Genomic DNA, 140,868 nt, shown 5'->3' on the forward strand with positions numbered 1-140,868 from the left:
AAGAGTGGTGGGTCATCCCCAGAATTATGGAAGAGAGTGGAAGAACAGGGGCTTTTGTCCCCCAAGGAAGTCCTCATGAATGGAAAAGGAAGGAAGGAGGTGGCATTCTCCAGGATTTTGGCTCAGATCCACCCCAGCTCTGGCTGGCACCAACCAGACATTTGTCGTCTCTAATTTTTCCATCAGCCAGAGTATTTCTTCTCTGTCCATACTGTAAAACCTGAGTTGGTTTTGCTTGCTCTAAGCCTCAGCTACTACATCCATAAAAGAGAGTTAAAGCCCCCAGGTGGGAGAGATCTGAGTTCAAACCCCAGTTCTGCTACATTTCATGTACATTACCATTGCATTTCCATGAGCACCTGACTTCGCTTCTATAAGCTTCCATTTCCTTAGGCACAAGGAAGTGGCTTCTGCTTCCTGGCATTTGGGGGAAACTTCTAGAATCAATGCACAGTTTCTGGTGACTGTCATGAGGGTTCAGTGCCTGTGGGCCACCATTCATCACCGTCCCCACCTCTTCAACATCACCATGATTCCTGCCCCTCACCCAGGGTTTCTATGAGGTTTCTATGAGTAGGATAAAGAACTTCATAAGCATAAAGCACCTCTGAATGTCTAGGACACCAAGTGTCCCAGCCCCTACCCACAAGGCCTGTGCCCTTCTTTCCATAGGACGCCAGTGCACACTGTCCCCTCACCAGTCCTCTGGTGACTCTTGATGTTATGACAAATGCACCTTTTGTCTCTCTCTGTTCTCAGGACTTTCAACTAACCAACTAAAGAACTGTACCCAGAGCATTGTTCCCGAGGAAGAAAAGAGCTAAACACCCACCCACAACTGCTTTGTGCCAAGAATCTACAGTTGGGTTGCAAGTCAGCACATGTTGTCCTTTTGGAAAAATGAGAGTGAGACCAAGTAAAGAGGCAGCAGAGGGGTCTCAAGACATCCCAAGGCAAGTGGCCAAACCGTGGGGGTCTCCCTCCTCCCTGGGCTAGACTCCCCTGCCCCGGGGCCTTTTGTAGTACTAGCTTCCTGTCCTTCTCTGTAAATAAATACTCGAGTCTCATGATCTCAAAGTGTAGCTGCTAGGGTTTAAACCCACTTGTTTTACTTATTTTATTGATGAGGCCCAGGGAGGGACAAACACTTTCCCAAGCTTACACAGTGATTTGTAACTAGACCAGAACATTCTGCGGCTAGGTCTTTTGATTCGAAGTATTGGGGCTAATGCTATCTACAGTGTGATTTTTTTTTTTTTTTAAAGCAAACGCTGTGTTCATCACAGCTTGATACACTGTAAAAGGCATCCCTTTCCTGAGTACTCACTTGCTCTTCTCAACTAACCTCTGCATCTGAATGGATGCTGGGCGCCGTGGCGGGAGAGCGTGTCGTACAGGTGGGGTGCGTGGAAGCTGGATCCTGCCCAATGACAAAGCTTGGCTCTGCTCCTCTCCTGCTGTCTGAGGCCAGGAAGTCCCTTCCTCTTATTGAGCCTCAGTTTCTTCATCTGTAAAATAGGATAATGTGACTTAGGAGGGGTTCTTGCCCTTTAATGCCTTGAATCATTTGTAGCAGTGCCTGATAGATACCAAACACTCAAAAACGCTAGTTAGAATGACCTGTGAGTGAGTTGCTGAAGAGAAAGATGGAAAGTCCATCGATGAGGGGGGTTCAGGGTGTCTGAGAACAAGGGTAAGTGATAAAAAGAAAACAAAGCTGGAAACGAGCAAGAAATCTGGCCATCAAGAGACACAAATGAGTTACGGACTTTTCTGTTACTAAAATGCTGGCATATCCAGATCCCTAAATTTAGGTAAATGATTCAAGAAATGAAGCATCTACTTTGAAAACGTGTTATGATGCTGCCTGTGCCGGCTGTTGTGGGAAAGGCAACACTCGGTTTACACAGATGCTTTAGAATCTGAGGAGGGAGTTCTGGAGAGATAAGTGCAAGTCCCAGGGAGGAGAGTGAAGGGCTCCAAGGGTAATGGAGGGATAGGGGAATGTCAACCTCCAGCACGAAGCAGGCTGTGTATGCAGAATGGAACTGTGGAGTAGGAAGCCACGGAAGCAGGCTGTGGAAGCAGGATGGAACTGTGGAATAGGAAGCCACGGAAGCAGATGATAACATCATCTCTGTCTTTCGACAGACCCCTGGGAACTCAAGAAATTAATGCAGATAGGGAAGGTGTAGCATTTATTCTTGGCAAGGTTGCTTTGGTGATGCAGCAGTGTGTGAACCAGCTTTGGGAAGTTACCCGGGTATCAGAATGGAAGGCAAGAGTGCATGTGGGATCTGCTGATACGCCGCTTTGAGTGCTGGTGGGCAGCGTAGTTCCCACGGGCTCTCCTTGCCCAGGGCCTGGGGCTGGGGAGCACACAGTCCCTTGCACCCCAGCATTCAGGAGGCTGAGGTGTGAGGATGGGTGGGTGATGTGGCCCAGACTCTGGAGGAGAGGCTGGAGTGGGGAGAAAGAGGGCTTTGGAATCTGTGAGATCTGCACCCTGCTCATCTCCTCTGGGTCCTGCTGGGTGATTTAGAGAAACCCAAAGCCCTTTTCTGCATGTCAACATTTTCAGCCCTACAGAGGGTCTTGCTACCCGCTTGTAATGAGTGACAGGATCACATGAGAGGATGTGTAAGAAGCATGAGGCGGTTAGTGCTCCCTGAATGTAACTCGTTCTCCTTGCAGCATTATTAATGGTTATTAATGGTTATTGGGCAACAAGGTTTCTTCCAGCTTCCATTCAGGCCATGCTGACGGTTCCCTTGAGGGAGTCACAGAGCTGTATGTGACCCTCACCACAGCCTCACCACAGCCAAGAGGCTGACAGGAGAGCAGTTGCCATCTGGTGGCACACAGAGGCTTGGCAAAGTTTAGCGCTGTCCCTGAGACCACTGGGCAGCAGGTGGTGGACCCCGGGCCAGAGCCGGCTCCTGGCTCCAGTTCAGGGCAGCTCCGCTGGAGCCTACTCCTGAGAGGTGGAGACCAGCTCCGTGGGGCTCAGTTACCGGCTACTACATACAAAGCACTCCATAAAAAAACTCGAGTGACCTCCAAGATCAAGCTCAAGATGCCGTTTCAGCTGTTTGGGCTGTGCTCAGCTGGGTGTTCCAAACAAAGAAGCCCTCCGCTTATGTGTGTCCTGCTCGAGCCTCACTGAACCATTCTGATTACCCCAAATGAGGAATGGCTTATGATCTAACTCACTTCTACTTGGGGATAAAAGAGGACTCCAGTGACCTCCATTTTGACCTCAGTCTGTACTTGCTAATCGATTAAGTTCTTCCTAGCTTATCTCTTAACTCAGGCAAAAGACTGAGTGGGCAGAGCATCCTGTGATGGGAGCCAAAACTACCCCTTCAAGCAATAGGGGCTGCTCTGAGCCAGCAAGACCTGGCGGGACTGGCCCTAAGATGGTGATTGACCTAACCTTCACTGCCCACCTGCTTGTACCCACTGACCTTGGTCCCACGTTTTCCTTATATAAACCTGCATGTATTCAGCCTGTTGGGGACTGTCTTTGAGACATTAGTCTACTGTCTTCTGGGTGACGGTCTCGCTGAAATAAATTCCTTTCTTTTTTCGCCAGCACCTGGTCTCTGCCTTGGGATTTTGTCTGTGGCAAGTGGCCAAACCTGGTCTGTTTGGAACCCCGCGGAGCAGGTGCTTTCAGACACTGCACCCCAGTTATAGAGATAGTGTCAGATCCCACAGGTTAGTGTCAGTCCCACAGGCCTTCTCCCTCCCCCCCTTTCTGATGCCAATCCCAAGTCCAAGTTGTCACCTGTGCTTCTGACCCATTGGCTGTAGAGTCTCAGTCCCCCCTCCCCCAGTTCGCTTAATTTGCTAGAGCAACTCAGAGTTCAGGAAAGCAGTTTACTTGCTGGATTACTCCATAATCATAAAAGAATGTAACTGAGGAACAGCCAAATGGAAAAAGCACATAAAGAAAGGGATGTGGGAAAGGGTGCACAGCCGGGTGGTCACCCGCCCCTGCCTCCTCGTATTCCCCAACCTGGAAACTCTCTGAACCTTGTCCTTTTACATTTTTATGGAGGTTCCAGTACTTAGGCTTGAGTGATTAAATCACTGCCCATCGGTGACTGATGTATCCTCCAGCCCCTGCCCCTGCCTTAAAGAAAGTTGCCATCCTTTAAATTACAAGGTTGGTTTCCCAGGCAACCAGCCCCACGCTCATTAGCACAAACTCAGGGTCATTGAAAGGGGCTTGTTTTGAGTAACTAGACATGCCTACCATCTTTATCACCAGAGCTATTTCAGGAACTAGAGCTATTTGAAGACAAAAGACCAACTACTTAAAGATAAGATTCTCTCATTGCTCTAAAACTTAGGAAATTACAAAGATTTTAGGAGCAGTGTGCCACGAATGGGGACAAAGACCAAATCTATATTTCTTATTATAAATCAACAATATCACAGTGGTTTGGCAGAGCTGAGCAGGGGGTGGCTGGTTTGGGTTGGGCTTACTCCCGCATCTTAGTCTCCTGGCTGGCTGGGGGATAGCTGAGCTAAGATACTCCACTGGGGCTAGGATGGTTGTTTCTACCTCGTGTGGCCTCTTGTCATCCAGTTGGCTCACTGGGGCTTCTTTCCATGACAGCAGTAGCAGGGTTCCCAAGAGCGACAAGAGAGGGTAAGCTTGTACGTAAGTACTCAAGAGAGTAATCTGTCAAATCTTTTCTTGTGATGCATTGTCCAGTTGGCCAAAGCAAGTCACTGGCCAAGGTCAGGTCTTTGTGGTTGAGAACTACCCAGGGGCCCGGATAGAGAGAGGCAGGCCAATGGCTGCAACAAGCTACCTTATGTACAGTGAGCAGGGGAAGAAGGTAAGCACTGAGGCTCTAATCTTCATCCAACCTAGGATTCTGTGCCATGGCCAAAGGCTGGTTTCTTACCCTGAAAAGTCTTGGATTCCCAAATATATGTAATTCAGAATAAACTACCCCACTCTTCCCCCGCATCACATGCACTGTCATTATGCTCTTCTAAGCTCTGCAAGGCAGGGACCATGTCTATCTTTTCCGTCTTCTCGTCTGGCACTGAGATTGGCATGCCATTGGTGCTCAATAAATACTTGTGTGGAATGGACATTTGTATAATTTTGCCTTTCAGAATCACAGAGAGGTTTTTTCTCCTGTTTCATAATGGGCCTGTATCTGGCAGTCTGATAGCCCACCTGGGCTTCTTGGAGTTAGAATAATTTCTTGCCTACTATGAGTAAGTGAATGTTGATAAAACAAAATACCAAAAATAATAATAATCATTTATTTAGCACATTTAGCCATTGATTCAATACTTACCGTATGCCAGGCTCTCTGCACAACTTAATCCGTAACCCCATCAGGAGTGTTCTAGACCTTCAGATCTAAACGTTCAGATTTCATAGACAGCCACCCACCAGACTTGGCTCTGGGCTGCCTGTAGGGCTCTAAGACAGCCACCAGAGCAGGACAATGCCTACCGTCTCTTTTCTGAGGGCGTCTGTGCAGCAGTCCATGGGGGGAGAAGCTCTCACTGGGTAGATGCAGGATTCCTCCTGGCTGGAAAAGCCTCCTGCCCAGCAGGAGCCAAATTCTCCTCTAACAACTCCATAGGGACAATTTCCAGGGTCTCTGTAGGGGACAAAACAAGAGTCATCTCACTCAGAGAAACTTAGAGCTGTGGCATCCCATCTCGTATTCATAATGTTTCCAACCCAGGAGCAATCTAACAACAAGGGGTCAGCTTTATCATCAGAAATGTTACCTAGTAACAGGGGCACCCAGGTGGCTCAGTTGGTGGAGCAACTGACTCTTGATTTCGACTCAGGTCATGATCTCAGGGTCATGGGATCAAGCCCCACATGGGGCTGCACGCCCGGTGTGGAGTCTGATTGAGGATTCTCTCTTCCTCTCCTCTGTCCCCACCAACAGCCCAAATAAATAAATAAATAAATAAATAAACACATCATAAGAGAAAAAGAAATTTCACTCCTCACATATTTGGCCCAGCCATGCAGGTGTGAGTCCAAACTGGCCTGAGCTCTGTCAGGGTGTTTATTACTGTGTGAGAGGTGGTTTCAGTTTCTCCCGGGGATGATCTGCCTGCAGGGTCTTTTGCCTGAATTAAAAGATAAGCTGGAGAGAGGAGCTTTAAGGAAAAATGTGGGACAAATTTGGTGAGTATAAGCCCATGAGCAGTGAAGGTCAGGTCTTGGGGTTACCAGGTAGGGGCGCCTGGGTGACTCAGTGGGTTAAGCCTCTGCCTTCCGCTCAGGTCATGGTCTCAGGGTCTTGGGATCCAGCCCCACATCTGGCTCTCTGCTCTGCAGGGAGCCTGCTTCCCCCTCTCTCTCTGCCTGCCTCTCTGCCTACATGTGATCTCTGTCTCTGTCAAATAAATAAATAAAATCTTAAAAAACAAAAGCAAAACAAAACACATTACCGGGTAGCTGGGGGAATGGAACCAGAGGGTTAACCTAACACCCAGTTCTAATGCAAAAGGGGAAAAGGTTATTACTTCTCACCTCTTACCTCCCTCATTTTACAACAAGGAAAATTAGGCTCAGAGAAGTTTTAGTAAGTGGCAGAGCGAGGATTAGAACCCAGGTCCCAGGCTGTGTTCCTGTTTTGACTGTTAGCCTGACATAAGCATAATCAGGAGAAGATCTTTTTATAAAAACAAAGTTAAATGATAAATTACAAAGAAAAATGCATATTGTCTTTAGATCACTTTCTGCTTTGGCCTGTGTTAGCTGTTGGGTTTTAATTAGCACAGGTCGATGGACCTGCTCCTGTCAGTGTGTCAGGGTCTGTACAGGAAACTCAGAGGAGCCGGAGACAAAACCCAGAAGGTTCCACACTCTCAGCCAGGGCTCTCCAAACCTGTTGGTCATGTTACTCTATCAGTAAAATATTTCTGCAGATGCATTCCCCAATACATGTATCTTAATTTTTTTTCGGATTTATACATTTATAATCCTGCATAGTGAAATGTCCAAAATAGGCAAATCCATAGAGAAAGAAAGTAGATAAGCTATTGCTGGGGCCTGGGGGAAGGAGAGACTGGGAAGTGACTGCTGAGGAGGACACGGGTTCCTTTTTGGGGTAATAGAAATGTTCTGGGATTAGATAGTGGTGATAATTGCACAACCTTATGAATATACGACGAAACGTGTTATATGTATTCTAAAAGGCGAATATTTTGGTATAGGAATTATATCTCAATTTAAGAAAATTATGTACATTTAATAATGTACTAAAATAATGTGTATGTTACAAAGAATAGCCTAAAAAAGTTAGAGGGTGAAATTTTAAAAGTCATAAATAAAAGTTCTGATATCATCTTGTATCACCCCAACAAATTGTCTTTTGCTCTCCCTATGGACTGAATTCTTTAAACCAATCCCCTGGATAGTCTATGTCTCAATTATAAGCCATTTATGACCCTCTTTGCTTTCACCACTGTTGTGAATTTCAGTAACGTTGCCAATCAATCAACAATAATTATAGTTAATAGATACATATCGAGTATTTGCGAGATACAAAGCAGGATTCTAAGTGCTCTATTTACATACACAGACCTCTTGTTCCCATGTGGCTCTATTATTACTGTTAGTGTTCCCATTTTATAGTTGAGCAAACTGAGGTTCAGGTAGATTAAGTAATGTTTGTAGAGTCAAAGCTACTACATGCCTGCGTAAAGCTTCAAACCAAGCAGCTTGACCTCAACACTGTGTTTCACTCTTGCCATGTGCCAAGCCCTGGGGCACACTCAAAGTCCCTGCATCCTGGAAGTTTATCCTCTTATGGGGGCAGGGGGTGAATATTAGACAAGTACTGATATTTTCAAGTTCCCTGAAGAATATGTCACAGCGTAGTTCTGTGTATTTTCTCCCCCAGAAGTGCTTGGGATGAAGGAATGAAATATGAGCTTTAAATCACATTTTGTTAATGTAAACAAATAACAAGGACACCCCCCAAATTCTGTTTATGCCCCTGAGCTGGGCCAGGGAGGGATCGGGATGTCAAGGGAGCTAGGAATCCCAAAAAGACCAGCTCTGGCAGAATTCCCCAGCCCTGAGCCACTGGGGTTTGGGGGCTGGAGGCCCAGTATTACATCACTGTTTAGAAGCCTGGGCTCTTGGCTGACTCTCTCCAAACTGAAAAGGCCTTAAATAGTAGGGAAGGTTTTGGATTCGCTGCAGCACACTAATTGGCAGGCAAATCACATAATACTTCTAAACCACTCAGGATATGGTAGAGACTTAATAAAATTGCTATGGATTTCAGGGGTGCCTGGGTGGCTCAGTTGTTGAGCATCTGCCTTCGGCTCAGGTCATGATCCTAGGGTCTTAGGATCGAGCCCCACATCATTGGAGTCCCTGCCCAGCAGGAAGCCTGTTTCTTCCTCTCCTACTCCCCCTGCTTTTGTTCCCTCTCTCACTTTCTCTCTCTGTCAAATAAATAAATAAAATCTTTTTTTAAAAGATTGCTATGAATTTTGACTTAGGATATCTGATGCTTATTGAATTATTATTATATCATTCTTGAGTTAGCCTTTCTGAATATGAACTGTAAGATCTCTACCCAGTGTAACAAATTAAAAAAAAAATGACAAGATCTTTATTAACAGACACACAAAAAAGTAGATTTTAAAAAAGTAGAAGATCATGGTTCCATTTTTGTGTTGTTACGGGTGTGTGGTTATCTGGAGAAAAAGAGAAGAGAGGTTACAGACCAAAATATTAAGAGAACTTATTTCTGTAAGGAGTGAGGGTGATTTTGATTTTTTAATTTTTAATTTTAATTTTTACACTACTTGCCTGTATGTTCTGACTTTTTTGTGTGTGTGATGAGTGTGCTTTGCTTTTGTGATTAGAGAAGTGATTTTTACCCAGGGTTGTGCCCGACCCTGTTTAAATTAAGAGGAAAGCGTGACACTTTGGTGAAGATCAGACTTAAAATTTGGGCTTTGTCCATTTCTATTGGATTTCTTCCCTAAAGTAAGCCCCTTTTTTTGGACTTCTTTGTAAGCAGAGGAGGCTGTTGGTGATGGGGACCAGGTTCCAGGGACTGTCTTCTAGAAGAAGACCCTGCCAGAACCCTTATGACACTTTACTTAGGATTACGGGTCCTTCTGGACACAGGGGCCACTTCTCTGCTCCTCGTCCTCAGTATTGGGGTGTTTCGCTTACCAGCTGTTGAGGAGTGGAGTGAGGTTGATGAGCCCCTCACTCTTCCTCCTTTGGGCTTTGCTTTTCTCCAGGCCTCCCCGCCCCAACTGCTGAGAGTGACTGCTGAGAGCAGAAGAGAAGCGAGAACCAGCAGAGAAGAAGGAAGTCGGGCACAGCAGGGGTCCTCCCCACCATGGGGCAGACCTGCCAGAGAGGATGTGTGAGTTGTCCCCTTGCTTTCCTCTAAGGTCATGGGGTCACACACACCAGGCCTGCCCAGTGCACTCTCCCACTGGGTGTTCCTCTCGGTCCATTTTCTAGGAGGGAAACCCAGACCCAGAGCACAGCAGAGTTGTGTCATGGGGTAGGGTAGGAGACACTCACATCCGGCCTCTAGCTCTCTCTGTGCAGTTTAATCTTTCTTTATTTCTTTCTTTTTTTTTTTTTTTAAGATTTTATTATTTATTTGACAGAGAGAGAGAAAGAGACCACAAGCACGCAGAGGGAGAGAGAGAAGAGAGAAGCAGGCTCCTTGCTGAGCAAGAAGCCTGATGTGGGACTTGATCCCAGGACCCTGGGATCATGACCTGAGCAGAAGGCAGCCACTTAACCGACTGAGCCACCCAGGCATCCCTCTCTGTGCAGTTTAATTTTTACTGGGTCATATCTGACCTATTGGTCCTGAGCGAGGGGCACCCAAAGGGTCATAAACGTCACCTTTGGTTAATCACTTCTTAGGTTGTTATACTGCAAAGTCATGAATGGGTGTTGAAAACAGGAGTGTGACCTTTTCTAAGAGAAGCCTTCCTCGGCCAGATTGTATATGGCCATGTAAAAGCAGAAACCCACTCCAGCCCCCAACAGAGAGCTTTACTCCCCACCGCCACAACCCCGGGTATGGAAAGAAGTCGGGGAAAGTGTTTATGGGACAAATGACGTTCTTCTGAGTAGCTGGTTCATTTTCAGTCAGTCTGTGCAGTGGACGGTCCCTCTGGGGCAAGGGCTACGAGGCCCCCCTCTTCCAGTTTGGGAAATGGAGGCACAATGGGGTGTTAGCCCAGTGACACACACAGGGCTGGGACTGAAGCAGTGCCCTGGGGACAGGGTTCTCTCAGAGCAAGCCTGTCGGTCACTGCTGTGGCCTGGCCTGCCTGCTTTGTGAAGACTTCCCTGGTCAGTCTGTGGGCGGGAAATTTGTTCCCAGACCGCTTGTGGGAGTGGGGAGGAGGGAACACAAGCTCTGGGAGTGGCTTTCGCCTCTGTGTGAGGAGGGCTGGCACCTTTCCCCAGTCCTGGCTTGAAAACACCCCCTTTGTCATCTCTGAGGAGACTGCCTTCTAGGCCAGATACACCCCTGAGAGAACTGAGTTCGACCCCACTCTCACACCTACGTGGAGGCTCGGGTTCCCGTCTCAGTCTCTTCTCGGGACTCCGAGGCACCTGCCTGGGCTACAGTGAGCCGGAGCCCACTTGACGCATACATCTGAAAGCCCCTTGGGTCACAGGCCCCCAGGGCCTCTTCCTTCTCCTTTACTCCACGCTCAGGGCGAAAATAGTTTTGCCTCTTCTAGGAAAGGGGGAACACCTCCAAACCAGGAGGTCTGCTTGGGATGTCTTTGCCACCTCTCACGGTCCCCACCACCCCTTCTGTGCCCCTACCCAGCCTCGTGAGCCTCAGGCAGAATGCCACTGAGAGCTTCCAGCAGGCCAGGCCAGCTTTGGAGAGGTGGCACAAAGCAGCCAGTGTCCCCGGCGCCACGTGGCAGTCAGCAGGCTCTGGCGCTGGCCCTTGGACTTAGTTCCCCATCGGCCTCTGGGTCTCTGGCTGGTCCTCTGGGGTCCTGGGGGGGTCTGGACACAGGAAGCCAGGCTCCAGGATCTCAGACACAAGCAGAAAACCCAGGAGTTGGAAATGGGTTTGTCTTCTCACGGGGCCCCAGGGTGAGTTCTGATTATTGCCCTTGGATCTCCGCGAGCTGGTGATCTTCACTGTAGCTGCTGTCATTCAAGGAGCAACTGCCCTGCGCCCGGCCCTTCACGGTCTTCTTGTATTTTCACAAAGTTCCAACAAAGTAGGTATCATTCTCCTCTTACAGATGGGAAAACTGAGGCGTAGAGAGCTTAAGGTACTTGTCTAATTTTACATGGTTCATCAGTGACAAATCTAGGACATAAACTTAGGTCCCTATGACCCCGAGCCTGTGTGCTCTTTCTACCTCCAGGACAAACCCAGGGCTGGGGATGAGGATTGGGACGCCACCAGTAACTGCCTGGGGACATTGGTACTTTGAGTGGTTCCGAGCTTAGAATGGTTGTGCTCTGGATATTGACTTCCCTCTGTTGATCTAAGGAAGGGCCCCAAATTATATGGTCCGTTCCGTTTCTTTGTCCTTGGCACCTTGGCTGTTCCAAGCTCAGGCAGTATTTTGCATCGTTTCCTTACTCTTAATTCTCTGAAAGGCTTATAGACTCCTGTCAGACTTCATGAGAGTGCCTTTTAGCAGCAAGTTTGCTCTCATGGGGGATCGGTGTAAAATCCGTGAGGTGTGGAAAGTCCTAAGAGGGATACAGAGGGCAGGACGCTCATTCATCAAGGATACTGACTCACCCAGCTGGTTGCTGCTTGATGGCCGTGTTCCCTCCATGTTCCTGTGGGAAGTATCGCGTCCTACAATCATGGGGACATGGTGTGGCCAGGGGCTTAGCAGGGACAGACCCCTGTGTTCCCCCAGCCCTGCTTTCATTATGGATGGGCACGTCTGTCTGCTCTTGTGGAACGTGGGCTCCCTGTGGGCAGAGCCACTCTTGTCTGTCATAGTTGAACCCTGCTTCCCAGCACCGTACCTGTGCAATTGTAAGCACCTAATCCATGCTGATGTGATTAAACTCACGAATAGGACATTTCTGAGCTCTGCTGTATTCCATCCAGAGGATGGTTAATCCAGTCAGGATGTTGTTAGCGATTTCGAGCTTATTTGTAGTTACCGTTGCTTCTGAGCCTGATTGATTAGGTATGAGTGGCAACATGTTGTGAATACAAGTTGCTAAGATGCCTTTGTCACGCCTCATTTTGTCCTGTTTTTCTTTAAGAGTGACGCATCTGAAAGGCCCATCAAACCCCCGCTTTCTGAAGCTAAGGTAAGACACCTAAATGTTCTCTCCATATCCTTCTGTAACATTTTCTAGACAAGAGGGATAGTGTGTGGCAATTCCCTCTGGGGATTCTTTGCTTTCAGGGAGCCAGGCAGCCCTACGGTGGATTCCCAGGGGAGGAAGAAGAACATTTACTTCTCAACTGCTCCTCCCTGGGCCCAGCCCACCACACAGGGCAGATCTTTTATTGGGGGGGGGGGGCGGGGGGAGCGGCTTTGTTACGAGGCTTGAGGCTCATCTCTTAATTCTTTCTTGGGAGCAAAATGCCAAGAGTCTGAGCTAAATGCAGGACCTTCCTGCCTTGGAGCTGTATGGCTTCCTGACTGTGGGAGAGGCTCTGGGAGAGGGAATGGAAGGTCTCTTCCCTCCTGTCTTTTCCAGTGTGTGGAATCCAGCATGCCAGGAACTTGGTACCCACCCCCTCTGTGCTGGAACATGGGCCAAAAAAGTTTCAGATCTTCCCTATTGGCATAGCCCATGTGGTTCTAAATCAGAATTTTCTGTTCTATCTGTGATGGCCCTCACCTTCCCTCTCATTCCCCAAGTGGGTGCTTTCCTGTGCTTATCACATTGCAGTCGAGTGAATCTGAGATGGGTTACTTCATGGGAAGGGGGTGAGGTGGAGGCTTTAGAGAACCAGCTTGCTGGGAGAAAAGTACAGTAACTTTTGATTTCTGCTACATCTGCCTCCCTTATCTAGTCCCAGGTGAGCTCCAAGTATGGGTCCTGATTCGTAGCCACCTCTGTTCTGCTTCTTATTCCACTGGTCAAACAGCCCTATTCTTGTTCTTTCTAAAATGAACTAGAGACTCCAGCATTTGAGGATTTATGGCTGAGAAGTAAAGCTCAATCTGCAAAAAGGGAAAAAGTTACAACATAGAGTAACATGTGCTTTAAGTGCCAGGCGAGGGGGAGGGATCCATCCTGTCTTGGGAAGAGAAGGGAGGTTGGACAGAGGAGGTGAGATTGGCAGAAGGTCTTGAGGCAGATGAAGGAATCTGCAGGCCAGGAAGGACATTCAGGGCAGAGACAGCAGTTAGGGCAAACACGGAGTCTGTGAAGGATCTGAAGAAGTCGGGAGGCTACCTAGTGTGTTGACGGTGGGGAAGTGGGACGGGAGGCTGATGAATTTGGGTTGGGCTGGCACTGGATTTTAAGTCCAGTTAAGGAACTCTATGGAGGGGTCCCAAAAGATCTTTAGGTTGAAGAGTCATGTGATTAACTTGTGTTCTGTCTGACAGCAGCAAGGAGCGTGAGCCTTGAGCCTCCAGGGAACCAGCCAGGAGGTAGTGGGGATGAGTGTAGAAAGCTCCCCAGAGGCCGTGTGTATGCAAGATGATACTCCTTGGAATGGGAAGAAAGTTTTACAAGTTCCATTGCTAACAGTTTTTTAAAGCTCGGTTGACAGTGGTAACCTTGCTTGGTGAGCCTTGCAGTTGGGGTTACTTGTTTTATTTTGTGCTCAGGGTCTCTCTTCATGAGAAGGGGCACATCATGGTCCCTTCCTTTGTTTCCAGGGCCATTTTTAGCATATCATGAGGCATTACCGTCTTCTGACTTCCTGGTTGAAGTAGTTTTACACATCATATTCTCTGTCTTTAACTCAGTTGACCCTCACAAAATAAGCAAGTGGCTTAGGAAGATTTCTGCATAGAAACTATGGATTAAAGCTAATGAACAATGGAGCAACTTGTTGGTTCTGTTGGAAGAGAGAGTGACTTTTGATCTTGAGGTCTTGGGTTGGACTCCCATGTTGGGTGTAGAGATTACTAAAAAATAAGAAGCTAAAAAAAAAAAAACAAAAAAAACACAAAACCACTAATGAACAAAGAGAAAATGAGAGCACTGACTTGTTTCCTATCCCTGGTACCAGCTACTCATCAGCCACATCTTGGAGTTAAACGAAATAAAAGATCTGATCACATATAATAAGTTGAGAAAAAAACAGGAAAGCCTTTTTGAATTCTGGCTTTATTCATATATCACTAATGATAAGGTAATCCTTTTGTATATAGAGGGCCTTGAGATCATTAGTGAATGATCCCATTAGGCCACCACATTTAAAAACAGTTTATCTCATCTATATGCCTTTTTTTAATTGAAGTATAATTTACTAACAGTCAAAAGCATACATCCTAAGGGTCAGGTCAAGAAATTTGAACACATGTCTATACCTATAGAACCCAGTTCAAGTTATAAAATATTTCCGGGCACCAGGGTGGCTCAGTGAGTTAAGCCTCTCCTTCAGTTCAGGTCATAATCTCAGGGTCCTGGGATCGAGCCCCGCATCAGGTTCCCTGCTCACTGGGGAGCCTTCTTCCCTTCCTCTCTCTCTGCCTGCCTCTCTGACTACTTGTGATCTCTGTCAAATAAACAAATAAAATCTCTTTTAAAAAAAGATATAAAATATTTCCATCACCCCCCAGTGACTGTCCCTATCCAGTCACTACTTCCCCATCCCCTGTCCTGAAGGAATCATTGTTCTGACTTCTATCACCATAGGTTAATTTTCCTGTTCTTGAACCTCATGTAAATGGAATCATACATGTGTACTCTTTTGTACGTGGCTTTACTATTTTCATATTGCTGCATGTACCGAGTTCATTCATATGTGATCTTGTATATAAACAATCCTAAGATACACACACACACACACACTATTAGAATAAACACATTCAGTGAGGTTTCAGGATACAAAGTTGATATGTGAAAAATCAGTTGTACTTCTATACATTTGCAATGAACAACCCAAAAAGAAATTAAGAAAACAATTTCATTTATAATAGCACCAGAAAGAACAAAACACTTAGGAATAAACTTAAAAGAAGTCCAACCCTTATACTCTCAAAACTATAAAACATTGTTGAAAGAAATTGAAGAAGAGCTAAAAAAAAAAAAAAACAAAAACAAAAACATGGAAAGACATTCCATGTTCATGGATTGGAAAGCTTAAGATGGCAATACTCCCCAAGCTGACCTACAGATTCAACACAAGCCCTATCAAAATTCCAGCTGGCATCTTGGCAGAAATGGACAAATTAATTCTAAAATTCATATGGAGATGAAAGGTACTCAGAATATCTTGAATAATAAGAAGAAACATCTCAAATAATAAGAAGAAAGTCAAGGAACTTGCATTTCCTGTTTTTACAATGTATAAATCTACAATACTCAAGACAGCATGGTACTGGCATAAGGATAGACCTATAGATTAATGGAATAGAATTGAGAGTCCAGAGGTAAACTCTTACATTTCTAATCATTCAGTTTTCACAGGGTTATGAAAACAATTCAGTGGGATGAGAATAATCTCTTCAACAAACAATGTTGTGACAATTGGATATCCACATGCAAAAGAATGAAGTTGAATCCCTACCTCAAACCATATACAAAAATTAATTCGAAATACATAGTAGCTAAAATTATAAAACTCTTAGAAGAAAACATAGGTATGAATGTTTTTGATCTTGGATTTGGCAATTGTTTCTTACTATGATACCTGTTACGGGCTGAATTGTGTCCCTCTACTACCAAATTCACGTGTTGAAGTTTGAATCCCCAGCACCTCAGAATATCATCACATTTAGAGATGGGGGGTCTTTAAAGAGTTAATTAATTATTTAAATTGAGGTCTTTAGAGTGCACCCTGTTCCAGTCTGACTGACATCTTTTCAAGAAGAGGAAATGTGGACCCACAAAGAGACATCAGGGATGCCTGCACACAGGGAGAGGGCCATGTGAAGAAGGGGGCCATCTGCAAGCTAAGGAAAGAGTCCTTAGAAGAAGCTAAACCTGCCAACACCTTGATCTTGGACATCTAGCCTCCAGAATTGTGAGAAAACACATTTCTGTTGTTTAACTCACCCAGTCTGTAATATTTTATCTATCAACTGATGAATGGATAAAGAAAGTGTGATATATCCACACAATGGGAACTTATTCAGAAATAAAAAAGGACCGAAGTTCAGACATGTACTACAACGTGAACAAATGTAAATGAAGTACATTTACATGCTAAATGCAAGAAGCCATTCACCAAAGATCACAATCTGTATGATTCCATTTGTATGAAATGTCCAGATCAGGCACACCTGTAGAGATGGAAAGTAGATTTGTGGTTGCCTATGTCTGGGGAGCATGGGAGTTTGGGAGGTGACAGCTAAGATACAATGTTTCTTTTCGGGATAATGAAAATACTCAAAATGATTATGGTGATGATGTCATAACTCGACAATCATTAAAAATCACGGAAATGTACACTTTAAATAGGTGAATTATATGGTATGTGAATTATATCTCAGTAAAACTGTTACCAAAGGTGGGGGGAAAGCATTCCATTTTTTATAGTTGAAACATATGAAGTATGTATGGATATAGTACAATTTTTTAATCTGCTCCTGTGCTCATGGACATTTGAATTGTTTCTAGTTTGGGCTATGACTGATAAAGTGCTGTGAACACCTGTGTACAAATCCTTATATGGACATGTGCTTTCATTTCTCTTGGGTAAATACCCAGGAATGGAATCATTGGGTCATGGGCTAGGTATATATTAATTTTTTTAAAGATATATTTATTTATTTGAGAGAGAGAGAGAGAGAGGAGGGAGCATGTGAGCAGGGAGAGGGGCAGAGGGAAAGGGAGAGAGAGAATCCCAAGCAGACTCCATCCTGAGCGTGGAGCCCAAGTGGGCCTCATGACCTGAGCCAAAACCAAGAGTTGGATGCCCGGCCAACTGAACCACCCAGGCGCCCCTATGATAAACTCCATTAGGAATAATTGAACGATTCCAAAATAGCGTCAATTTACACTCTCATCTGTCTCATCTGTTTTCATGTCTATGTTTTAGGTATGTTTTATAACATAAATAATAGTGCAGCAGTAGGCATCGATAGTTATAAGTAAATATATAGATTGTTGAGGTATGAGGTCAAAATGTTTTTGCTACAGGGGATTCTGAACTGACCAGTTCTGCAGCCTGGGACTAGGAGAGAGTCCATCTTGCTAAGGGCTTTGTATTGGTTTTGTAGGGCTGCAATAGCAAATTGGCACAAAGTTGGTGGTTTAAAATAACAGAAATTTATTATCACATAGTTCTGCAGGCCAGAAGTCCGGAATCAAGGTGTCAGCAGGGTGGGGCTCCCTCCCCAGGCTCTCGGGGAGGCTCCTTCCTGGCTGTTTTCACTTTCAGTGTCTCCAGGCACCCCCTGGCTTGTGGCTGCAGAACCCTCTCTCATCTCTGAGCCACCTTCAAGGGCCATTCTCCTTCCCCCCTACTGTCTTCTCTTCCGCCTCCCAATCAGGAAGGTCACTGGGTTTAGGGTCCACCTAAACCCATCTGGGAAGATCCTATCTCCAGATCCCTAGAGACAATACACAAAGACCCTTTTTTTTCAAATAAGGTCACATGCACAGGTTTTGAGTTAAAGTATATCTTTTAGGGGGCACTGTGCACCCCACTATAGGCCTGTTCTAGCAGAGGGAATGGGGAGAAGAGGATGGATTCGGGAGAGCTCTAGGCGAGATGGGTTTTATTTTGTTCCTGATGCACATAGACAGGTTGACTCCATAGAGTTTGGTGGCAGATTAGATGCAGGACATTTGGGAGGGGAACTCTCAAGGATAATGCTCAGGTTTCCAGCTTGGCTGCTGGGAAGATGGTTCTACTTGGGACACTTTTTCCAGAGGGAGGAGGAAGCACAGGCATGGTGTTCTCCATTTTATTCTGAATTCTGCTCAAATGTCGGATCCTTAGAGAGGCCTCCCCTATTCATGCTATCCAAAAGGATATTCCCACTCTCTGTTGTTCAACCTAGCTATCAGTGAGGATCAGATTTAGCTGATATTAACAGGAAACTCCAAAATAGCGGTTGAATTAACACACTGAAATTTTATTTTCCTCTGAAGTTCTAGAAATCTAGAGGCAGTCAGTGGGGGGCTGTTATGGGGCACCTTGGTGACAGGGACATAAACTCCTTCTATTTTATTTTGTTGCTTTGTTTGTGTGGCTGCCATTTCCAAGTTTATCTCAATATCCAAGATGTTCCTGGTTCTCTAGCCCGTTCTCTAGCGTCTGTATTTCCGCCAGCAGGAAGGAAGAATGCAAAGAATTGAAAAGCTGTATAATCTCTGTGTCTTACGGAAGGCTCCTGGAAGCCAACCCGAGATGCTCTCCCTTTAATCTCCTTGGCCAGAACTTGCTCCCATGGCCACATGTAGCCGTAGGGAAGGCTAAAATATAGTCTTTAATGGGGTGGGGGTGCTGGATTCAGCTAAAAATTGGAGATTCGTTAGCCAGAACAAAGGGGAAATGGATCTTGTAGCAGGTAGCTGTGTCGCCTACCTCCTGCTTTACTTTTCCTCCTAGCGCCTGACCTCATGTGTATTTAATTTGTGACTTATTTGCTGGCTGTCTCACCCCACCAGAATGCGGCCAGGGACTCCGTCCTGCTCACCAGTCCATTTCTAGTGACCAGGAAGTAGAGACAGATTAGGGGGCTCCCAAATGTCTGTTGAGTGAATAAATGACAAGTGGGGAATTGAGAAGAAATGACTACAATGGGAGCCCTCCTGAGTTTCAGGTGTCCGTGGGGTCTAGAGGTTGATGTTCACAAGCAGTTGGGACCCGGGTCTGGAGTTCAGGTGAGAAGTGGGGGCTGGAGCTCTTGATTCCTTGGGTAGGGCACGTTGGGATGGAGCCACAGAAGACAGCGAGGCAGGAGGGCACACTCAGCCAGCTCAGCTGAATCCACCAAACCGGATGCCCCCCACCCCCACCCTGGGAAAGGCAGCTGCTTCTGCATCTCCCTTACAAGACCCCTGTGGGTCACGCAAATCTGCCTCACTGTGTGGTTTGAGAATTTCCTTCATAAGAGGGTTCTGCACAGCCAGGCTCCTCACTTTACAAACTAACCAGGCATGACTCAGTACCCAACGGGAGAAGCTCCCCAAGACAGGTTTTTGGACTGATCTGCAACTGAGACATCGCTGGGCCTGCTTAGAATGAAAGAAATAAGGACAGTATGGTAAAATGAGCATTTCACCTTGTTAGAGCCGAGGGGGTGGGGGTGAGGGTGGGTCTCCAGTAAGACTCTCTGGGCACACATTCTAGCTCTTTGCAGTAGCTGTATGACCTTGGAGAAGTTCCCTGACCTCCCTGTGACTCTGTATTCTCATCTATAAAATGGGGATATAACTGGTATTTCCCGCATTGGGTTGTTCTGAGGGTCCAAGAAGTTAATATAAGAATTTAGACCCATACTTGGTCCCCAGTGAGTTCTCCCTGAGAACTAGCTATTATATATTATAAAGTCAGAGGTATTTAGTTTAAAAGCAGCCCTTGTTTTTCTCTCTCTCTGGCTTAGAACATCTCTTTCCTTTAGGCAATGATGGTGATAGGAGATGGAAATTGTGACTACAGTTTATTTTTTCTTAGCAAAATGAAAAAGTCAGCACCTATTTTTATTTGTATGCGTGTTTAACTTGCTGACCTAGGAGACCCCGCAGTCTAGGAATCCTGCCTGGGTGTTGACATGGGCTCTCCTGCATGAACATTTCCTTGTATATTTTGGAGCTAATTCTAAAGGGAATCATTGGCCCCAGGGAGGTGGCTGAATGTGGCATTGGAGAGAACTATCCCAGGAAACTCAGAGGAATCAATAGGGTGATTTTTGAGATTGCTCTGTGCGCACAAGATACCGGCTTCCTTTGGGGAGGGAGCAGGCTTGAGATAAGGAGCCGGGCTGACCTCAGCCATCTGGTTAACCCTTCTTCCAGGAGGTCATTCTTTCTGCCTAAGAAGCTTATCAGGTTTAGAGGCAGTGGAATAGAGGATGGGCTTTAGGATACCTGAAAGGGGTGGGACTTGGGGAAGCGAGAGAGGGGCGCACAGTGCAGGATTTGAACGCAAGCCTGAAATCTTGCACACCTAGGCACTGCCTCTCTTGCTTCATCCTAATCCCGGTCCTCATACCTGAGGCCCTCTGCCTGTTAATTCCAAATATTGGGATCTTAAAGGCCTACAGGGACCAGACCTGAGTGTGCCTCAGTGCGGGGGTTGGGGATGTGGGTGGGGGAGCACCGGGGGGGGGGGGGGGGGGGGTGCCTGGGGCAAGCTGCAGCACCCCGCAGTGTCTGAAGGGGGCAGAGGCTGCTCAGAGCTAGCTGAGCGTGGCCCGGGGATGCTAGGCGCCCAGCGTAACTAGACCTGAGATGCTGGGAACCTGGATTTTCAAGTGAAATCTCATTTTTCAGTGTTTCATCATACTTGTAACATATTCCGCGGGCTGAATAAGAGATGCGCCTGGCGGTTGCCAATTTGTAACTCTGTGACAATGTTGTCAGTGGATGGAACTGTTGTGGGCAATAAAAAAGGATGGGAGGCAGGCCAAGAACGTGATTTTTAAAAAATTTAAATTCAATTAATTAACATATAATGTAATTCTGGTTTCAGAGGTAGAGGTCAGTGATACATCAGTCTTATGTAAACCCCCAGGGCTCATTCCATCACGTGCCCTCCTTAATGTCCATCCCCCAGTTTCCCTCCTCCCACCAGGAGATTTTAGAGCCCCAGACCCCTCCAGGGAGCAAAACCAGCTGCCAAGTTGATGAGAAACCCACCATGCACTTTCATCCCAGGGTCTTGGCATCTGCAGAGCCTCGAGGGCCCTGGAGGACCGGCCTTCAGGTTTGTCCAAGAGGGGCCTGTCGCCCGTGGAGAGTTAGCATCTAAAGCAGCGATTCGCCTTCCAAGCTGCGCCTTGGACATACCTGGGAACCTCGATAGGTACTGTTTGCCCTGCACTCCAGGCCAGTTCTGCTGCCCTCTGGGGCTGAGGCCTGGGCATCAGCATTTGTAAAATCTCTCCCGGGGATTCTTCAGTATAGCCAGGTTGAAACGCACAGATCTCAGTAATAGAAATGTGGGTTCAGGCTCCCTTCCAGGTGCTTCCTCTCGGACCATGTTTTGCCTGCACCCCCTCGCCTCAGGGTTCTAACACGCGGCAGTGGCTCGCCCACGCTGGGCTTGCTTTTTCTTTCTTCCCTTTCTCTGCCTCTGAGACCTTCCACACGCCCCAAACCTCCATAGCCCTCCCTGACTGATTAAGTGGGGATAATGATATTTGCCCTGGTAACCTCACCAGCCTGTTATCAGGAGACACGAGGCAATATTCGAGAAAATAAATGCTCTGTAAACTGTCAGTATTATGCAAACACTGCTGGTAGAAGAGTGCACGGGCAGGTGCTGGGGTACAGCTCTGATCCGTGGGAGAGGATTTCTGGAGTGCCATTCCCAGTGCCCTGGGTCCAATGGCAGTTGTCCCATTCTGACGTGGCTGTGGCTTGCCTTCTCTTACTGGCAAGTGGGTTTTGTGGCTGGCAGCCTGGCATGGCCTGACCCCCACCCCCCACCCCAACGCCGGTACAAGAGGGAGCACAGTCAATGAACAGGGAAATCCGGGGGACCTTGGTGAGAGGGCTGGGCACCTGGAGGGTGAGGGGAGACCTCTGGAACTAGACTTCCAATGGTCAAGGTCATTGCTGTTCTTTCTTGGGGTCCACAGAGTAATCAGCAAGGGGCTTGATGTAGTTCTGGAATACTGGTAAGGTCCGGAGCCGACGGCCAAGAAAGAATTCTTGAGACCTCTTTGGTGCAAAAAGGTGGTTTTATTCAAGCACTGGGACAGGACCTGAGGGCAGAAAACTGATGCACTGGGGTTGTGAGAAACGCTGATTATATATTTGGGAGTTAGGGGAAGTAAGGGAAAAGGGAGATGTCCAAAAGGGCTTTCATATGCTAAAGAAGACTTTCAGGATACTGGAGGCCTGGCTATTGTCAAGTGAAAGCTGTTTTTCCCTTTAGCAAAGCATCAACACAGACAGTGGGAAGTTTTCCTAAAGGAATGTCATACAGAGCCCACCTGGGAGTGTGTGCAGAAGGGAGATTATGGAGTGTCCCCTGTGCTTCGTCCTCAGCTGCCCTTCTGATCCCTCATCAGGCTCAGCTGGGATCTAAGAGCTACCTGACAGCAAAAAGAGGCGGGATGAGAAAGAAGTGCTTGAGGTGATCAGGGGACACAGGCCCAGCTCTGAGCCCGGGAGGGGACGCTGCAGCAGTGCAGAACGGGCTCTGGTCTCAGGAGCCCGTGTGTGATTGGGGCAGAGAAGGCCAGCCCCCCCAGAAGACAGTCAACAGTATCAGGCTGACTGTTAGGGCTCAGCCGCACTTATCTGAGGCCCAGGCTGCAGTGAGGTGGGGGTGGGGGAGGATGGACAGAGCACTGGCTGGGCATCAGAACCGGGTTCGTGTCCCAGCCCCGAGCGCCACCACAGCCTGACACTGGACAAGATGGCCTACTTGCTGCGTCGCGGGTTCCTCGTCTGTAAAGAAGAGTCTTGGTCCAGATCTAGATGGACTCTGAGCACAGTCCGAGTTGGCCGTGTGGAAGTGCTGAGGCCTGGGAGACCGGGGTGAGTAGCATGCTCAGGAAAGGCTTTCTGTGGCAGGTGGGAGAGATGCCTCGGTGAGAGGGTGACCCGGACACTTGGTTGGGGGGTGGTGAGTGGAGAAGTCGGGGCGAGCAAGGACATACAGAGCCCTGCTGGAAGGGACCTGGTGGGTTGGGGAGAGTGGGGGGAGGAAGAGGTAATTGGGGAATAGTGGAGTCAGATAGCAGAAGGCTTCAGACATCGGGCTGAAGTGTTTCAGTTGGCTCTGTCAGGAAGGAGGGGGTCATTAAGGGGTTTGGGGAAGAGCTATGATGTGATTAGGCTGCCTTTAAAAAAAAAAAAAAAAAAGCAGGAATAATGTGGCCTGGACTTCAGAAAGACTGGGATGGTAGAAAGCCAGAAACCAGGGAGGGCAGCTAGGAGACTCTTATAATATCTCTGGCATGGGACCATGAGCCCTCAGGGTTGAAGGGAAGCAGTGGGGCAGGCCTAGAGATATTTCTCAGGAAATACTGATGGACCTTGGGGACTGTGTGCATTCAAGGGGTGAGGAGGAAGGAGTCATCTTGAGAAGCAGTTTCTCTCTCCATGGCCAGGGAAGAGAAAGTATTGGCAGCTTCCTTGCCTGAAAAAAGAACATGTCAGGGTAGCCTGAAAAACTGGAAGATTCAGGGGCTCCCTGGTTCCAGCTCAGTGATTCAAGAGATCATGGATGGAACAGGGGTGCAGTGATGGCGGGGGCCCGGGTTGAGGGGTATGTGTACTCGGAATGCTCCTGACCACTGCATGGGGCTCCTTCCACCACCGAGGGCTGGATGTGGGAGCCAGGGTAATTTGCAAGGCACAGTTCTTGATCCTCTAGCAACTTCCAGCATCACCACTGCAGGGCTCAAATGGCAGTGGAGAACCACCAAACTGTTCTCTTTCTCCCAATTTTGCTTTATGGCCATGTAGGCAGTGTAAGTGTTCGATGGATGCCAGAGAACTTCTGTTCCTAGTTTATGACGATACTATCCTCAAGGCAGATCCAGACTTTGTGGGGTTGGAGGCTTAAATAATTTCAGGGAGCCTCTTTGGTTAAACAATTCAAAATTACAAATATAAAATTGCTATGCAATCTCCTCAGGGCCTAGAACGGGGAGGAACACAAGTGAGAAGCCCTTGCTGCTACCCAATCTTAAAATACCCATCATTTATCGTGTATAATAAGCAGGTATTTTATTTGTATCAGGTGGGTGGGCTTTAGGATCTCCATGTTACAGATGAGGAGGCAAGCTCAGAAGGGTGACTCAGAAAGCCAGCCCTGGGTGCTGAGCTCTGGACTGAAGGCTCTGGCCTCAAGGGTCACATCTGAGGTCCTCTTTGCTTGGTGACCACAGTGGTCAGACCCCTGATGCTCCTGAGAAGGAATGTCCTGGACCGGGACCACTATACCTTTACGGAGGCCTGGTCAGGGCTCCCCCGGATCCAGGTCTAGGGTAGAGGTGGTGGTCGTGTTGGGGGGAGTTGGACTGTGACCATCTCTCAGGGCCCCACGTGGTGCAGCCTTGGTCCCGAGAGCCCAGCCTGTTGAGGCAGAGAGGCTGCATACAAAGGAAGGACAGCCAACTGCAGGGGTGAGCACTGGCTTTGAGAACGCACGGACCTAATCCTGGATCTACAGCTTCCTGGTTGTATGAAGTTCGGCCAGAGACGCGGCCTCTGGGAGCCTCAGCTGGATGACCTGTTGAATCAGGATAGTAACCTCTTCGCTGTACTTTGAGTTCCTTACACGTCCCGTGGTGAGGCAGTAAAGCTCCCGCACACAGACGCGACGATCTAAGAACAGTCCCAGCAGCAGCCCAACCGCCCGATTCCGCACCTCCCCTCCCCCTCGTCAGGGCTGAACGTTTCTCCGAGGATTCCTCCCAGCCCGGCTCACTTCCGTTGGGGAAGTGAAAAAGGTGGCACCTCGGAGGGGCCGGATGGCCGCGAGCCTCGGGGCGCGAGGGGAAGAGGAAGCCGGGGGTGGGGTGGTGGTGCTGCAACCAGGCCGGGGCGTGAGCCCTCCGCAGAGCCGCGGGCTCCAGGGACTCCGGGGCGGGCGCTGTGGGGCGTCGCTCTCGATTTAGCAACACAAATCCGTCTGCCGGAGATTAGGCCGGACGAGCCGCGCTCGGGGTGATGCACCGCCGGGAGGACGCAGCTGGGGCTCCGCGCTCTGCCCCGCGGAACCGCAGGCGCCGGCCGGAGCGGGGGTCGGCGGCGAGGACCGCGCGGCCTCGGGCGCTCGCTTCCGCCGGCCCAGGCCCAGCTCGCTCCGCACACCCACTTCTGCGCGCGCCTCCCGCGTCTCCCCATCCGCGGAGCCTCCGGGGGCGAGCCCTCGTTTCCCCGGGAAGGGGTCCGCCCCGGCCGGCCGCGGGCACCCCTCGGGGGCAGCTCGTCCCGTCCGAGTCGGACGGCGCCTGCTCCCGCGCCCCGCGCACGCCCGTCCGGCCGGGCGCCGCCACGCGCGACCCTGCGCGCCCGAGCCAGCCTCCTGCCCTCCCGCCGGCTCCCTACGTGGGGGACGTGCCGGCAGATGCCGGACCGCGGGGGATTCCGCGGCCCCGCCGCCGCCGCCGCCCCCTTTCCGGCGCGGGAGGGAGCGGCCGCCGCGCCCCCCCGCCCGGGCCCGGACGCCGCCGCCCCGCGCTGCAGAGACGGGCGGCAGCCAATGGGCGCCGAGGAGGTGGGCCGGCTGGCGGCTGTCACCCGGCCGGGGACGGGAGCGCGGAGCCGGGGCGCGCGCGAGCCACCGCCTCCCGGGCCTTGGGGGTGGAGCCGCGGCTGGAGGAGGAGGAGGAGGAGCCGCCGAGCAGCCGCCCGAGGACCACGGCTCGCCCGGGCTGCGGAGCTCCGACGCCGGCCCCACGCCCGCCGCCTCGCGTCCGAGACCGTCAGCATGATCGCCGCGCAGCTCTTGGCCTATTACTTCACCGAGCTGAAGGATGACCAAGTCAAAAAGGTGCGCCCCCGCCCGCGCGGCCGCCCGGCGCTCTGCCTGCAGCGTTGCATTCCGGCATCCGCTCGCCGCCGCCTCCATCCTCCCGCGCCCAGCCTCCTCCAGGCCGGCACCGCTCGGACGGCAGGGCGGAGGGGAGGAGGGAAGCCTTCGCTTTTCGATTCTGCCCGGGATTGTGTGTGTGTTGGGGGGACGACCCCCGAGACGGGGCTGCTTGCTGCAGTGTCCTTGAGCTGGGCTGTGGATGTCAGATGGGCCCCCGGGCCACGCGGGGAGGCGCCTGAGCTGGGAGGGGGGGGGGGGGGGGGTCGGTCCTCAAGGCCTCTTCGGAAGGTTCTGAGCGCCGTGGGCGGAGGAGTGATTACAGGGATGGTGGGGAGCTGAGCGCGCAGCAGGCGGGGGTGCCGGCTGGAGGCCGGGCATCCCATAGTCGGGGGTCCTCGCGGAGGGCCCCAGGTGCCCGGAGAGGCTCTTAGCCCTGTTCTGCCAGCTGTTGCGGCTGCTCCTCAGTCTGGGGACTGGGTGACCCGCCCGGCTTCCCGGAACGGGGAGGGGTGCGGAGGCCACCGGAAACTTTGCTCATAGGCCTCAGGTCGGGAGCGGCATGTCTAAATGGAATTTTTTATTCCTCTACGTGACTGCTCTCTTAAACTGTAATTTCCAGCCAGGCCAGGGAGCTTAAATAAGAGACTGGTCTTTTTGAGTCAGATAGAGGCCTTGACATGTATGCCTGCGACATGTGTGTACTCGCACTGGGACGCGTCTCCCTACCCTGAAGGGTTGCTGCCTTTGACATCCGTCTCGCAGAAAATACTGTCCACTGGCAGGTCTTAAAGGTGTATCTCTCCCCTAATGCCAGCCTTGCCACCGTGCTTTTAAGGAACAGCCTAGGCTGTGGGGAAAAGAAACCGTTTTATCAGTCGGAGGCCTGGCAGAGGCTCCTGACCCCCCCCCCCCCACACCCAGCATGGGTGACAGGACGGCTGGAGTAAGCTGGGATGCACAAACAAAGTGAGCCTGACTCTGACGATCAGACAAGGGAAGTACCTACAGGTGAGAGGCGGGAGCCTGAAGCTTTGGAGTCACTCAGTTCTCTTCCCATCTATGTAGGACAGCCCCCTCTGGCCCAATAGGAAGTAGGCCTGCTGAGGGCGGTGACCTCATCAAGGTCACCTGGTGAGTTAAGAGGCAGTGCCAGGGCGGGTCTCTCCCTCCCTCCACGGGGAACTTGGACCTCCTGGAAGTTAGCTGAGGGGGAGGTGCTGAGACCAAGGCCCTGGGGATGCTGCTTGGATCCTGGGTCCTGTGCTACGTGGGGACCAAAGCAGGGCAGTTAGGAGACAAGGCCTGGAAATCTGCCACCATCCCTCAGAGCTAGAAGCAACAGTGACTCTAGAGTTGACTGGCTGTGGGACTCCTGCTCCCTGCTGGGCAGTGCGGTGGAGCTTGCCCTGGCCACGGAGCTCAGGGAGCTGTGTCTGCCCGCATGTATTGTTCAGGCTCTCTCCAGGGGTGTTGTGTGCCACTGACGTTCTTCCCATTTCCAGTGGGGAAATGTACCGTGCAGATGAGTTCACGGTCCTTCCCCTGCACGTGGCATACACTGTAGTTCCAGACAGCAGACCAGTGGAGTGGGGGACCCAGAAGACTCTTCTAAGTTTCCACCATCCATACCCATATCACCTGTGTGGCCTTCGGGGCCTACGCTGGGTTGAGGTTTGAACTGTACTCAGTAAGCATTGTTTGTCAGGCACTCGGTGTTGACTGTGGCCTCCCTCGAATTCCATCGACCAGGCTCCTGGAGGCATCTGGGTGTGTGACTTCTGAATGGATTGGTCCTCCTCAAATCCCTTCTGCTCTGAGATTGGGAACCTGGCCTTCCCTCCCCACCCCTTCCTGGCCTCAGAACAGTGCTGGAGGAGGGTCTTGAGGCCAAAGCTTACATCATGTGGTATTATTGGCCAAGGAGAGTTTTAGGAACGAGATGGCTTTCTTGCACCCCACTGGGGACCATCTTAAACTGCTTTCTATAGGGGGTGTGTGTGCGCGCCCATGCGCCTGCCAGAGGATCACCTTGGTCTGCATGATGGGCTGTGTGGCATTGCCCTCCATGGGTGTGGTCCCCAGGAAGCTTCCAGGGCCTCCTGAGAGCCTAGTGGACACTCTTAACAATGGCCTAGTCAGCTTTCCCCACCTCCACCTGTACAGAGCCTTGGGGACTGCATCTTCTCTCCTGGGCCTCCAGACTTGGTAGAGGGCAGCCCTTCCTACCCACCACTTACTGTGAAAAGGCTGGGTGGGGCTGTAGGACTCCAAACCCTGCTCTTCTTGCCTAAATCAGGCTCTCCCTGCGACCCAGTGGGGACCCAGTAGGGACCCAGCGAGGCTAGCCCCCGCCTGCCTACCCTGCCAGCGTGGGTAGCCATGATGATTCAGCCCTTCAGCCCTAGGCAGCCTCTTGGGCTCTAAAGACAGCCCCGGCCTCTCCCACTAGCATTCATTCATTTTCTTGCCTTCTGGCCTGGGGGTAGGAGGAGGGAAGACGGGGATGGTGTCAGGGAAGGTTTTTCCGGGATTGCTCAGGATAGAGACACGATCATGAAAAGAGTTCTCATTTCTCTCTCCATTGCCGGTGAGACATGTCACTAATTCAATCTTGTAAATATATCTGGGGTTGAAACAGGCCAAGGGCCTGGCTGCCCTGCGTGGAGCCCCATTTACCAGAGTGCATTTGTGTGCTGTTGGTTAATGGGGTGCTGGGAAAAGCGTGTCTTGGTGTTAGACTGAAATAAGTACAAGACATAGTTTCCTTTTACTCGCCTGGTGCTTTTACCAGGAAAAGGAAGGCACGTGTGTGCTTGTGAGAGATTCCATTCATCAGAATCCCAGACATCTGCTAGTTCTGTAGCTAGAGGCGGGGTCCTTTGACCTCCAAGTAACTTTTAACAGGCCAGTCTTCTTGCCGGCCTCTTCCACTTGGCTTCGCCATGAAGAGCCTGGAGGAGGGAGATAGTGCGCATAGTGCTTTGTTTGGGAGAGGAGGAGGAGTCCAACACGGTGAGAACGTGGCCTCTTAAGGACTAGCTTCCCGGGGGCGGCCAACTGGCCCAGTCGGTAAACCATGCTTCACTCCATCTCAGGGTTGTGAGTTCGAGCCCCATGTTGTGTGTGAAGATTACTTAGAAATGAAATCTTGGGGCGCCTGGGTGGCTCAGTCATTAAGTGTCTGCTCTTGGTTCCAGTCATGATCCCAGGGTCCTGGGATCGAGCCCCACATAGGCTCCCTGCTTGGCAGGAAACCTGCTTCTCTCTCTCCCACTCCCCCTGCTTGTGTTCCCTCTCTTGCTGTGTCTCTCTCTGTGTCAAATAAATAAATAAATAAATAAAATCTTAGGGGAAAAAAAAAAAGAATAAAAATTAAAAACTAAAATCTTAAAAAAAAAAAAGTAAGTACTAGCTTCCTTTCCTTCAAGTTTGTAAGAATGGCAACCAGTGGGTTCTCACTGAGTGGGATCCCTGTGACCCTGAGTAATCCCCATCAGCAGGTGAACAAACAGGTGTGATTTGTCCAACAGCTGAACAGGAGTGCTTGCCCCAGAAGGTGGGCGAGACTATGCTTGGCAGTTAAAGAGCTACCCATGGTTTATTTTCTCCCAGCCCATGTATTCCAGCTGCAACACCAAGCATTAATAAAATGCCCTTTTCTTATTGCCCAGAGGTGAGGGAGAGGAGAGATGGAAAGTTATGAAAAATACCTCAGATACCTTTTGATCTGCTGTTACACAGATGTCCGGTTAGAGCCTCACTCCTTGGGTGATTCTTTATTTCATTATCCTTGTCCCTGCTACTGGGGATGTTCTCGGAGCTCCCCCTCCCCCCACCCCGAGAAGCCCCAACGCTTCATTTGGTTTGATAATTTGGGACTGTTGTGAGGGAATAAACTGGGAAACCGGGTGGGTACAAGGGACTTTCACATCTGGCCGTGCCGCGCGGTCCTCCCACACTCCTGCTGTTTTCTGGAAATGGCATGGGCAGCCTTCTCCAGAAGAGACAGATTTGGTACTGTCTCTCCGCGCGTGCCTGCAGTCAGGGACTCCTGCGGGATGGAATTAGCCCCCAGAGTCAGCTCTGAGCGTGCCTAAGGGCAGCCAGTCAGCTCTGAGGCCGGGAGGCAGCCGTGGCCAGGCTTCGGGCACCTGTTTGTTGATTTGTGGACCTTTAGAACTCAGAAACTCAGTAGTTTCTTTGGAAACGGTTGAGTCCTTTATCATGTGCAGAGGGCTGTGCTAGGCTGGGGTGACGGGTATAAACTCGGTGTGAAATGCTCCCTACTCCCCCAGAGCATCACTAATGATTTTCTGTCTTGGAAGAAGTGCAGAGCACAGAAGGCTGTGAGAGCATATAGGGCTAGTGTTCAGATCATGGGTGGGAAAGTGCTAACTTAGGAGGGGCTTAAAGCCAGGCCCTAGGTGGGCAAATGGGTCTTAGACTTAAAACTTGGTGAGGGAGAGTCAGATGGATAGATCTCAAAATGTAGTTTTGCTTTCTCCTGAATGGCTTGTTATCTCTGAGCATCCCGGAACAGTTATGGCTGTCTTAGCAGGTATCGTGTGTGTGTGTGTGTGTGTGTGTCCGTCCCCACCTGTCGAATCATACACACACGTATATTAACAAGCTTGTGAAGCTTGTGTGTATGTGTACTTTCAAAAACCTCCGGTGAGGTTGTGAGGACAGGAAGCAGTAGTATTCCTGAGTGTCCCAGAGCAGTGCTCCCCCTTGCAATGCCTCCTGGGGCATCTCCCCCGCCATCACCCCTGTCTGCCCTTTATGCTGCAGATGAAAAGCAGGAATTTTATTCCTCATTTAGAAACAGGCACTGGAGGTCCCATGGAGAGAGACATGACTTTCTCAAGGTCTTAAGACAATCTGGAATGGGCTCCAGTAGGCTCTTCTTACTCCCTCTGCTTCTTCCTTCTAGGAGAAAAATCCATCCTTCTTGATTTTACTGATTTAACATGGAATCTGAATTTTAATTCTCTCCCCCAGAAGTCAATATGTAGGAGACACATTTTATTATGAAATATTCAAGGTGCATAAAAATGAGATTTGAGATCAGCATAACAAACACCTGTGTACCTACCACTCAGCCTGAGAAGTTACAGACATGGTTACAATTACATTAGAGACAGACTGAAAGCTCGGCTTTCCTGTCTTCTCTCCCATTCTGTGTCTCTCTCCAGAGAGCGCAGCAGTCCTGATTTCCGTGCATGTTTTTATGCCTTTATTAATTACAGAGCATGTGTCTATAAACAGTGTATAGTTTATAGTTACTTTATGTAGTTATAAGCTTTTGTAAATGATGTATCCTTTTGCAACTAGCCTTTTCTGCCTCAGCAGTCTGTCCTCAGGATTGCTCCACATGGATGCACACACCTGTGTTTCATCAATTTGGACTGCTGCATGCTCTCACATTGTGCAAAACACCACAATTTAGGATTTATCTATTCTTCTGATGGGAATTTGGGTTTCTGATGTTTGACTTTAGAAACAGTGCCACTGTGATTCTCCTCACGCAAGTCTCTAGAACACACGCGCGTTGCTCTGGGCTCGGGGCTGTCGATCTGGGCTGCTGAAACTGCTGGGTCAAAGAGTGTGTACATCTTCCCATTTTCCAGGTTTTGTCAAATTGCCATCCCCGGGGGTCCTGCCACTTCATACCCCCACCAGAAGTCTGTACAGGTTCCTGTCATCCCACACTAATCCTCGGGACAGTCAAACCTGTAACGTGTTTTAGTAGATAATTTTTAAAAAAGATATTATGTATTTATTTGACAAAGAGAGAGAAAGAGAGCATAAGCACAGGGAGCAGCAGGCAGAAGGAAAGGGAGAAGCAGGCTCCTCGCTGAGCAGGGAGCCTGATGGGGGACTTGATCCTAGGACCCTGGGATCATGACCTGAGCTGAGGGCAGCCGCTCAGTGGACTGAGCTGTCCAGGAGTCCCAAGTAGATAATTTTTAAAGAGTCTCTTTCTTCCCAGTTGTTTCCATTCACATTACACACTTGACCTTAGTTTAAAATTAGCCATTTCCTCGTTTACTGTATGGAGCAGAGCCCTGGTGAGGTTGACAGCTCTGTGAGTGGCGGCAGCCCCATTGACTGCTGCTGGGACCCATATACACTCCGAGAAGGGGGAGTAGGTTCAGGCAAAGGCGGGGAGCACTCTCTGAGCCCCCCTCTGCCCCCCGTGCTCCAGTGTGGGAATCCGTTGCACTTTTCCGGGAATTAAAGCATGCACGTGGGCCTTTGACCACACAACCTCTCCCTTCCTGGGTGGAGCCGAGCCAGGCCTGGCTGTCTTATCAGCCGCCTAAATGTGGCTGGCCCTGTTAGAGGATGCTTAGGCGTGCAGCCTCTCTGACTATCGTTCCTAAAAGGAGAGGGTGGCCGTGCCCCACAGCAGGATGACTGAACCGCGAAGTGGGCAGCCCAGCCGTCTACAAACCGCGGTCCCTGCTTCTGGGCTGAAAGTGTTGGATCATGTTTATCTGATTCCAGGCTTGGTTACAGGCCACAGAGGCTGACACTGGGAGGGGACCTTGGAGGGACACTGAATGCCGACTAGGGGCCTGTCTTTCCTCACACAGGTCTTATTTCATCATCAGGATTTCATCATGGAATGCCCGTCGTGTTCACTGCCGGGTACTGTGCAGAAAACATCACATCCCCACATCGCCCCTGTGCAGGGGTGCTGTTGGGATCTCCACTTTTGGATAAAGACCCTGAGGCTCAGCTAGGAAACAGCAGAAGAGCCAGCATTCAGACCCATCGAATGTGATGGCAGAGCCCCCGTTATTTTTTTAGTTGAGGTATTAATACTCAGTGTAAAACTCACGATTTTAAAGTGTACCGAGTGACTTCAAGTACAGTCACGAGATTGTGCAGCCCTGACCACTATCTGATTCCAGAACATTTTCATCACTCCCAAAAGAAACCCCGTACCCATTAAGCAGACGGTCCCCACCCCACCCTCCTCCCAGTCCCTGGTGTCTATTAATCTATTTTCTATAAAAACAGATTTACCTCTTCCAGACAGTTCACATAAATGGAATCCTGCAGTATGTAGCCTTTGTGTCTGGTCTGTCACCGAGGATTGTGTTTTCAGGGTTTGTGCGCGCCGTAGCATCGATCGGTCCTTTGCAGCTGAATAAAATGTAGTTGTATCCAGATTCCACAGTGTGTTTATATATTTGTCAGTTGATGGACATTGGGTTATTGCCACTTCAGAATAATGTTGCTGTGAACGTTTGTGTGCGTGTTTTTCCTGTGTGGACTTTTATTCCTCTTGGGCGTATGTGTAGGACTGGCGTTGCTGGGGGAACCCTTGTCTTTATCCACCTGGAGAAAGACACTGCCTCCGTTTAGAAGAGAGGAAACAGAGACCCCCCCACCCCCCAGGGGGTGAAGTGACTTGCCAAAGACCACACAGTTCATTAGTAATAGGGACAGGAACACTCCCTGGTCTCCGAACTCAGAAACCCAAGTTTCTTCCCACCATACTGCACCCAACCCTCCCTTTTCCTTGTTTAGGGAAACAGCCAGGGAGCTTGAAAGTTGAGGCAGAGCTGGGCACGGGACCTCCCCCCAGCCCGCAGGTTCCCCAGGACTCTTTCTCTCCTTCCCCATCCTCCCCAACACGGGCACCTTGGCTTTGCTTGCCCACCCCCGCCCCCCCTGCCCCGTGCCCCTCTTCTCTTGCTCAGTGTTGACTGAACTCCCTCCCCCTGAGAAGGAAATTGGCCCAATAAAGTCATTTACAGTGAAATGTTAGAAATGTCCCATTTTTCAAATTTCCCCCTGTACCCTGTCTTCCTCCCCCATCCTTGTTTGCATTTAAAAGAGGACCCCCACCAAGGGCCATGCCTAACCTTCCAGAAGAACCCGTAATGCTTTTATAATGCACAGTCCTGAAGGTTGTTGGCACCTGCAGCTTCTGCCCAGCCGCACTTTGAGCAGCTTGTTTCCTTGATTGGGGTTTGCCTTCAGCCCTGTTATTCGATCTGACCTCGTTTCTCTAGTGACTCCCGGTACCTTCTCTGATGTCTCTCTGGGTGGGTGGGACGAGTGGAGTAGGAGACCCAGGCCACTGTCGTAAAGGCACCACCTCACCTTTGCAGGGATCTGTTCTGTTTGCGACATACTCTTAACGGGCTTGGTTTCGTCGAGTCCTTCCAGGCAACTTGGATGTAGGCATTTCTTCCTGCCTTTTACGCATGTGGCGGATGAACCTCAGGAAGTGAAATTGACCTGATCAATGTGGCCGCAAAGCAGTAGGATGAGCTCGGGGATTGCAGGCCTGTCTGTCTGACACTGGTGGGCAGATCTGGCTGCACCTGTGGAACCCGGACCGTGGTCCAAGGCTGCATACGTGGCCACAGCCCGCATTAGAAACCATCACCCAGGCCTCCCAAAATGGGGGTGCTGAGCTGTGCTGTCCAGAACAGTAGCCGCTGGTCACACGTGACTACTGGGCACTTGAAATGTGGCGAGTCTGATTGGAGTCTGCTGGTAGGTGTCAGGTATGCACAGGATTTCAAAGACTTTGTATGACAAGAAGATACATAAAGTATCTCATTAGCAATTTAAAAAGCATAATAATATTTTGGCTATATTGGGTTAAGTACAATGTTATTAAAATTAATTTCACCTTTTTAAAAAAAAACACGTGGCCACTAGAAAGTTTAAAATTACATATGTGGCTTTCATTATATTTCTGTTGGACAGAGCTCTGCTAGACAGTGCATTTTATGGCTGAAGTTTGGGCTGAGGCACTCTGGCATTTAAAGTGGTGGGTTTATAGGGGTCCTTGGGCCACAGTGTCTGCATCCGGAAGGCTGTGAGGCTAGAATCCATTCTATCTAAAAGATTCTTCTAGCTTGAGCAGTATGGTGGTGGCCGGCAAGCTGTCCGGGCCTCAGTTTCCTTATTTGTCAGATGGGATGAATGATTCCTGCCTTGCCCTCTGCCCGTTTATCCAGCTAGAGAAGGGATGTGGAACCGCTTTGGGGTCTGGTTGTCTCAGAGTGAAAGCAGAACTGCCCTTTGGAGCCTCTCTTCTCTCTTGTCTGGAGGTGCCTGGGACTTTGGGAAGGGTGATTCTGGAGGCTGGCCCCAGCCCAAGCCATGGACTCAGGCAGGCTGGGAATTAAGCCTGTTGTTCTTGCCCTGCCACATTCCAGGGCGGCTCTGTTCCTCTTGAGGCCTGTGGGTTCCTCCTTTATTTTTAGCTAGTTCATTGTGACAGCTTTGTTCTCATCCTGGGCCGTAGCTTGGTCTCTCTCGCCAAGGAGAAAGTGTCTACTGTTGGGTATTAGTGGGTACTAAGGTCGTCAGGAGGCCCTTGGGCATGACCTCAAGGCCTTACATGGTTCTCCTAGCAAGAGGATTCTGGTCAGTCAGGGGAGGAGCATCGAGTTTGGAGGCTCGAGCTGGAATCACACCAGTTGCTGGGTACATGGGGCTCCTCCCTTGATTTCGAGGCCCCAGCTTTTTCCTGTGTAAGATAGGGTCCCTACGCACGCCCCCCCCCCCCACCATGTGCTGTTTGATGCACCCAGCATGGGCCCTGTCCCTGCTTAACATCTCCCTTCCCCAGACCTCAGTTTCTTATTGGGAACAGGGATCCCATTTTCCTCCTGGTTTGTTGTGAGTACACAGAAGTGTGTATGACTAATCTGTGGTGCCCAGCCCATGCTTGTTGAAAGGGAACTAGCAGTTCAGGAGCATAAATAAGATGGTTGGTAAGGGTGTAGAGCCCTGTCCTGTCCCTGGGCGGCCTGAGGGGATGAGCCTCCATGATGAGCCTGGGGGGAGGGAACCTCACCTCGCTGGGTTTTAACATGCCCAGAGGTCCTGTTTGCTCTGGCGGGGTTCGTGCTCCAGTCTTGCACTCGGGAGCCTCTAAAGTGGAATTTATTTTCCCAAACACATTTGCTAATACTGGAGGCTCTCAGGTATTAGCAGTCGCCGGCAGGCCTGGAGAGCGGAGTGAGAATCTGTTTCCCACAGGGCTCTGTGTCCTTCTGGGCCTCAGCCTTGAGACACAGATTGTTGGGGGGGGGAGCGCTTAGAGAACCAGAGAATGCCCAGAAGACTCTGTCCCCCTGGGAGAGGCTGTTGGCCTCACGCAGGTCCCCAGGAGGCTGAAGTGAGGGGCTGTTCTGGGAGAAGGGCTGGGCCATTCAGGGAAGAGGAGTCTCCGTCCTTATCTGAGCCAGCAAACCCTTCTGAGACCTCCCTGGCTAGGCGTCACCAGAGGCCTTCCCGCCCTGCGCCCAGTGGAGCAGGTGCCCAGCCCAGTGGCAAAGACACCCGGAGGGCTTTGTAGAGGACACAGAGGACCTGGAAGGCATGGCCCCTGTCCCCTGGGCCCCCACAGACTAGCGGGAGGCCCAGATATGTGTTTGTTGCTGCAGTCCTGGGAAAGGCTCTCATGCTGCCATGTGTCCCCCGGAGCAAATTCATACCTACAGAGTGACCACTGAGGGCGGAGGGGATGTGGAGGAGAGGAGCAGCCGGTGTTGGGCGGGGCCGGTCATGGCATGCCGCTCCGAGGAGGTGAGTGTGGAGGTGGACTTTGGGAGAAAGGAGGAGTGAGGCATGGAGAGGCCCTTTGCAGACTGAACCAGCAGAGCGGATGGTGGTCTGTGAGGAAGGGCCTCTGGGGGTGAAGAACCACTGTAGGACCCCAGGCTGCCTGAGGGAAGGCAGGCTGCTGCTGGGGTGATAGGTCCTCTGGGGGACTCCGCAGGGCAAGAACGTCTCTTCTTGTGGCCACGAGGAGCTGAGCAGGAGCTGCCTGCCCAGTTGCCAAGACCAGGACAGAAACACAGGTTCCCTAGGCTGCCATCCATAGCTTGAGGTGGGGTTGGGCACTGAAGAGCCTGGGCATGTGGGAGGAGGGGCTAGGATCTTGCTGAGGGGCAGAAGGTGGGGGTGGGGTGGGTGGGGGGCGCTGTTAGGCTCACACACACCCTACCTGGCCTGCGTCCTCCTTGGCCTGAGCAAGAAAGCTTACAGAGGAAGCAGCACAGGAGCAGGACAGGGAACTTGGTGCCTACCCCAGTTCTCTTGCTGGCCAGTGGTCACCTTGGCCGTTTGAGGAACCTCCTGGGCCTCTGATTTTTCCTTAGGGCATTGAAAGCGATGGCACCTGCCCTGGGTTTTTCGACAGGGTAGTTTGAGGACCACTATGAAAGTGGCGGGCACAGTAGAAAGGCCTTTATAAAACTGAAGCCATGTGAACACACCCACCCACATTACAGATGACAAAACTGAGGTGCCTACAGGATAGCAAAGCCAGAGGCAGACACGGGTGTCCACGTTACACTGTCCATGCCTCATCATTGAGCCAGGCAGGGTCCTGAGGAAATCCAAGGATGGCTCTTAGTGTGTGTCTTAAAGGCAGGTTCTGGAGGAATAGGAAGGTGGGCTTAAGCTTTGAAGGAACAAGTGTTTATAATTCCATCACCCATCCCCCCGTGCCCAAGTATGACTCCTTTTTGGAAAATGAAAAAGGAAAAATGAAATAAAAAAGGCAAAGTCTGTATGTATGAGTGTTTAGGTAGAAAAACCGTCTTAGTCCATAAAACTCTTAGCTCTTCTCTGGGAAGACTAGGGGAAGAACTTCTACTTTTTACTTTAATGCATTTTTGTGTTGTGTGAATTTTTTTAAGTAATAAGTGTATAATGCTTGTTGTGACTATAACTTAACTGATAGTTAAAAAAAAAAAAAAAACTAATAAAACAGTAAGTACAGTGTTTCAGAGGAATTTTACCAGTCTTTAATTTGCGTGGTTTTGGGCATATGGCCACGCTACCTTCAGTGGTCTTTTCTATAGAATGGGGCAGTGATATTTGGTAATCAGTGCATTTCTCCTAGGTATCTAGATGACAGGAATCAAGGACCGATGACTGTTGGTAAGCCAGGGCATGGAGGGAGATGACCTCCCTTTTGGTCCTTTAGATGAGAGGATGGGGAAATGTTGTTTACCTTGTTCTTGGCGCATTCTTAAAATTCTCCCAGTAGCTTCCCGAGGTGAAGGCATTATTATCCCCTTTCATGGTGAGGAAGGCAAGACTCAGCCAGGTTAAGTAACTTGTCCAAAGTCACACAACTACTGAATGGCAGATCCGAGGTTCAAACCCCGTTCTCTTCCACCCCGTTCCGTGTTCTTTTCAAGGTGTATGGCGAAGCCCAACAGAAGGGCCTAGAAGACTTGGACTCTAGACCCTGCTGTTGCTTCCAGACCACGAGAGCTAGTGTGAGTCAGGGGTCTGTGTTTCCTCGACTCTGAAATGGGGATGAGGCTGTCCTTCCTGCCTCTGTCCCCAGGTCATGGTGGTGGAAGCTAATGTTACTCGTGCCTACCTCATGCCCGGCCGTGGCGTCCATGAGCTCCTGTCATCTCTTTCTGCAACATCCACGCGGGACAACGTGTGTGACAGTCCTGTGTAAAAAGGGCAGAGCCCTGAGCAGATTCAAACTATTATCCAAGTGATACTCATCACCCGGCCCGTTCTCTCCTGAGTCAACCTCACTAAGAAAGAGAAGTGAATCTGATGTTGAAATCTCTGTCCTGACCTGAGGCAAGAGTTTTCTTAACCCTGCACTGCCCGCCCTGCACTGTGGAGCGTCTCCCATGGAAAGTTCACTCGGGAGGCGGGTACCAGACACCTGCAGTTGTCCCAGCTGCTTTGCCTTGTTCTTGGTCCTCCGGGGAGAGCAGAGGACAGAAGGAGTGAAAAATGTCCCCAGCCATGTCCCCGTCCACAGAGGGGGTCAAAATGCCCAGGTCACCAGGGGTGACTGTGCCTCCTGGCCACAAGGGCGTGTTCCCTCGGGCTTGTCCTGTCTTGAATTGGTATTTTGTGCATGTTCTGTTGGGAGCAGGAGGTGGGGCCAAGATCAGATGCAGAGATGTGTGAGTGCAGCCTGGTGTGGGGCCCCTGGGTTCTCTCGTTAGCCGGACAGCTCTGAGCAGAGAAGCTTGGTAGGGGGCCATGCTCTCTCTTCCCACATCTCCTCCTGTCTCTGCCATGGTCCAGCTTCTCAAGCAGCTCAGAGCTTCCAGGCCTCCTTGGTCCACAAGAGGGACCATCCAGGACAAGGATTTGCACAGTATTAGGGCCCCTTCCCTTCAGTGGATGGTGAAAGGTGCCTGGAGCCATGACTAGGGTCTTTCACAGTCTCGGGCAAGAGTCTGTGGGACCTGGGCAAGAGCCGTGTGGTGTCCAGGAGCCTGGCATCTCCCCATTTCCTTCATAGTCCGACCAGAGTCCTGCATGCATGTGTCAGACACCACGGGCGAGAGGGAGCACGCTGGGACCCCCAGGGTTCCTGTCACAGCTTCCTGGGAGCCTCTGGCCTGTGACAGACCATCCAAATGCTGAGGCTGGTGGCTTGCAGCCTCTGGAGGTGCTGTGCCATGGCCTCCTGTCGCCAAAACATAGAGGGGAGAGGGATGGAGGCATAGGAGGGGTTTTTTGGGCATCAGCGTGTGGCCAGAGCCACCGAGCAGCAGCGGTGTGTGCACATGGCCGGCGGGGGAGGGACGCGGGGAGGAGGGGCCCGATCTGGAGATGCCGTGGAGCTGGAATAGAGAACAGAGAAGTTGGAAAGACCACAGACTCTGGCCAAGCTCCTGAAGACCGGAAGTTGGCCTTTCTCAGGTCTGCCTCCCTCTGTCCTCTGCTCCTGGGCTCCTGGCCCCACCCAAGGAATGGCCGCTCTCTTGCTGCATTTCTTGTGGGGCCCAGCCCCAGCGAGATCCGGAGCATGTGGACAGGCGGGATTGGCCCGACACCTGTCCTCCTTCCTGCCACCCGTGACCCAGTCGTCCTTCCCAGGTGGATGGGGCAGTGTAGCCTGCTGCCACGCAGGGCCGGTCTGAACAAAGGGAGTGAGGCCTCTGGTTCAGTGAGGCGCTGGGCACTCTGGGCCCCTGGGGACTGTCCCACAAGTGCCCCCTGTTGTGGGCTTTGCTCCAGTGTCTCCTGCGCTGCTTAAAAGGGCCTGGTCTATGTGCCGTGGACCCGCTGAGGCCTGCACTGGGCACTGCTTGGCTGTCCAGCCCACCCCCGGCCCAGCATCTATGCTGGTTCAGAGGCCCCTCCTGAGCTCCCGAGGACCAGTGGAAAGGGCTCCCCTTGCTTACTCTCATTCACATGACGTCCGGGAGGCCTCAGGCCCAGTTCCCACTCTGCCCCAACTTAAACCTTCTTTTTTTTTTTTTTTTTTTTTGTTTTTTTGTTTTGTTTTGTTTTTTTTTAAAGATTTTATTTATTTATTTGACAGAGAGAAATCACAAGTAGATGGAGAGGCAGGCAGAGAGAGAGGGAAGCAGGCTCTCCGCTGAGCAGAGAGCCCGATGCGGGACTCGATCCCAGGACTCTGAGATCACGACCTGAGCCGAAGGCAGCGGCTTAACCCGCTGAGCCACCCAGGCGCCCCTTAAACCTTCTTTTTGGATCCTGTTTCCACATCTCTCCAGAGAGGGGTTGTCCCACATAACGATTCATGTGCTTGAACCAGAGGAGGAAAGCCTCCTTTCCATAGATGCTTGGGGGCTGGTTTGTTTTCTGTGTCCCCGGCCTGCTTCCTCCTTTGAGCTTCTAGGCTCTTTTTGGGTCTCGGATCTGTGTCCCTGTACTAACCTGCACCTTGAGTCAGGGGGCAGGATGGCTGTGGAGCTGCAGGGAGCCTTGGCTTTTCTAGATGCTTCTTCCTGTCCAGCTAGAAAACCTCAGCAGCTTTACTTGGGCTTGGCCTCCACAGAATAAGGGAACTGGTCTTCCCTGAGGGATGGGAACGATTGTAGGGAGCAAAGTCAGACTTGCAGGTATGAGACTTCACTCTCCTGATGTGTCTTTGAACTAATCACTTTGCTTTGTGGAGCCTCAGTTTCTGCATCTGTAAAATGGGGCAAGAATGTGTCCCTGGTGGGGCTGTTTTGAAGGTTAAAGGACTTACTGGATATGAAAGCGCTCGATCTGCTGTGAGCCATAGGATAAATATAGAGTAGTAATTTAGCACTTAGTATCAATTAAATTCCTCTTTTGTAGCAGGCATCCGGGTGAGTTCCTTTCCCTAGGGAACTCACATGTTTTATCAGAGGAGATAGACCGTTCCATAAATGCAGCACGGAGGGTGGGGAATGTGATCGCGGAAGCATCCCCCAAATGCAGGAGTAACAACGTGACGATTATTCATTAGTACCGGGTCTTGCCTCTGCTTACCCATTCTCTCCCCAGCAGCCGGCTCGATCTTGCGGAAACACAGATCTCATTGTTGAATACTCCTGAAAGTCATCCCAAGGCCCGCTGTGCTTGGGATCAAGTCTAAATTTGTTAACGTGCATTACAGGATCCTACACAATTTAGCTCCTCTCGGTCTTTTTAATTGCCTCACTTTTTACACTGTGCTCAATTCATATTGAATTTCTTTCTGTTCCTTGCACAAACTGCCCCCCCCCCCACCATCGGCCTTCACACATGCTCTTGACTGTGCCTGGATGCACGCTCTGACATCACGCCCCCGGGAAGCCTTCTCAGTAGACTCCCTCTCCTGGCACTGCTCACACACCCTTGTTTCATGACTGCCTCCCCCCTGCCAGACTGTGGGCACCATGGCAGCAAGTTCTGCTCGTCTGGTGCCAGCCTTGGGGGTAGAATAGAGCGGAGCATGTCTTCTCCTGGGGCCGTGATTCTGGCAATTTCTACTTGAGCTCTTGGTGGTTTCTGATTGCTCTTCTCTGCAGGGCTTTATTACAGGGGGTAATAGGAAAGGTGGTTGTGGAAGGAGAGCTTGGGGGTGGGGCAGGCTTGTCTCTGGCCACAGAGGACACTGGGGGGCTCCTGCCAATGGACTGATGGTTTGTGAGACAGGAGACAGGCAGGACTTGGGGGAGCACGAGGCATGGAGGCCAGAGTGAGAAGAAAGATGCCCCAGCTCAAAATATGCAGAAAAGACCTAGGGCTGGGGACTCTCTGTCCTTGAGTCAGGACATTTCCAGCCACCCTGCAAAGTGAGCCCGAGATGCCATTCTCAGAAGCAAATAAGCATCAAGGTCTTTGCAACCTCCTCGGGTCATAAATCTCTCTCTCCATCCACCGGGAGCCTTCCGTGTGCAAGACTGCGTGTAGGGCACTGGGTGGGGGAGGGGGGTCAAGGTGAATGGAGCAAACGCTGGAATAGGGCACTGGGGCAGAAAGCTGTGATCCAGGCTCTCCCGTGCAGAGAGATCAGTGCTGAATGAAGGGTCCTCTCCAGCCTGAGGAGCTCCGACACCCGCAGAAGGAGAGGTTTGATCTGAACCTGGAAGGGGAGGGGAGATCTGGAGAGCTGGGAGGAGAAGGAAGAGCTTTACGGTGCAAAAGCCTGGGAACCCACCAGGAATAGTCGAGGTGTTTGGGCCAGAGTTCAGAGAGCTCGAAGCCACACCTGGAGAGGGTTGGCGCCTTGGAAATGGAAGACATGCAAGGCTTTGAGCAAGGGAAAGAATGAGCGGGGTTGACTTTACCAAGGAGACCATGGCAGTGGGGTACCAGATGGGATGGAAGGGGGTGAGGTTGAAGAAGATGGAAAACCATTCCAGTGAGTGACTGAGGAGCCTCAGGAAAGAGGAATGAGAAGTCCAGGCACGTGGCTGTCGGGGCTTCCTGAGCCGAAGAGAAGCAAAAAGAATGAGTGGAGAGAAACAAGAGGACTTAGAGCCCGGGTACACAAGAGGTGCCCAATAAATACTTTCGGAGAGAGTAAATGGGAACATACTATGAATGAAGATTAGCCAGCGACAGTCCGAGGGGTCTGGCAGTTAGAAGCCTTGGAACCCCGAGGAGAATGGGGAGCCCAGGGAGAGCAGCAGATTGGGTCAGTACTTGGGATGATGGGAGTGTGGGCATGTCAGCCCCGGCCCCTGTGTGGGGGATCCTGGGGGCTGTCCCCATACCTTCTGGGGATGGTGGGGTTCAGGTCTCCCTGCTCTTGGGCCTGCCACTCCATGTTCTGAAGGATTCCAGCCCTTTGGCCACTATTTCTGCCTACCAAGAAATCGTGCCCAAGGAATCCCCCCAGCACCACTGTCTCACGTTAACACCGATGGCTCAAGTTTCTTTCTTTCTTTCTTTTTTTTTTTTTTAAAGATTTTATTTATTTATCAGAGAGAGAGAGGGAGAGAGAGCGAGCACAGGCAGACAGAATGGCAGGCAGAGGCAGAGGGAGAAGCAGGCTCCCCGCTGAGCAAGGAGCCCGATGTGGGACTCAATCCCAGGACGCTGGGAGCATGACCTGAGCCGAAGGCAGCTGCTCAACCAACTGAGCCACCCAGGCGTCCCTGGCTCAAGTTTCTTAAGCACTTCCTGTGTTCTAACTGCTTCTCGGTCTCAACTGATCTTAAAACTCCCAACTGTGAGTTAGGTCCTGTTTATCCAGTCCGTTTCTCAGTTAAGGAAGCTGAAATTCACATAGCTGTGAAGTGATGGTGCGGGGAGTGGAAGCCCACGTGGCCGGCTCTGGCACCCTCGTTCTTAGCCTCTGTGACACTGCCGTCCATCTGCGGGTGAGCCGGCCACTTCTCACAGCGGAAGGGAGCCGTGGGTAGGCTTAGGGCACCTGTGGTGTGTGCTTGGGGATCAAAGGGCAACTTCCGTGGAGCATTCAAGGATTGGAAAGGATTGGAGCTACCTGGTTGATTTTGCAGGATGAAATGGGGCTTGGACCATTTGCAAGACTGCTCTGAGGGACATGGCTGATGGCATTTGTGTGACTGCCCATCCCGTCGTGTGGTGTGTCCCAACTTGTGGGAGCTGGATGGCCCTCCACAGGCGGGCGCCTCGCCCTTGCCCTGTCCCTCCCCAGCCAGGCTCAAGCTGAAATGACCTCCTTCAGGCTTCACCTCACTTTCCTGCCTTCTTATCCTTCCCCCAGATTGACAAATATCTCTATGCCATGCGGCTCTCCGATGAAACTCTGATAGATATCATGACTCGTTTCAAGAAGGAGATGAAGAATGGCCTCTCCCGGGATTTTAATCCAACAGCCACAGTCAAGATGTTGCCGACCTTTGTAAGGTCCATTCCCGATGGTTCAGGTGAGTCTCTCACCCAGAGATTGGGCTCCGAGAGCTGAATTCTCTGTGAAAGCATCCTGTCTACTGTCTTCACATTTGTTCATTTATTCCCTCACTCCTCCACCCATTCATTCATCTGTCTGTCCTCCCATCCATCCATCTGTCCATCCGTCCATCCATCAATCCATCCATCCATCCAACATATGCCTGCTCAGTATCTACCATGTGCCAGGCATCGGAGCTACCACGGTTGGATAAGGCTGATCTGCCCTCACTCGACCGACTGTCTAATGGCTAATGATAGGGAAGGATCGTGCGTCCCGATCTTATAGACGCCGTGTGCATTGCTCTTATGTCTGTAGAATATGAAAAGCTCCAGAACAAATGAGTTCATTTTAGGAAAATCTCTTCATCAGGGCACCAAGACCTCCCTTCAGATAAGTAGCAATCCCAGGGGCTAGCTGGGTATTGGACTCAGAGGGGAGAGTCAAGTTCCCATCTAACAAAATGTTACAGATGGGACATGAAGGTAGCCTCTAGAGCAAATAGCGAAGGGAGGTAGAACTGGAGAAAAAAATTCTCCTGTCGGTGTGCATCTTTGTAAGTTCAGTGCCCCACAAAAGGGAGTTGGGGGCTCCCCGTGGATCATCAGTACCCCTTCCCCAGCGGAGCAGGCTTATTAGCTCCTGCTCTCGGCAGAGCGGAGGCTGAGAGGGCACAGCTCAGCGGGCTCGGTGGAGCCATTTTGTCTGACGGACCTGCAGCTAGTAGTTTGTGGCAGAGGGGGGTGCGGGGGGTGGGGGGGGGGAGTCCTCTGGTGGCCTCAGTGAGGCACCCTCCCAGGAACCCCACTCGGAGGGGTGTTTTGTGCTCTGGACTGGGGTTCATCTGTTGCACATGAGAGGGAGGGAGATGATAGGGAGGTCCTGTTTCTCTCTGGTTGGGAGTCCACACCCTGAGAGCCTGGTCCTCACACCCCCCTGCGGTTTCTTCCCTGTTCTGGAGGCTTCGTTTCAAGCCTTCATTTGGAGCCTCTGGTACACAGTCTGCAGAACGGGTGTCAGGAAAACCGCCATTGTAGGCGTCCACCAAGGATGGGCAAGCACACACTTGCTGGAGCGGACCGGCCGCGGTGGGAAGGTCCTGCCCTGTGTGCGGGCTCTCTAGAGGCCCCGGATGAGATCTGGACGCTGACGGAGGCCGTGTGCTCTGTTGGCTCTGTGGCGCAGGTGGGGTTTGGCGTTGTCTCTCCTTGCTTCTTGACTGTTGGAAATCTGTTCCACTTCCCTCCTCCTGTGTTCCTTGAGGTCGTGGTTACCAGCAGTTTTAACGTCGTAATAATCACCCAAGAAATTCTGGTCCCTGGAGTGATGGGGCTGCGGTGTGCCCGGGATTTTGGCCTGATGTCTCTGGCTTTGTGGTTCACTCCTGTCTTTTCCCAGCTCTGGGTGGTCCCGCATCTAGGAGCAGTGAGCATTTCCAGGGTGAGCAGAGTTCTGTTGGAGACGCATGGCTTTGCCTGCTTCTGGCTAAGAGAAGGGGGAGGGGAGAAGTAATGGTGTGAGCAGCCCCTGGAGGGCCCCTACTCTGGCTTGGCTAGGGGGAGTGCAGAGGGATACCTGATGCCCGCGGGGCCCCTGATCCTGTGGGACTGGCCCAGGGCTAACGTGTCCAAGGACCGTATGTCTGTGCCAGGACCGTATGTCAGCGGGGGTGCTTTCCTTCCCCTTCCAGGAACCCTCTGCAGAGCCGAGGGTCTCTAAGCCTGATCCAGCTGTACGAGTCACCTAGCCATTTACCCCCATGGACTATTTTTCAAAATAAGGCCCAGCATTCAGACTCCCTGGGGGAAAACCCTCTGCAGCCCTCCCTCCGACTTTCATAACACATGCCAAGACACGGTAGGCCTTGAGCTGTCCCGCAGAAAAGAAATCTGTTGAACCTGGCGTACCTGCCTTTTCCCGTAATCTTTGCTCTTTTCTTACACATTCCGTCTACTTTGAGGCACTTGATAGTTTGAATGGCTCTGGAATCTGTAGTGCACTGTGCTGTCATTGCACTGTAAAATGCTAACGGCTGGTGTTCGCTCTTTCTTCGTGTTGTGTAAAAGAACGTGTCTGACCGTCAGCCATGTTCTCAGTGTGATGACACGTGTGGTAACGGAAGCCCACAGCCTGGGCCCCAGGCCTCCTTTGAGCCTCTCTCTTCCCCAGTATGAATGGGACAAATACTTAGGGCCTCTGAGGATAGAAGAGTGGTATTGACAGGTGACGAAACCAAAGCTCTGCAGTAATAGGATCCCCCTCCTGTGCAGCCTGGGTCTGCCTGATGGCTCTCTGCCCCCTTCTCTGCCTCACCCCGCCCAGCCCTACCCCTGCCTCCCAGTGCCTTCTGGCTTCTGGTGGTGGGAGGCAGTCCTTGGTGGCACTTGGCCTGCCAGCGGCATGTCTTCAGTCTCTGCCCTTGTCATTACAGGGCATTTCCCTCTTACGGGGGATACTAATCAGATTAGGCCCCACACTCAGGGCTCATCTTAACCTGATTACATCTTAACCTTGTTTCCAAACAAGGTCACGTTTCCGAGTCCCAAGGGTTAGGACTTCAGTGTATCTTTTTCGGGGTGGGGGGGGGTGTCACAGTGCAACCCTAACACACCCTATGGCCTTGCTCCCCATAGCTGTTCCTAATATTCACGGTTGGGCTCAGTTCCTATGCCCTGGGGCCCACAATCCATTTGGAACCGACCCTACAGCCCCACACAGGCATTGACACTGACTGAAAGGCCAAGGCCTCGCATACCTGCCCCCAGTCCCCTCCCTGTCCCTTTGTGGCCTGTACCCCCTTATCAACCAACAACCAGAAGTCCCTTGGAGTAGTCAGAATGCAGACCTCCTTGATAGTAAACCAAGGTGTTCCCTTTTTAAATGTTAATCACTGCTTTAACTGTATAATTAGTCAGCGACAGAATTAGTGGTAATCCCAAACCACTGAGGGATAAATTGGACTCAGCTCGGGGAGAGATGCCCCCACCTGCTAAGGGCGGGGTGACTTCCCAGTCAAAGGGAGAAACAAACCTTTCCTTTCCTTTCCTGCTGACCTTGACCTCAGGGAACTGGCCTCAGAGTTTTAAAACACTGATTTTTTTTGAAATGTATCAGCACATTTTTATTATTTCTCCCCCTTTTGCCCATCTTTTATGGGCAGTGGTTTTTCTTTAAATTGCTCTTCAGTAATCTATATGTTAATTTTTTTTTTTTAAACCCTAAAGTGGCTTTTAGCTGTTGCATATCCTTTTTGGAGTAGGAAAGGTATGAATAATAAATAAAAGAAGGAAGATATTGAAGCCATTTCACTTTGGTGACTTGGCTAAACAGAAGGTCCCTTTTCAGAGCTGCGAGTCTCTGGGGACAGCTGGCCCTCCACGTCTCGCTTCCCTCAGAAGTGCTCGTTCTGGGTCTCATTCATGAAACCTCCCTTTTTTCTCTTCTCATTTCTCAGTAAGGATATTGGAAATACCAGTTAGGTGCAAGGTTTTTGAGGGTAAATTGAGTTGAATATTTCACTGTTTCTGCGTTATGGTTCTAAGCACATGTTTTACCCAAAGGATACATTGGAAAATATTCGATTTGCAGTGTGTTCAGTTAATTTTTGGGGGCCCCAGATTGGCCCCAGATTGGAAAGAAAATACCCATGGCAGTTGGGCTGGTCACTTCCCTTTCCCTGTCTCTGTTTCCGGATCTGGCAAGATGATTGGATTGTCTCTCTACCCGTGAAGCCTGTGTGTCTCGGATTCTGGATGGGTTTCTGATGGAGGCGTACAACTGTTATTTGAGTAGCTGGGTTGCGGACATGCAGGGAGAGCCTTTGCATCTCACATACAGAATCAATTCATCCAACAGGGCAAAGGTAGGCATTTCCTGAAGGCGGGCTTTCTGTTTGCCCTGTATTTTGTCCGGTGCAGACCTGGACTTGAGAGAGACATCTGTCCCTGTGTTTGTTTTCCATTATTTGCTGGGAATAATGGCGGTCATCATAAAATGGAAAGTCGCCAGAAGCCCTTCAGATGCTTTGTTTAATGAAGCATCTGAAGAGTGGTTCTCCTGGCTTCAGTAGAAATGGGCAATGTGGGAAGAAGTTGTAAGTAGGAGGCAGCAGGGGCAGGAAGGAAGGTTGAGGCCAAAGTTTTGAAGAGGTAGTTGGAGGGAAGCCCAGTGCTCTAAAAAGAGGCCGAACTTGAATTAAAAGGGGGGGGGCAAACCAACCCAGAACACTGGATTAATCTCCAGCTCTACTCCTTATTATCTGCCTGACCTTGGAGGTGTCCCTTAACTTCCCTGTGCCTCCATTTCCTCATCTGTAAAATGGGTTATCGGACCCTGCCCTCCCTGCCTCAGAAGACTGCAAAAGGATCAAACGAAAAGTGCTTTGGAAGCTGCCAGCCACCGTGAGAGTTCTAGTGGGTCCTTGTCCTCCTCAACGCTAGTGTCATCTAACAACCAACTTTGTAAGAATTTTCTGGGAGGGCCCTTCCCCGCCGATGCTGCCAGTCACAGGAGCCCCACCATCAGGCCTAAATGTGTAGGTCTAGCCCTGGACAAAAAAGATTCAGAATTTTTCAGAATTCACTGGCCTCTCCATGATGCTGTCAGGGGAGAAGGCAGAAAAAAGGGGACAGCAGAGGCAGGCTGTCTCACTCCTGTCCCCCCACAGCAGAGGCACCAGAGCTGTGATCTGGGGGCTCCTCTCCTCCTCTGCTGGGGGGGGATGGGACACCAAAGCTCTAATGGGGAACCAACCTGAGATCCAATAGATGCCCTTTGTTATGCAGGGCAAGTAGGCGTTTGGGGGATTCCTTCCCTAAGAAAGAGTATCGGGCTCAGGAGCCTTGTAGCTGAAAGAAATCGAACTCAAATTTGTATGAGCGAAAAGAGCAACATTTTAGGTTCATATAACTGGGAAATCTAGTTGTAAGTTGGCTTCTGTATTCCAAGACTCGCCTGTCCCTTCTTGCAGTCTGGGTGCTGGCTGCCTTTGAGGGCTGCCTCTTCCTTAGGGTGGCAGACAAGGATGGCTCTGGCAGCTCTAGCCCACGCTGCCTCAGAGCTCCTGGTCCCAGCCATGGTCTTGGAGAGGGTGATGATTGGCTGGCTGACTCAGGTCATGTGCCCCTCCTGAGCCAATCATGATGGCCAGGGTGGGAGACTTGATGCTGCTGGATGACCAGTGGTCCCCCTGGAGTGGGAGCAGGGGCTCAGCTTACCCCCAACCTCAGATGAAAAATGGGGAGGATAGTTATCTAAAGAGAGGCTAGACAGCCACCAAAGTTCACTGGAAATCTTGTTCCCCTTACCAGACGTCATTCCTTGGTATCTTTTGCCTTGGCAGACATTATGACCAGACAGGCGTACATTTGACCCAGACAGTTCTTTCAAACTAGCAGCCAACCCTGATTCCCTGCCTTGCATGAGCCCTGGGGAGTTGGGGTGGAGGGGGAGGAAGTAAGCGTGTCACCTTGCCCTCACCTTCGAGTTGCTTATCAACCAGCTGAGGAAGATAAGCCACTTACCCCTAGAAGATAATGAGCATCACAATATTTGCAAATACTTGGGTGACTAAGAAAAGGGAGGGGCTGTGGCGCCACTATAGGTGTGACCAGGAGCAGGTTGTTCAGCTGGATTGGTTGAGCTTCCTTCTCTGGAAACCAGGAAGATGAGTTGATATTTGTCCCCTAGCTCCCAAGCTGCAAATGTGATTTACAGAAGGAGGTGCCATTTCTTTGGGCAGTCACAAACATGGCCTGGAACCAGGGCCACCACTCAGGGAGGGACCAGGAACCGTGCTGGGCTTGACCATGACCCCATGTAAACTGCCTTCTGGGAAAGGCCCTCCTCAAATGGTCAACTCCCACTTCCAGGTGTGGGGAGTGTCCAGTGTTTAGTGTTTTCCTGACATCTCAAGGTCACCTTTTCTGGTTGCCATGTCTGACTCGAACTTCTTGGGACCCTGTTGATCTGTGCTTGTTGAGGAGAGCAGGGGAGAGCTGGAGTGGACAGACCACAGCGGGAGGCTGGCATGGATCACTGGTCTTCACAGGGTTGTGGAAGTGGGGCCCAGCCCCGTGTACCCGAAGGCCAGTCTTTTGGTTATTGGCAGCTGAGGTCATTTGCACTTTTCCTGCTTGAAAAACTTCAGGTCTGGGTCCCGTGGAGGTGCTGACTGAAACCTGACTCCTTCCCGCAGCAGGATCTGAAAGCTCTCACCTGATCTGACTTGGCACTGACCCCACTAACCACGAGCTCCTCCCCACAGACACCTGGCCCCTGAGCATAAGAAGCTGCTTTCACTTAAGACCATTGATTCAACTGGAAATGAGACTTTGGACCAGGCTAGCAACCGAAAAATGGGTCATGCTATTTTTTTTTTTTAAGTTACGATGTAAAGTCAGTTTATAACAGGAAATAAATAAATGTTTATTTAAACATTAAAGCAATAAAAAATGTTGAAACAAAGCAAAAAGCACCCATAAGTTCATGCTAGCACAGTGTTTGCCTTTGTGCTCGTTCATCTGCTCAAGTGGGTTGGAATTGTTTACCTCACTGAGTGTGCATTGTCTTCACTGGAGAATGAGGCAGAACGAACCCAAAATCCGAGAGGAGTCGCTGATGTTGAGGAGCCCCAGAAAGGCGGCCATTCTGGTGGTGCTGGAGTCTCAGTCCACAGCGACCCCTGGGGGCCTGTGTCCATGATGTCTGTCCAGCAGGCAGTTGGAATTCTGGTAATGACTCTAAGCTTTGGGTTCACATTCTGGCTCTGCCACTTAGGTTGTGAGCTTGGGCTAGACGTCTGACCCCTCCCAGCCTTTACTTGCTCACCTGTAAAATGGGGATCACATAGGGTTGAGGGAGTTAAAAATAAAATGATGCATCTGAAGGACTTAGCTAGAATGCACGGAGGCTCCGTGAATGTTGGTTGATGGTAAAATAAAATAAAAGCTTTTGATATTCTAGTAATTCGTCTTCCCGAGAGGAGGAGCAGCCTTGTACCAAATTCAGTTTTTTAACTGAGCACCATGGAGATTAGGGTTCTGATGGGAACCCTAAGAAAACTCTAAACCGTGGTGCCTGGTGGGCCCAGTCAGTAGAGCATGCGACTCTTGATTTCAGGGTTGTGAGTTGGAGCCCTACACTGGGTGTAGAGATTACTTAAAAATAAAATCTTTAAAAAAAAACCCCAAATAAACAAAAAAGCCCTCTAAATAGATTTGAACACCCCACAAAATCAGGGTCAGAATTTCCTACCGATCTGTGATACCTGCTTCTTGGCATTCTCCCTTGGTCTGTTTCCTTTGGGCCATAGAAACAATTTAAAACCAGTGGCATCATATCATAATATTCATACAATGGGATATAATTCGGTCCCAGAAATGGATGCGGTACTGACACATGCCACCACATGTACAAAGCTTGAAAACATCAGCTATAGAAGGTGAAAGAAGCCATCTACAATAGACTAGCTCTTGTATGCGTCCATTGACACAAAATGTCCCGAGTAGGAGGATCTAGAGAGACACATAGTAGATTTGTGATTGTTGGTGGATGAGAGGGGTTGCCAGGAAGTGGGGAGTGATGGCTCATGGGTACAGAGTGCCTATCTGGGATGCCGAAAATGTCCTAAAATTAGGTAGTGGTGATGGTTGTGCAACTCTGTATATACACTAGAAAACCACTGGGTTCTACACTAAAATGGATGAATTGTAACAAATGAATTAAAATAAGAACCTTAAAAAAAATAAGATGAGTTGTATGCTATATGAATAATTTCTCAACAAAGCTGTAAGCTAAGAAGCCAACTGGCCAGCAGTGTCACTGCTCTGTGCTTAAAGACCAATGAGCAGGGCTACCTTGAGTGAGGGAATGATTGGGTCACCATCCCCTATAACCAAGCATCTGCTGAGTATTTGTTGATCTTTCCTGGGTGCCATGGGTAAGATGCAAACAAGCCCAAGTTGTGGTTTTTTTCCATCAAGGAACTTGAGAGCGAGGTTAAGAATGGGGAAAATTCACTTGGAGAATTCTTTGGTTATTGATTCCTTACCACCCTCCTGAGTTGAAGTATTTGTTGAGCTCTTACTGTATATCAAACACCATTCTGAGTTCCAGAAATAGAGTGGTGTGTCAGAGCTGACAAATTGATGGAATCAAATACAAGATTTACAAAAAAGAGGCTTTTTAATTCTTCCTAACCATTACCTTAAAAATTGAGAAGAAGAAAGCTCAAGAGACACAGAAACACCAAAACAATCTTGAAAAAGAAGAACAAAGTTAGAACACTTTCACTTCCTCGTTTCAAATTTTATTACAAAGTAACATTAATCAAGACCCTGTGGTACCGGCATAAGGATGGCCGTGGATCAGAATTGAGAGTTCAGGGTATCAATTATATATCAAAATTGGGGGAGGTGGGCAGAATTGAGAGTTCAGAAACCCATACCTGTATGGTCACTTGATTTTTGACAAAGGTGCCAGGACTGTTCAATGAAGGAAAGAGCTGTCTTGCAGCAAATGTACTGGGATAACTGGATATCCACACATAAACGAACTAGGTTGGACCCCTACCTCACACCATAAAGAAAAATCAACTCGGAAAGGATCAAACACTGATGTGTAAGAACTAAAACTATAAAACTCCTGGCAGGAATCGTAGGTGAGGATCTCTGTGACCCTGGATTTGGCAATGGCCTCTAAGATATGGCCCCAAAGGCACAGACAACAAAGGAAAAGCAACAGATATATTGTACTTCATCAAAACGGAACACTTTCATGCTTTAAAAGTCACCATCAAGAAAGCGAAAAGCCAATCCATGGAATGAGAGAAAATATTTATAAGTCCTATATCTGATAGGGACTTAGGTCTAGAACGTGAAGGACTCTTACAACTCAACACTCCAAAGACAACCCAGTTTTTAAAACAAGCTGGGTATCTGAATAGACATTTCTCCAAAGAAGGTAAAAAAACGGCCAAGAGACACATGAAAAGGTGCTCATTGTCATTAGCCACAGAAATGCGAACCAAACTAAAGTAAGTTGGTGATGAGAATTGAGGAAGTGACAGATTGGAACCTTTTCGTATCATGGGTGGGATGGACAGTGGAACGGCTGCTCAGACACTGATGACAGTGCTTCAGAAAGTTCAGTGTGAGTTACCCCTGGACAGCAGTCCTATTTCTAGGTATAGACCCAAGAGAAATAGACACAGGGCACACACGAACTTGTACAGAAATGTTCATTGTGGTGTTATTCTTGACAGCCAGAGGTAGAAACCACCCAGATATTACATCCGCAGACAAATGGGTAAATGCAATGGGCTATTATTTGGCCGTATGGAGATGACATACTGACCAATACACCAGGATGCTGGCCACGGGTGGCCACATGCTGTGTGATGCCACTCATACAGATGGTCCAGAATGGACACCGCTGTGGAGATGGAGAGCAGATTAATGGTTGCTTAGAGCAGGGGGGAGAAGAGGGTGCTTGTTTGAGAGGGAGACAGTTAAAAAGTCCAGGACTTCTTTTTGGAAGTGATGAAAGCACTCTAAAACTGGTCTGTAGCCCTGGTCGCATCACAGATGATGCGACAAACTACGGAATTACACACTTCAAGCGGGTGACTTGTCTGGTGCTTTAGATCTCAATGATGCCGTTATCGAAAAACAATGTTAAAGATGCTTCCCTAGGAAGATGAGATCCCAAGCAGACTTATGTCTATGCTGCTGTAGGATTGGGGACTTTGGGGACTATCGGGGCTCTGGGTGGCGGGGGGGGGGGGGGCTGTCACCCCTGGCCCGATACCCACTGGATCAGTTGAGGATGTCACATCAGTAGTAAAATTCACAGATTTTCGCCATGCTTCTGGAAGCATGTGAGAATTACCAGCGGAAAGAGGGTAAGGAATGTTAGATGGTGGCTGGATGGTTTGGGACCCTTCCCACGGCCGCCTTCCTTGCTGCCATCTGGTGGCCCTGGGTTGCGTACAGTGCCATCATCTGTGTCCCACTGAAGCACGCCTCCGTCAGGGCCCACATCAGACCTGAAGGCTGCAACCATGTCAGGCCATTTCCTCCTACGTGACCAAGAGAGACTTCTGTTACAAGCCTTCCCTGGGTAGAGACAACACCTTCCCCGGCAGGTGTCTGGATGGATAGGCAGTGAGGTAATGACTTACAGTGGATTCTACCAGCCACCTTCAGGAGGTGGGACACTCCGACACAGGCTACAGAATGAACTTTGAGACATTATGCAAAGTGAGGGAAGCCAGACACACAAGGCCAAGTATTGTGTGATTCCACTCCTGCAATCAGGCATCCTGATCCATGCTGACAGCAAGCCGAGAGGCAGTGACCAGGGGCTAGGGGAGGAGCAGGGAATGGTTCTAGAGTTTTCTAGGGAGAAGTTCTGGAGATGGATGGTGGTGGTGATGCAGGCACAACATTGTACTTATCACTGCTTAAAGATGGTTCCAGTGGTGAATTTTATGTTATATAGATTTTACCACAATTTATCCCCTATCCCTCTTCCCACGGGTAGTGAGTGGGGGTGTGTTAGGAACTCAAGGCATGGGACCGACCTCAGGTATGGGGTGTTCTTGGAGTTGAAATGCTCTTTTTATCTTATGGCTAATGGTGCTGCCTGGGGGAAGGGGTTGGGCCTTAGAGAAAGCCCAGAGGGTGGGCCTCTGAATGGAATTTGGCCCTCGCCTTCCCCTGCTTGGAGCTGGCCCGCACGTGTCAGGCTGGGGAGGTTTCCCTGGCGTGTTTTCCGGGGAGGCAGTGGTTGGGTGAGGTTTACATGAGAGAAGCAGGCCAGCTGGGCCCTGTCAAGAGGCGGGCAGTGTGTGGGGCCTTCCCGTCACATGTGACCCTGATGTGATCCCTGTTGTCTCCCTAAACAGAAAAGGGAGATTTCATCGCCCTGGATCTTGGCGGGTCTTCCTTTCGAATTCTGAGGGTGCAAGTGAATCATGAGCAAAACCAGAATGTTCACATGGAGTCCGAGATTTATGACACCCCGGAGAACATCGTGCACGGCAGCGGAAGCCAGGTGGGTCCCTGCTCCCTTCTGATTGGCCCCAATGGGCTCCTGCCTCCGGGAACCCGCCCCCCCAAGCTCTGGTGTCTGAGCCCCTGGAAGGAGTCCCTCATAGATTCCCGCGGAGAGGGGCAGCTGGGTGGAAAGGTGTGACCACTGAAAGAGAGCCCACCATCTGGGAAAATTGGCAGGTGGGAGGGGAGTGCCGGGAAGAGGGTGCCCGGCAGCTCTGTGGGTAAATGCATTCATTTCCTAAGGATCCTGGGGTTGGCCCCCTGGGGCAGGTTTCGCAGAGCGCCTGGGTGAAAGCAGCTCTTTAGGTCATTGGCCTCCTCATCCACCTCATTTGGGGCCCAGGCCTCATGTCACCTTGTGGGGCCACAGCAATGTGAGCTCGTGGCCCCAGGGCTGGTCAAGGGCTCCTGGCTACCGGATTGAATGGCCTCCTGTGAGTCCTTGGTTCAGAAAGGCACCACCTCCTTTCCTCACATCTGATGCCTGAGGCCCGTCCCCTTGGTGGAGCACCCCTGGGAGGGCTGTCTTCCAGAGCTGGCCAAGGGGCTGCCGGCACCATCGGAAGGGCTTGTTGCCCTTCCCCATCTCTCTGGCTGTGGTGAGCGGTGGGGCCCTTGCTTCCAGATCATGGCTTCCAGTTTGCCTGTGTGCTGTTTGCCCGCCACGCGTGGGGTTTGCTCCTCCCGCCCTCTCATAGCTGCTCCGGCCCCTCTGGTCTGGAGCTCGCCTCCCGTCATGGCTGCTGCCCCCGAGTCATGGCTGCTGCCCCGGATATGTATTCAGAGCTCGCCAACTGTTTGCTTTAGGAAGGGTGTGTTCCCGTAAAGGTTCATGACTAAGTTCTCCAGAAAACTCATTTGTTCTAAGCTGGACTTTGAGATGAGACCCAGGAGCCTTCTCCTCTTGGCTCTACTTTGTTTCTAAGTTAATGTGGGTGGGTCCGGAGCCAGCACTCTGCCGGTTCCGTGGTTTTTGTTTGTTGGTTGGTTGGTTTTTATTTTTATTTATTTATTTTTTTTCTGTTCTGAGAGAAAAGGGCTAATCCTAGCCTTTCACGTGCTCCTGGGGGCTTGGGTTCAGAGCTTATCCGACTGGGTTGCAGGCAGCATTGAAGAGGACACTGTCTCCAGCACAGATGAGTGTGTCACTCACTGGATGGCTCTGCCTGGAGGTTCCCCTGCTTATCCCCGCACTGCTGGGCTGCAGAAACCGGCCCATCTGTCCGATGGTGCGCGAGGCCTGCCAGCTGCTGGATCTCCCAGTCCAGCCTGGCGACTGCTGCCTTGTCCTTGCACGGGACCAGCAGCCTCCAGGTGGCAGCCTGCTCTTCCCACCTGGCAGCGAGTACTGACCTGTCACTGTCTGTTCCAACTGGCCTTGGGTTGAGCCACCTTGCTGCCTTTGCCCTCAGGACTGTCCCCTGTGCTGAGATGGTCCTGTATACTTCGGCTTCACCTTTTAGGAGCAGGGTCTGTAAATTAAGGGGGTGCCCCCAACAGGGGCCCACCTGGCTGTATATTCACTTCCACAGTGACGACTACTTCCTGCGCCCCCCATGACGTCCTCTGTCCCAGCCTCTGTCTCCATCTTCTCAGCTCCAGGGTCACTGTTTCCTGCTGTCTGCTTCTGCCCCGTCCCCTTCCAAGCAGTCTGCAAAGAGAAGGTGATGAGGATGGCGATAAGGGGAACGATGCTGTGTTATTATTGCAGTACTTCACGGAGCTCTGTGTGCGCCCTCCGCTCGCCGCCCGTCCCATTTTACAGATGAGAAAACAGAGGCGCAGATGTTAAGCACCCGCCTGCTGGGTCACACAGCTCAGAAGTGGTGGAGCTGGGAGTTGCACCCACGTAGTCTGGGCCCGGTTAGTAGGGTTTCAGCAACGTGGACCACTCTGAGCCTGGGTCTGGTCTTTTTGTCTTTAAACCTTTTGGTTGGCGAGGAAATGTGAGGGCTGTGGAGGAGAGTCCAGGGGCTGAGGAAGAGGGTGGGCAGTTGAAAGTAGGGATGAGACAGGAAACTCTGCTTCAGAAGTTTGGTTTGAGGTTAGACACAAGTATCAGAGGCCATTTTTCTGACAGACCTGTAGAATCCCGGCAGGAGGCCAAGGGCCCCACGTGCCTGTGAAGCAGCAGAGTCTCAGACTGAACAGCCCTGAATTCACGGGGTGGTGGTCTCATCTTCTGAAACATACAGGAATTTTAAATAGATTTTTAAACCTTTTACTTGGAATGGTATTAAACTTATGGAGAAGTTTTAAGATAAGCACCAGGAGCCTCCAGTATATACCCTCATCCACATTCCCCAACCGTTAACTATTTGCTTTATCTTCCCCCCTCTTTACACACACATACACACACACACACACATACACACACTATCCCAAAAAGTTCAGTTCATCTTTCAGCTTTAATAATCTAAATCACTTATTTAGTTTGGGAAATTTTGAATAATATTTAAATTTTTGTTTTCATCATTTTTACCCTTTTCAATGGGGAGAAACTGACTCTCTGGGGTTTTTTAAAATAATGATTGCATTGTTTGGAAAGAAAAAAATCGTGCTTTTTAGACACAAGAAGTTTGAGCCCAGCGAGGCAGACTAGCTTCCCTCCCTGGTCGGTCACAGGCTTAGGTTAGTGTGGTGGTGGCTTCCGGTCTCTTTGAGCAGGCTGGGAGCTCCCGGCTGTGGGCATTTCCTTCTTAACAGAGCGCTGCGGGGTAGCTGTGTTTGGCTTGGATCTGGAAGCGCTACAGAGCCTCATCCGTGGGAATCCGTTTCTGCAGCCTGCCGTCTCCCTGTTTCTTCCTGCCTGGGCCTTCCTTCCACCCTCCTCCTGCCCTGGGGGCCATCTCTTGGGAGGGTCACAGCAGGGCATGGGGCTTGTGAGAGCAGATGACCTGGGGCTCGCTGACGGACTTAGTAATGGCTTTATGTGACTTAGAAATGTAGGTCGCTGGAGACTTAGCCGGGCTCCTCCAGGGAAGGTGGTCATGTGTCTCTTCATTCAGAGTCACCGGCTGCAGCCACAGTCTGAGTAATGGTGATTCAGGGACAGAGGCTCTTAAATCAAAATTGGCGGGTTTTCCATTACCCCCACAGGAAATTCAGACTGTAGAGCTGGGTCAGAAACTTCTGAGGAAAGTTGGGGATAGGAACGATGACTTCCGGCCCCCTCTTGAGGATATCCCTGCAAGGAAAGCTTTCCGGGAAGAGAGCCTTGTCTGGGAACATGGGCTGGGATTGCTTCCTGTGACCACGTGGTTGGCCCTGCCAACACTGCCTTCTTCTGGCCTTCTGGAAGCTCCGTGACTTTGTCAGTCCCATACATAAAGGAGGTCTAGTGTTACTAGAATTTTTGGAATTTGCACAGACCGAGGTAGATATAGATAAAGATCCAGATCCATGTGAAAAAGGCAGGGTTACCTAAACTGGCTTGGTTGCCAAAAGAGCATATATATGCTTTGATTACATTAATAGAGGTATAGAGCCAAGGAAAAGGGAAAGTCTTAGTTGAACTAAGCTCTCCTGTGTTCAGAACACATATGAAACATTATATTCAATTCTGGATACATTTTAGAGATGAGGGGAAGTATTAAGAGAGATCCAAAAAGGTTGCCTTAGAGGTGGTGAGCCTTCCCAGGCAATGGGCCACGGAGAAGGTGAATTTAAATTGAAATCCACTGAATGCAACAAGAATGACTAGTTTACAGGCACACGACAGTGTGGATGTTTCTCCCACACATAATGTGGAGGGAGAGAAGGCGGACACCGAAGAGCGCACCCTCCTTGCATTTATGCGTAGTAGACAGTTGGCAGAGCGAATCCAGAGCGCTAGACCTCACAGTGACCGCTGAGAGCCCCTGTGGGGTTAGGCGGTGGCAGTTACCACCGGGGGTGCGAGGGAGGAGTCTGGGCATTGGCAGAGCTGGGTTTCTCGTCATGGGTGCTGGCAACACAGGCAGGTGGGCTGGGGAGAAGCCAGTGAACGCTGTGCTTTGGCTGTGTGCACTTTTCTGTGCGTGTGTATCCGACTTCAGTAAAAAGTAAAAATAAGACAGTCTGAAGATTGTGAAATCATGCCAGTGGGCTAGAGGCTCTGGAATGGCCCATAGAATTTTTGGAATTTGCACAGACCGAGGTAGATATAGATAAAGATCCAGATCCAGAGAAGGGACCAGACACCTCGCCACCCCTGGGCTGATAGAGACCCTCTGCTCCGCTGTTATGGAGGGCTGGGGGGATTTTCTAGTACTTTAAAATTTCCTCAGCACCCAGTGGCTAGTTCTAATTGAAGGGTTGAATGGCTTCCTGCGCTGTGCCGTCTTGCAGGGAAGTCTCTCTTTAAGGGACTCTCTCTAGCATTCACACCCAGCCTGGCTTTCCCGGTAGGGCTGCGGGGTGCTGTAGGGGTGCTGCAGGGCGCCGTGGGAATGGGCAGCCGTTATGGCCGCGCTCTTTTCTGTGTGTGCAAAGGGAAGTGTTTACATTTTTCCCCCAAATGTGGGCTCCCCTCTCTCCCTCCTTACAGCTCTCTTGTGCTTCCTCCAGCTTTTTGATCATGTGGCTGAGTGCCTGGGAGACTTCATGGAGAAAAAAAAAATCAAGGACAAGAAATTACCTGTGGGATTCACATTTTCCTTCCCTTGTCGGCAGTCCAGAATAGACGAGGTAAGCACACTCTGGGCTTGGTGGGCCCCGGAGGAGCCCCAGAGTGGGAAAGTCAATGAGCCCCCGTTCCCAACTCTTTCTCCCCTTTTGCTCTCCTGGACAGATGGCCCGCCTATCTTGTATTTCTCAAGAAACATTTGTAGGAATTAACGTGAGATCGTGTTACTGTGTTTGTCTTTCAATTACTTAGGGATTTCCATATTTCTGGAGACGGGGTAGGTGTGGACATTTATAAAATCCAAGCAAGTGAAAGAAAAGACAGTAGGTTTGGTGGAAGTGGTGAGAGGCGGGCAAACCTTTTGTCAGGGTTGTGCAATGTGGAGTTTACCTGGAGGCTGTCCCGGGAATGGGGAGTCTGGTCAGGATCCCATGTCTCAGGTGCCCGGGCTGCACCCGAGCAGCTCATGTCCAAAGCTTTGCACATGAGCAGCTCCATCCCCAGAGAAGCCCTTTGTGACCTCCGTCTGGGTCCTCGTGCCCATGGTGTTGTGGGTCATTGTTGATTCATTCACCTGCTCAGCAGGGAGGGACTCAGACAAACCCCAGGGCACCACTGTGCCTCGGATGGCACGCACGGAGACAGAATGAGTAGATGCGACATGAGAGACAGAAAACACACACAGCGACCTGTGAACAAGCCTCTCATAATAGGGACCCTGAGAGTTCATGTTACCGAGGGGCCGTCAGGTACCAGGGTCTCTGTTCGAACGTGCACCCCACAGTGAACATGGTATCTTCAAACACGCCCAGTTTACAGATGAGGACACTGAGGCTGGCAGGGGTCAGGAACCTGCCCAGGATCACCCATCTGGGAAGCAGCAGAGCCCAGACTCACTCTGGGCGGTTTGGCTCCCGGGCCGGTGCTCCTAACCAGTCTGCTTCCCTGCAGGAGAGTAGTGTTGGTGCATATGGCCCCCTCCACGCTTCTGGGCAGCTCCCCTGTGTGTCTTTATTGGTAGGGTAAGCGTCCTGTCTTGGCCACTGCTTCATGCCCTCGGAGCCCTTCTGTCTGTGCCCTTTGTATCATCACATCATGTTGGAGCAGGAGGGGGCTTGAGGGCTTAGTAGGGCAAACCAATCAGTGCCCAGTTGGAAAACCAGACCTCCCAAGGTCACAGGGCTTATTAATGGCAGACCTAGGGCCAGAATCCCAGACATTCCTGTCACCCGTTCCTTCCCCCTCCCCCCATTGAAGACCTCTGGGACACTGCTGTCCCCATCCCCATTAGGACTGCTTTGGCCTATCCAGACTCTCTGGTGTCTGGCTTGTAACACCTCCAAGGTGTTTGGATCACTTTGGCCTCCATAGTATCTTCTTGAACCTTTCTCAAGGCCTGTTCTTGGTACTAAGTTTTCCTTGGCCTCTAAGAGCAGAGACGTGACAATCACATCCCCCTGGGAAAAGGGGGGCAGAGACTGCTCGACCTAGCTCCGTCGTCAGGGACACTGCCTACGTGCCATCCCCGGATGGCTGGGCTAGGCCCTGGGAGAGGACAGGGAGCAGATGGGGCCCGCCCCACAGAAGCTGCCATCTTCTGGGGAGGAAGGCATTGCAGAAGGGGGAGAGAATATCCTCAGAGGCAGGAGAGCCCCCCAGGGCAGGGAAGATGTGTCTGTTAGAGGGGCTTTGTGAGCAGAGAGGTGAGAGGGGCCCCCCCTCCCAGGCCTTGACCCCCATCCGAGGAGGGCTTCCTAGGCTGGGCTGCACTGCCTGCTGGGAAGCCGGTGAGACTAATTACCCATGGGCGGGGAGGATGCTATGCACAGCACACTCTTCAGGGCTGCCTGGAACCTTCTGGATTCTCCAGATCTAAACCAGCTGCCTTATTCCCCAGATGAGCAAAGTGATCCTCAGAGGAATCCAGGGAGCTGCCCACAAGGATGTGGGCAGAGGTGTGAGAATGGGACTGGTCTCCTGACTTGCAACTCCATATTCTTTCCACAACATACTCTCTGAGGCTTTTGCAGGTTGGGGTTGAGGGGAAGAAGACAGGGTCTAGGGGTTTCTGGAATGCCTGGCTTAGGAGCAGGCTGCTGCTGAACAAAGAGCCACAGAGAACCACATCTCCTAAGCACCGCCCCGTTCTGTGTGGCTTTCACTGTGAGCGGGGGCGGGCTGCGTGTGGACAAGCACCCACCCCTGTGGCACTTCAGAGGCCCACGGGGCCTGAACCACAGCTCTTTCCTACCCTGCCGCACATGTGGGCATATTTCTCCATTCAGAGAAAAAATAGTTAAGTATAACATTTATTTTTTTCGACTCTTTGATTTAAAAAAAATACAAAAGCAATTATATAATGCTATTTATATAGATAATATAAAGATGTAAAGCAAAGACTAAAATTCCTACCCTTCCCGATTCTCAAGTGAGTGACCATTGGCTGTCTAGTCTTGTTGATAAGTCTCCATTAATACACAAACAGAGATGGGGCCTATTGGACCCATTAGTGGAGTTGCTGCTTACAAATGGGGGTTAAATTCCAAAGTTAGGGAAGAGGCACAAGTCATATGCGCTGGGTATTATCCTTATGTCTCTAGCACCTGGCTCTAGAAGTTCAGTAGCCAAGAATTCTCCTGACATTTTGTTTCTCTTCCCCATTTGGCTCTGCCTGTCTTCCCTCCGGGCTCTGGGAGCTGGGCTCTGGCTTGCCAGCATGGAGGGGGATCAGGTAGTAACAGGATTTCTCTTGTTCTCTTTTTACTTGAAGTCTGGCTGTGTAATCGACATCCAGGCAGATTTGCACGCTGGATTCTAGCCTGAGCCGCACGGTTTCTTTCCGTGGCATCCCCCAGAGAGATCCGTCCTGCCAGTGGGTGGACAGGAGACGGGACGGAGTCTGGCTCTGTGGTTACCCGCTGTGATCTGGAGGGAGCCGCCTGTCCTCTCTGGGCCTCTGCTTTCTCACGGCCCTTGAGCGGCCTCCTCAGGGACCTGGGGCTTCTGCAGGACTCCCAGCCCTCATCCAACCCCCACCGGCTCTCCTTCGCAGGGCATCCTGATCACCTGGACAAAGAAATTTAAAGCGAGCGGCGTGGAGGGAATGGATGTGGTGAAGCTGCTTAACAAAGCCATCAAGAAGCGCGGGGTAACTCTTCTCTGGGCCACCTGTCCCGGCTGTGTGGAGGTGGGGCGGTGTGGGGAGGAGGCTGGGGTCTGGAACAGACCAGGCCCTTCCTGGAGGCAGTTGGGCATGGCCGGAGGCATCACGCTAGGTGTCCTGAAGGCAGATGAACAGGGAGAGTCCACAGCCCGGAAGGTCAGGGTGGTTCAAAGTGGGGTTCCCAGAAGCGCTGCATGGAGTTCCTGAACCCCATGAGGGGCGGGAGCTGCCTCCTCCTGACTGGGGTGCTGGGCTGTGTGGAGGCAGCTGACACATGCGGGGGTCGCCTGCGTGGCTGGAACAAGGGCCGTCAGCACGGGGCTGTAGTGCGTGGTTTGCGGAGGGCTATGCCTCTGCTCGGAAGAGAGTCTTAATCCGGGTAATGAAGGTGACCGTGCGGTTTCTGTGCTGGAACCACTGCACTCTCATCCGGTTGGTCTGGGGGCCAGCAGTCAGGAGCAGCGGTACACCCCATTGCAGGAGCAGTGCTGGCTCCGAACACGGGGGCTCACTGGCCGTGCCCTCTTGGAAACATCAGTGATCTCTGCTCCCATGTGAGAGTGGACAGAGACAGCCCCATTCTGTGTCCCCAGGACTACGACGCCAACATTGTGGCCGTGGTGAATGATACAGTAGGGACCATGATGACCTGTGGCTATGATGACCAGCAGTGTGAAGTTGGCCTCATCATCGGTAACGTCACCCCTTTCCTCATGCCCTCCCTCAGCCGGGGTTTCCAGAAGGCACAGGCAGCCCGCTCTCGCAGCTCCTGAGCTGGTTCCTCTTTCTCTCCAAGGCACTGGCACCAATGCCTGCTACATGGAGGAACTGAGGCACATCGACCTGGTGGAAGGCGACGAGGGGAGGATGTGCATCAACACGGAGTGGGGAGCCTTTGGGGACGACGGGTCTCTGGAGGACATCCGTACCGAGTTCGACCGGGAGATCGACCGTGGCTCTCTCAACCCCGGGAAGCAGCTGTGAGTCCCACCTTTTCTGCCCCGTTGTGTGCGTGACCTTGGGGATACTTAGCCAGAGTTAGGGGCTGAGATGAGGGGGGCGGAAAGGCAGGTGATCACAAAGCTGAAGCCCATCAAATCTGCACAATCTTTCATTCCTTTGGCTAGCTACGCGGTTGTAGCAGCTGCAGCTTTAAAAAGCATGTTTTGAATGATTTTCTCTTTGTTGAATTACGCTGTAATTGTGTCCTGGTAAAAAGTTCTGAAGATGAAGAGCACAGAAGTGTTAGTATAGAACTAGGGTTTCAAAACCCTCGTGCACCCTGGAGTCACTCGCACTGCTGCCCCGGGGGAAGTGAGGCCCCGTGGCAGGCAGGGCAGCTGCCGACCAGGGGAGTGAGCGTCCTGAGCGCCTTGCGCTGGGTTCCAAGGGTACTGAGGACCCCCTTCCTGTCCCGTACTTAGAGCTAGTTGGGGAGGCGTGTCCCACGTTTGAACATCTGTCCTGCAGAGGAGTGGGGGCTAACCTTTGGAGTCATACAGAGCTTAGGGAGCCCAGAGCATGGAGAAGCTTCCCCCATGTTACGTATGGGCAGACGGGTCAGTGTTGGTAACAAACATCAGACATACTGGGCCGGTTCCTTTTGGCCTCGGAGAGCTCCCGGCTGCAGAGGTGTGAGTGATGTTATTCAAGGCGGTGTGGGCATTTGTTGATTTGAGCTATTTGGTTCCTGCAGTGCATGCTCCTATTTCTCTGTGATGCCGGCGGGCTGCTGGCTCTCTCTGCCGGCCCTGCCAGCTGCCTCGCCCTGGGATCAGGTGCTGTCAGCGTGCTGACTCTCTTGGCTATGGGTCCTTATCCCGTGCCAGAGAGACATGGGAGTTCGTTTGTCATTTTTGAAGCCCATCCCCCCAAAATCTCCGCACCCCGGGCTGGATGAGGGGGCTTTCCACCCGAGCTAATGGCATCATGTAAATGGCCAGCCGCCCTCCACCGGAAATGGCGGTGGCAAGTAACCTGGGTTTGTTAGAGAATGCCAAGTTCTTAGACCCAGTTTGAACATCTACTTTGTATCTAGAGACTGGGGTACCAGCTTGGGATAAAGGATGCCAGTGTTAAAGCTCTGATAGCCAAAGATGTTTTCTCCCCCAATCTGTTCATCTACTCATCCGTTCACGGGAGAGCTGCGGCTTTACTCGATGGCCCTGCTGTCTCAGGGACCTCTGGGGGATATTCTGTAATATGTACATATGCAGCGTGTTACATCTCTAAAACCCTCTCGCTTCCACATTTGCAAGCATACGTGACCCCAGGGGTTTCAGATAAGACATTATGTAGCTGTAGTGTCCGTCATGCCCTTAATCAGAAGGGCAGGGGACTGCTGCCTTCTCAGTGGAGCAGGGCAGTTACCTGGGATAACTGACAGATATGACCCAGGCCCATCTGTCCTGGCTCCAGTGGGGGGATCCCCTGTGGCTTGGGTGGAAACCTGGATTTCGCTGCCATCCGTTTTGAATTATTTCTGAATTTTTCTAAGGGGCTGAACTATAGCCCTTGGCTGAATGGTGAACTGGGCTCACAGTTGCCTTGCAATAAGCATTTTTGGAATGATGGCTGGATGGATGCGTGGATGGATAGTGGATACGGAGGGGGGATGGGGATGGACAGATGAAGGATGGGGGTGGGGGGAGATGGGTGGATGGTTGAACGGATGGATGGAGGGTGGAGGGGCGTGGCTAGATGGCTAGCAGATGGGTGGGTCAATAAACAGTGAATGGGTGTAAGAGTGAAGGGTGTATGTATGTTTCCCTGTGAACCGAGCCCCAAAGGTCAGCTCTTGTTAAGAAAAAACTGAAGAAGGGACAGCGCCTTGAGTTACATCATGTATTCCTGGAAATAGGCTACTGGTCAGAGAGTTTTTTGCCAAAAAAATTTCTGCTCTTTTCTTAGGTTCCTTGTCTAAGTTTTTGGGGATTCCCTGTGTTGTCGTCTTTGCAATGCCGAGTTCTTCAGAGCCATCTTGTCCTTCTTGTCAGGGAGGGGTGTTAGCTCCATTTGACTGGTGGGAAAATTAAGGCCCTGGGATAGGACAAGCTGCCCCAGGAGTCCTGGTTGAGCTTTGATCTGGTTTGGGCTTAGGGTTTTCTGCCCCATTTGAAAATTTGAGTTTTTAGAGTGAGCTTCTAGAATGTCTAAGAGTCAGCTCTTCTCATTTTCAGACAAACGTTTATCAGGAAGGGTCTGGAGGAGTGATTTTTCATCCCTGATTGCATATCAGAATTACATAAAGGCCTTTTAAAAACATACTGCTGCCCGGGCACGCCTCACCCTACCTACCTCCCTCCTAGTTCTGACTCTCACTGCGCCTGGGCTGGGGCTGTCCTCAGGAGCCGGAGAGTTCCCCAGGTGATTACAGTGTGTAGCCAGGATTGAAAATGTAGGCATGTGGGATATGCACAAAGGCCAACCCCCAGATGGGCTCTGGACCCCTACACACCCACTCATTCATTTTGTCTGACATTTTCCCTGACAATGTACGGTTGCCGGGAAGGGCATCGGCATGGTAGCTCTGTGGGTCCTGCCTTCCTTGGTGACCTGCTGCTTTCAGGACAGCAGGGGACAGCTCGGAGTAGTCAGCAGCCCCAGCCAGGCCCCGGAGTTAGGCGGTGTCTCTCTAAAAGGGGTCAGACACCCAGCTCCCTCCCTGCTGTCCTTGTATTCTAGGCCTTTGAGATTCTGGTCACATACCTATCTCCTACTCTGGATTTGAGTCCCATCTTCTTTCATTTTTAATTCTCTTTCTCCTCCCCTCCTGTCTCCTTGGGCTTCTTGATCTTCTTTTTCTGTGTCGTGTCTGGACTTTTGAATGCCATTGCCTGGTGTGATTCCTTACTGCATCCTTCAAAAGGCAAGGAGACACTTGCCTCACAAAACAGCACCAGCAATGAGCAGGACGCTTCGACCTGGAGAGTTCTTCCGTCTGAATGGTGGCAAAGTCCATCCCCAGACACCCATGCTTACCATCGCTCTGCCCACTCTGCAGACCTCTGCACACTGCTAGTCCCGCTTAGCATGGCCTCAGACCTGTTCCACCTCTCCGTCCCTGGGCTGCCTGTCCCAGCACACCCTGGCTGCCAGGGGAGCTCTTGATTGGCCGTCAAGTCCTGGCTCCCCTTGTCTGACCATGACCCCCATTCTGCCCCTCCCAGCCTGTCCCCAGGCCCCGTTGGGTCTCAGCCCTGCCTGGGTATGCCAGCGGGCAGGAAGGCCACAGCACCACAGTGTTGCCTGCCAGCCTGTGGTCATCAGCCTCTGACTCCCACCAGGCAGGTCGCCACTTGCTGGGTCCCGGTGGGAAAGGAGCCTGTTGTGTCCGTGTGCTTCCAGTGGGCCGAGTGAGGCCCATCAGAGGTGCCTTTTCCTCGTCCTGCTGCTCTGACGGCTTCAAAGGATCTGTGTACATAAAAGACGTCCTTTGGGAAAGGGAGATCATTTTGCATGCCTCTGGAGGGCACAGTGAGAAGCAATGGATAGAAGGTGCCAGGAGACTGATCTTAGCTCTTGCTAAGGAGAAGAAGCTTTTCTGTTGTCACATCGCCCGAAGGGGGCCAGCTGCCTAGGGAGGAAGTGAGCTGTTAACAGTGATAGCTCACATTTGATGGCATTGTCCACAAGAGGGGCACGACAGCATGGTGCTGAGAGCCTAGCCTCTGGTGCTTAACTGGGTTCCAAGTATGGATTTGCTACCCCTTGGCTCTGTGACTGGGCAAATGATATGACCTCTCTGGGCCTCAGTTTCCTCATCTGTGAAATGGAGATAGTGACATTGTCCACCTCATGGGACTGTACTGAGCATGGAGCAAGTTAGTACACGTGATGTGCTTAGAAAAGCGTGAGACATTCCTGATGCAGACACGGTAGCACCTCCCCCCCATGAGCCCTGCACGGTGACCTCATCAGCGGGCCCTCCCCTCTCCCCAGTATCCAGGTGAGGAAAGCAGGGAGTAGAGAGCACGGTCAGTGGAGAGCCAGGATGCAGCCCAGACAGTCTGGCTCCTGCCTGCTTTGAGATTCCTGATCGGGACTACACAGAGGCAGTTCCCACAGGTCCTTGGGGTGCTGGCGGAACGGCCGGGCCTCAGAGAGGCGCCCTTCTGCCAGGGATCCCCGACACAACCTTGGCTGGGGCGGTCGTGTCTGGTCCTGTCCGGAGCGGGAACAATGCGGACCGTGTTTCTCTGTGCCCATGTTGGGGTAAAGGGGGGCCAGGTGCTCAGGTCCCAGCAGCACCCAGGCTGGCTCAGGGGGGAGCAGCATGTTCTGCTGTGTCACAGGCAGCTCTGGGGGTGCCAGCTAGGCTCCCTCGGGGGAGAGGCAGGCTCCTGGATGTCAGCCTGCCGCTGTGGTCTGTCCCGGTTGGAGCTCCCTCCTGGCCCCTGCTTCACCAACACATGGGGCCCGAATCTGGCTCGGAGGTGGCACAGAGCCCTGGTCTGTGGTCGCCGCTCTCCTATAGCCTTGGGCTCAAAATGGCTGCTGCGCCTCCAGACCTGCCACCTCCCAGGGAGGCGAGAGAGAGAGAGGATATACTCTGGGACTGGCCTGTGGCTGCCCATGAACTGCTCAGAGCCCTCCTTGGGATTTAGGGTAATGTCAGTGAGGGAGGAGTAGGCTCCCCAAAGCAAATTCATGGTCATTTTGGCTAGAGAAGGAGAACGTGGATGCTGGAGGGGTGGCCAGCGACAGAGGTTCTGTGGGGCGTGGCTGTGTTTCAGCCCCATCAGCTTCCCCCCCGCCCTAAGAAGGCATTTACCCTTTCTGAGCCGGGAAATGGAGAGAATACTTCCAGCCACCTTCTGTCACAGGGCTCGGGGACTTCCCTGCTGGAGTGATGGGCAGGAAGGCCCTTTAAAAAGCATAGTGCAGTGTTTTGTAAGAAATGATCGTGTTCTGCGTTTCTGGGGCGGCCTCCTCGTCATCCCCAGTCTCAACCTCCGGGCAGCCTTCCCTGCCTATCCCCGTGCCCTGGCGATGGGTGTGGGGTCTGGAGGAGACACCCCCTTCTCCACTGCTGTGTCGTGGTCATTTAGTGACACAGGTGTGTGATTTTGCCTGCTGGTGAGCCCGTGAGCATGAGGCAGTGCCTCCTCCTTCTCCCTTCTGCCTCCTGCCTGTCTGTCCTGCACCTCATGAGCCGCCCTGGGAGGACGCTTGTAGGGAGGCCCTGAAAGGTGCCACGTGCTTTTCTCCTGCAGGTTTGAGAAGATGGTCAGTGGCATGTACTTGGGGGAGCTGGTGCGACTGATCCTGGTCAAGATGGCCAAGGAGAGCCTCTTATTTGAAGGGCGGATCACCCCGGAGCTGCTCACCAGGGGGAAGTTCAGGACCAGTGATGTGTCAGCCATTGAGAAGTAGGTGCTGCCCCTCGGGCTTTTCTCTTTCCCTTCACTCCACCCCGCACCCCTGCCCACCTACACATGTGAGGGCTGGTGATTAGAGGCCAGGAAACTGAGATTCCACTGGGGAACAAGGAGTTCACTGAGCCTGGGCCCTGGGCTTAGAAGCCCCCTGGGACATGTGAGGACCTTCTCCAGACTCTGCTTTAGAGAACCCTGGTGACCTCAAGATAATTGGGTGTTCCCTGAAGAAAGGGTTCTGTGGCTAATAGGATTGGGAAATAACTGCATATTTATTCTCCATTGAGAGATCTGTAGTATTCATTACCATATTAAAGAAAACAGTTCATTTTGGTTGACTTATAATTTCCCAAAATCCTTTTTTTCTTTTTTTTTTTTTGAGTGGGGGGACACAAAACGAGAGCACGTATGTGAACGGGGGTGGGGGGAACGAGAGAGAGAATCCCACACAGCCAAGCAGGGTCCATGCACAGTGTGAAGCCTGACTTGAGGGTCGATCCCACCACCCTGAGATCATGATCTGAGCAGAAATCAAGAGTTGGACACTTAACCGACAGAACCACCCAGGTGCCCCACTTTCCCAAGCCTCTCTGGTGCCTGAAATACCCTTCCCACTGCCCACCTCCCATTCTCTCACCTCTTAACAGCCCGATGTGTTCCCTGGCACAAGTTTGATAAATGTGGTTAGCAGCTGAGACGGGGCCGGTAGGGAGGACCGAGACCAGCCAGCCACCTGCCTGCGCTCTTTCTGCCGCACCGTGAGAAACCCAGGCGTCTCTGCCCCAGCTGTGACTTGTGGGCCTGAACCCAGAGAGGGAAGAGGGTGAACTTGATCCTAGGGCAGCCTGATGTGGTTGGGCGCCTCCAGGTCTGAAGGACTGGTGTCTTGGGGCTGGCCTCCGTGGGCCACCAGGCTCGGTTCCCGGTTCGGAGACAGGTAGCCGTGCAAGGCGCTCTGCTGAAAGATAGGGCTGGTCCGGTGCTAGAGACGTCCATTCATCTCCACATGAGGCTGTCGTTCCCACTGCCCTGCTGAGTGCCAGAGACATCAAGCTGGTGGCTTCCTAGTTCTGGCTCCTGGGGGCATATGCAGGTCAGTGGGCTGCAGTCAGAGGAGGCAGCTGTGGAAGTTGGAAGGGGTTTATGTGGACTTACTCCTCTCTCACATCCCCGGGCATTTACCCTCGGATCACTCTCCCCCAGGAGCTCTTGAGGCAGAGCGACTGTCGGTAGGACGCCAGGTTCCGAGCTTCTGGCCTTCTCTCTGCTCGAGCCCCCCAGTTAGCTACTGGGAAGGTAGGGGACAGGAGGCCCATGGCGGGTCTTCAGAGCCATTGACAGTCAGGAAATGCTTGCCTTCCCTTTGGCCTCTTCTGGTGTTGGCTCTTTGGTTACCAAGAAACAAAAGCCCACTTGAACTAGTGCAAGAAGACAGGTAGACTGTCGTAAATGTATCTCAACAGAACCTGAGTGTCCCACCAAGGCAGACGTTCAAAGCATTTTCTTTAAAATCTGCAGTAAGATGGTGTCACCCATTTTTATTTAGCATTGTTCTGAAGTCTTAGCCAGTGGAAAGAAAGAAAGAAAAAAAAGGAAGGAAGGAAGGAAAGAAAGAAATTAAAGGCATAAAGAATTAAAAAAAAAAAAAAGGAAGTAAAATTATCATTATTTGGATGTTAATTGTCTGTGTGGGACACCAGAATAACAAGAGGTTAGGGAGTTCACTGGAGATAAGGTACAAAAGTCAAACTGCATTTCTATATATTGGCAATAGTTAAAATATGCATGTGTTTAAATAAGCCTTTTATTTTAAAATATTTGTAGACTTAGAGGAAAATTGCAAAGATGGTACAGAGTGTTCCTGGGTATTGCTGACTCCGTTTTCCCTAAACATCTGACATTACTGTGGTACATGAAGGTGAAAAAAAAGGGAGCATACATATATGTATATATGTTGATATATGCCATCTATACCATACCGTCTATAATAGTAACAAAATCCTAAAGTACCTCAGAATGAATCTAACAAAAGACGCACAGAACGGGTATACAGAAAATTCAAATTTGACTGGAAAACCTCAAGGAAAGGGGTGTCCGCATCCCAGGACGACTCCCAGACAGACCTCAAGAGCAGATTTGCCTGTGTCTCCGGAGCACCGAGCTCTCGGGCGAAGGTGGCCACGTCTCACCTCTACTTTTCTCTATGGCCCTGGCATGTCATGTCCCAGCCCAGCACAGTTTTTTCTCTTATTACCTGATATTTCTTATGGAGGAGACTCCTTCATGTGTTCTTCTCAGGCATTTGACAGTCTTAATTCCATACCCCCCCACCCCACCTCCCCCACACATGGCGAATGTATTTCCCCTTCCCAGGACTCTGGACCCTCAGTGCTTTGTGCTCCCCAATGGGATCCTTAACTCACGGTTATTGGCCTCTAACCTCACAGGAATAAGGAAGGCCTCCACAATGCCAAAGAAATCCTGACCCGCCTGGGAGTGGAGCCATCTGACGACGACTGTATTTCAGTCCAGCACGTGTGTACCATTGTCTCATTTCGCTCCGCCAACCTGGTGGCTGCAACGCTGGGCGCCATCTTGAACCGCCTTCGAGATAACAAGGGCACACCCAGGCTGCGGACCACGGTTGGTGTCGACGGGTCTCTTTACAAGACGCACCCACAGTGAGTCTGCCCTTTGCTACCATTGGCACTCAGTGCCCATCTGGGCCGAAGACTTCCTCCAAAGGTCAGACTTTTGCACCCAGTGAAGGTTTTTGGCACACAAGACAATTGTAGTTCTGGGCAGAAAGATCAGAATTGCCCACTTGAGAAGTACCCAACCCTCAGTCAGTTCTCCTGGTGTTGCATCTGTACTGTCCTTTCCCCATCACTTCTTCCGTTGTGTTAGAGACATCTGTGCTGCCGGGAACACTGGGTGGAATGTGTCTGTATCTTAAGTTCTCTTGCTTATCCATTTTGTGTCAGAGACCTTCATCCTCATTGTAGCTTGCTTGGGTCATGTTGCAGTGCCCACATTCTTGTTTTGGAAGCTCCTGTGGAAGGCCCCCCAGCCCTCAGAGATACCTTTTGAAAATAGGCAGCTTGTAGACCTTTGCATGTGAGAGCTGGTCCCTGTTGGTGATGAGGGGCTGCCTTCTTGTATACCAAACCCCTTAGCTGCAGAAGCCTTCTGTGGTACCGAGAACATGGCTGGTCCAGTTTTCGAAAGCTAAAGATGAAATTCCGAGTCTTTGTGTGCCATTAACAATAGCTGCCCATGATATGATTGTTTTGCACAAGATCTCAGATGTTTTGGCACTCTGTGTGCGAGGTGCATGTGACGTCGTCTTGTGGGCTCTTCACAGCCAGTTCTAAACACAGTTACACGAATGTGGACTTAAATGGAAACCGTTCTGGTACTGAGCAGCTAGGGCGTGAGCTCGTTACATGTCCTTATCTGTTAGGTTTATAATTTTCTCTCTCTGTATTTTTAAAGTATTTGTAATTTTTAAAAAAGATTTTATTTATTTATTCAAGAGAAGGAATGAGCACAAGAAGGGGGCAGAGGCAAAGGGAGAGGGAGAAGCAGGCTCCCCAAAGAGCAAGGAGCTTGATGCAGGGCTCGATCCCAGGATCCTGGGATCATAACCTGAGCCAAAGGCAGACGCTTAAAGACTGAACCACCCAGGTGCTCCAGTAACTGTAAAAATTTTGATAATGAAACCAGCTATCTTTTTGAGGGATAGGTGGTTTCTTGGCAAATGTTTGGATAAGAAAGGGATTTGCAACATCACTTTAAACATTTTTTTAAATTGTGGTGAAATATACACTATGGAATTTACTGTCATAACCAGTTTTGAGTATACAGTTCAGTAGTCTCAAGCCCGTGCACACTGTTGTGCAACCAGTCACCACCAGCGCCTCCCCAGCTCTTCATCTCCAATGTCACGAGTACAACCAGTGACTTTGATCAGATGTGTTCTCTTTCAGAAACCACAGGTGTTTGGTATAGAAACTTGAGACAGTTCAAAAAATGACAGAGATTAGAAGGGATTTTTTTCATCCTACCCCTGGCATTGGTCAGTGTTAATATTTTGGGGTTCTGGTTTCCCTGTTTCCTTTGGCAAGCAGCCTTCCACACTTAAAACAGACCATAAACTTTGGGGAGCTTCTGTGTCTCACTGAGTCCTTAAGTTCTCTTCTGGCCGATAAAGAATGTCTTGACTCTTGGGGGCGGAAGGAGAGGGCAAGTGAAAATAGAAAACAAGAGTGGTTATTCGCAGAGCCAGTAACCAATCGAATAAGCAACTGATGAACTCACTTAGTTCCCATCACCCACTATCCTCCAGATCCTGTCAGTCCTCATGGACTCCAAGGTTAAGTCTCAGGCCCAGGGTCACCTAATGCAGGTGGCAGAGCTTGTCCTTGTCTTCCGATCTGTCTGACTTCCAAACACCGGGCTCTGGACCTCTGTGTTGTCAGCTCCATCTCGTGATGGAGGACAGAACCCTTTGTGGACCCCGAGTTTTCTGTATTTGATACTCGCGTCTTAATGTGTGTGACTGTGGGCCCTTCCATTTTTCCTTTTTACTTCTCTGCATCTGCCAGCTTTTCTCCAAAGCACATGTATGACTTGGGTGCTGAGAACATCAAGTCTAGAACATGGAATTCAGATGTGGGAGAAGAAAGGGGAACCAGAGCTCCTTGACCGATGGCTCAGTCTAACGGTTGTGGCCTGCTTCCTCTCCCCCGGCCCCCAGGTATTCCCGGCGGTTCCACAAGACCCTGCGGCGCTTGGTGCCTGACTCCGATGTGCGCTTCCTCCTCTCAGAGAGCGGCAGTGGCAAGGGGGCCGCCATGGTCACCGCGGTGGCCTACCGCCTGGCCGAGCAGCACCGGCAGATCGAGGAGACCCTGGCCCACTTCCGCCTCACCAAGGACATGCTGCTGGAGGTGAAGAAGAGAATGCGGGCGGAGATGGATATGGGCCTGAGGAAGCAGACGCACGACAAGGCGGTGGTCAAGATGCTGCCCTCCTTTGTCCGGAGCACTCCAGATGGGACCGGTGAGGGCCTCTGCCGCGGCCGACGCACCCCTCCTGCTTCTCCCATCAGGGGCCAAGCAGGGCTGCAGGGAAGTCGCGGATGCGTATATTTTTGGCAGGAACTAGAAACGCAACCCTCTGCTTTCCGTTTTTCCCACTGGTTGGCCCCGTGTGTGAGTCAGGGCACTTGACCTGCCCTGGATCCGGCCTCCCAGGCAAGCACCATCTCTCAAACCACGGTCCCGCTCAGAATCAGAAGGTGTTCTTCCAGCAGTGAGCCTGGGCCGGTCCCGCAACGCTGGGATGGCCGTGGGTCCTCTCCCAAATATATTCACTGGCAGGATAGATGCCCCGTGCACCCTTCCTAGCTCCTGACATGGTGTGCGGCGGGGCAAATGGGTCCGGGGCTCCAGACAGGTGGGAGAACAGAATCCAGCCCTTACAGCTGACCTTGCTGAGCGCTCTGGGGACTCGAGGGGCTTCTTGGGTGGGCCTGGAAGTCAGATGTGTGGTGGGAATTAGGTTCCCATGGGTAAGTGACTTACAACTGTGTTACACCCTTGCATTCAAAACCACCCTCAAGCCTAGTGACCTCAAACGGCAACCACGTCTTACTGCTCCTCTGCGCCAGGCCCAGAGGGTCTCTGCTGGACACATTTGTGCGTCTGCACTCACTGGGTCAGCCCGGAGGCCTTGCTCACGCGCCCAGCCGTCAGCACTCAGCGAGGGTGCAGTCTTGGCCTTGGCTGTGAGTCCCATTCTCCAGGGGCCGCCGGGCTCGTCCACATGGCAGCATCAGGACCCATGAAGGAGAGGAGGGACTTTTAAGGCTCTCGGAGGCCTGGGCTGGAACTGGCTCAGCTTTGCCTCTGCCACACTCTGTCGGCCAGAGCGAGTCATAGGGCTGGGCTGGAGCCAAGGGGAGGAGAAACCGACTCCATCTTCCGATGGGAAGAACTGCAGAGTCACGTTGCAGAGGAAAAGTACAGGGAAGAGAATGACTGTGCACATTTTTACAAATACTCTACACATTGATATAAACTGCCAGTTTTTTTTTGTGAGTTTCCCTAAAACTGGCTCACTGTTGCCACGCTTTTTAGGAACCCCAGAGAAGTTTGTTTGTTTATCGGGACCATTGGTTCATCTGTGGGTTTTCAGTCCCTGCAGTGAGGCTCGAAGGTCGTGGCGGTCAGAGTGTTCGTGCCCACCCTCCCTGAGCCCGAGTATGTGCTGGAGGGAACAGAAGCTGAAGCTTCCCCCCTGTATTTAATACGGGGGCTCGAGTCTTGGGGCTACTGGCTGCCACAAGGTGCTTAGCTGTTTTTGATGTTGTTTATGTTCTTGACTAACAGAGCACGGTGACTTTTTGGCTCTTGATCTTGGAGGAACAAATTTCCGTGTCCTCCTGGTGAAAATCCGCAGTGGGAAGAAGAGAACGGTGGAAATGCACAACAAGATCTATGCCATTCCCATTGAAATCATGCAGGGCACCGGGGAAGAGGTGAGACAGTCTGGCTTTGATGCCACGATGGCCCACGTGTGTCATGGTGTGCGGCGGAGGACACTGAACAGTGTCCTCCGCGGTCCGCCCCCAATCTGCCTTGGGGTGCATGTGGCTCTGCTGTCGTGTCCTTGTGGCCTGCAAGCACTGGGCACCTTCAGCAACACTGCGGAGTTCCCAAGGGTGCGCTCGCTCTGCATGTGTCGGGGCACCTGTGTGCGTGCGTGTGTGCGTGGAAATGTGCCCTGGCGTGCGTGCCCTGAAGCATGAAGCCAGAGAGCATGGGTTATCCCTTCTTTTCTCCTGCAGCTGTTTGACCACATTGTCTCCTGCATCTCGGACTTCTTGGACTACATGGGGATCAAAGGCCCCAGAATGCCGCTGGGCTTCACCTTCTCGTTCCCCTGCAAGCAGACGAGCCTGGATGCGGTAAGTCTCTTTCCTGCAGGTGCCGGATGGTGCTGGCCTCGAGGCTTCCCCCAGCCTCACCCGTCCCTTTGGTGTCGGGAATGGTTCCCACGTCACAGTGGGTTAATCCGGCTTTCTGTCATGCCCTCCGCTTCATTTTAAGACCCTTCTCTATTGATTTTGTATCATTTGCCACACCCACCTCTTCCAGGACACAAGACGGAGGCTGTCAGGCTGGAGGAGCCACGGGTGCCTCCTTGGGTCACAGGTTGGGGTGTGGCCAGGGAGGGAGCCTCCGGAGCGGCATGAGCTCATGTGGAACCTTGGGATTTAAGGCAAACGTTAGGCAGTGTTAGGGAGGCGGGGTTGGGCCACTTCTGGAAGCCAGTTAATCAACTCACCGTGCTGACTTAGGGGTTTTTCCTCTGAAGCATTTTCACATCTCAGCAGCTAGGTCCATATAAACTTGTGTTTTCTGCAGTTTTTAAAGCTCCGCATTGTTTAAGGAGTTCATCCTCACTGACACCTTTGGTCATTGTAGTCGAGGACATACCTAGCAAATGTAGAACTTTGTTCAAACTGAAAGTTCGCTTTAGGCAGTAACAGTGTTCCTAAAAGTTTGTATTCTCCACTGACGTTGTTCAAAGACTGTTCTTTAGGGGAACTAGATGGTTATACCAGGGGGTATCTACGTCTCGGTTTCTCCATCTGTGAAATGGGCATTGTGGACCAGCTGGCCACGGGGATCATTAGGAGGGGGTAGGCCCGTGGAGGGCCCCTTCTTTGGGCCTCAGATGCTCTAACCTCATCTCTCTGGGAGTGAAATGTTATGTTCTGCCCAGAAGGGCTGATGCCACAGGACTCTCCTGGTGCCTTTCCTCTTTCAGGGAATCTTGATCACCTGGACGAAGGGTTTTAAGGCAACTGACTGCGTGGGGCATGATGTAGCCACGTTACTAAGGGAAGCGATAAAAAGGAGAGAGGTAACTATTAAAAAGATATTTTTTAAAATTTTCACTGTTGGGGGGGGTTATAAAAATTGTCCTTGCTGGGTCGTAAAGAATTCAGACAATACGGAAGCGTGTGTGACCTGGGCAAGCAGATTCCCTAAACTGTCAGCAGGTAAACAGGAGGTGAATGGTTTTATGTTGTTAAAGGATGGTTTAAGAAAGGTAAAATCATGACTCTCTGACAGCTTGAAGAAGAAAAAAGCAGCCCCTGGTGACTGGGCCCAGTCAGCCTTGGTGGCTGGGCTCCTGGTGAACATGGAGTATGACTCCATAACTGATGGAATTAGACAGGAAGGAGAGGAGGCAGTACTCATGTCTGCACTGAGCACGCACTCAGACAGTGGCCCTGTTTCTGGACAGCCTCCAGGCCTGGGCAAGCCCCGCTCCGAGCCCTCCCGGAAACCACCAGCCCAGGCTCAAATCCTGGAGTGGGTGCTTTCTAACCTGTTCCGAGATGCCCATAAGCTGTGTCACCCTCGTGGCACCTGGTCCCTGTGCCCGGCTCTGTTTGACTGTAGGTGTATTTCTGATGGTCTTTGGCTGGAGGACATTGAAAAAATATAAAATGGAAAATTCCAGAAATGTTGTTTGATTTATCAATGAGGGAATTAGTTAAAAAAAAAAAAAAGTCCGAATGCCTGTAGTTCAAAAGAGTAATCAAATGCACCAGCCATGGGGAAGGCTGATGTGAATGGGTTTTTGAAAGAGGGATGGGTTGCACCCAGCAGAGTACGTAAGACAGCTTCCATCCCATCACAAAAAAACCTGGTGACCTTCTTTGGCCCACATCAGCGCTGTCCCCGTTAGCATTCTTGACCCTAGTTCTGTGCAGAGACCGACCCATGTACACACATCTTGTAGCAGGAACCCTACCGTACGCACACTATTACACCTTGCTTATTTCCCTTAATGTGAGGAAGGCATCTTGTCCTGTCATCACACAGAGACCAACGTCCTTTCCTGTGGCCACACAGCAGCGTGGTGGTTGCTGGAACCATGTCTTACACAGGTTCGCACATAGCCCCTTCTGATCTAGATTTCTGGTCCGTGCAAGCCATGCAGTCAGTATCTTTGTGTACCTGCATGGCTGTTTCCGAAGGACGGGTTCTGAGGAATGGATATTGGTGTTCTGTTTTGCCTTCTGGAAGGCTCTAACACTCTGAACTCCCGAGAGAGCGCTGCTCGGCCACAGTCTCTCTTTTCTCCATTCAGTGGTTCCCTCCAGGCTGCCTCTGTGGCACTCGGCAGCATCTGTGAAATGGGTGGAATGCTTCCTCTCTTTAACTCTCCAGTGTCCGATTCATCATTAATAGCAGGTGTTTAGTTAGTGAAGGAATATTTAGTCACCTCTTAAAGACTGGTGAGGAAGCTGTTTCAGTTGAGGCACCACGAAGCACTATCCCTCCCCTAAAGCCGTGTCCCTTTCTTTCCAAAGGAATTTGACCTGGACGTGGTGGCTGTGGTCAATGACACGGTGGGCACCATGATGACCTGTGCTTATGAGGAGCCTACCTGCGAGGTTGGACTCATCGTAGGTGGGTGTCCTGGAAAGTCTGTCGCTTTGGGCCAGGGAAGGCTGGGTTTTTCTGTTCTGTGGGGCCATAAGCCAGCAGCTCAGTCCTCTGTGGGAGACACTCTATCTGTCCCTTTTGTCCTCTTACTGCCTCCAGAGTTTGGAACAAGGTTGCAGAGCTGTCAGGGGACTTTGTCCTCCCAACACTCAACCCCAAGGCTCGCGACCAGATAGCCAGAATGGAGCTGTCCTGGAACAAGGCCCCAGATGGCTCACAGGGCTTGGGTGGACAGGGTGGGAGTACCTGGGGCTGGCCTGGCCACCAGGGCAACCACTGGGCCTATAGGGAAGGCCACCCGGCAGGAGTTGAGGGGTGAGAGCCCATGACTGGGAAGGCAACAGAGCCCTCCCTCTCCCCTGACTGTGGGCAAGGGCCAGAGAGTAGTCTCGGGCACCGTTTTGCTTCTAGCAGCCACTGTCCCGTGAGCAATCCCAGCCACTTGGGTGGGCCACAGAGAGGTTGGCTCTGGGGGAACCCTTATAGTCCAGACATAGGAGGGGTCTGGACTCGAGAGCACGTCATATCGGAAGCATATCAGTTCGGGCTGTGAGAAGACCATTTGTCCCACTGAGTCTGCTCCTGGTGTCCAAATGTTGGGTGAAGGCCCTATTTCTTGGCCAACCTCTATAGGCCCTACCTGGTCAAGGAGGGCCAGCAGGCTGCTGGGCAGACCCTTTGCTAAATGTCTGGGAGATGGGGAGAAGGCCCCTGAAGGCTGCCTTCCTGGTGCTCGGGAGACCTTTTCATTTGTAAAACCATTTTGGCTCCTGAGGAAATTCTGAAAACTGGGGAGCAGCTGCAGGTGTAAGGTTTTGGGGGCCTGACTCTGGGGCTGTTTGGTTCCTTCCTTCCTTTTGCTAAGCTTTCTTCGCCCACCCCTCCCAGCACCTCAGCTTCTGAACGGGCTTAGGTGTGACACGCAGATCCAGAGTGACACAGCACATTATTCCCCACGCCAGGCTGGGCCTGGCCTTCCTGCTCAGTTCAGGGCTGCCTGATGAGCCGTTCGTTCCTGGCAGCTGGTGAGAGGGAGCGGGTGGGGTGGAGCTTGTCCCAGCCCCGCCCCCTCCCCTGCCACGTTCACACCCACTTCCTCCTCCCTCCGCCCATCCATCCCTTTGCTTCTGACGCCCATTGGCAAGAAATATGATTTATATGTTTCGGCTTTCTGGGCACCCCTCGCCATTTCTGGGGCGGCTCTTCTCTTTCACACTTTAGGGTGAAAGGGAGCTGAGAGAACAAAAACCCCAAACAATCCAGTGACCACAGGGAGAAGCGTTGGTGAATTCTACATACCTTTCTTTAAAGGGAACGAAAACAACCCAAGCCCTTTTGGTCCAGCTAGTGGGGACTGCCTTGTGTCCCCCAAGGGGGCTGAAAGTCTATCTGTATCCCATCGAGGCCGGGTTGGTGGTGCTCTGGGGCCTGGTTACAGGGAGTGGGGACCTGCTGGAATTTCTGTTAGAAATGCAGAGTCCCAGGCCCCGCCCCCCACCTTCCACTTTAGAATCTGCATCTTAATAAGCTTCCCAGGTGACCGAGGTGCAGATCCAAATATGGGGGGCAAGCATTCCATGGTTGGTTGGTTGGTTTTACATTTTCTAGTCCCTTCACAGAGATAAGGCCCAGGACCCCGGGGATGGGGATGTCGTGGTGACAGAAACTGCCGAGAACCGTTTCAGACACTTCCTCTCAGTTTCCGGCCTCGGCTCCTCGGGGATGAGAGCAGCAGACCGTTGGTGGTCCCACCGCAGTCCTTGTGGGCCCACAGACTAGGCAGTTCAGGGACGGAGAGCAGAGGCTCCTGGGTCCCTGGGAACTGTATGTCAGACTTGGTGTGTGCACCCAGACGCAGGTCCCTTTTCTCAGGAGCATCCTCAGGTTTTCAAGGAGGGCTGTGACATCAGACTGGCAAGGTACTGCCACCTTGAGAAAGGTGCCATGCACGTGCTGGGATACTGTGGTTCCCTGAGCCAGCTGTGAGCTTCAGTCTGAAGCACGTGGGGGAGGGGACCGGGCCGGCGCAGTCCATGACCATTCAATCCGTGAGGATGAGCGGACATCCATGGTGTGACATGATGTGACAGCCCCAGTGTATTTATTTTATAGATATGTGTGTGTGTATGCAGTTGTGTGTACGTGTGTGCACGTGTGGAGAGAAATATTCTTCCAATCTGAATACTGCCTAAACTTTTGCCATTGAAGACCCTGTTCTTTCTTTTTTTTTCCTTTTTTTTTTTTTTTTAAGATTTTATTTATTCATTTGACAGAGAGAGCACAAGTAGGCAAAGTGGCAGGCGGGGTGGGGGTTGGGGGAAACAGGCTCCCTGCTGAGCAGAGAGCCTCGTGCAGGGCTCGATCCCAGGACCCTGAGATCATGACCTGAGCCAAAAGCAGAGGCTTAACCCACTTAACCCACTGAGCCACTCAGGCACCCTGAAGACCTTGTTCTTTGTTGTCACACTGTCTTCTGTTAAAATAAACAGAGCTCTGCCTAGGCAGGTAAACCCATGAGGGCCTTGATTTTGACGTCCTGGTTTCAAGTAAGTGAATCAGATGCTCTCTGGGTAGTTTAACTCTGACTCTCTTTCTATTTCGAGCTTTTCCTGGAAAACAGTAGGAAAGCAAAGCTGTTGCTTTATTTGTCGCAAGAATGTACCCCCCTCTCCCTGGAGTCCCGGGCCCCAGGCCCTCCCAGAGACCCCAGGTCCAGGGACCACGGCCGGTCACTGCCCCCTTGTGTGTTGCAGGGACCGGCAGCAATGCCTGTTACATGGAAGAAATGAAGAACGTCGAGATGCTGGAGGGGAATGAAGGGCGCATGTGTATCAACATGGAGTGGGGTGCCTTTGGGGACAACGGGTGTCTGGATGACATCAGAACAGTCTATGACAGGCTGGTAGACGAGTATTCTCTGAACGCTGGGAAGCAAAGGTAACTCTGCTTGGTGGCAGGGGACACATGGGGGGCCAGGACGGGGAGGGTGGAAGGCTGTGGTCTGCCTGTTGAAATAGAAGAAGCTTCTAGTAGAAGTGGAGTTTCGATATAGGCTTAGAGACTAGTCCCTCAGTTTCCCTCCTGGCCTTTGTTTTTGGCTCAAGGAGAGCAGAGAACCAGGAGGATGCCTCCCCCACCCCCGCACCGTGGTACATGGTACACATGGGCCCAGGTGGGTGTCCTGGCCAGGTGCTGCCTCTGCCCAGGAGTCTGCCCAGAGGACAGGGTGGCAGCAGCCACACCGCTTCCCTCAGTGACTGTGTTCATTCTGGAACATTCTGGTCTTTCCATTGCTCTATGTTTCTTCCCCATCAGATTAATAGAAGCCTCTTGGTCAGCAGGTTTTTGTTTTGTTTGGCGGAAGTAAAATGCACTTGACCTGCAGTTGTCAGAGGGCACAGTGTGTTAGGATGTGGCCAGTGGGGGCTTCTGTTCATTGTCCCCCAGCCCCCTGCATCGCCTCTTGGCAGTTTGGAGCCTGGGTCCGATGCCCTGCCTGAGATACATGTCTATCCTCCCTACGGACAGACCAAGGACTCCTTATCTGAGGCTCCCAGGCCTCAGGCCATCCTCTGCTGTCGCCCGGATGGGTTGGTCCGAGCTGTGTCCCCAGGAGCAGGAAGAAGCACTGGGGCGGGGGGTGGGGGAGGAGGGCGGGCAGCACCTCCCAAATGAGACTTGTCCCCCAGCCACTCTCAAGATCTTTGCCTTTTCCAGATACAGCCATGCTGTTATTTACTCAGTGGTTTTCTTTAAGTCAGCTTCTATTTTTTACTTAAATTTAAGGAAGGAGAACGAGGGGGAATCCAAGATTATTGTAAACAGATGATAATCGTAAAATGAACAATGCAAAGACGAGCGTCACTCGATTCCAGCTCCTGTTTCCCACCGTAGGCTCTAAACAAGGATCCCCTGGGTCGGCAGGGCGGTGGCAGGCGGTAGAGGGGTCAGAGCCCCATCAGTAGAGGGGTCAGAGCCCCATCGGCACCACACTGAGCTGGTGTCCTTGATGGTGTGAGGAGGACAGGAGGGGAACTGATGATGATAGCACCATCTTATGGTTGGTTTTCCTTTGGAGCCCCTGAAATCCTCTGTAGGGCCCCGTGGACTCTTCCCAGCTTGGGGTCACTGGGACTTGAGCACACGAGGGCAGGAGACAGAAGCCCCAGGAACAGGTTGCCCTCAGGAGCATGGCAGCCGCCTCAACCCTCCAGCCTGGGTGGCTTCCTCCCTATGCTGAGGGCTTGACCAGCGCTCTGGGCTTTTTCAAAACCTTCCAGAAATTTAATGGGAACTTTCCCCTCATTGTCTTCTTGTCCCTTTAAGACTCAGACCAGCTGTTTGCTTATTCTGCAGATAATTTATTGAGCACTTGACTGAGAGCCTAGGACTGCATCTGTGCTAGACCCTGGGCCCCAAAGCTGAGCGGGACACGGGTTCTGGCCTCTCGGGTCTTCTGCGGCAGGGCCAAGAGAGGCAGTGTCCCTGTGTGCCTTGTGACGGGAAGGGAGGATGTATGGGAGCCTGAGAGGGGCAGATAGAACCCGGTCGGGGGGCGGGCGGGGGGGACAGGCCTCTTGGAGGAGAGTTTGGAGCGGAGAGCCGGAGTGGGGTTCTGCCAGACAGAGGCAGGAGGGAGATAGTTCAGCAGTTAGACAGGAGCCCTGGTGATTTCGGTTCCAAGCCTGGGGAGGGTTGAGGCCCCCTCAGCCCTTCCTGGCCTCCCTCTGCCTCCGCTGAGCACAGGGCTGGGTGTGTGTGCTGGTGATGCTCCCGGAGCGGCAGGAAAGCACCCGAGGCTGCTGGAAGACCAGAGGCGGTCCCTAGACAGCAGCCTCTGCTTGTGTTTCAGGTACGAGAAGATGATTAGCGGTATGTACCTGGGGGAGATTGTCCGCAACATCCTGATTGACTTCACCAAGAAGGGCTTCCTCTTCCGAGGGCAGATCTCTGAGACACTCAAGACCCGGGGCATCTTTCAGACCAAATATCTCTCCCAGATTGAGAGGTGAGCGATGCTGGCGGGGTGTGGGGGGGGCGTCCCCGCTGTTAGAGGTCCACATGGCCTGGCCCAGGGTGGGCGGGGTCGGGGGGTTTGTGATGAGCGTGGAGGCCCCTCACAGTACGTTTTGTCATGTGTGAGGACTTCCTCCTCCCTCTGGAGTAGTATAGACCCTGAGCAGCTACATACTGAAACCATATAATTTTATTATTAACGATTTTCCTTTTCTTCACTCGGAGCATTATGTATGTTTGTTGGAAGTCAGGCGAGTAAGCTGTAGGACTCCGTGTCAGGGTGAAGCTCCTCACAGATACTTGTGTCGAGGGCGCTGAGCCCAGTAGAGCCAAGAGCCACAGGTCTGGTCCCGCCCGCGTTCCTCTGAAAGGCAGCCTGGGACCGGGCCGCTTGCTCACACAGGAAGCGTGCCCCATGGTGGGTCACTTCTGTGTTCTTGTGTGCATAGACCGCCCCCTCCCTGCCTCTGCCCTCGTCCCTGGTGGCCCGTGAGAGCAGGTGCAGGGCGCTCTGCATAAGCAAAAGCCACCTTGGTTCTTAGAATGGTCGTGGAAGCTGCGGTACCTGGCCGGCTCAGTACACAGCTCTTGATCTCAGGGTTGTGAATTTGAGCCCTGTGCTGGGTATAGAGGTCACTTTAAAAAATTAACTTAAAAAATAATTAATAAAACTAAACAAGTAAATGTTTTGGAGGAAGGAAGCCCCCACAGCCCTCCTCATGCTAAGTACAGTGGTTTGCGGCTGGTCCCCTGGTGCGGGCTCCCAGGCCGCTCTGTGGAGCCCTGCGTCATCCAGCCTTCTGGGTTTTGTCCACCGCAGTGACCGATTAGCGCTGCTCCAGGTCCGGGCCATTCTCCAGCAGCTGGGCCTGAACAGCACCTGCGACGACAGTATCCTGGTCAAGACCGTGTGCGGGGTGGTGTCCAAGAGGGCCGCGCAGCTGTGTGGGGCGGGCATGGCTGCCGTGGTGGATAAGATCCGTGAGAACAGAGGGCTGGACCACCTCAACGTGACTGTGGGAGTGGACGGAACACTCTACAAGCTTCACCCGCAGTGAGTGGGGCCTCTGCTTGGGTGGTCAGGGCGTCCTGCGCTGCTGAGGTCCCTTGATGGGTTATGGGCCCCCAGGATGTGAGTCCCCCCGCCCCCCCCACCGGGATAATTCCTCACCAGGACACAGCCGGTTGTCTGGTAGCAGCTGAGGAGTGGCTCCGAAGCTTGTTTTTTTGTTTTTGTTTTTTTTATAAAGATTTTATTTATTTATTTGACAGAGATCACACGTAGGCAGAGAGGCAGGCAGAGGGGGAGGGGGAAGCAGGCTCCCCACTGAGCAGAGAGCCTGACGCGGGGCTTGATCCCAGGATTCTGGGACATGACCTGAGCTGAAGGCAGAGGCTTAACCCACTGAGCCACCCAGGAAACCCAAGCGGCTGTGAAGTTTAACTGAGATCCTTGGAGAAGAGTGGCTTTGCTTGGTTCAGCTTACACTGGTGGCATAGATTTCCTTCTCCCCGCTCCTCCTGTACCCCTCTCAGGTCAGGCAGCATCCACGGGGAGGGTGGGTGTGGCCTTACTCATCAGCCTGGGTAGCTGCAGCCCGGCCAGGAGGCTGAGTTTGGTAAGCGGGGAGAGGCAGTGGGGACGGAGGGAGGAGGACGCCTTGTCTTGTTCACCTGCTAGATCAGTTTCTCAAGAGGCTTCAAGGCAGGAAGAGGAGCGGGGAGGTGCCTCCTTATGGTCAAGGGTCTGACACTGTGCTCGGCCCCGCCGGCTCTTTGCTTGACCACATATCCCAAAGCTTGGCTCTTCTGAATGGAGTGACCCTACTATTGTCTAAACTGCGGTGCTTTTGCCAGTGAAGAGACTGCCGCTACTAATTACACTGGGACCATCCCTGGTAATCGGGGCCATAATGTCACTCTCCTTAAAAGCAGCCTCATGCAAACCAATGTGGGCATATGCTTCTTAGCTCATGGCCATGGCTGGGGAGGGAGCCAACTGCTGTCTGTCCCGGTCTCTCCACCTTCACAGCTGTCCTCTGTGTCCCCTGGGGCAGCACACCGGTGGGGCTTAGAAAGCTACGCTCTTGGGCTGTGATCCCCGCACCATCATTTGGAAGCCGTGCTCAAGTGCCCCACAGTCAAGTGTCCTTGTCCTCATGGCCGATGGCCACGGGCAGGGCTGGAAGGTAGTATAGAAGTGTTTGGGGGGAGGCCCAAGCAGGGCTCCGACAGCGGGCAGGTGGGCTCACCCCTGAGAGCTCCATTGGTCTGAGCTGCTTCAGCCTGGCCATGTCTTACTGCCCAAACACAGTGTGGGGACCCAGAATCATCTGTCATTGAGGGTCTCTGTCACCGGGGGCCTGCCGCTCTTGGCCTTGGAGGCCAGGTGTTGGGCCATGGACAGTGATGGACTGGGGACCTCGAGGGGCCGCAGCTGAACTGACCCGGCACTGGGCCACACGCAGGCGCTGTCACCCTTCTCCGTATCCTGTTCCCCAGTTGCCTTGGGCTTGGGGGATGGCTGGGTCTGAGCACGTTATTCCTGGCCTGGCCCTGATGAGCCTTCTGGTCACTTCGGTTTAGATTTTCAGCTGTTCCTCCCTGCCGGAAACTGAGGTGATGGGATCAGGGCAGATCCAGTGTCCCCCAAACCCTTCTCTAGAAGCCCCTTGATTGTCCCCTGTCATTAGGGTCCTGAGCCATCCTCTCGTGGGCCCGGCGTCTCTTCACATCTTCGCCACTTACCCTCCTCTGTGTGTTTTCTCTCTCAGCTTCTCCAGAATCATGTACCAAACCGTGAAGGAACTGTCACCAAAATGTAACGTGTCCTTCCTCCTGTCTGAAGACGGGAGCGGCAAGGGGGCTGCCCTCATCACGGCAGTGGGCGTCCGGCTCCGGGAAGAAACGAGCAGCTAAGGGTCCCAGTCCCCCGGCCTGCTGCCCCTCCGGCACGTCTCTCTTCGGGCGGCTACCCCTGTCCCTCCCAGCGAGCTGGGCCGGGAGCCGCCGGCGCCAGAGCCCGCCATCGCCGCGGCGGGGAGGGGACGCAAGCCAACTAAGGCGCATAACGTAGGGTACAAAATAGAGCGTGTGCTATTGATAATCTCTCCCCACTCCGGCCCCCTCCTCACCCACCCTGCCACTCTGCATGATCCGATTTCAGCCCGGTCGTCCGCTCCCCACGTGTGAAGTTTAGTGGCGCCCATTTCCGGTTTCTGCATTCGTCCGACAGAGTTATTTATTGGCCCAAGATGAAAAGTCACGCCATCTGACAGGCCGCCTGGGCCTCCACAGCCCGTCCTTGGGGACTCCTCCCCCGTGGGAAATGTATTCTCACCAGCAGACACTGCCGGGACTCCTCCTCCCAGGGGCATCCGAGCGGCTTCCTCCCGCCCCAGCCCCCACTGCTGTCTGGCGTCCCGAGGTTCCCATCGCGACGTGTCCATGCCACTGAATCGTGTGTCCGTGGAACTGGTCAGAGCCACGCTGTGACAGTCTCGCCTTCTGTCTGTCTTGGGGGTGCGAGGGGAGGTGGGCAGTTCTGCGGGAAAGTGTCTTGTCTCCATTTGGGTGAAAGGAACGAAACCAACGAACAGTGCCCTCCTTGGAAATTCCCCATTGCTTTTGTGAGCCATGTTGTATGACCTAGTAAACTTTGTACCAATTCAAAGACCCTGAGTGATGCTTGCTGGCTGGAGGTGGGGAGGCCGTGCGGGGATGCCAAGGAAACTGAGCCCTGGGGGGTTCCTGGGTTGGGAGGCTTGCGGGGGAGTGCTTCAGCCCCCGGCCTTGGTTGAGTACTGTAACTTCTCTGTTCTCCGCAGAGTGTCAGCGAGCTAGCGTTTTCCAGCCCCCGCCTGGCCAGTTCCCTGCTGTAGCCCCCGGGTCTCACCCCCGCACCTTTAAGAAGGTAAAGTGGTGGGAGGCCTCTGGGCTCCCAGGGGCTGTTTGGGTTTAATGAGAGGAGAGTGGGCACTGGCTCTCCCCAGGTAGACGCCCCCCTTCATCACCTTCTGCCAACTCCCAAGGGACCAGAGGGTGTAGACCCCCGCTCTAAGGCGGATGAAGTCTCAGGCAGCCCAGGGAGCAGGTTGTCTGCACTGTCCTCCTCTCCCCTTCGAATGAATCCATTCTGTAGGAAACTGTGCCTCCCCTGACCCTTTTGTCCCCCTCCCACCCCACAGCCCGCCAGTGGATCCCACATCAGCCCACTTCCCATGTCCTGTGCGGTTTAAGGCCAGAGTCCCTTTATTGGGCACCGCGATCTCTGAGCGGGGGCTGGGCGCACCTAGCATTAAACTCTCTTGCTGTGCATTTACAGTGTCACATGGTTCTTCTGGAGGGGCAATGGGGCGTGCGAGGTGAGGCAGCAAGTGGGGAGAAGTGTGTCTTTGGGGTGCACCAGGCCAGGCCTGGAGCTCTGCCGGAGTCGCTTCCTGCCCGCCACCTTCTTGCTGCTGGAGTGAGGGGGACCACTGCTGCTTGCGCCCTGGAGGCATCTGTGTAGCATGGCTGGCTTGGTGGGGATAAAATTCACGCCTGCTGGTTCTTCAGCACTCCACGCTAGTTTACAGGCCTCACTTCAGTCTTCCTCACAGCATTCCTGTGAGGCAGTTTTGCCCCTGGGAGTAGAAGAGGCAGAGAATCAGAGTGACTTGGTCTAGGCAACACAACCGAGACTCCTTTTGACTCTTTATCCACCTTCTACACTGAGCTGGGTCTGAGTTCAGATGCCCACGCAGAGAAGCCCCAGGTCAACTCACAGCTTTCCAAAATAAGCCGCTCCCTCCCCGTGTCTTTGGCCTAATACTAAATCAGTATCATGGCTGGGTGCTGTCCGCAGCTGTGTTCTGTTTGGTTTCACCAATAATTATACAAATGTGAGCCAAATGTAACAAGTCTGGAAGGCTCACAGATTTGGATTTCTGGTGTGTCTGGAAGGATCCGGAAGATCTAGCAACAGTGGGTGCCCATTACCTCATGACAACCTTTGTCCAGAGGTGGTCAGCTGCTGTCCCCTTTAGATGCGTACGCCCTCCACTTCATACCGTTCCCTGTTACCCCAGCGCTGGAAGTCACTCCTTGAGTTGTATGCCCCAGGAAGGTGTCTGAGCTTGTGACTCCTGGATTAGATAACTGTTCGCTCACACTGTCTTCCTGGACTGTTACTGGCTGATGTGAAGCCCCATCAGAGAGGGGGCTGGGCCCTCTTAGAGTTCACATCTACTTGCCGCGCTCCTGGCCCATCTTGTTTTTCCGCGGGTGTACTGAAGGCTGGAGGATGGGTCAGACTTTCAGACTGGACCTCTCCACTGGCTACTTCTCCAAGGGTGCCAGGCACAAGGCTTCAGGGTTCAGCAGGTACCCCATGTTGGGGACCCCTGGCCTGCCCATTGGTAGCCTAAGAGGGGGCGGTATCCCCGGCCATGAAAAAAGTCTCTTTAGTGTGACACCGGTTGGCCCTCATGGAAAGGGATGGAGTGTGGGTCAGCTCAAGCTTATCCTCCTTAATGGGTGTGACCCACGGGCAGCAGCGGAAAGCAAGCCGGAATCCAGAGCGAAACCTAGGAGAACAGGGGGTCACCTTGAGCAGACGGGTGAGGGGGACAGTCTGGGAAGTCCCCCCACCTCCAGGAGCCGATCTCCTCTCCAGAGGAAAGTCATCCTCTCAACCCTGTCTGTCATTGTTCACTGTGCCTGAGTGGATTTGAGTTTTGGAAATGCCCAGAAAGAATCAGGAGCTAAATCTAATGAGTGAAGCGGGTGATTAAGCCTAATTAGACCATTTGTTATCACAGACAGAAAGAAACCAAATACAACTTAAAGAAATAACAGATTTTCTTGTTTGACTTGTTCCTTGGCTTTTAAAGGAGTATTCTAGAGGCTGAAGAAGTTTGGACTTTGGCCATGTTGGGCAGAGTAAGGATGCTCTCCCAAGGGGGCTGCTTTGAGGGAAATCATGCACAAGGAACAACTACATTTTGGTATATTTGTTTAAAAAATAGCTCTCCCCATGGCCGGACTAAATTAGAAGGTAAATTAGAAGGGGAGGCAGATGGCAGTGGAGGAAATGGCCTGGGAGAAATAGAACACTGGCTTGTCAGGAGCAGAGATCAATGGGACCCTTGGTGACAGCCACTTGACTGTTCCCAGGGGACAGAGGTTCCATGTTCCAGAAGAGCAGCCCTGACTTTGGTTCCTCACCTTGCAGCTCTATAAGATTCCATGGTGTGGCCCAACAAATGCCTCTCTTGTGGGAGCTTCACGGCCTCTGCTGTTCCCTCTGCTGGATGCCTTTCCCTACACAGCTGCAGGGCCCACTCAATCCTCATCTGTGCTCAAAAGAATCCTCAAGAAGGCCAACCCTGGCCATACTATAAAAGTGCTTCCCCTGTGCCGCCGCCTCCCCCCAGCACCTCCTGTCCTCCCATCCCCAGCTCTGGTGTTCCTTTTTTCCGTAGAACTTACACCTAATACACTATGTGGTTCATCCACTTGGTGGATTCTGGAATTATTTCACAGACTCTCAGACTCTCAGGGACTGCGTCACTGGGTAATGGGAGAGAGCCCATGCACAGACCGGGAGTGCTGGGGGCCCCTCCCTGACTATGCCAGTTTCTGGGTCCAAGTTCTCCTAGAAACTACATCAAGAGAAAGGTGTGATGTGGGGTCAAGGTTACAGGCCTTGGAGTTCCATAGAATCCTGGTTCCACTGCTTGCTGTATGAGTTTAGGAGTGTTCCTTTCTGGGGCTCAGTTTCCTCAACTGTAAAAAGGGATAACACCTCCCTTCCTCCTATCATCTTCTTACCTCTCAGGAGACAATGGAAGTTTCTAGCACACATTAAATACTCAAAATTTTTTTAAAAAAATCACAATTCTCTCACTTTCTCCTGGCCTGGCCCAGGTGGCTGGAATATCTGGGCAACAAAGATCCTAACGGCATGATGAGTGGCCTGGACATGTGGGCAGGCGGGTGATAAAAGGCTTGAACACAGAGGCCCATGGCCAACCTTATCTACATGGCTGTCTTGTAGAGACCAGGACTGTGTCCACCTCTCATCTCTAACCTGACCTCCTTTTGGGTTTCCTGAAGGCTTCCACCTCTCCAGGTGCCCCAGAGCAAATGCCAGCCCCTCTGGGGGAATGCTGATTCTCCAGAAGTATGGGCTGGGACAACCAAAGGCGTCTGAGGAGTGACAGCTTGGTTCCTTCTTCCCTGACTGTCTCTGCCAAGGTCACACTCTTCAGCTGTCCCAGAAATCCCCGTGGCAGCAGGAAATACCCTCTGATCTCCCGAGGGAGCAACCTGCTCCCTTACCAGTCTTGCCCCTCACTCCCCCATGAGTGCTTCATACTGCTGGGGCTGGTGGGGTCACCTGGCTCAAGGAAACGTCTCATTGTGGGAAGCTCTTGAATATGTCAGGACAGAGGAAGTCCCGCCCTCCTTTACCAGGCTCCTTCCTTTCTCCCTCTTTGTCTGTCCTATGGCCTCTCTTTGACCTTGCTCCTCCCTCCATCTCTCTGTCCCTCCCTTCTCTCTTCTCCTGGCCCCAGATGTAGGCCCTGAAGAGAGGGCAGGAACAGATGGATGGTGACAGCTGTGGCCTGGGCAATGGGACAAGGCCTTGGGGAGGAGGAGGGGGCTCGAGCTGGGTCCCCAAGGGAGTGAGGATTGTGCTGTGGGCTCAGTATGAGGACAGCAACCCATGCGGGGGTGGAGGGCACAGGCTCACGCTGTGCCAGGGAGCCCAACTGGGGCCAAGGCCACGGGTCCCTGAGGGCCAAGGAGAGGGGGACTGGGATGAGGGCTCACCGGTGGTTGAGGCAACAGTAAATGATGGGATTGTACATGGTGGAGCTCATGGCCAGCCAGAAGAGCGCCAGGTACACCTGCTGGATGAACTTGTGGTAGTAGATGTCCTCTTGGAAGTTGCCCAGGATGAAGTAGAAGTGGTAGGGAAGCCAGCAGATAGCAAACGTCACCACCACCAGCACCATGGTCTTCACAAACTGGGCCGGGAGAGCCTCAGGTCACACCTCAGCCTGGAAGCAGCATCCCCTCCAACCTCCAAGAGTGGCGGCAGGACGCCCCTCATCCCTGGGAAGCCCTCAGTCTCCTGGAGCATTCATGGTCTTGACCCCTAGGCCCTACACCTCTGCCCGAACTGTTGTTCTTTCTTTCACATCCTTACTCCTTGAAGCCCAGCTTGGGGCTGCCTCATCTAGCTGGTGTCCCAGACCCCTTCCCTCAGAGCAGCTCCCCTTCCTGCAGAGTGGGTGAGCTCCTAACCCAATTCTTGGGGGATCCCCTATGCCAGCTATGGTTCTCAGGTGCCCCTCTCTCCATCTGTCATAACCCTTCTATCCATGGGTAGTAAGACTCTAGTCCGGCATCCCAGCCTCTGCCCAGGAGCCAGCACCCTGACCTGTCCCTCTCAAGCCTGGTCTCTGCAGGCTCAGTACGCCGTGAGGAATGGAGGGCAAGCCAGTGATGGCAAGTGGAGACCAGCTCGTGGTGAGAAGGGACACTCAGATGGTGTCCCATGTCTGCCTACTTCCCTGAATTGCCTTATGAAAAATGCCCAGTAGCAGACATGAAGCCAAGAGGGGAACCTCATACTTGAGATTAACCATTACCTTCCTTGGACTCCTAACAAGAAGGGCACGGCAAAGATAAACTTTCCCGAGAAGAGAGTAGAGGAGGTCTGAATCATAGAATGCTCTATCGGGACCCTTGGAGGGCCCCAATGGCCGGGAGGAAGGACGACACTGGCACTTGGGTTGGAAATCGAAGGCAGACTGCGTGCAGCTGGACTCCACGGATGGGAGCTGTGCATTCCAGCATTTGAGAATTCTCTTGTAATTCTATACAGAAGCCTCCCGGAGTTCCACAGGGCTTCTTAAATTCAACATTCCAATTACGCAACATGTCTTAAGATTTTGAGATTCAGTCATTCTAAGATTCTTCAGAATACCTGCAATTCTGTGGGGCTTTAGGATTCTCCAAACATTCTGGGGGAGTTCCTTCCATTTCGCATTTGGCCAAGGGCTAAAGTGTGACCTCCTGGGAAGAACTCAGGCTCAGGCGGGGCTTTGCACTGGGGGAAGTTGGGATGGATCCCGTGCTCACCCGTACCGCCAGAGGGGCGGGCTCCCGAAGGGCGGTGCCCTGAGGCGGGCCCCGAACTGACCCCGCCCCCCCGCCGCCGAGCCCCGCCCCCGGCGCGCACCTTCCTCTTGGCCCGCAGGTGGCGCAGGCCGGCGCCGTGCATTTGGTGCTTGGGAACCTCGCGTCTCCAGAGCTTGAGGCCGATGACACTGTAGGTGAGGAGCATCACCACGAGAGGCAGCACGTAGATAAGGACGATCACCGTGAGGTGGTACCTGGAGGGAAAGGCAAGGGCCTGGGCATGGGACGGCCAGGGAGCGACTTCTGCATCTGCCAGCGCTCAGTTTCCCTGTCCCCGCTCGCACCCCTGAGCCAACTCTGGCCGGCCACCCGGGGCCACCTCCCAAGGCCTTGATTTAACATAAAGGGGTGGGGGGGGACAACATTGGCGAGCATATATGCCCAAAGAGGGCTTCGCCTGCTGCAAAAGGGACACCTGCTTTATCTGTGTGATTCTCCAGATGATAGACAAATACTACCGAAAAAGGAAATAAATAGGAATGAAAAAGTTAACCAAAGAGTATATTTGTTTAACATTTAAAATGCCATTAACCACAAAGGAGGAAGTAAAATGACTAATTCCATTCTCACCAATTCCATCACCATTCCATCCCCCGCGGATATCCTTACCAGGGAACAGGCCAGGGGCAAGAGTTCCAGGCAGTACAGGATATGGGTCCTCTCTTCCTGCCAATCAGCATTTGGTTGGGAACACAGCTCACAGCTGCAGGCTTTCTCTCACACCACCTTAGAGCAAGTGGCCCAGATCACCCTGACAGTCACTCATCTAGTCCCTGCGGAGGACACCTTGGGCTGTGTGGGGCGGTTTCCTTTCCTTTTGGAAACGAAATGTGTGTGCTGCCCTTCTGGTTTCTGAGAGATGCTGCAGCGGGGACACCTTGTGAATGAGGTGAGACCTGAGACCTGCGGCCCTGTCACATGGCTTTTCTCTAGGACGGCTGAAGTGTTCCCAAGGCCCCATGATCAGTGTGCCAGACTTGCTGGGCCCCTTTTCCAGAGGAGCTGCCACTCAGAGAGGGGGGGGTGCAGGGGGCTCCAGCAAATGTCTTCCCTAAAGCCTGGGTTGAGAATTCTGTTTGCTTGCTCTTTGGGCAAGTATGTTAATTACAAAAGGCTTGTGGGCAGGGGTGCTCCTAGATGCCCAGATCCTCATCTAGTCCGGCTGTGGAGCAGGGAAGGGCAGGGAAGGGCAGTGAATGCCAGACCTCCCTCACTTTACCTTCGTTGTAAGGTCACAGAGTGTCTGAGTTAGATAGACCTTGAGGATCAGCAGAACCACCTGCCTCAGTGTCCGGAGGGGGAAAGTGAGGATCAGAGAGGTGCAGAGTGTCTGTGATATATGAAACAGCTCCAGAGATTTAATCAACACTCAAAGGATTTCCCTATCACTGAAGGCCAGCTCTGTGAAGTCAGAACTGAGTTCTCTTTCAGGCTCTCACTTCAAAGTGTGACTTCAGGGTGCGCCCAGGTGTCTCAGTCGGTTAAACGGCAGCTTTGGGCTTCTCGCTCAGTGGGGAGGGTGCTTCTCCCCTGCCTGCAGTTCCCCCTGCCTGTGCTTGCTCTCTTCCTCTCTTGCTCTATCTCTCTGTCAAATAAATAAAAATCTTTATTAAAAAAAAAAAGTGTGACCTCAGGCAAGTCTGACCTGTCCCTCGGTCTCAGTTTCCCCATTTGTAAAACAAGGAGGTAATCACTAAGATCCTTCCCAAGTATGAGTGACATTCTTTCCTTGGGACATGGTTCAGTATAGGAATTCACTTGGGCCAGGTTCCTATGCAGAAATGAGCACCAAGGAGCCCTGGGGATCATCTGGGGTCTGCCACAAATAAGGACTGCCTCCTCTCAGAGCCTGGGCGTTTTTGTATTTTGATTTTGGGGGTCTATGTGCGTTTTCCTGGACAGGGCGTTTGTAATTTCATCAGGTGCCTACACACCCAGGATGGGAGATTGTGAGAATGCAACCCCCTTCCAGATCTCAGAAGCGCCTCCAACAAAACCAGCACATTTGCACACATAAAACCAGGCTTTCCCCATACCCTCGCAGAATTCTAGGTAACACCAAAGTATCGCCTTCCTAGCTCAACGTCTGCCCTCCTGTTTTCCCTTGGTGCCTGAATCAGGGTTGGAACTCACCATCCCCGCAAAACTGGTGCTGGGTCCCCAGAGTTATTTATTACTGATCCACCTCTCAGGGAGAAAGGCCTGTAATAAGGTGGAGAAACACTGCCCCTCAGCGGTCATCCATAAAATACTCTGCTCTCCACACGTCCCCGAGCCTTCCCTACAAGGCCACTAGCCTTGGAGCGACCAGACCTTCGGAGCAGGGTGGGGTGCAGAGGGAAGGCAGAGACCCGGCAGGACCCGCCCTCGAAACTCATCAGTCCCCAGGAACGGGCTTCTCCGGCTTCTTCCGTAGCACTGAAGGCCACGCAGCAGCGGGACCCTCTTCTGGCCGGTGCTCGGGGCAGACGGAGCCGGTGTTGGGGGCTGGGGGGTGGGGGTGAGAGGGACGTTGGGGGAGGGGTGTTCAAGGAGGCGGGGCCTGTGTTGTTGCGGTGACCTGGCCGCAAGGCGCCCACAGGGGGCACATCCACCGGCCTCTGGCTGCTGGGTCTCTATTGGGCGAAATGGGCCACCTCCAGGTTCGCTCTCATTTGTTCCCTGCTTAAACTACCGCATACTGGGTGCTCGTTCGAGGCCAGGAGCGGCGCTAACGGCTCAGTGGCCTGGCTCACCCATGCTCGCAGCACCCCCCAGCGAGTGGTCTTAGGATCCCCACGTGAGAGGGGGGCCAAAGTGACTACGAAGGGTCCTCCAGCCAGCAGGAGACAGAGCAGGACTCCCAACGACTGCGTTCCAAACCTCAACCAATTGTTGTCCCTCTGCTAAATGACCTAGTCGCATGCCTGGGCATCCGGAAGCCAGAACGTAGCAAACCGAGGCTCGGAGAGGAAAGAACTTACCCAGGGTTCCACGGTGGCCAGCCCAGGTCTGAGTTCTTCTGCCTGGTCCTCAGCGGGAGACCGGCACAGGCAGCTTCCAGAAAACACCTGCCCTTTCCGCCTCAATACACTGACCCTCTGTGGCTGAACATGTACAGTGCCCTCCCCCAAACACACCCCCTACACACATTTCCACACACCTGTGAGCACACCCACTTCCACGGACATGCTCCTGGACCCTCTCTTACACACGTGCACACACACGTGGGTGCATCCTGGCCGCTCAGTAGTACCATATGCATACCCTCACCTAAGGACGTCTCTGTCCTTATCTGAGTGGCGGGGTGGCGCAGAAGGGGGTGGCGCTCCAAAATGGCTCTGCCCAGATTGAAGCCCTTGCGTCACCACCTTCCAGCTGTGGGACCGTGGGTGTATTACTTGGTTTCTAGTGCTTTGTTTTACTCCTCTGAAAAATGGGAATCATAAGACCTGCGTGCCCCATAGTGTTAGGAAAATTGATTGGCTTCGTGTATATAAAGCCTGACTCTCAGGAAGGGCTAAGTGTCACTTGGTGTACACATGGACTCACATAATCCCAAACACCCTCAAAAACGCACGTGCACCCCCAAGTGCATATGCACAAGCATGTACATTCTCAAGCCTATGCACCTGCACATACACATGCACACAGACGTGTACACACACACACACACACACACTCATGCTCCCCACCCCCCAGGCCTTACAAAAGGAGCGTCTTGCGGCCGTTGTCCTCCGGCCAGACCACGACACACTTGGTGGCACCTCGGTCCATGGTGATGGTGGAGTAGAAGCACTGGGGGAAAGCGAGGGCCAGAGCCAGGAGCCAGATGCCAGCGATCACCGCTCTGGTGCCCAGGGCCGAGAGCCGTGGCTGGAAGGGGTGGACAATGGCCACGTACCTATGAGCAGAGGGCTGTGTGAGCTATGGGCATCCTCCCATCAGAGCAACCCCCATCCCCTTCTCCAGGACCCCGTAGTCCCACTCCCCTCCACCCCCCACCACTGCTAGGGACTTGCAGAGAGCTATCCAGGCTGGTGACTCTCCCACAGCCCTAGCCCCTGAAACCCCAGCCCAGGCCCACCTCACCACCTCCCTCTGACATGAGAGAGTTGTGCGGCCACACTGGAAGTCCTCTCAGGACATTTGCTTGAAGCTCAGCCCAGCTGAGCCACTTGGCCCTATGCCAGCCCTGCTTGTGCGCAGAGACCTCAGCAGAAGCAGACAGTCTCCCGGACAAAGCCCAAAACCAGCACCGCCCGGCTTTCTATGGTGGTGGACATGCTCTCTGTATGTCCGGTTTTTGTGCAGAAGTCACTAACCACACGTGGCTATGAACCCCAGAAGCATGACTAATACAACTGAGGAACTGAATTTTAAATGTTCATTAATTTAAATGTAAATAGGCACATATGGCTCTAGTTACAATATCAGACAGAGCAGGTCCAAACCTTCAAACTCAGCGTTCAAGGCCCTCTGCACATGGCCGATGCACTTTCCAGCCCCTCTCTCCCACAGCCACTGTGGGAATGTTCTGCAGTCTCGTGGGGCTGAGGCCTCATGGGTTGGGACCCCGACCAGGGATGGGGAGCTGGGGTAGCCACCTGCTTCCCAGGTCAAAGGACCCGAAGAGCTCTATCCATCAAAGACCCAGGACACGACCTGTGCCCCCATACGGCTTTAGTTGCTGCCTTGGAAGAGGAAGGGTTTGGGATTAGGTTGGGGCTCTTTTTGTATCATGGACCTGTTGGCCATCCAATAAGGTCCATGGGCCCTCCACAGATTACGGTTTTTACAGGAATAAATTACACGAGATTAGAGAGACAACCAGCTATCCTAAAATACAGTTATCCAAACATGAAGTAAGGATGCCTGGGTGGCTCAGTCAGTTAAGTATCTGATTCCTGGTTTTGGCTCAGTTCATGATCTCAGGGTCGTGAGATCAAGCCCCGTGTTGGGCTCTGCGCTCAGTGCAGAGTCTGCTTCAGATTCTCTCTCCCTCTCCTTTCCTCTCTCTCTCTGTTTCTCAAATAAATAGAATCTTTACATATATAAAAATTAGATTTGGGGCAAAGCAAAACACACATTTCTTTATCAACCCACTAAACAAAAGGATCTAGCAGGAGGTCTGGAACCCATGGTAATTTTTAAGTAGTGATGGTTACTGGCGATACTTGGAAATTTCTGCACAGCAGAGGTAGCTCTGATTTGACAATTTGACATTGTCCCAGGCACTGCTGGGGTCCCAGCAAAATGTGGTGTGCTGCCTCTGTTTATAATGGTGATTTTTAACTCCCACAGAAGCTCTTAACCCTTGGGATTTCTGTGCACAGTTCGTGGTCATGGGTAACGCGCGTCTAGGCTAGATGATTGTTGACCTTCTCCCCGAGACACTGACCTTCTCCTATTACTGTAGCTGGGCTTGGGGCCTGCTCCAGACCTCGGCAGTCCTGGACCCTGGACGAGGGTCTCAGCAGGGCAAGAAGAGAGGCCATTTTCCTCAGTGCCCTTCCCCACAGATAAGGCAAGTGACTAGTAGGTCAACTTGGGGCTTGGGCTCCCTTGTTGTTCTAGGAGGTGGGGCGGGAAGGAGGGGGAGCTTTTCTTCTTACCCTGCTGGTGGAGGGGCAGGTCTGGGACTTTGGATTCATACTGATCTAAATCTGAATCCTGACTAAGCTACATTCCAACAGTAGAGTCTTAAACAAACCACCCGAGCCCCCTCGAGCTTCTCTTTCCTCTTCTGTAAAGTGGGCAGACGGTCATTTGTGCACCTGTGGCTGTGTGGAAGGGCAGCGAGATGTTTGAGAAAGGCTTGCAGACTGGTGGGGATTAGAGTGTGAAAGCATGGTTAGTCCCATGTATTTATTCCCTTTCAATCCACCAGAAGTGGCTTTCGTCCTGGATGATGCCTGGGCCTTCCTCTCTGGGATTGATCCAAACCTTGAGACGAGGACTGGACAATCGGATGTCCTTGCCCTGCCCTGGGCAGTTCACATCCTGGTGTTTGGGGCACAAGAGGAGCACTGACTCCCTGTGCCCTGAGCTCTTCCACACTGTCTCTTTGAGGTTAGCCTGCCTTGGGGCTCCTCATGCACACCAGGCACGATCCTGCCATGGACCTTTGTTGCTGCCGTGCCCGCCCCCTGGAATGTTCTTTTCCCGCAGCTAATGGGGCTCACTCTCTCTCTCCCCTCCTCCTTCCATCTTTGCTCCAATCCTACCCCATAGAAGGGCCGGTTCCATACCCTGTCTGGCCCTACGGCCTGCCCCCAGCCTAAGACACAGCCTGGCCTCTCGGGCCCCCTTGCCCTTCCCTGGTATCTTCCCACAGCACTCATGACCTCAAAATACAACATACCATTTCTTCATGCACTTATTGTTTAAATCCCTACCAGGCAGGTGTCTTTATCTGTTTGTCTCCCCAATGCCCAGAACAGGATCTGTACACGGTGGGCATGGAACCGTGGGAATGAAGAAATGAACGGATGCGTTCTCACTATTACCACCCCAATCTCTGGACACCGTCCTCTCCCATCCAGATTATTACCAGCAGCCTCCTGCTTGGTCTCCTGGCTCCCACCTCACCCCCTCCAGTCCGTGTGCCCCCCACTGCCCCCCACACCCCTTTAAAATGGAAGTTCCACGAGGCCTGATTTCCAGGACTATTTTTCCACTACATATATCCCCCCAGTGCCTGAAACAGAGGGAACACTCCAGTACTTGTCGAGTGAATGAAAAGGAAATATTAGTGGACTTGCCGAAACGTCCAGGGGGACTGAGGTGTTGCTGGTGGGGGGAGGGGTTGAGGTCGGATGAGGGATGTGCCCTTCCTGAGAACAGAGAGCTCTGGGTTCTGGGCCCCTGGCCCTGTGCCCGACTTGCTGGCAATCCTACTTGTCTTGATCCTCATGTCCCAGGTACAAACACAGAAGCGTGGCCCACACAAACGGTTTTCACACTTCTCTTTTCATTTTTAATGGATAGAAATCCATTTCTCAAATTTAGGAAAACTCCATAGAAAAACAGCCCAGAGCAGAGAAGCCAGCCATTACGTGTTGTTGGGCCACATGTTGGCGGGGGGATTGAGACTAGGGGGGGTTATGGGGGATAGTGGGGCTCATGCTGCCTCAAACCATCCTGACAAGGGGTCTGTGTCTCTGAGGGTCCCAGGCCCGTCCCATCTCCTACACGCACCTGGTGTCTTTCTGTGTCCCTTTTCCTTTGCTGTCTGTCTCAACTGGACTCCCCCAGGGTCACACAGTCCCCTTCTGAGTCCAAACTGTGCCCTGCCGGCCCCAGCCAGCTTCAGAAGGACTGTACATGGTCCACGGATCCCTCAGCACCCTGAGAACAGCATCAGGAGAAAACTGGACCCATTATAATTATACAGTAACTGTATGCAATATTCAATTCCCCCATATCCTCTACCTAGGAATAGGAAATCAATATAAACAATTTCCTTGTAATGAAAGACACCAAAAAAAAAAAAAAAAAAAAAAAGATCAGCTCCAGAGAAGAACATTCCAGTAGGTCCCTAAACACAGCCGCTCTCTCCCTATGGCCTTGAACAACTGTCCAGTACTAAGTTCTTATGTCTAACCTTAGCTTTGCCTGCCTTGGCTCCACAGTCTCCCGTCCTCCAGAGGCATCCTCTTGGATCACAATGTGGCCGGGAGGCAATTCCCTGAGCTCTACTCTTAACTTGCTGTGTGACTGCAGGCACGTCACCAGCCCTGTCTGAGCCCCAACCAAGTGAGACCCTTTCCCCCAGCTCCCCCACGGCCCCCTCTTGCCTTTCAGCGGCGATAGCGGTCATGGAGTAGATGCTGACGAACATGGCCATGATGGGGAAGAGGTTCTGGAAGTAGCAGAAAGCTCGGCCAAAGTACCAGATGTTGTGGCTGGCGTAGACGAAATTGAAGGGGGCGTTGAAGGTGGCCATGCACAGGTCAGCCAGGGCCAGGTTGACAATGAAGTAATTGGTGACTGTGCGCATTCTCTGATGGGCCAGGATGATCCAGATGACTGTGGCATTGCCCATCACAGCCACCAACACCAGGGCCAAATAGGCGGTGGCCCACAGTGCCAGCTGCCAGCTGGGCATGGAGAAGGCTGTGACGCCCGTGGTGTTGCTCTCAAGGCTGGACGAGATGTTGGCGTCAGTCACAATGACATGGGCCCCCATGGCTGTCCCTGGGTCTGGGACAAGTGGCCTGCTTCCTCTCTCCTCCTGAGCCCTGGTGCCCTGCCTGGATGTGCTACGGAAGAGAAATCCTCTTGGCTGCGGGAGTATGTGGGGGAGAGAGGAGTAGGTGCAAAGCCAGGCACTCGGGGAGACAGGGGTCACTCCCAAGCTTCACGTGAAGGCGAGCTGGGCTGAGTAGAGCATCGGGTCCAGAGCCGTTCACCCTTCAGACTCCCATGTCCTGGCCAGACTTCTCAGATGTCCCATGGAACTCTAGAATCCAAGACACAGTTTCAGAGCAGGGAACATCGTTGTCAATCATCAATCAACTACTTTCCTGCAGAAACGAAGGACAGATTCCAAAAGGGGACGTCCCCAGCCCAGCTCATTCAGTAAGTGGGTAACAAACCAGGACTCCAACCCAGGCTCCTCCATTTTGGAAACGTTCTGGATCAGATGAGCACACAGCAGCAGCCTTTGGATTCCACGGGTCAACAGCACAGCGGGCTTTCCTCCAGGCTTTGGGGAGCAGGCTGGCCTGCGGTCGGGGACACGCTCACCATTCTGCTAACTGCCAGCCCTCGGAGCTGCTCTCCCCAGCAGGGTGCTGAGGGCCTTGGCAGGGGTTCAGCTCTAGCTCCCGCCCCTCGTCCCACCCCCTGCTTGGATGGCGCAGCCTTGACTCTCGAGAAAAGATTTAGGACTGGGTGCCAGAGCAGGGAGAGATCCAGGGGGAAGAGGGGACGGCAGGGGTGGGGGCTGGCATGGAGGCACCATCCTGGGGTGGGGGGGGCGTGTTTACACTCTCGGCCAGCCCAGGCCAGGGGCCGCATCTAGAAAGTGATCAGGAGCACACGTTGGGAGCTGGGCTGGGGCTGAGACTCGCTGTGTGATTCCAGGCAAGCCTCTTAAGGTTACCGAACTTCAGCTTTGTCATCTGAACAGAGATAGGACACATCAGGGCATATCTCACAATGTGTTTACGAGCTTTAAATGAGATAACGTACGCCAAGCCTAGTTAACATGGGGAAAAAGCAGGACAGGGAGTTGTAGCCCCAGAGGGGACCCGGTAGTTGGCTCAGGGTTCGGCAGGTGGGAGAAGACAGAACTCAGAGTGCTTCTGGCAAGTTCTTGGGACAAGGAGGGGGCTTGCTGCCTCTTCTGTGAACCCCAGAAAGGCCAGAGGGCTGCACAGGCGTCTGCTCTTGGTGGTTCTCTCTGTGCCTGGGGTGGGGGGGGGGGAGCGGGAGACCACGCGACGCTGTGTCTGAGCCACTGTGGGTGGCTGACGTGTGGAAGTGCACACACCCAGACACGCGCACCTGTGCACACCTGTGGGGGTGCGGACCCTGAAGGTAGGGGGCAGTTTCAGCAGGGCAGGGTGTGGCCCCCATGACAGCAGAAGGGGGCTCTCTGTCACCAGCTGGGGCAGACCCATGAGGCTGCTGCACCCAGCGTGTGTGGTCTCGGGGGATCCAGCCTTGCCCCTTGAGGGTCCCTGCTCCTCGCCTTGGCACCTGCACTGTGGGGCCCTCCCAGTGCCGGGTCCGGACACAAGTGGCTTCAGCCCCAGCCAGGTCAGGGGACAGAGGCCTGTTCCCTCTCTGGAGCTGGCCACCTACCTCCAGACGTCTGTCCCTTCTGGATGGGCCTTTGCTCTCTCTGGCGATGACAGCAGCACCCACTAGTTTGCAGGCTTGTTTCTGTCTCCTTTGTCTCTTTGCTGTTCTGTCTCTTGCTCCCCGGCAGCCAGAATTTGCTGATCCTCAGGGGCAAGCACAGTGCCGGGCTGGGACCCTGAGAGCACATCATCAGGTCCAGAAGTCCCAAAATAGCACCTGGTCCCCCTCCCGTGACAGCCTGCCACCTTCCATGGATGGGGATTCAACTTTGGAACTATTAAATCTAAGGGTTTTCATTCACCCCTAAATCTTGCAGCTTTGCACCTGCGTCCTTGCTTTCTCAGGGCTGACTCGCCGAGTCCATCACTAGACAAGCGTCTGGAAGGATAGGCTTTGTGTTCATAGGAAAAGAACTCTAAGGTCCTTTAGCTCTTCTGGACAAATGAAGCCTCCAGTTTGCTCATGGAGGTTTGTGTATGGGAAGGACACATGGCAGGAAAGGCTGACCATGGGTTCTGGCCAATCGGCGGAGCTGATTCTGATCTTAGAGGCAAGGGTTTAGAGGGTGTTAGAGAGCGCTTCGGGAGCTCCCCTGGGGAAGGAAGGGGAGGAAAGCCAGAGCGGGTGGAGGAGGAGCTAAGATGAGATTTGATCCCATCTGGCCGGTTGCTCTGAACTAGAGTGGCCCTTTAGCTTTGCCTTGTGCTGCACAAAGGTGGCCAGCCAGCCATTGATGCCTGTAGGCTGCCCTAAGAAGGGGCGGGACCTTGGACAGGGCAGCTCTCTGCAGTCGAGGCAATGGCTGAAGCCAGTGACAGTGGACAGTATAGGTAGCATGCCAGAGGCTCGCAGGGGATCTGGGACGCACAGGACCATGTCCCCCATGGTGGAACAGCAGCCTCTCCCATGACATGGGGCGTGTGCTCGTGAGTGCTCTGTGGGCTTCATGCTGCCTGGCCCCAGGATGGGGGCTTGACGGCTAGAGATGGGAAAGGAATTGCTTTCGGGGGTCTAGAGGAGAAGAAGGTGAGATGGACAGCTGTGGGGATGAGGGAAATGGAGGGAACAGAAAAGGGGATTCCAGGAAGCGATGTGGTCTGGGCACCCTGTCAGCGGTGTCTGAGAGATGTCACTGGAAGTCATCTGACCATGTCTTCAGCCTAGCGACTGTGCTGGGCTTTGGCCACTTGGTCCACCGCAGGACACTGAGTGCTTGGGTCACGGAGGCCCGGGTTCACCTGGACCAGGCAGAAGGAGGACAGCAATGACAAGGCAGTGAGCTGTTGCGTCAGCTAAGTGAATCCGGTTTGCGAGGCCCGCCTTCATTCCGAGACTAACCCTTCCTGCCTCGGGGCTAAAATATCCTTTCTTGGATGAAATAATGTGACAGCAGATGGCAGGTGTAAGGCTTGTCTCCTTTTTCTCCAAAATTCCTTACTCATTGGAATAAAATCTTGGTGACCTCCGCGGTTCCATCGGTTAAGTTTCTAATCTTCTCGGTCCATGAAATTCAAAGAGGAACCCCAACCTTGTTCCTTATTGGGAGAAGAGGCTGGGAGCCCCGAGAGGAGAAGAACTGCCCCAGACCCCATTGCCTGGAACCCAACCCTGGTCGCCTCTGTCTGACACAGTCTCCACTGGCTTGTCTGTCTCCTCTCTTTCAAGGCCTGTGGTCAGCTCCTTGTCACATGGCTGGCCTGGATTGTGTCTTACGTCCAGTGTCTAGGAGAGGGGCCAGCACATTGTAGGGGTCCTCTAAGTGTTAGTTGAATGAAAATGATGAGTTACATTTAAAATATGACTCAGGGCTGAGGGCTGAGGAATTCTTCCTTTCTATCTATCTATTATCTATCTATCAATCATCAATATCTAGGATATACAGACAAGGTATGAAAGCCTTAAACCAATGGGATGAACACTCATGTGGGCTTTGAGACAGCGTGGAGTGGGTGGGACAGTATAACATTTAGCAGTTAGCACCAAGTGGGTACTCCACAAACAGCAGGTGAATTAATGAAGGATGAATAGCAAAAAAAAGTTGAAAATATCAGTGTGTTGGGGGTGAAGGGAGTAATGTTCTTATTTGCACAGGATCTAAAACTTCAAAGGGAAAGAACATGTCTTCGTAGCTCAGTGGGGACTTGGGGAGACATCGGGGTCTTCACAGGACTTATTCTTCATGGATGGCTACCCTTTATCCAGAAAGCAGAGGGACCCAGGCTGGCCCCTGCGGGAGAGGAGCTCTGTACCTGCTGCTCCCTGGGCCCGCTCATCGGTGGCCCGGAATCCGGGACTTCACTGGGAGAGCCGGCCTGTGCCAAGAGCATGAGCTGGGGTTGACACTTTTTTTAAACACCGCGAATGTGCTGGGGCAATGCCTTGTCCTGAAAGCCTGCAGTTTATATAGCTGGGGAAGACAGGCAGCCAGTGTTTACATCTGCCCTGGTCTTGGCGTACACAGAGCTCAGAGGCTCTTAACACAAAACGGGGCCATTTGTCCACGTCAAGCTTCAGCAAAATCTGCCCATCTATGGCAGGGGGAGGAGGAAGTGGGCAAGGCTTGTCCTAGGAGGGGACATCACAACAGCTACCTGCTGGTGGGACAGCAGGGTCATCCCAGGGGGAGCCTAGGTCTTACAGATGGGGTGTTGGCACGTGTGGCGGCAAGTGTGGGAGCAGGGATAAGGTGAGTAGAGGCTGGCAGAGGTCTCTCGACCGGGCAGGGGCTCACCAATGATCAGCCCAGGGTTAGGAGAAAGGGTCACGTCTCCACCTTCAGGAAGCTCCTGGCCAACCTGGGGAGCCAAGTCCCAGCGGAACCAGATAACTCACCCTACCCATCTGTTAAATGGGTGACACCATGAACTTCAAGCTTCAGAAAAGGAAGGGAGAGGACTTTGGGGGGTGCAGGGAGTGAGGGGGTGCTGCCCCTTGAGTGGTCCTTGGAAGTAATGAAGGTTGGGACATGGAATGAACCCCCATTTGGACAGAAAGGTCAGACTGGCCTGGCTGGAGTAGAGAGTTCTGACAGAAAGGACTAGGAGATAGATTAAGCCCAAATCTCAGTTCCCACAGTGAACTAAATCACAGTTCACACAGTGCCAGATAGGTCCCATTTCCTCATTCTCTCATTCTCTCAAACCTCTCTGGCAGGGAAATCCAGGTTTATTTCTTCCGGGGCCCCCATCCCCCCTACGCTGGGGCTGTCTATAGTGCCAGGTCACCTGGGGTGTGATCATTTTTGGCCATTCATGCACACATGTCACTCTGGAGAGGCCTCTTCTTGCTTCTTCTTGTTTCCGCAGGGTCCTTGATAGCAGGGGATTGTCACTTCTGAGACACACCTGCGACCTGAGAATTTGGGGCTCACTGGGGATCAGGTCCCAGTGATCCATCCTTGCACCCCACCTCCCCACACTGGGTCATGCCTCCTGGGGCCCCGCCAGGGACAGGGATGGAATGCTCACTTCTCCTGGCCCCACAGCCCTCCCTCCTCCCCATCCTCTTAAGGAAGTTCTGCTTCTGGAAGCTCACAGTCTCTCCTTCCAAACCTCACCATGCTTCTCACTCTTCCATGGCAACTTTGGTGAAGCCCAGAACACCAGCCATCGAAGAGACCATCCTGCTTTCCCCAAAGGCCCGGAGACTCTAACCTTCAGCTCTTCCTAGGAAGTGAAAACCATATTGTCATTTCACCCTTCAAGAGTGGCAGAGAAAGGTAAGAGACACTAAAGCTAAGTTTCCCTATGAAGATGATGGGAACATCCATCTCCGGCTCCAGAAATGAGGCAGGAGAGGAAGAGTGGAGGCCGCTGGGGAGAGCCTTGAATGTCCTTTCTGGGACATGTTGTCTGAAGTCACCTAACTGGTCCCTCAAGCGTCCCTCAAGTGCTACTTTGTTGGGGAGAGAGACACCAGCATGTGCTCTTGGGGCCAAAGGGCCGTGTTTTTGTTTTGTTTAGTTTTAAAGATTTATTTATCTATTTTGGAGAGAGAGAGAGAGAGAGAGAGAGAGAGAGAGCATGCATGTGAGCAGAGGTGGGGGACACCGAGGGAGGGGGAGAAGGGCAGACTCCCTGCTGAGCCAAGAGCCTGATGTGGGGCTTCACTCAAACTTGAGAGGTCAGACTCTCATCGGACTGAGCCATCCAGGCACCCTTTTCATGAAACACATTTATTCACAGCACGCCTGATTCTGCGACAGGTGGGCTTGGGCCCTCTTGGTTTGGGCTCTCAGTGTTGCAACATGTCCCCTCCCCGACTCACCCCAGCACTGGGGAGCATAGCCTGACCCTGTGACAGCTTTGGCTCTCCTAGAAATGACAGCTGACTGGCCCACAGGGTATCAGCTGGGGTTACTCGCATGTAGTTTTGCAGAAATGACGTCACGAGGCTAAGGGATTCTGAAGATCCCCAACCAAGGGAAAGCAGGGATGAATACACATGTCATGTGTCTTCAACTCACACTGGAATCCCATACAGTCTTTGTCATACTTTGTTATAAGCTTATTTTCAACTGGTCAAATATGTGCCTGGATCCACATGCCCTCTGTCCATCCTCACTGGGCCCGGGTCACTGTCATCATTAGAGTTTCGACACTAGCCTCCTCATTGTATACGGTCTTACCTGCTGGCCCCCTCCACTCCATCTTCCATCCCAGTGGTCTTTTAAAAATACAAATCTGACCATACTCCTCCTGTTGGAAACCCTTTGATGGCCCCCTATTGCTCTCAGGGTAGAAGGAAATCACCCCCCTCCTCTCCCAGGTACGACTGCTACCCTTCCTTCAGGACCACGTCCCCCTTGTTCCTTCCAGCAACAGGACGTCCCCGAGTGTTAGCTGTCACCTGGCTGCCCAGCAAATGACTACATTTCCAAGCCTCCCTTCCAAGCTAGATGTGGTCCCAGGATTAAGATCTGGCCATGGGATGTGGACAGGGCCCATATACAAGTACGTATCCACAACCTCAGCATGTAGGATGCCATCTTTAAAGAAGGAGCTGATTGCCCTTCGCTTCCATTCTCCCCTTCCGCTCTCTGGGGATGACAAGGGCAGGAGCTGCCATCCTGAATCCGGAGAGGAGAGCCCCATATTGGAGGTGGCAAAGCGCAGGACCGTTATGTGGAAAAGACAAAGAAAACAAAACAAAAAAGCTTCTCTTATTTGAGGCACCATCCTTTGGGCTCTACTATAGACCTTAGCCCTAAATGATAGATCAGCCTTCAAGAACTTCCTGGATGCTCACCCTGGCCAGCTCTCTTTGTCCTGTACTCTGACAGCTTTCCTCACTTCCCTTCTTGTTAACATCCCAACCCACCACACTTGTTCAAAGTGCATTTTCCCTGCCAAGCTGAGAAATCCATGAGGCCAGGAATTATGTCCGTTTTGATCATAGCCATAGTTCTCTACCCTCTATTGTAATTAGCACATAGCATATGCTCAATGGTATTTGCTGATTAAATACATGAGTGATTGTACAAGGGAATGAACACATTGAAATAACTTGGATAAAATATTGGGAATACTTTTTACTGTAAGTAATAGTGATTAACCAAATGGGGGCTTATTTTTATCACATGACCAGAAGTCCAGAGGTAGGTGATCTCTTATTAAATAGCCTAATGATTTCAAAGCTCTTTGGAAATTTTTTTAAAAAGATTTTTTTTTTTTTTTTTACTTATTTTTAGAGGTGGGAGAAGCAGAAGGAGAAGGAGAGAGAGCATTTCCAGCAGATTCCCCACTGAGGGCCGAGCACGATGCAGGGCTGGATCCCATGACCCAGAGATCATGACCTGAGTCGAAATCGAGAGTTGGACACTCAACAAACTGAGCCACTCAGCTGCCCCACTCTTGGGGAATTTTTATTTTTCTTGGTCTTTGCCTCATGCCTGCAAGATGGCTGCAAGAGCTCCAAATATCATGTCCCTGCATAACGGCTTTCCTGTCCCAGAAAGGAAGAGAACTCTTCTTCCAGACTTCTCTTTTTTGGCCAGAAGGAAAACCTTTCCCAGGACCTTCTTAGCAGATGCCCCTCATATTTTATTGCCAGGACAAGGTCACACGACACCCTTAGCTGCACAGGAAGCCGGGAGAGGGAATGTCTTCCTTTTTAGGGTTTTGGCACTGTGGTGCTCATGGGGAGGTGGTGGGAAGAAGCCAGTTGTAAGAGCTCTTGCCCTTCCTTGCCTGCATGGTCCCATCTGGAAAGTCCCGGGGAGCATGGGGTATCATGATGTGATCACAAATATCCTGTATTGTTCTTGATGCTTGCTGGAGAACGTCGCTTCCTGTCTCGTGAAATTCCCTCCCTGACACTGGCCCACCCTGGAGATTGGGTCCTGCCAAAGAGCTCACCTGTTTCAGTATAGACCATGCAGAGATAGGCACCACCCATGAGCCGAGGGATTGAATGAGTTGTACAACCTCTCTGTGCCTCATCTTCCTCATCTGTGGAATGGGGTTAGTTATACAACCTCATAGGATTATTGTGAGGATTAAACTAGTTAATACATGCAAATATGTAGAATAGTACCCGGCACACAGAACTAACTAAGCATTTGTTGTTGCTATTTTATTATATCCCCATTCCATAGAGGGGACTGTATGCTCAAAAAGATTAAATAATTTGTCCGAGGTCACGTAGTCAGCGGAGCCAACAGTGAAAGACTGATCTGACTCCGGAGCCCATACCCTTTCTTGTCTTACCATGTGGTAGGTTTCTCCTGAATGTCCCAAGGGTGGGTGTCTTGCCGTGGACACCATCTATTAATTCCTTTCAGGCCTGGATGGAATGCCACCACCTCCAGGAAGCCTTCTGGGGCACAAGCTCTCTGCTCCTCACAGGCACTTGGCTGGCCCCTTGTCTCTTCTCTGGACAGAAAATATTAGTCTTGCCCCCAGTGTGGTCATTGATGCACACAATCTTAGCCCTTCAGAAGCACCTAGTTTGGATAAGGATGCTGGTGCCCAAGCAAGGCACTCCCCTGAGGTCAGTCAGCCAGGATGAGCAGAGCCGTGCCTTGGACCGGGGCCTCCAGACTCCCTGTCCAGAGCCCTTTCCTCTGTCCAGGGCTTCCTCCAATGACGAGAGCACTACTGAGAGACAGCAGCTCATCCAAAGGAGACCTTGACTCACAGTTGGGCAGAGCATGGGGCTCCCTTGGGAAATCCTGGCCTGAGCATTAAGAGCAGACAGTGTCTTACCCACATCCGAGCTCCTACTTCTACTCTCTGCTCCTCCCTAGGCCCAGGCTGTCTCACCCCCTCTCCCCTCCCCCCCCCCCCCCCCCCCCCCCCCCCCCCCCCCCCCCCCCCGCCCCCACCTGCCCAGCAGACGTGCTGGCTGCTGCCTGAGTACCTGTAGTACACAGACACCGACACTAGAGGGCGACATAACTGCTTTACTCTCTGTGGCCACGAGGACTTTAGGCAGCCGCCTCTGAATCAGATCAGGTTGAGGATGGTGATGATGGTGATGGTGACCTTGACCACAGCCAGGGTTACTACTTATTTAGCCAAACTTCCTTGTAATAAGCACGCACCACCTCCAAGCAGCCGGCTTTTCTGGGCATACCCCTTTCTTCCGTGTCTGCATCTCAGAAAATGGGCCACATCTACCTTGTTACCCTGCTCTGAAACCTGAACTTGACCAGCTTTTCCACCCTCACTTTCTCCCCGCTATCACCTACTCCTGTGTACTCTACACCCCAGATCCTAACCCGTCTGCTTCTTTCTACTCCACTGTCTGGCCTCCTCCGGTTCACCATTCAATTTACAGAAACTCACAGGCTCTCGCCCTGGTGCAAGCCAGTGGTTCCCACAATTTGCTGCACATTAGAATCACCTGGGCAGCTCAGGAAACTCCTGATGCCCTGTCATCCCACAGCCCAATTAAGGCAGGATGTATGGGGGTGCGAGCCAGGCACCAGTGCTTTTGACAGGTCTCCGGGTGGTTTGAGTTTTCACCAAGTTTAGGAACAACTCTTGTCTTGTATGGAGACCCTCCTCCACACGCTTTCATCTGGGCCACTTCCACTAAGCCTGGCAGGCCTCCTTTGAACATCACCACCTCCTGGAAGCCTTCCCGGAACACATTCAGACCCAGGCAACTGCTCCTCCCACACTGGATGCTTACCACACTGTATTGTTCCTGCTTTTTCAGATGCCTGACTTTCCCTCCTTCCACACCTCCTTCTGCTCCACGAGGTGTGGAACCAGGAGTGGGATGAATCTTTACACCAACACAAAGGGTAGGTTTTATTATTCTTAGGATTTTGAATTTTGTCCCAGGTTTTTATTTCGGCAGTTAGTCTGTTTACAGTGCTTGAAGCATAAAGAAATAGATTTTCTCTTCAAAAGTAGATGTAGATGTAAAGACATCTGTTCTTAATACCCTTAATGCCATTTAAAAAAAACCAAACCAACCCGTTTTCCATTTGAAAATAGAAACTGTGGCTAATATCTGCCCAGGAGCCTTGAGACTCTGGAAATATCCCAAATGTTGTGGCTTATGGAAGACTCAAACCAAAACAACAATATTTTTTAAGAATATTTATTCATTTATTTTAGAGAGAGAGAGAGAGGAGGGGTGGAGCAGAGGGAGAGGGAGAGAGAAACCCAAGCAGATGCCATGCTGAGCACAGAGTCCCAGCAGGGGTTTGATCTCACAACCCTGAGATCACGACTTGAGCCAAAAGCAAGAGTCGGACACTTAACCGATTAAGGCACCCAGGTGCCCCCTAAATAACAATTTTAACTAAATACGAAACCAGGGAGCTGATGGCTGAGTTCATCTGCAAGGATCTGTGCCTGGGGGTCCTGCCTGTGCCAGGGAAGGGTTTGGGAGGGGAATTCTAATCTAGTCCACGAGGGGAGGCTCACCCTTGTCCTCTCCGATAGTGATGTATAATTCTGTGCCCATTTTACAAAGGAAGAAATCCTGACCTAAAGATGAAATGCACTGCCCAGGATCTTATTACAGGTAAACAGGAGAGACAAAATTTAAACTCAGTCCTATCTGGCTATCCGTGTTCTTTCCACTGTATCAGGATGGGTCAAAGTTCCCAGGTTCACTTTCCCTTCACTCTTTAAGTAATTTTAAAATTTAATTAAAAAATATTTATTCATTTATTTTTTATTAGAGAGAGAAAAAGCAAGCACACAAGCACAAGCAGGGGGAGGGGCAAATCGAGAGGGAGAAGCAGACTCCCTTTTGAGCAAGAAGCCTGGTACGGGGCTCGATTCCAGGACCCTGAGATCATGACCTGAGCCAAGGCTTAACCAACTGAGCCACCCAGGCACCTTTTAAATTAAATTTTTATCCAGGGGCGCCTGGGTAGCTCAGGGGTTAAAGCCTCTGACCTTGGCTCAGGTCATGATCTCAGGGTCCTGGGATCGAGCCCCGTGTCGGGCTCTCTGCTCAGCAGGGAGCCTGCTTCCTCCTCTCTCTCTGCCTGCCTCTCTGCCTACCTATGATCTCTGTCTGTCAAATAAATAAATAAAATCTTAAAAAAATTAAATTTTTATCCAAATAATAAATTTATATAGTTTAAGAAGTCAATACCATAAAACTTAAAAACAATAAAAAGTGATTCCTTATAGTACTTCCTAACCCATTTCCTGTCCCCAGAGGCAACTGATTTCAATTCTTTGAGCTAGTTTTCTGAAATTGATGTCCATGTCTTCATAACATAATAACAGTATTTCTTGATTTGTAAGTTTAAGTTATTAAACTCTTACCTTTTTTTTTCCCTAAGTAAACTCTATGCCCAACACAGGACTCAAACTCACAACCTTGAGATCAAGAATCCCATGCTCTATGCTGGCTGAGCCAGCCAGGTGACTCCTACCCTCTTGCTTTTTTTGAGGGAGGGAATATGCTTGATCATTTTTTCCCCCGATTTTTTAAAATTTAGAAGGAACTCATACATTTTTAGTCTCCGTTTTATATAAAAAATAATTTGAGGTCAATGTTGCCTTTGTGTACATATTTATTATAATGCATGGATTTGGGGGGGTTTATTTCATTATTTTCTAGGAAATGTTATTTATTTATTTATTTATATTTTAAAAAATTAATTAATTAATTTTTTGTTTTTTATTTCTTATAAACATATAATATATTTTTATCCCCAGGGGTACAGGTCTGTGAATCGCCAGGTTTACACACTTCACAGCACTCACCAAAGCACATACCCTCCCCAATGTCCATAATCCCACCCCCTTCTCTCAACCCCCTTCCCCCAGCAACCCTCAGTTTGTTTTGTGAGATTAAGAGTCACTTATGGTTTGTCTCCCTCCCAATCCCACCTTGTTTCATTTATTCTTCTCTTACCCACTTAAGCCCCCATGTTGCATCACCACTTCCTCATATCAGGGAGATCATATGATAGTTGTCTTTCTCCACTTGACTTATTTCGCTAAGCATGATACGCTCTAGTTCCATCCATGTTGTCGCAAATGGCAAGATTTCATTTCTTTTGATGGCTGCATAGTATTCCATTGTGTATATATACCACATCTTCTTTATCCACTCATTTGTTGATTGACATCTAGGTTCTTTCCATAGTTTGGCTATTGTGGACATTGCTGCTATAAACATTCGGGTGCACGTGCCCCTTCGGATCACTCGTTTGTATCTTTAGGGTAAATACCCAGTAGTGCAATTGCTGGGTCATAGGGCAGTTCTATTTTCAACATTTTGAGGAACCTCCATGCTGTTTTCCAGAGTGGTTGCACCAGCTTGCATTCCCACCAAGAGTGTAGGAATATTCCCCTTTCTCCACATCCTCGCCAGCATCTGTCATTTCCTGACTTGTTAATTTTAGCCAGGAAATGTTATTTTAATTGCAATTTTATCCTTGATCTACAAGTTATGTTAGAAAAATGTTTCATAGTTTTCAGATAGTTGAGGAAATTGGGGGATCAATCTCAATTATTTCTAGTTTCATTGGCCTGTGATCAGCATATGTTGTTAGCAAAATCTCAGTTTTGTGTATAATTTATTAGTTGCCACTGTGACTAAATGCACAGCTAATTTGGTAAGCTTTCCAGGGGTGTAGGAAAAGGATGTATGTTCTTTATTTCTGATGTTAAAAATTCTAAGCATACCTGTTAAATTGAGCATGTCGATTGTAGTACTTGATCCCCTGTATTATGAAATTATTATTTGCTTAGTTGATCCGAGTTTTTTAAAAAGTATATTAAAATGTCCAACTATAACATTTTCTTAAATCTGTCTGTAGGCCTAGGAATTTTTACCTTAATATTGTGTATATATTCTGTGTTATACATACTGTAAATGTATAATATTATTTTGTGCCTTGTAGCTTTTACACAGATTTTCAGTTACATAATGAAGTACTAGGTCTTATTTCATGCTTTCGGTCCTGTAGGTCACACCGATATTACTGGGAGTGGATGCCCCGTACCTGTCCTTGCCCTTGGAGGTACAGGGCTCTCTGTGGCCTCAGGTCCTCCTTCAAGTGTCCCCTCCAGGCTTCCTTGTTTACCCAGAGAGTGAGTGAGCTGGCAGGGGCGGTAAGGGATCGGTGCAGTCAATGCTCAGTCAAGCAACCTTGATACTGAGTTCACTGGAGCCAGGATTCTAAAGGCTTTGCTTTTGCTTCATGCCTGGATACTTCCTGCACAAACAAGTGTTGCCCGTCCAGGTGTGGCTCTTCTGTCTGCTACAACGGGCCTAGTAGGGGTTTCTCTGTCTGTACTTTGTTTCATGTGTTTTAAGTAGGTTCTGTGCCCAGCGGGGAGCCCTCAGGGCCTGGACGCAGGACCCCAAGATCAAGTGCCCTTTGAATTAGAGTAACGAATTGCAGCAGTGGATTACGATTCGTGTGGAAACAAAGGGATAACAGAGAAAATGTAAGAATGCATCCGGCCCTGAGGGTGGGTGTGTTTCGCGCAACTTTTGCTCAGTCGTGCGTTTTGTAGCCACACTGCGCTAGCGCGTAAGACACATCTCTGGGGAGAATTTTAAGGTGTGTGAGCTCTGCTGAATTGGAGGACGTTCTGCAGGGTAGTGATTGGACTTCACAAGAAGGTAAATGTAAAGGGGGATTAGATTCTTTTTTGTTTTAAGATTTTTATTTATTTATTAGAGAGAGAGAGAGAGCACATGCAGAGGGAAGAGGGGGAGGCAGCATCCTCACTGAGCAGAGAGCCCGATGCGGGACTCAATCCCAGGACCCTGGGATCATGACCTGAGTGGAAAGCAGATGTTTAACCCACTGAGCCACCCGGGTGACCTAGGAGGGTTAGATTCTTTACAGAAGAGGGAAGAGACACCCTCTACCCCGAGCTGACTTTAATTACCAGGCCCCCATGGCATTTACGATGTTCTAGGGGGTAAATAGTGAACGGTTATCTAAGCTGCCAGGGGGCTCTCCCCAGCCCCTCTCACCTGACCCTCCCAGAGCCCAGACTAGCTTGGTTTCTCTGCAATCGCTGCAAAATGCTCTGGGCCTCGTGCTCAGGTGGAGAGTGAGCACATCCCCTCTCGCCGGAGGGAAGGAAGCTGAAGCGGTGATGGAGGAGGAGGAGGCAGAAAGCAGCCCGGGTTCCAGTCCCCGCGCTGACCCTCACGGGCTGCGAGAGTGTCTGACTTTGGGGACGCTCTCTGAGACGGTCTTCTCATGAGGCTGTCCCGCCTTGTGTCCCACATCACGCTATTCTGATGACCAGGGGAGAGAAGAAACCAACCATTCAGTCAGCACATGTGTGGGACAGAAGACGCATGTTGCACATGGAAGGACTTTTGTTTTCTCAGCGCACAGCGAGGGGGATGTGGGTAGGACAGCCAGACAGACAGTCCGTGCGGCAGCTGAGCTGAATTGCTCAGAAAACAGGAAAGAGAAAGTTGAAATGACCTGACGAAAAACATAGGAAGTTGGAGAAAGGGGTCCTGGTGACCCCACAAGTTTGTCATCGAATGCCCAGGTGATTGGATTTCTGGTGGAAGCCTAGGGACGGACGGGATGTTGCAGTCTGAAATGGGACAGAGGGTGAGTCAGCCCATGTGGCCAAGGGAGGGGATAGCTGACTGGTTGCCTCCATGTCCCATGAGCGGTCCCCACCCCACCCCGTGCGCGGCACTCCCCCAGGCGCTGGTGGTAGGACAGTCCCTGCCTCGTGGTGCCAACAGCCTAGGAAGGAGGGAAGGAGGGTGACATCTGGCCAAGTCTGGAAGTGGCTAGGGCTCTCACATGTGCGTGAAAGCACTTTGTAAAGTAGAAACTGGGGGCCCCACAGCAACCACCCACAGCAGGACCTTCCTCGGCACAGACCCGCAGATACAGAGATGTTTTCTGAGTGTTGAAGCCTTCTATCTCTTCTTCAATAGCTGATGGAGTAAGTCTAAGACCCCACTTCTGTGTCCCGCGGATCCCATTCTTGGCACCCTCAGACTGCCCCAAGAGCGGGGTTCCTCGGAGGCTCCCCGCCCCCAGCAGCACCCAGGCTTCTGGGAGCCACTGCCCCGCCCTCTCGACTGACAGGTGGAGCTACTATGTGGCCGTGCTGCCTGGGCACCCGGCCACTCCCCGTGACTCATGCAGGCTTGGCCCAACACCCCATCAGCCAGTGTTCCCAGGCCGCCTTCCCAGAATGCTTGGCTGAACCCCAACAGGGCCAACCCCTGCTGGCAGCCAGCTTGAAGCCCCTTCCCCTGTCCCAGCACAGGGAGACCAGCCTGGAGTCGTCTGAGCTCGAAGGGCCCTCGCTGTGGGGAGGAGAGGGTGGGAATGGCATTTTCTCAGCCTGTCAGCCCTCCACATGGCCCGCTTCAAAGAAGCTATTACTTAATTGGAAAATGTGCAGAGGAGAAAAACAGGAAATTTATAGAGCCACAAATGGCTAATCAACATATAAAAATACACTCAACCTTACTAATTACCAGGGAAATGCAAATTAAAATAAGAGAACATTTGTCTTTTTTAAAGGACATTTTAAGAGCCCACATGTAGGCAAGAGCCCAAGGCATGAACTACACGGCCGTGAGCTGGGCGCTAACCCTCTTGCAGCTGAATTTCTGTCTGTTCACAAAAGGGTTGGACACAGTGATGCCCCGAGAGCCTCCCAGCTCTGGCACTTCCAGAACCTCGGTTCTGCTTTGTTGCTAATCACCCTCCCCCAACGGGGAATATATTTCCCTGGGGAAAATGTCCTAACCTCTCTCTTTTCTCACTCGTAATAGGGCAAACGAGGAGGGTCCCCGGGAGGGTAACTCACATTTCCAGGTCTTCGTTCTGAGTTGGCTCATGCATGGCTGGGCTGGCATGGGACCTACCCCATAGTCTGACTCTGAATCAAATATTTCCTACCCCCTGGGCCACTTCTGGGCCCCCAGCTCACCGTCCATATACCCCAGACGTCTACGCTCCCACCCCAGGGCCCCCTTGAAGGAGTTCCTTCCACTGGTCCCACAGGTCTTCCCTCCTGTGCCTATGCTGGCTCTTCCCACTCTGAACTCCTATGAGGTGCTGGGAAGGCTGGAAAGAAGTAGGGGGACCAGCTTGTTCTGCTTTTGCACAGGACTTTTCTGGTGTTAGCATCTACATTCCGCAGCCCAGGAAACCGCTCCGTTCTAGGCGAATGGTTATGGCTTCTAGGGACTGTCCTGGTTTTCCGACTGAACCCACCACAGGCCCTGAAACCCCCCTCAGGATGGTTGGTGATCCCAGAAAGAAGGGACAGAGAAAGGAAACAGATCTTGCCAGGGCATTCGGTTTCCCCACTGAGGGGTCCAGAAGGCGAGAGATCAGGAAGGAAGGAAGCCCTCTCACCGTCAGCGTCCCGGGCTGGACCAGGGGGAGGATCCTCTCCCAGGTTCCCAGGGAGCCAAATGGGAGGGCCAGGGCCTGGCTGCAGGTGCGCGACTGGAGCAAAGGCTCACGCGGGCCATCCGTTGGGGCCGCCGGGCGAGCTGCCCGCGGTGAGTCTCACACCATCTTCAGGGACATGTAACCTGTCACTTGTAGAGGAATGACGTCCCAAAGGCCATGCAGACATGCCTGGGGCCCTGGCTGGGAAGCCAAGCTGTATAGGAAAAGACTGGACCCTTGCTGGTCTCGCAATTCAGGAGAAGCCCTCCTACTCTCTTCTTAAAACTGAGGCCCCTTCTCATAAGGGTGAGACCTCAAGCTGCACCTTGAGGGGCGGTACATACTGCGGAAAATCTATGATCATATTGAACTTACCTTTGGGTATCTTGCTTCCTCTACCTGCCCCCGACACTCCCACCTCCCCTTGCAAATCCTGTCACGAGACAGGCCTTCTGGTTCACACAGGCCCTCCCCACCTGAAGCCCAGCACCCCAACAACGAATGCTCCCCTGGGCTGCCCTTCAATTGGGCATCCATCCATATGTGTGCAGTCAGAACCTGTCCCCTCGCCAGAAGGCTCCTGGGATGCCAGCGGGTATTGACCATTCCCTGCAGGACCCACCCACTTGCCAGGTCCGGGGTCCTCCAGCTTGGTTTTCTGGGTTCAGGCTGGGGCCACACCCCTTAGGACTCCAGAGATGCCCCTTCCGGAGGCCAACAGCCCTTCCTCCATAGGCCCTGCCCTCCTGGGACACCACTGCTCTCTTCCCCCTCCCGTCATGGGGAACAGGGCAAAAAGCAAGCTGGGAAAGCTGCATTGAAGACCCTGACCCAGGCCCTACCCCCACCCCTACCCCCAAACAGACAGAGCCTCAGAGTCCGAGGAGGAGCCGGTGCCACCACACTTAAGCCTTTCCACATCACTTCCAAAGTGTGCACAGGCCTCCCTGAATGCGCCATCGTTCAGTCAGAGTTCCCTATGACCTAGCCTAACCGACTAACATCTCTCCCCCAGCCCCCCTCCTTCTCGTGTACCCTCCCACAGCTGCCCCCGGGGATGTCAGCTCCAGCTGGCTGGTCAGGAGCAGCCCTGCAGTGGGGAGACAACAGGGGACAGCAGGAAGGAGGGCCTGGGCTGACCTCTGTGGGAGGAAACGTTTGCATAACTGGTCCAGGATCCTGTCTCTAGAAGGAAGGGTGGGGAGTAGCAGAGCACAGTGGGCCTTTGGGACTGGAGGGGGCCTTGAGGACAGGTGGTTTGGTTTCCTCTGCCCAGCAGCAGGTTTCTGAGTCCCCTGCGGCTTTTGAAGGCCTTGGAAGCAGTCTGGGAGTGCTGCTGGAAGAAGGTGTCCAGCAGCCAAGGGTAGGAGAGAGGCTGTGGGATGTGAAGGAGGGGGGGTCTGGGGGGCAGTCAGCCTTCCTGGGGGACAGAAGGAGGCAGGGGGTATTAAAAAGAAAATGGGAAAACGGCTGGAATGGCCCAAGCCCCTCTGAGCATGAGCATCTGGCTTTCATAGGAGGCTCTTGTCTGGAATTCACCTGGTCCCCAAGGCCATCAAGTACATGTCCCTCACCCCATGCAGGGCCCTAAGAGGTCTGATCACAAACAGAGCTGGTTGTCTGACAATCACAGCAAAGAGAGTTGTAGAATTTCGCAAGGTCAAGCACAAAACAATCTGTTTCTGATTTTCCTCTTAACTTTGAGGAGGTCACTTCCGACTTTGAAAGGATTAGGAACCAATCCCACAGGACAGCATTTCCCAAAGTATATTCTGAAGGATCCTGGTTCTCCGAGATGTTACAGCTGGTGTCTAGGGGAAACTGAGTCATGCAATCAGGAACAGCTGAGAAAGACTGCATACCCCTCTCAGCCTCCTCTGTTCCCACGGTAAAGGGTCTGACGTCTGCAGCATCCCAGACTTCCTTGTTAGATCCTTCTTTACAAAGCGCTTGAAATCTCATGGAACTTCTATTTTGCAGAAACCTACACTAACTCAATTTTCCACTCGAACCAGTATGGAACTGTCAGTATCTCAGCTGAGTGTATTGTTCCCAGTTGCTTTTCAAGCCACCCAGTGAACTCATTTCACCCTAGCATAGCTGGGGGATAATTCCATTAACGTAGAAGGCGCCCTGATTGCTGAGTCAAAAAACACTTGAAATTCCGCATGGAGAAAAGCCAGTTTGCTTCTCTGAACTTCTGTAGCCTCCTTTGTAAAGTGGGATCTATCAGATCAAGTCCCACGGATTTTGAGGACTTTAGCTCTGAGTACGTGAAAGCCCACAGCTCAGCGCCTGAGGCGAAACAAATAATTGATAGAGGATAAGTGGAGACACCAGACTTCAAATGGGACAGAGAAGTGGCCTAAAGTCCGAGCCAGCGGGTGGCACCGAAAACAGTCAAGGAAAACCCAAGGACAACTGAGTCCCTCTTGAGAATAAACATATAGACTGGAAAGTACAGTACTTTGGGACAAGAATGGAAGGAAGAGAGAGAAAGAAAGAGATGCGTATTTGTGTTTGTGTGTGTTTTTTTAAATTCATTTATTTTTTTGAGAGAGAGACAGAGAGAGCATGAGAGGTGAGAAGGTCAGAGGGAGAAGCAGACTCCCCGTGGAGCTGGGAGCCTGATGTGGGACTCGATCCTGGGATTCCGGGATCGTAACCTGAGCTGAAGGCAGTTGCTTAACCAACTGAGCCACCCAGGCACCCCTGAATTTGTGCTTTTAAGAATTTTTGACTCAGGGCAGCCTGGGTGGCTCATTCGGTTAAGGGGGTCCACGCAGGTCATGATCTCAGGAGGTCCTGGGGTGGAGCCCTGCTGAGGGCTCAGTGGGGAGTTTGCTTCTCCCTCTCCCTCTGACCCTCCCCGCACTCATGCTTATGCTCTCTCTCTATATATTTATTTATATACATTTTTAAAGATTTTATTTATTCATTTGACAGACAGAGATCACAAGCAGGCAGAGAGGCAGGCAGAGAGAGAGGAGGAAGCAGGCTCCCCTGCTGAGCAGAGAGCCCGATGTGGGGCTCGATCCCAGGACCCTGAGATCATGGCCTGAACCGAAGGCAGAGGTTTTAACCCACTGAGCCACCCAGGCGCCCCTCTATTTATTTATTTATTTTTTTAAAAGATTTTATTTATTTGTTTGACAGAGAGAAAGCAGGAGAGCACAGGCGGGGGAGCAGCAAAGGGAGAGGGAGAAGCAGGTCCCCCGCAGAGCAGAGAGCCCACTTGCTTGTCCCTTGTGTCCCCACAACTCTGTCCCCAGTAGAAGACAGCAGGTTGTCTTGCTTACGGACGTATCCCAGAACTGGGGCAGGGCCTGATTCATGGGAGAAGCTCAGTCTACATTTGCTCACCGATTTGTGCATGAGGACAATCGCTAGGTTGTTAGAGCTAGAGGAGAAAGTGTTGAACCTCACGGTTTCCCAGATGGGGAACCAGAGGCACAGTCATTTGCCCAGCGGCAGGAAGGCAAACTTCTGCAAGCCAAGTCGGTCCCGCATGGCCTTGGGTTCTTTCTCATAAGCAGCAGTGGCCACTAAGAGTGGCAGCTAGTTATCTCCTCCCACAATCGGCCTGCCAGGTTATCATGAAGACAGATCTCAGGGGCGCCTGGGTGGCTCAGTGGTTTAAGCCGCTGCCTTCGGCTCGGGTCACGATCTCAGGGTCCTGGGATCAAGTCCCATATCGGGCTCTCTGCTCAGCGGGGAGCCTGCTTCCGTCTCTCTCTCTCTGCCTGCCTCTCTCTCCATCTACTTGTCATCTCTCTCTGTCAAATAAATAAATAAAATCTTAAAAAAAAAAAAAAAAAAGACAGATCTCAGAACAAATTGTGACATCCATAAATATATCTATAAAACAAACATTTATTGGCAAGTAGCCACAAAACTGGCTCCAACAATCTGTTCTGTAAAGTCAGGGAAGGCCCGGCTCTCTGCTTTTAGGCACTCTACCGCCTTGACCGAAGGGTCTACCCAAGGAAGCCGCAACCTTCTAGAGACTGCTGCCCACATCAGGCAACCAGGTACCTTGGAACGTGGGATCTTCAAGAATTTAGACCCACCCATCATCTTCAAGTGAAATTCTTTTCCTCTGAACAAGAAACGGGTGTGTGTGTCTCATTTTAGATAATCTGCATATCTTGAGTACTACTGATTTCACCCAAGGAGAGTGCATTTCTAATGCCTATTATGCTGGGGCACCCGGGTGGTTCAGTCGGTTAAGCATCTGCATATCATAAGCATATGATACCAGGGTCCTGGGATTGAGCCCTGCATCAGGCTCTCTGCTCTGTGGAAAGCTTGCTTCTCCCTCTCCCTCTGCTGTTCCCCCTGCTTGTGCACTCTCCTTCTCTCTGCAAATTAATAAATAAAATGCTTAAAAAAATACTTGTTATGCTAATGATGAGACATGAATTTCGTGGATGCATTCTGTCATTATGGGTAGGGTTCCCTGGGGTAATCAGTAAAGCTGTAGGGGTGGACAGAGAGAGGGAGGGGTGCAGAGGTGGGGGGAGCGATTATGTCTCTTAATGCCCAGGGACCACAGGTGGAAGTATTCCCACTCTGGAGACCACCAGCAGGAGCCCTCCCATCCACTCCCCACCAACGGAGAGGCAGTCATTAAACCTTCACCAGCACACCACGGCTAGCCGGGTGACCTCTGGAGTGTGGCCTATCTGACGAAATGACCCACTCTCCTGCATGATTACTTCTGGATGGGTGAGACTCTGTCCTGGCTGCCTTTAGAAATTATTTGGGACCGTGGGCAGCTGGGGTTGGTGAAGGATCTCAAGATGGCTGGGCAAAAACTTGCTCTAAAAACCATTGACTGGGTAGCTTTTGGGGAGATCATACCCCGAAACCAGAAGGCCATTGCTAACTCCCTGAAATCTTGGAATGAGACACTTACCTCCAAGTTGGCTACTCTCCCTGAGAAACCCCCTGCTATCGACTGGGCTTACTACAAGGCCAATGTGGCGAAGGCTGGCTTGGTAGATGACTTTGAGAAGAAGTTCAATGCCCTGAAGATTCCTGTACCAGAGGATAAATACACTGTTCAGGTGGACGCTGAAGAAAAAGAAGATGTGAAAAGTTGTGCTGAGTTTTTGTCTCTCTCAAAGGCCAGGATTGTGGAATATGAAAAACAGCTGGAGAAGCTAAGGAACATAATTCCGTTTGATCAGGTGACCATTGAGGACCTGAATGAAGCCTTCCCAGAAACCAAATTAGACAAGAAGAAGTATCCCTATTGGCCTCACAAGCCAATCGAAAACTTATAAACTTGAGGTGGGGAAAGAGCTCTGGCCCTCGTATTATAAACGCTAGACATTAAAAATAATGGATATGGTAAAAAAAAAAAAAAAAGAAATTATTTGGGACCTTTAAGATAATACTGATCCCTAAGTCCCTGTTGGTGGTGAGTCTGATTTCGCTGAGGTAGGGTGGGGTCTGGATATCAGCGTCCATTTACTTTTCATTTTATTTTATCCGTTTTTATTTTGTTTTTAAGATTTTATTTTTTTGGCAGACAGAGATCACAAGTAGGCAGAGGCAGGCAGAGAGAAAGGGGAGGGAAGTGGGGACATCGAGCAGAGAGCCCAGTGCAGGGCTTGATCCCTGGACCCTGGGTCATGACCTGAGCTGAAGCCAGAGGCTTAACCCACTGAGCCACCCAGGCACCCGTTTTTGTTTTTGTTTTTAAAGATTTTACTTATTTATTTATTTGAGAGGGAGAGAAAGTGTAAGCAAACCAGGGGAGGGGGAGGGGCAAGCAGACTCTGTGCTGAATGTAGAGCCTGATGTGGGGTTCCGTCTCTATATCACAACCTGAGCAGAAACCAAGAGGCAGATGCTCAGCTGACTGAGCCACCCAGGCACCCCTTGGCATGCGTTTAAAACTCACTAGGTGGTTGTAAACGGCAACCAGGGTCGCACTCAGACCTGTAGACACACTATCTATACCGCACATTCTAACAGTTTCTCTGAAAATTCATGGCAAAACCAGGATTGGTCCTAGGCAGCTAACCCCCAGCCCAGAGCTCCTGGCAAAAAGAAGGAAAAGTTACAAATAAGGGGTCACTTCTTCTGAGGTCTCAGTGTTTGCAGATGTGACTGGGGGCAGCCCACAGTACTTGGGGTCAGGTTAGGGGTGGGGGTGGGCAACAAAGGTGCCCAGGAGCCCAGGGAATGGTGTGCTCATCCCAAAGAAATCCAGGCTCCCTGCATGGCTGTCCCAGCCTCTTCTTGGGGCACTACTTACAGGGGCTCAGGGAGAACCCAGAGGGGCTGCTTCAGTTGGCTTGTCACCAGGGAAAACTTGAAATAGAAGAGGAAGTGCAGCTAGCTAGATGCCAAAACAAAGGCTAATGCAACTGGAAAGAAAACCTCCTTGGCTAGGCTTTCCACCAGGGAGAGGGAGATGGACGGCCCCCGGGGGAGCGGAGGGATGAGACCAGTACCTCAAAGAGAGGGTGTAAGGTGAGCTCTGCAGGGCTGTGGAGGGAAGCTAGTCCCCCAAAGAAGGGTAAAGACTTGGTGTCCTCCTCCTCAAAGGACAACTTTTAACACATTAGTAGGATGTCTTTGTGGCCCTTGGCTACCCTTTTCAGTGTGCTGTAGCAGTCCCTGGTTCTGCGTCCCTGCCCAACACAAACACCTGTGCAGGATGCGCTCCATTTGTACCCGGAGACTGAATTCCGTTTACTTCTCTGGGCAAGGCATTGCCTTCCAGCGGCAGGGGCCAAGGGCAGGCTGCCCCAAGATGGGCCACTTTGGCAAGAAGGTTATTTTGAACTGAGAACCATCAAAGCCCAGCATATTCAGGAAAAGCTCTTTACCTCCCCCCTCACCCACCTGAAAAAAATTTAGATGGAGAATCTGCTCCAGAAAGACACAGATAATCACATTATGATACAAAGTAGGCAAGGTAGGGGCGCCTGGCTGGCTCAGTCGGTTGAGCCCCCCGACTCTTGATTTCGGCTTAGGTCATGATCTCAGGGTTGTGAGATTGAGTCCCCCACCAGGCTCCACGCTGGGCATGAAACCTGCTTAAGATTTACTCTTCTCTTCTCCCTCTGCCTCTTCCCCTCTCTCTAAATAATAATAATAATAGTAATAATGATAAAATTAGGTATGGTAAAAAGGGAGGAACCTAGCAAGGCCTGTTTGAGCCAAGTCCTCTATGTTGCATCTTTCCCACGGTGGGGACCCAGCAAATATCTGTTTATTAAACATTTACTCTTTCTCATCTTCCTGTGAATTGCATTTCTTCTTTGAAGTCCCAGAACCCTAACCTTTTCTCCTTAGTTCAGAATGACACATGTACCTCATTTTGCCTGTCTTTGGGATTTTCACATCTATCTGGAGTCCTCATATGCCCTCATATGATTTCCTCCTGTAAATCTGTCTCATGTCACTTTGATTCTTAGTCTGGGTAGAAGGACCTTGAAGGGGACAGGACATTCTTGCTCTCCAACACTCCATATCCCAACTTTACTTTCTTCTAGGGCAGAGCCCTGGGAGTTGGAGTGGGGGCCTGGTCTGTCTGGAGATCTGTCTCACTCTGGGAGTGTGTGTATATGGGAGGCTTGGCAGTCCAGGGCAGGGGACTTAGACCGGGGTGCCATTCCTGCACTCACCACCAGGGACCCCAATGCCCCCAGCATTGCCTTGATCTCAACCTCTGGGCCACACATTTATTTATTTATTTATTTATTTACTTTCTTAAGGATTTCATTTATTTATTTGACACAGAGAGAGAGATCACAAGTAGGCAGAGAGGCAGGCAGAGAGAGAGGAGCCGGAGGCAGGCTCCCCGCTGAGTAGAGAGCCCGATGTGGGGCTCGATCCCAGGACGCTGAGATCATGACCTGAGCCACAAGGCAGAGGCTTTAACCCACTGAGCCACCCAGGCGCCCCATGGGCCACACATTTAATAACTGAATGCCGCAAACGATTGCCGGACTCCCAAGCCCCAGGATGAGCTCAGCCTGAAACAGCGGCTGAGTCAAGTTGGGTCAGTGGAAGACAGCCTCTGACCCCAGGCAGAGGAAACGCTCGGAGAGGAGAGGCTGGGTCAGACCTGGCTGAGAGTGTGCAGCAAGGGCCAGGGCCACCGACCTGGCCTGAGGATGTGTGGTGGGAGGGCTTCCCAGAGGAAGAGGCCCTGGGGGGGGGGGGGGGGGCGGTGGACAGGGTTGGGATCTCAACCGGCCTCAGAGAAGGGGGTTCCCGGAGACTTGGAAAAAGGTTAGTTGGGGAAACTCGCGGCCCCAGCTCCAAGGGGACCCCTTAGCCCCATCCTGGTTTGTCACACCTTCCTAACGAAAGTGGGTCCTCCACCCCCTCAGGCTGAGCAGCTCCACCTTTATTCCGTTCCCGGCTCGCACATTCATTTGCACACTTTTTAGCCCCTTAGCGGTTGTTAATTCCTGACCCCTTCCCACAGTCTTCCCTCTTGCCAACAATGGAAAGCACGCATTTCTACGTACCCCCGATTAGGTGGGCCGGCTTTCTCCCCCGCGCGCCTTTGTGCATACTATCCCACGCCCCGCTCCGCGCCCGAAGCACAGGCGTCTCCACAGCCTCAAAGGACTTCGTTTGCATAACTCTCGCCCCCTCCCCTCCCTACGCCTACAGCGGGTCCCGGACCACGGCTCCGCCCCCTGCCCGCCCTCTTCCAGAGGCTGGGCCGCGGCCTCGCGTCCATTGGCCGCTGGGCGGACCGGTCCGGGCCAGAGCTGTGATTGCCGCCAGCCCATGTCAGTCCCGGAGCGCGCGCGGGTGGCGGGGCGCGCGGCCGGGCTGGCAGCCGCAGGTGGGGCTGTTGTAGGCGAGGGACCTAGCCCGGGAGCCCCGGAGCCCCGGAGCCCCGCGGAGAGTGCCCAGGATGCCCCGCGGGGACTCCGAGCAGGTGCGCTACTGCGCGCGCCTCTCCTACCTCTGGCTCAAGTTCTCGCTGGTCGTCTACTCCACGGTGTTCTGGGTGAGTGACCAAGGGAGACCCTGAAATGGGGGGTGTGTGGTGCCGACACTCCCTGGACCGCCCCCACGCCGTACCCGGGTAGGGTCTAGACTTGGCTGCTCCAAGGAGGGCGTGGGGAGTGCAAGCCTGGTTCCTCGTCCCACTCTCCCTGGGAAGCAGGAAATTCTGGCGCCCAGGCTCAGCCTGAATTTCAGCAGCAGATGGGTCCGGAGCGTTGACTACGCGCTGACAACCACACAGGAGCGCTCCGTGGCTCACCTGTGTGCACCTGCCCAGAGCGTTGGTTTTCCGCGTCTGGTGCGTATTGGCTGGTGCGCTAGGCCGTGGTTACCGTGTGGAGCGCGCCCGCCGGCCCACCCGCCCCGCCGGGTGTTACGGGTGTTATGGAGTTTGCCTCCGCGTCAGCTTGTGGGGAAGAAGTGGTCTGGCTTTGTGGTCCGGATTGGGCAGGGAAACCTGGACTCCCACTAGCTACTTGCAGACGTCCCGGAGCGAGATGCTTCCCTACCAAGCTTCGGTTTCGTCCACGGTGGAAGGAGGATGGGCGTACCATGTTCGCGGAGTAGCTGGGAGGGTTCCACCAGGTCATGTATGGGGAGATCTCCAGCAGCTCCTGGATATCCGGTAACTTCCGCAGCCGCTGAGCCTTACCTCTTCTTGTGTATTGCTGGGCGGCAGGGTGTTGGTGGTTGGCCATGAACTAGGCTTCGAATCCTGCCGCTACCACTTTCTAGCTGAGTGATCTTGAGGAAGTTATTTAAACTCTCTAGGCCATAGTTTCTTCATTTGCAAATAGAAACAGTAATTATATTCAACTTTAAGGATGGGTGTGGAGATTGAATGAAGTAGGCCAAGTACAGTGCTCAGCACTGGGCGGGACCAGTGAGGAGCTTAAGTGTGAGCCATTATTGTTGTTGTTATTATTGTTATTGTTATTATTATTATTATTATTATTATTATTGACTGGGAAGCTGAGCCCTCCTGGTAAGCTGTCACGGAACAGTGATTCCTTTCTGAAGATTTCAGACTAGGCTGGACCTGCACCTAGAAATGAGAACATATTTCTATGGGTCAGCTCCAGACTTGCCACTCTAGAATCGTCTCCTGCCCCCACGAGCCACAGGGCAGGCTTGTCCGGGGTCTGGAGGGGAGATCTCTGGCTCTCATTCCTCCTGAGACATATGCACACTGTATTCTCTTCAGACCATCGCTGGATCTATTCTGTTTGCAGGAATAGCTAGATCTGTCTGATAACAGCTTTCACTTTCCATTTGACCCCTCTATGGATACAGCCTTGCCTGGTGCGCAAGGGATCCAGATTCTAGTCTTGTTCTGTTTTTGACTCACTGGGAGATTTTAGGCAAGTCACTTCCTTGTTTGGGACCTCAGGGCTGTTAAGTGACTTGCCAGTCTAGAGAAGTATGCTAAGCTCCACAGGTGATTCTAGTTTTTAATCAGGATTATCAACCGCTGGGCCTGATGGTCTCCCAGGCCCCTTGGTTCTGATTCTGGGATTCTTTGCCTGCCCCTTGAAGATAAGGGAAAACCGGGAGTCAGAAGGCAGGGGCTGTGTTTCTGGCTTCACCCCTTCTCTCCATGTGTACTCCATGACCGATCTCTTAATCCCCTTGCATCTCCATTTTCCCATCTATAGAATGGGTAACTGGTACCCTGCCCCACACCTCACCGGACTGTTTTTAGTGTTAGTGATACGGGAAGATAGTGACATGTGGATGAGACTAGTGCTGTACAAAAGGGAGTCCTACAGTTACAGTTGAACTTGATTGTCAAGATCTTGTTCTGTCACTGACCCCCGTGGCCTGGAGGGGACAACTCACTAGCCCTTGCTTTGCTTCTCTTGGGGCCGGGTGGGAATCAGAACTTGGAATCTTTCCTCTCCAGCCAACTGAGCTTGCCTTACCAAATCCTGGACTTCCCATCCCTGGAAATATTTGTGCTTAAAACCTACCCTACCCATGCCAAGAACTCAGCCACCTGCCAACCCTGCGAGGGCAGCTCTAGGGGCCAGATTTTCACTGCAGTGTAGAGGCCCAGTGTGAGGAAGTAATGGTTTCCTAGACTGGCCTTCCTCCTGATTGGAAACCCCTTATTGGAAGGCCCATTTTCTCTGGTACCATCTCTTGGGGTGAGGAATGGGGCTGAGGGTTACTTGCTTTATAAGCCCAAAGTACTAACACCTTCATCTCAGACTCAGGTTTGGATGGGGTTCTAAGTTTTAGCATACCCTCATACCTTCTGTAAGACTTCCTGCTTTCAGTCTTATCAAATAGGAAATGCAAGGATTTTAAAGTCCCAAAGAGTCATCATCAGTGACAAGACCCGCCTGCTCCTCTCCCTTGGCCTGCCCTGCCCAGAGGGAACATCTCTGTTCAGTTTCTTATCATTTATTTCGAAGATAGCCTCCTAGCCGTAGGGTGCCCTAGGCGCAGACACGTGCACGCAATATATAAACTCCCCCTCCCCTTAGAGAGGAGCGCAAGATACACAGTTCTGCCCTTACCTTTTGACTTAAGTTTAAGTCCATGTGAATTTCAGAGCTCTGGCAGTGGCCGCCTCCTTCTGTCCAATGGCTACACAGAGCTCACTGTTGGTGCCTGAAGTCATTCAATCAGCCCCCCGCTGGGGAACTCAGGTTGTTTCCAATCTCTGGTGACTTCAAACAGCAGTGCAGCAAAGAGGTTTGAATGTGTTATTTTGCACATGTGTGTGTATATCTGCAGGGTACTTTCTTGAAGGAGAACTAGTGGGTTTAAAGGATACACGAATGTACAATATACACACAGAAATGCACTTGTCATAAGCGTATGCAGCCTGACGGATTTTTACAAAGTGAACAGACGTGTATAATCAGCCCCCAGATTAACTACTAGAATGGAGCAGAAGCCAGAAGCCCCCTACCCCTTGTGCCCACTTCCGGTCACCCCCCCCCCCACCGGCAGTGATCACAGTCAGAATGTCTACTAGCATAGTATTGCTTTGCCTGGGTTTGTAGGCACATTGAAAATTTTGATTTTTTAAAAAAATTGCCCTACATAGAGTTTATACAAATTATAGTTTTATTTGCTCCATTACTTTAAACTGACTCACTTTTTAATCTTAAATTATTTTTGAAAAGGATTTCTATCACCCCTGCCAACGGGAAACTGACATACAGCACTGACACGAGCGTTTAACTGTAACAGTAAATTGCGCAGGGAAAACAAAACGTTCTCAAATCCTGGCTGGATCCTGTGGGTGATGCAGGCTGTGGACCTGAGTTCTGTGTTCAAAAGGCAGGCTGGCAAATCTTTGCGAGGCTGGGAGACAGACGCGCACCAAACAGATGTGCTCCTGGCTGCGGTGGGGAGGATGGGAAGGGGCGTGAGCAATGGAAACTTCTCAGTCTATGAGCCAGTATAACCATGACCTTGAGCCCCTCACATGATCTCCTGTCCCACATCTGGGGTTCCTCTCGTTTTCAGAGTATCTCCTCAGGCCCTCCTCAGGCCCTCCTCAGCCCCAGTTCCGAGCTCCTTCTGGTAAGTCCACAAGGAATGAGCTCACCCAGCAGCACCACAGCCTCCTCTTCCCCGCATGGAGCGTGAATCATTCTGACACATGTGCCCTCAGCCCACTGGGGACACACCTCTAATTTTAGCACTGACCACAGGGGATCCTAGAGATCCGTTTACATGACTGTTTTTCCTTGCTGGACTTTGAGCTCCTGGAGGTCAGGGGCGTAGCTCGTTCATATCCTCTTCCGAGTGCTGCTCTTGGGGCCGGCCACAGGGTGAAGGCTTGGGGAAGGCTTGCTGCGCTGGGATGGTCAAGTTCCAACCTGTATCTCGTGAGCAAGGATCTGAGGTGGGGGCCCTGGGATGAGAGCATGAGCTGGGTGTATGGCCAACCATGGGTGGCTTTGCTGAGGCCTTGAATTTGCAGAGCCCCCTGGGCTGATCACGGAAGGCACTGGCCCTCTAGAAAGCATCAGCCTGTTGCCTTGACAGTGGGGTAGGATTTCTAGTCGAGTACAAAAGAGTGTCAGGGCTGGGGGATGTTGACTAATCAGGAAGAAAAGGACTTGGGGCGGGGTAGGTGAGTGGAAAGGAAGTGGGCATGGGTAGGTGGGGGAGGTCATAAGTACCAGAGGCGGTGTTAACTCTTCCTGCCTTCTCCAAGGATGGACCCTGTTATTAGAGCATGCCCTGTGCTTTATGTTTTCCTGTAATTTAATGCTTAAGAGTGTGGACCCTGTGATAGGCTGCCTGGGTTCAAATCCCAGCTCTGGTATTTTATCAGCTGAGTGACTCAGCCGCTAGCTTCCATGCGCCTCCATTGCCTCATCTGTAAAGTGGGTGATCTGGAGAGTCGCTGAGACCCCGAAATGGAGGAATATGCAGAAAGAACTCACAGCAGTGCCTGGCCCAGTAGCATAAACACTACATCACCTACTTAAGGATTAGCCAATCTTTTCCCACCCTCTTCTCTGTTTTTTTAAGAACTCAAGACCCATAGACTGAAAATTTGAAGGGTCCTTTAAAGTTCCCTCTCGAGAGATCTTCTCATTTTCCCGGAGGAAAACAGGCCTGGAAAGAGGAAGGGAGTTGCTCTAGACTCCATAGCAAGTTTGGGACGGACCAAGAGCAGGACCCACGCAGCCTGACCCGCTTGGGTGTCAGTAGCCTTCAGCAGCCCTCCCCCTGCCCCCATGGCCTTCTCCCTGCTGTGAGGGCCCGAGGTGTGGGTGGAGGCTAACATTTCTGGAAGGAGCCCTGCCCCTGGCCTCTTGGTTAAGCACTGGAAGAAGCCAGACCAAAAAAAAAAAAAAAAAGTAGATTCAGTTTCTAGCAGGAATTTCTAACTTTCAAAAAGAGCCTATTGTCTTTGTGAAAATAATATGTGTGCTTAGTTAAAAAAAAACCTCTGGGTAATTCAGGTGAGTACATCGAAGACAGTGGATGTCACCTTTGTTCTGGCCCTGGGCGAGCACCCCTGTTACACGCTGATAAACACACATCTGGGACATCTCCTCATCCCTATAGGCACATACTTTATTTCCTGCATTTAAAAAATTATTATTGTGCTTGAATCCTCAGGCAGGTCCATTTTCCTCTTGTTCTAGGCAAGCATTGCAAAAAGAAAACCGGGAAATTCAAGCAAAAAGTGACTTCCTCCTGGAGAAGCAGCCACTGGGCCTAACGGGCTGTCAGAGAGGATCTGGAAGCACTGGGACTAGGGTGCCTTCTCCCAGCCTACCGGAGGGGCCTTCCAAATCTAGAGAATCGAGAAGGCAGACTTGAAAGGTGCTTGGAGAACCTTCCAGTGCATTCATTTCACAAACGAGCAGACTAAGGTCTCAAGCAAGTTTCTTTGCCCTTAGATTAGGGTTCTGAGCCTGGGCCCTTCTCTTCTTGCAAGAGAGGCGTTGTTTGAAATTTTAAGAAGGGATTGGGACCTCCCTGTCTTTGGCTGTTTGTTCCCAGGATGCAGGAGTAACAACCTGTCCTTCTTACCCAGGCTGGTGCCTCACCTCTCTGGTGACTCACAGTGCCAGCCTGGGCTGGGGCTCAGAGTAAACCAGATAAGAGACTGATAATGACATTTCTGTACCTGCTGGCTCCATGTACAGGGGGAAGGAGGTCTTCTGGGTCAGTCCAGAACACACGAGATTGAGATTAATCTCTTGCCTAGAGAGAACCTGTGGTTGTGAGAAGGTTTGAATTGCATCTTAATGGAAGGTGGGGAGTCCAGCCCTGACCTGCTGTGCCCTCCGGGGTGGAGGTGGTTCTTCACTCATTCAGTCCACAAATAGTTATTTGATGCCTAGTGTGTAGGCCAGGCGCTGTGATGTTTCCTGGGAAAGAGCTATGAACAAGACAGACTTAGTCTGGACCTTGGAAGACAGACACACCAGTAAGAAAATGTAACTTGTGGTCGGTGCTAAAGGCGAAATTAGGGAGCAAGGGGAGGAGATGAATCTTCCTTCTTTCATGGTGTGGTCAAGGAAGGAGTTTATGAGAAGCTGATATTTCAGCGGAGGTCCATGGAATGAGAGGGAGCCAGTCATAAAAAAGGCCTGTAGAGAGCATCTCAGATAGAGGGAATAGTCAGTACAAAGGCCCAGGGGTAGGCCAGCATGGTTGAAGCAGATGTGGAAGCCTAAGAAGGGCCAGGTTGTGGGTGGAGAGGGCGGCAGGGCCTGGCCATATGAGGAGTCTGGGTCTGGGTTTCTGAAACTGGAAGTTTCCTTGTCAGGACCTTAGAGACATAGACCAAGGGCTGCTTCTGCTGTGTGACCCTGGGTAAAGGACCACCTCTCTGAGCCTTCCATACTTCTCATCTCTGGACACACTAGAGGCCTTGGGAAAGCTTCTGCAAGAGGAGAGATGCAAAGGCACCCTGTAGGGCCTTGCGTCCCTGTGGGGGGGGGGTGTCTTGCAGAGCTCACGGGGGTGGGGGGTTGCTGGGGCTTAAGATGGGAGACCTTCTGGAGTCTGTCTTATTAGAGGAGGCTACTTTCTGCTGGGAATGCTGTCTGCCTAGAGCAAATGTCTGTGACTTAGCCTTGGGCTAAGTCTGACCCAGTGGGCGCACATCTGGCCTTTCTCGGGGGTGGGTCCTTCCCACCCCTCAGTTCCTGGGCTTTAGCCGTGCACCAGCAGAAATTATCACGTCATGGGCATGCACGTTCAGACAGAGGCCGTCCCAGAAGTGTCCCACAAGGCTGAGCGCTGGTCCCATCACCTGGGGAAATGGGGCCGGGAGAAGTACTTCCAGGAGCCCCGGGGCAGTATGTCCCCATGGCAGGGAATGGCAGACAGGTGGCAGGCAGAACTCAGGGTCAAGGCCTACATCACCCACTGTACCTAGCTAGGATTTAATAAAGTAGTCCCTCCACAACTCCTGTCCTCCTCTTGTTTTTGCTCTGATCATGGGTCCCCCCTTCTCGGGGATGGAAAAGTCAAGTGGCCACTGCCATCCCTAAGGGGAGCCCAGACCTAACTGTCTGGCCACTGTTGCCTCAGTATCCCCGCTAGAGCCTCCTGGGAACTCCTGACCCGCCCCGCCCCCATCACAGAATGTCTGCAGCTTTCCTGAGCTCTCTGCCAGTGCCCAGTGGGTGACAACCTCTCAGGGGACAGGGCTGTCTCCTCTCTCTACGCCCCAGCCCAGCCCAGCCCAAGGGCAGGTAACCAGATCCTAGGGCAAAGGTTGGGCAGAACCAAGCCGGAGGCTGAGTTCCAAGCTGCTGCCTGAGTTCTCTGTGGCTCTACAGGGGCCATCCCTCCCGGCTGCACAGACAGCCACACAGCAGGCCTCTGTTCCCAGGGAACGGTGGCAGTCCCATTTACAGGGTGGACCCCCCATCCCCCAGATAGAAAGGCTAATGGGTGGGGGCGGGAATCCCGGAGTGGTGCTCATCGCCCTCTCTGAACGATAGGCATTGTTTCACTGGCCACCAAGTCTGAGAACCAGAGGCAGCTGCCGCGCGTGGGGTCTGGTGGCTTTCCTCCCTGCTGAAAGGAAGGGGTTGCGCCAGGTGCCCTCCACCACCCTTGGTAGTCAACATGGGGCATTTGTCCAGCTCCAGGCTAGGCCTGGGCCGGGAGGGGAAATGGAGACGACGAAGTTGTCATCTTCCCCACCCAGAGGGTCAGTCCAGGAGGAGGATGGAGCTGAAGTGGGCAGCAGCAGCCAGAAGGCACGTACCGTTCGTCGTTAGTTTCCTGTCCCCCTGGGCAGCCTGGGTTATATAGAGCATCGGACGACGTGGAGGAGGAAGAAAGGGGGCTTGGAGGACAATGAGGAGCACAGAGAAGGGGAGAGACGAGCCTCAGGAGAGGGAGGGCAGTCACAGCAGAGGGAGATGGCTAGGCCTGGACACAGAGGTCAGACCTACCCCGGGGGAGGCTGGGCCTGGAGGCCATGGAGACCCAGCTCCTCTGGTAGCAGATTAGGAGACCATCACTCGGGCGATGGGTGAGGAATGAGAGTGATGGGCTGCCTGACCATGGACAGATCAGCCACCACTCTCTGGGCCTCGGTTCCCTCATCAGTGGGAAGGGGAGAACTTTGTACATCCCACGGGGGCCAGGCAGACGGGGTCATGCCTGCGGGGCTCCTCGTGGAGTGTCTTTGCAGTAAGCATTCAGTGTGGGCGCTGGGTGCTGGCGTCAGTGGGCAGGAGCCCTGTGCTCCAGGGGTGCTGGTCAGGGGGTGCTGGAGGGCATGGGAGGGATGCCCTCTGCTGCCTGCCTCACCGACACTTCGTTTTCACCTTTTTGGATCCTCAGAACAACCATGGGAGCCAGCCAGACAGGAGCACTAGTTGTGTTTTACAACTGAGGAGACTGAAGCCCTCACCAGGGAAGTGGCAGGCACGACCCCACATTTGCATCCATCCTCCAGACCAGAACTATTCACTGTGGCCAGTGCTTGCAGTGTTGTATTTAATTTTTTCCCAAGGCGGCTTTCTCTCCCAGGGAGGCATTTGCATCTTGGCCTGCAGGGAAGTAAACATTTGTATGGAGAGGAAGAAGGGAAAGAGCTTTGGGCTGGTCAAGACTGAGGGGCTCAGAGCCCCCCTCCTTCCTGCTGGGAGAGCCTCCCTGGTACTGTGTGTGGCCTTGGACCTGTCACAGAGGCTTTCTCTGCTGTTTCTGGTCCCTTACCAGAGGATGGGCTGTGCTGGGGGCGGTGTGGTGGGACCGTGGTGGAGCTTGGGGCCAGACACCCATTCCTGTGTACCCACAGCATTCTGGGTGCTGTGATGGGCTCTGCGTGCTTGGCTGAAGGCAGAGGCCACCCCCCAGGGTTACCCCATTACAGTCTGGGGCCAAGTCCCCTAGCTGGAGTGGAGTGGGATGCTGGCTTCCTGGGCTGGTGCCACATTGTGAGTCTGGGTCACTTCCTGAGGTCGAAAGGACCTTCTAGATCAGTGGGCCTCGACTTGACTTGAGGCTTCTGGCCCTGGAGCCAGGCCCCATCTTCAGAGTTGACACAGTGAGTATGGGGTGGGACCTAGGCACCTCCACTTTTTTTTTTTTTTTTAAAGATTTTATATATTTATTTGACAGAGAGAGAAATCACAAGTAGGCAGAGAGGCAGGCAGAGAGAGGAGGAAGCAGGCTCCTTGCTGAGCAGAGAGCCGGATGCGTGGCTCAATCCCAGGACCCTGAGATCATGACCTGAGCCGAAGGGAGAGGCTTAACCTACTGTGCCACCCAGGCGCCCTGGCACCTCTACTTTTTAAACATCTCCAGATGATTCTAACGTGCAGCTTGGAGTGGAAGCCACAGCTCTGGTGGGGTGCCTGTGAGGGAACCCTGACCAGACTGGCCGGTTTCCAAGCCTCCTTTCTCTCTGTGTGAATCCTGAGTGATGTGCTGAAACTTCCCCAGCCTCCTGGACAATCTGAACAGTGTCTGTGCGCTGGGAGTTAGTGCACCGTTTGGAAGAGGCTTGCTGCTGGTGCTGGTCCCAGGACCAGAGAGAAGGGATAGCTGGGGTTGGGTAGGGGTCCGGGAGAGTCTACAGGCACAGCCTAGGTGAGAAGGGCCCGGGATACTGCCAGCTTGGGGAATGTGGGAGATCGCTCAGGAGGCTGGGCTTCTCCAGGGGACTGGAATATATCTGGGGAGTGGGGGTGGTCCCTAAGTTCTAGAATTTTGTTTTCCTTTTGGTTATCTGTACAACATTCTGTTCTAAAGGTAACACTTCTCTGTATTAACCTTGGAACTTAAAAAGTTTATATTCAACTGGAAGGGTATTTTTGTGAGGCAGGGATTCACACTTGGGAGTTGAGCTATGATGATTTCCAATCCCCTAAATTATGTCTTCAGTTTGAGAACTGCTGATGCATGGGCATGGTGTTTGAAATGCTGGTTGTGATCTCGTTGATCTGCAGTTCTGACCCCTGTAGGAGAGACATGGCTAGTAGTTGCCTATCCCCATTTCCCAGATGGGAAAACAGTTTCAGATAGGTGAGATGTGTTTGTGTGGGGTCGTGGTGATGAACAAGTGACAAGTTAGTGGAAGGATGGGAATTCGATTTCTGACTCTGGCCACTAGGCTCTGCAGCGGACTGATGGACCCTCACCCCACCCAGCCCACCCTTCCACCAAAAAAAAAAAAAAGAAAAAAAAAAGGTATGTTCATGTTTGCGAATGTGACCTTATTTGGAAAAGGGGGTCTTGGCAAATATAATTAGGTTCTTAACTTTGAGATGAAATCATCCTGATCACCCAGGTGTGGCTTAAGTCGAAGGCGAAGTGTCCTTGTAAGAAAAGGCAGGGCAAGCTTTGGGATAGACTCAGAGGAAAGGACCACATGGAGGCGGAGGCAAATGAGGCACCAGAAGTCAGCAGAGGCAGGGAAGGATTTCCCCCAGAGCCCCTGGAGGTCGAGAAGCCTCAGACCTCCAGACTGGCTGTTGCTGGAAGGCACCCAGCTGTTCCGCTGTTCCGGGGTAGCCTCAGCAAACTCGGGGTCTCTGAAGGCAGCTTCAAGGAACACACTCAAGCCCCCCCCCCCCCCCGTGCTCCACGAGGCTGTCTCCCTGAGGCGGGGCCCCACTGAGCTGGGCGGTGCTGAAGGCTGCGGAGACCCGGATGGGGCTTGGGGGCGGAGCAGGGCAGGCGTGGGGCGAGGCCTACCGTTCTGTCCCGCCCCGCCCCCGCCCCCCGCCCCGCCCCCGCCAGCCGAGCCGGCGGGTGGCTGCCGGATGGAAGGAGTGTAACACGGGAGGGGAATGGGAGCTAGCTCTCAGGAAGGACCTCCTGGTTCTACAAGCAGTTTCATCGAAACTGCACGCCAAGCGGGGCATAAAACCTTTGGGGTTCTCCCTCAGCCTTTCAGAACCAGAGTGTCACCTGGCACGGGGAGATTGTGACTTGGACTTCCAGCTGGGCCAAACTTCAAGGGCCACGGAGGGCACCTGGCGCAACCCCTTCCTTTCAGGGGGAGGAAATCCGCCAGACCCCACGGCAGCTGCCTCTGGTTCTCAAACTCGGTGGTCCGTGGAACAACGCCCATTGTTCGGAGGGGACGATGAGTACCGCTGGGTGATTTCCCCCAGGGTTAGCCTTTCCGTCTGGGGGATGGGGGTCCACCCTGTAAATGGGACTGCCGCTGTTCCTGGGGACAGAGGCCTGCTGTGTGGCCATCTGTGCAGCGGGGAGGGATGGTCCCTGTAGGGCCACAGAGGTAGCAGTTTAGAACTCAGCCTCCGGCTTGGTTCTGCCCAACCTTTGCCCCAGGATCACTGTTTGCCTGGCCTTGTTCTGGGCTGAGGGGAGAGAGGAGCCAGCCCTGTCCCCTGAGAGGCTGTCACTCACTGGGCGCTGGCAGAGAGCTCAGGGAAGCTGCAGACATTCTGTGATGGGGGCGGGGTGGGCCAGCAGCTCTCAGGAGGCTCTGGCGGGGACATTGAGGGAGCAGTGGACAGACAGTTGGGTTCTGGGCTCCCCGTAGAGATGACAGTGGCCACTTGACTCTTTCCATCCCCGAGAAGGGGGGACCCATGATCAGAGCAGAAACAAGAGGAGGGCAGGAGTTGTTCAGGGACTCTCAGTCCCTGTGACAGTGGTAGGGCCTGTTTGTCCCTGTCTTCTTTCTCCCCTGTGGACTCCTCTGGGGCTGGCCTCTCTTAGAACTGAACTTTCTGCATCTGGGAAACCTGCCATGCTGCCCTCTGTCCAGTCTGCTCGTGCCTTCTGGATCCTCCTGTTTTGTCCTTTTAAAGCTAACAATAAGTGAGCCCTCCCTCTGTATGCTAGACATTCTCTCATTTACTTGGCCAGCCACAGAAAGAGGCCTCATTATTATTGTCCCATACTACACTGAAGTAAAGAGAGGCCCAGAGAGGTTAAGGAACTTGAAAGGAAATGCCCAACGTCACTCTCCCTTGGTTCCTTTCTGTCTCAGGGGTCAGTTTACCTTTTGGAGACTTGGGCTGTTTGGGGGGGGTTGTTGGCTCATTGGCTTGGTTACTTAGGCAGCCATCTAATGTTTCTGAGGCACTTGGGGGCCCTCCAGTTCTCCCCGAAGCTCTACTAGAGGAGCAAGGCTCTGGGTGTGGGGATCAGCTTCCCAGGGCAGGGCCCCAGGCTCTTGCATGAAGGTCAGCTGACTGCCGCCCGGTGTGGGACAGGAGGTAGCAGGCTGGGAGTGGCACAGGGTGCCGGGACCCAGATGGACATCCAGCTTTCTGGAACTGCAGGAAGACAGAAATGGAGCTGGCATCCTTGTCCTTCGGTGTCCATCAGTGTCCTTTTAATTCTTCCATCAGGAGAGGGCATGCCAGGACGTGAGAACTCTTGTTCCTGATGAGAGAGGACAGCTTGTGGTGCAGGGAGCACTGGCCTGGGAGTCTGGAGACCCGTGTCATAGCTGCTATCCAATGGCTAGGATCCTGTGTGATCTCTTGGGAGTGACAGCCTCAATCTGGGTCTCACATTCCCATCTGCCAAGCAAGGGGGTTGGGCCAGAGACCCGTCCATCTGCTTATTCCTGGCAGTTCACAAGAGGTTTGAGGTGGTCCCTGGGGGGACATTTTATAATTTAACTGATATGCATGAAGTGTGATATGTGTGGAAGAAAATTATTACTCTCCCAAATCTATGATTTCATAGATATTGATGGGTTAGGTCAGGATTATGTTTATTTTACTAAAAAAAAGCCAATTTAAGAAATTTTAAAATTCTATTTTAAATATTTTTTATTTTATATAACTTATAATATGAAATATGATATATATCATATTTCATATATATTATATATGAAATATGATTATATATTATATATGATTATATATGATATATTATATCATATATAATGCACATATATAATATATGTATTATATATAATATATATCACATATATTATACATATATATAATATATAGGTATTATATATATTATATATAATACATAATATATATGTATTACATATATATTACATATATAATACACATATATTACATATTATAAATATGATTATATATCATATGAAATATGATATATAATACATAATATGAAATATTATATATAATACATAAATATAAAATACTAACAAAATATTTTATTTTAAAATAAATTATTTTACTTAAGCAATAGCACCTCCTGGTCACGTGTAGGCATTTAACATGGTCTTTGTTGACTTTAAAAGAAAAAAATGGGGATTCTCACTCCATGTTACAGTACCTTACAGTACCTTACAAAGGAGTTTCCCCATCTCCCAGGGTCCCCTGAGGGACCATGGGGCAGGTGTTAGCGTTCCTGGTTAATGGCAGTGCAACCAATGCTCAGAAAGGGAAGTGGCCTATCTAAGGTCACACAGCTCCTGAGTGGTGCAGGGCTTCCAGCCAGCGTGAGCTCATGGCCACGTCACACCAGCCCAGCCTCGGCGAGTGGTGGTCCGGTGGCTTTTACCTCCTCCCACAGCTGACACTTGGCACCAAGGTGGCATCGTGTTGGTTTGCTGTGTGTGTGTGTGTGTGTGTGTTCTTTCGTGCTAATTTTCTGAAAGCAGAGGATGGAATTCATCCCCTTCTGCCATCCCCCAGGCCTCTCTCCCGTGCACAGGGAGGAGCGTGTCCGGAAGCCTTGGGGTCCTGTTTCTAGTAGGCTTTCTTGGATGTATAATTGGTAGGTTCCTGTTATAACCTATATTTAGCCCCGGTTAGCAGTGAGCGAGACATCTGCTGAGGGCATTAATCCCAGGCCGCAGGAAGCTCCCTGCCCCCGGCCTCTGGTGAGCAGGCCCCTGGCTGTGGCCACAGAGACTTCCCAGGCCAAAGGGAAACTTGGACCTGTAAACAGTCTTCCTCTTGGGAAGAATGGAGCTTGGATCTTGCTGGTTTTCTCAACTTTTTATTGTAAAAAATTAGAATAGAGAGAAGATGAAGGAAAGAAACAAGGACACCTTAGATGGCCATCGAGCAGAATCGAAACATTCGGCCAAAGGTGCAGACATTAGGACCTTTCACTCCAAATATCCCAGGATGCATCTTCTGAAAGAGAAAAAAAAAAGAACATCTTTGACTATAACTACCATTTTCATGCTTAGGGAAATACAAAGTCCATATTAAAATTTCTCCAATTGTCCCCAAAATATTTTTCACAGTGCATTTAAAAAAAAAAAAAAAAACCAAAATCAGGATCCAACCCTGCACAGTTCCTGAATCTCGTTTTGACAGAAAAGGTTCCAGTGCATCTGAAACGTGAGTGGAAATACCTTTGAGTCCCTGAATGTTATCTGTTCTGAAGGCCTGGGAGGACAGTTGTTTGTCACCCGCCCACCTTTGCCTGATCCACCAATTGCCCTACTGGGACCTTGCCTTCTCCTTGCTTATTAGGGAAATT

At 51.8% G+C, this 140,868-nt stretch overlaps 4 protein-coding genes across 6 annotated transcripts in view; 3 read left to right on the top strand and 1 right to left on the bottom strand.

Moving 5' to 3' along the window:
- Window positions 1-25,571: 25,571 nt before the first annotated feature.
- Window positions 25,572-87,363, top strand: HK1 (hexokinase 1). 2 transcript variants are annotated; one of them, XM_059397611.1, is made up of 18 exons: window positions 25,572-25,772; window positions 43,753-43,915; window positions 54,845-54,993; window positions 59,544-59,663; window positions 62,654-62,749; window positions 63,358-63,457; window positions 63,561-63,744; window positions 68,980-69,135; window positions 71,589-71,822; window positions 73,901-74,205; window positions 75,537-75,685; window positions 75,995-76,114; window positions 76,981-77,076; window positions 78,539-78,638; window positions 81,428-81,611; window positions 83,527-83,682; window positions 84,511-84,744; window positions 86,465-87,363. In XM_059397611.1, the coding sequence occupies exons 1-18, from the start codon at window positions 25,710-25,712 to the stop codon at window positions 86,607-86,609; spliced, it is 2,754 nt and encodes a 917-aa protein (XP_059253594.1). In that variant the 5' UTR covers window positions 25,572-25,709; the 3' UTR covers window positions 86,610-87,363. The 2 variants fall into 2 exon arrangements, with proteins under 2 accessions (XP_059253594.1, XP_059253593.1); XM_059397610.1 differs by lacking the exon at window positions 25,572-25,772 and adding an exon at window positions 36,292-36,383.
- Window positions 87,364-88,916: 1,553 nt separating this feature from the next.
- Window positions 88,917-101,486, bottom strand: TACR2 (tachykinin receptor 2). The gene is given in 6 exon segments (XM_059397670.1): window positions 88,917-88,967; window positions 89,059-89,257; window positions 91,509-91,705; window positions 92,926-93,079; window positions 96,574-96,768; window positions 100,664-101,486. Coding segments are annotated over 6 exon segments (1,188 nt in total). The 5' UTR covers window positions 101,056-101,486.
- A 20,793-nt stretch (window positions 101,487-122,279) lies between these two features.
- LOC132015225 (ATP synthase subunit d, mitochondrial-like) lies at window positions 122,280-122,890 on the top strand. The gene has a single exon (XM_059395829.1). The coding sequence runs from the start codon at window positions 122,316-122,318 to the stop codon at window positions 122,799-122,801; it is 486 nt and encodes a 161-aa protein (XP_059251812.1). The 5' UTR covers window positions 122,280-122,315; the 3' UTR covers window positions 122,802-122,890.
- A 3,400-nt stretch (window positions 122,891-126,290) lies between these two features.
- Window positions 126,291-140,868, top strand: part of TSPAN15 (tetraspanin 15) — a 48,945-nt gene continuing 34,367 nt past the window's right edge. The window contains exon 1 of one of the 2 annotated variants that reach the window (XM_059397614.1): window positions 126,291-126,505. In XM_059397614.1, the coding sequence (XP_059253597.1) occupies window positions 126,410-126,505 (96 nt within the window). In that variant the 5' untranslated portion in view covers window positions 126,291-126,409. The remainder of the gene's footprint in view (window positions 126,506-140,868) is intronic. The other variant, XM_059397613.1, reaches the window with a different exon arrangement.

This window comes from Mustela nigripes, chromosome 4, assembly GCF_022355385.1.
Source record: "Mustela nigripes isolate SB6536 chromosome 4, MUSNIG.SB6536, whole genome shotgun sequence".
NCBI classification, from domain to species: domain Eukaryota; kingdom Metazoa; phylum Chordata; class Mammalia; order Carnivora; family Mustelidae; genus Mustela; species Mustela nigripes.

What these genes read in the sequence shown, in the direction of transcription:
- HK1 (XM_059397611.1), top strand. Translation starts at nt 25,710, where the DNA reads ATGATCGCCGCGCAGCTCTTGGCCTATTACTTCACCGAGCTGAAGGAT. An exon ending in TGCACGGCAGCGGAAGCCAG is followed by an intron (nt 54,994 to 59,543) that starts GTGGGTCCCTGC and finishes TGCTTCCTCCAG; the next exon opens with CTTTTTGATCATGTGGCTGA. An exon ending in AAGCCATCAAGAAGCGCGGG is followed by an intron (nt 62,750 to 63,357) that starts GTAACTCTTCTC and finishes CTGTGTCCCCAG; the next exon opens with GACTACGACGCCAACATTGT.
- LOC132015225 (XM_059395829.1), top strand. Translation starts at nt 122,316, where the DNA reads ATGGCTGGGCAAAAACTTGCTCTAAAAACCATTGACTGGGTAGCTTTT.